The sequence below is a fragment of the Budorcas taxicolor genome, chromosome 19, assembly GCF_023091745.1.
Source record: "Budorcas taxicolor isolate Tak-1 chromosome 19, Takin1.1, whole genome shotgun sequence".
Taxonomy (NCBI): Eukaryota; Metazoa; Chordata; class Mammalia; order Artiodactyla; family Bovidae; genus Budorcas; species Budorcas taxicolor.
In genome coordinates this window covers 40,123,978-40,245,161 of record NC_068928.1, presented here as the reverse complement: position 1 = coordinate 40,245,161, position 121,184 = coordinate 40,123,978, and the positions used below count along the sequence as shown (strand labels likewise).

Sequence of the window (121,184 nt, the reverse complement as noted above, 5' to 3'; positions counted from 1 at the left end):
TCAATTAACATTTTACAGCCTTTTTTCTGATAAGGGTTTGTCAACCAGAAGACTTATTTGTGTTGATCTTCCCAAAGTCTGGTGCCACTCTCAGAAAGCGCTAAATAAAGTTACATTCTTACATAGCAAAGATACAGCAACTTATAACAAGTAAAAGGAGTACAGTGATTTATAACAAAAGAAATTAACTCAAAAGTCTGGTGTTGCTAACATCAAAACTACTATATATCTTTTTCCATATCCCGTTTACATTAACATCCTCCCAGGTGCCTACAAGATAAAGAATATGGAGGCCTGGCAGCAGTCATTGAGTCAACAGTGAAAACCCTCTACCAATATGATTTTTAACTCTTTAGAAAAGGCTCTGTATCTTTAAGATGCTTTAAGCTTTGTGCCTCTCACGGTTGGGGGGCTGTAAGCAATTCACAAGCTGTAAGAGGTCCGGGGAACCTGTTAGGCAAGCTAGAGAGCTATCAGAGGGGTTTAACTGAAACATCCCTTTCACATGCAGAAGACTAAAGCCCTGATTTGACTTTCTTCGGAGAATATCAGAAGAGCAGAGTACAAAAGCCGGCAGATTTTTTGGTTTTGGGGGTACATGCTCAGGAAATTCCAGGGGGAACCCCTGAAGCCTAATCATGTCCTTGCGTTTTGTCAGGCTTCCTTCCTCATGACCTGTCATGGGCGGGATTCCTCACACTGGCTCCCGGCAGTCCAAGAAAAGCCTACAAGAGTTAGGGACTACTGGGGAAGCAGGCAGAGAACTGCAGAATGTCCAGGTTGAAAGGTCTCCGAAAGGATACCTACTTGAAGCTTTCTCTTTCCAGTACTCCAGTAGTTATGATGAGATACCATCATGTTTCTTGCTTCTGTGCCTCTTCTGTGCTGTTTCCTATGTCTGGAATGCTGCTCACCATCCTTCCCTGGCTAATTACCATAAAGATTCTTAGTATACCTCATAGGTTTCTCCTGGTGGCTGTTCTGCTCTCCTGCTAGACTGTGAGCTCCTTGGAGGCAAAGACCATGTCCTATTCATCTTCATACTGTCAGTGTCTGGCACAGAGCTAAAATATGCAATCAGTGCTTGCTGAATGAATGGAAAAGACATTCCTGCCAAGCGGCTATCCATCTTTTGTGTGAACATTTTTTGTGGTCAGACAGCATACAGTCCTTTGAGTCTCACATCCGTCTCAACCTAGGAGTGGAGAATGAATTATGTGTAAAATGATCCAGACTGGGCTCCAGTGATGTCAGAGACAAAGCATCTCTCCATCGTTATCCTCCAGGGTGATGAGGATCCTGAGGTTGACACTTTAGTCCTTTTAACTCTGTCTGCAGAGTAATGGGGAGTCAGAGACAGGCAGCTTCCTTACAGTAACTTGCAGTTTGTGGCTGGGGTGGGTCAGGAAACACTGAAGTGACACTTTCGCTGTAAGCAGGTATGCCTCGGTAATAGTTAAAAGTGGGACAGACTAGTGTCGTTATCACCTGCTAATTCACACAACAGTATCATGGGGGAAGGAATGAAATCACACAGGAAGAACCTGTCTGGCATCCTTTTGTGAGTCTGTGCGCATGTTATTTGTGTGCACTGGTGGGTGTGACTAGCAATATCATCCCAAAAGGACAGAGAGAGCTGATAGGAAGTTAGAAGTTAAGGGTCATTTAGGCAAGCTCCATTTGAGAGCTATTCAAAGGCACAGGAGGAACAATTACATCAATAAATAGGTAGTTTATTAATCATATTAATAACAACGATGAATCAAAGAATCAAGAATTCGGCCTATCTGGCAAATATGGATGAAAATGAAAGGAGGCCCTTTTCCCCCCCTCACTCCCTCCCCCATAGGTTTTTATATCAAAACTATGCGAGTGACTCATCCACACACCCATTATGAATCAGTCCAGGAAATAATTCCAAGACCTCTGCTAGTGATGAAAGTACAGGTTAAGCTCATTAAATCCATGGTGATTATGTCAGCTGACCACAGTAAGCCGAGACTGTCTGGTTCAATTCCGACACCTAAAGTCAAAGTTCAAGGAAGTCAGCTAAGATTTCAACTTAAAAAGGAGTGAAGGAGAAAAGCCAACATCCACATAAAAAAAACCGACACACACAGTCCATGTTCTGCCCTCACCTTTTCTTCACACCTCACTGTGAGAATCCACCATGGGTACAGGCGGAGAGAACCATCAGGGACAGAGAGACAAGGCCTGGGGGATCTCCTTGGGCTCCCTGAAACCATGGGCCAAGAAGAGTTAGTGGCAAATACAAATAATGACCAACTCTCAGGATCACCCGGTCAGCTTGGCGAAGTGGAACTGAGTTTCCAAACACAGTAGGAGAGGAGGAGGGAAAATTCTCAGGAAGCTGCAGGTGCTTATGTCCAAGTGAGTGTTTATACTGCCTCAAGGGGACCTGGAGTCAAACGACACCCCTGAGACAGCAGACTTCTTCCCACTCTCTGCCACCACTTGCGGCAGTATCCCAGACAAGAGTACACAGTTTTCAGGTTTTTGTGTTTGTTTTTTAGCAAGGTTTAATTAAACTGCACGGCATCCAGAAGAAAGAAATGTACCAAAGAATCCAACCTGAGACCAGATTACACATTTGGGGCGGGGGGATGGGGGGGCATCAATGCTAAGTTGGGGAGGGAGTACTTTAATCAGAAACAATGCCAAAATAAATCATACAATAAATTATTTCTTAAAGAGAGAGAAACTGATCGACATGCCAAGATGGACGCACACATACATACACACGCTGTTCACACACATCACTCTAGTCTTGCATTCAGTGTTGATGAGGGCTCCCGTGCTGGTCGCCATGGGAAAAGACAAAGGCTAGACATGAGAAGAGAAGGCTCAGCCCCTCTGCCACCAGCGGAATGAGGTTCAAGACAGTTAAGAGGGAACCCACTCACTTGTCGGAAACAAGAGTAGAAAGAAGAAAACAGCAGTTATCAAGGAAGATTTAATTGCTTCAAAGAGGGACAGAGGAAGAAAGCACAGAAATCTAACACAAGTAAAGGCACAATGAACGTGGAGTTGAATGGAACCAAACCCTTCCTTCGGTTAGTCATCCTTTATTTTGTTTTTGTAAGTGTTTTGAAGGTGGTTGTCATTTTGCTTCATTCTGCTTTTAAAAGATGAGTCCTGAAGGCAGAGTTGTAATGCCTCCCATTCCCTAAGTTAGGGTGGCGCCCAGAGAACCACCATGACCACGTGGAGCTGGGGACTGAGATTCAACAGGGAAAGAAAGCCTACAACTGGAATGTCAGGAATCTGATCTGTAGCTCATTGTAGGTTGGGTTTCCAGAAGAACAGAAAGCTCAGTGTAGTGCCATCAAAGGGTCTCAGCCGCCCTTTACTCCACCCCCAGAGCTTTGCAGAAGGGAAGGACCCTGGAGTCACACTTCTCCCCCACTCCCATAAGCACGCAGCCTACAGATTATTTCAAGTGATCAGGAGAATTAAAACACATCCCAACCCTGAGTTGCTCTGTAGCAAGTCTATTTACAATTTTCTCTCACCTCTCCCTGGAGGTGAGTCTGGGTTTCAAGTTGGGAAGCTGTGGGGTGAGGGGATGCCCCCAGTGCAGTGGCCAGTCTCCTCGCCTCCGCCAGCTGAGAGAGCTGGTATACTTTCTGGAGGCCGGAGCCTCCCATCTGTTGGTGGGATAACCCAAAGTGCTCTCACTCAGCGGGCCCAGGCAGTGAAACTACTGGGGGCGCTGTGGCTGGAGGAAACCCCCACCAGAGAGAAAACCTGGAATATTAAAGTGCTGTGATCCAGGTTTGGGAACCAGAGATGAAGGACACGGGGACATCAAGCTCATTGAAAAACCTGGAGGCCACTGGCCTGTTTCCCAGAAAGGGCAGTAAGAAACAACTATTAAGTTTTTCCCACTCGAGAAAAACAGCATAAAACCAAACCCACACAAGGGCTTTTAGCACAGCTTCATGATGCTTAGCTGGGCAACGTCTCTTCCTTCCAGGAAGGAATAAGGGGGCTAATGGGACTGGGCAATAGCCTCAACATGAGACCACCCAATCTTCCACTGAAGAGACGACATTCCCACAAGCAGATTAAAAAGAGCAGTTTAAAAGGTGAGAAGTTTTAGTGCTCTTATAGCCAGCCCACCTCAAACCTATATTACAAGCTTTTTACAGCGTACAAAATAGATCAGTAACTATGAGGCTCACATTCCCATTCTTCAATAGTAAATATACATGATAATAAATCTGTTATTAACAGAGGGACCAAATAAGGTATAAGGCAAAGACATTTAAATAGGTACTGTGTCATCAACATGCTCTGTGGAAGAAAATCGAGCTGACTAGATCTAGTCCCAGGCCTTTTCCCATGAGGCCAAGAAACTGAACATACAATCCATACCCACATGACACAGTCCAGATTCTGGGGAATATGGGGGGGCAGCAGGTCACAGGGGAGGACGAAGGAGCCCCAATGAAAACCTGGGGTTTGGCTTTTACGTGTAACGCTTATTTCAATGCTCTGTGTTTGAGTAGTGGGGGGTAGCGGGGGAAGGTAACACTTTGATAACATTGTACAAAAGGCATCTACTCCCATTTCAAAAATAAATGGGAAGACTTCACAGTCCAAGTTCAGTAGCCAGTCAGTGTCTGCCCCGGAACTCTGCTGTGGTGTCAAGTCCTGCACTTTCTCCTTTGCCCTCCACTAGCATCCCCTCTCAGCTCCCCTGGCTTCAGCATGCCAGGGATACTGCCGAGAGGTAACTGCTAACAGATGTGAAAGTAAGAATTATAAATAAAAGAACGATTAGGAAAAGTGTGGTGACAGACCTAATTGTGGTTTGCCTCAACAGTCAGAATGGTCCAGGGGATGGCAAAGGACAGCAGACCCCAGACAAGCAACCCAAGTTAAGAGCTCTCTCATCTAGCAGTGGGAAGACCTGGGTTTCACTGGGCACCACGAAAAGACCCTTAGTTTGTGATCCAACAGATTGGAAAGTCCCTAGGACAGTTAAAGCCTGTGACGTATCTGGTGAAAAGTCTTCGTGGACTTTTTCCCATTCGTTCCAAACAATAGTATGGTTCTTCTGCCCTCACTCTAAGCTCTGAGCAGCGTCTGCACTCAAAGGCTTGAGCAAACCACACCAGCTGAATGTAGAGCTCCACTCTGCTGTCGGAGAAAGGCAAGTCCCTGTACCATGATCCAAGCTCAGGTCCTACCTAGACTGGGAACCTCCATTTTCTCTGGGCTCTTCAACTAGGACTTGGAAGACGAAACAATGTTGCTGGCTGCCACAGAAGATCAACTAGGTCAAAGCACACCTCACCCAAGTCACTGTGCTTCTTGGCACAGAGGAATCTGACTCCCCCAGAAGCTTCCTCACCTGTCTCTACTCAGAAATGTTAACCTATGCAGGCTTGTGGCTAAATGGTGAAGGGAATGGGAAGAGCCTGCTTAGTCAGCTGGGCTATGAATTTCAGAGCCGGTGGGCCTTAGTTAAAAGTCTTCACAGCCCACAGAGCTGGACCTTTCCACAAGGTGCTTCACCCTTCCCTCCTTTGTCATCCTGGGCGCTGAAGTTTCTGAACAGGACTGAAAGGGCCAGGGGCTTCTGGAGCCAGGCAGTAAAAGACTGAGGCAGCCTTGAGGTCAAGGTTAAGGCCAAGGCCAAGGTCCTATTTTCCTATCTCTCCCCAGAGGTTTTAGGGATTTGAGAATCCATAATGAACGAATGAAAGGGACTTTTCTCTTGAGGGGATAAGGTGGTGAGAGAACGACAACATCCCTCAGCCTCAGCACCTGCGGAAGTGGAGCAGGGAGTCCCCGGGTGCTCCCACCACGGCCCCTGATCCCTGTGCTGCAGTGGAACTGACCAGCTCTGAAAGGATGCCCAGTTCTTTTCACCTTCTCTTTTCATTGATGTTTAGTTCACCTGGTTAGTATTTAGTGTTTCTATCCAGCCTGTTTCTGGGTATGGGCGTGGGGTGGGGTTACGGCAAAACCAAAATACCCCTAAAAATAGAGCAGATCCATTTCCTTGCCTATGCTCCAAACCTGACCTTTAAAACAGATCATTTCCCTGCAAACTCCTTTCCTGTTTCACTAAAAATGCCCACTCCCAGAAGTCCTGGCCATACCAGCTTCCTAAAATGAAGAAATATAATGTAGCCATCAAGTTCCTCTCTCCCCACCCCGCTACAGTGGGTAGGAGAAGGTGGGAGGACCATTCTCCACCCTACCCCGACAGTGAGTTCATTCATCACGACAAGGCACCTTTCCCCAGAGGAAAGCAGGAGACACGGAAGCTGCTTCCTCATCTGGCCAGCAGGGCTTGCTAGAGGGATGGGTGCAGGGCCTCAGGCCCTGCTGTCAATACAGAGAGTCCGGTCACCAAGTCCAGAGATGAGATGCATAGATGGAGGTGAGTTGGGAGGGCGCTTGGAGTCTAGAGATTGGTTGCACTGGAGAAACACATCAGGAGCTGTCATGCAGGTTTCAGGGGAATGGAAGGGACCATCTGAGAAGAGGAGAAGGTCCATCCTTTTCCTGAGGAGCAGGACCAAGCCAGGCTTCACCTGAGAATGGGGGGCAGAGGTGGGGCTCCACGGGCAGCTGAAAAAAAATAAAATAAAAACCACATACATAAGGTCACTCACCAGACCCAGAATCACCCAAACATTCCTAAAACGAGAGACAGACAGGCTCTTTGAGCTATCCTTTAAAACCTGGGAGGAGGTTTTGTCTTTTTAAGAAAATGCAGACAAGAAGAAGCAAATGTTAACTTAAGAAAAACACACATCAATTCTATAGCCTACATAATTATGGAAGAACTTCCTTGATTCTCTTCTTACCTCGGTTTGTTTTGCTGGGATATATCCTCTGAAAGTGTTTATACTCTTCTGGAGCAGGAAAGTCTTCGACTGGATGGAAAGAATATTTTGACTCAAAATCATCTGCAAAAGGAATAGAGCATTAATTCCTATCACCGCCTAATTAGTTCCTAATTCTGCCTCGGCTCCCATACGCCTCGCCGCTACTCCTAACCCTTCCCGGCGCACTGAGAGGGCCTGCCTTGCTCAGTAAACCCATGAGGATGGCAACAGTATTACTCTCCATGCCTTGAATGCAGAGTGTGTTCAAAGACTCTTTATACTAAGGAATGAGTCTTTGAAATGGTTCTTTACATCTTTCCACAAGCTGGTTCTTTACAACTTTTGGTTTGGATGTTTCCAAACCAGGCACATCCCAGTAAAGGAGCCCAGCTGTTTGCCTGGGAGGGGAAGGAAATATAATTCTGTTTTAGCGACATAGTCATCTTAAAGACTATCACCATGGGAAACCAACTGAACCGAATCCACAAACTGGGAGAAATTAAGCTAACCTGGGAATATGTGTCACCAGCTAGTGGGAGATTTTGACCAGGTGATTCCTTCTCGGTCCAGCTCCCCTCAGGGAGTTCTGTAACACAGCTGGGAGAGCCATGGCATGGCCTCTGCTCCCACCTCCCACGGCTCCTCTACATGAAAGCTCAAGTTTCCTACGGGTGTGACTTGATCACATTCCACAAGGCACACCTTCTAAGCAAAAACCCTAGTCCACTTAATAGGAACAGACCAGAGCAGGAGCAGAGAAGAGGTAATCATTAAAGAGTCTACAGTGCGCAGGCTAAAATGGACCGTGAAGATTTTTCCAGACTTCCTCAACAGTTGTTGTTCAGTGGCCCAGTCGTGTCCACCACTTCGCGACCCCATGGACTGCAGCACACCAGGCCTCCCTGTCCCTCAACAGAGGGTCTAACAATACCTGCTGGGCAATCTTTACTTGGTGCTTCATGACAGACCTAATGAATCAGACTCTCTCAGGTGGAGCCCGAGATTCGTTTATAACCTTGCAAAAGTAGACCTGATAACCCTAGTCCCTTTAGTCAATCTCCTTGTTTCACAGATAAGGGAAGTGAGGTCCAGAAAAATGAAGTGACTTCTTCAAAGTAACGGAGCTAGTCAGTGGCTTTGGATTATCAGATAAATGCTGTGCATACAATGTTCTGTTTTCAAAGGTCCAGAAAGGAGCCTTTCTTCCTCGGAGAATACGAAATTCCTACCTCAATAATCCTGAAGAGGATACAGTCTCGGATCTAAAAGCTAACCACAAATAATGAGCCTTGAGGAGCAAGAGAGCGGCTTCAGAGTTAGCAAAACACTTGCTGATTTTACTTTTAATCTCTTCCAAAGCAGTCGAGCTGAGAATTCACCTAAGGAAAGCAATGTACATGGATGGGAACAGAAGTCTGAAGGGAAGTCAGGAGAGGAACTGCAGTGAAGAGGGTACCAATTGGCCACGCCCACTGTGCAGTGGCCACTGGAGTCAGTGAAGTCCCTTAGGAGCTATGAGACCAATACTGCTAGCTACTCACCCAAGAAAGATCGGACAGTGGTGATGGAATCTCTGTGGCCATTCCTCAGGGGCGGCGGTGGCGGAGGAGGCCCGGCGGGCGTTCTTGAGGGCGGAGGAGGGGGCTTTCCTCGGCTCAGGGGTTCTGACCCGTGCACTCGGTATGGTGGTGGGGGAGGGGGGGCATCCCTGGCACCATTTCGGATCATCAGTGGCGGGGGTGGAGGAGCTGCAATTAAAATCGAAAGCAGTTAGGCTTGGATGCAGAGACAGTGATGGGCAGAGGGATGTGAGAGGCATGGGCCAAAAGAGCACCTCGGTGCCTTCCCAAAGAGCCAGGCTCTAGGAGCCTCTGGGCAGCATGCTGAATGTCACACCCCCTCCTCTCAGCCCTGTTTCTTTTTCAAAATTTTTACTTTCTTTATTTGGCTGCGCTGATGCAGTATGTGAGATCTTAAGTTTCCCTGACCAGGGGTCGAACTCGTGCCCCCTGCACTGGAAGCACATAGTCCCAATCACTCGGATCGCCAGGAAGTCCTCCTGTTTCTTTAGCAACATCACATTCTTCCAGAGACAAAGTTCAGAATGAACAGATGACCCTTTTTCATTTCGCATGACAAGTCAGGCAAGAACTCTACTTATTCGTGATGATTTCTTCTTGGCTTTTCCACGCCTGCCTCCACAATTCAAAGTCAGGGCTTTCTCACTTTTAGCCGGTTCTACTGCAAAAAGCCTCTCCATTGTTTTCCTTGCTTCTGATCTCTTAGCCTTCCCATCCATCTGCATATCAACAACACACTAATCTCCTTCAAATACTAGCTCAAACTTTTCCAAGGGCTTTGCATTTGCTACCTCATAAAGTTTCAAATCCTTAGCTTCCACAAGTATCACCCCACGATCTTCCTTGCTAACACAGTAATCTACCACGTGGGTAACCTGATCTCGCCTTCATTCTTTCCTTCCTTGCCTCCTAGGTTGAACTGGCACCATTCATCCACACTCCCACTGTTATCTCTATTTCTCTCAACTACTCTACTATGCTATATTATAATTATTCATTATATATGCTTATTTCCCAGGATACTGTACATTCCTTAAAGTCAGAGCAGTGTCCATTCATCTGAGTTTCCAAGCTCAGCCAGATGTATAGCAAATGGTAGGTATTTAATCAATATTTGCTAAATAACCTGAATTACCTATGCTTTCCTCTTGCGACCAGTCCTTACTATCAAATCCTACCTATCCTTGAAGGTTTAACTCAATTCCCATCTTCTCAAGGCTTTCTCAAAGCAATCCACTCTATTCTGGTTCCCTCTTTTGTTCCCTGACAGCATTTATAGACTATGTCACTTATTCCAGCACTCAGTAGTACAGACTAAAATGTGTGCCTTTCAAATTATGTATAACAGTTTCATCGACAGAAGTTACATATTTCCAGTGACAGGCTCACTGCTCAAAAAAAAAAAAAAAATCGGGAAAGCCTCTTTAGAATTGTCTTCAAACCCAGTCAGACAGATCCATAAATATTATTATATGATGGTCATTTCCCATTTTCTGAGGTTGCACCACCAACAAAAATATTCGTAACTATGTCAGACTTTTGGCCATTTCCAAATATCAAATTCACCCTTAAAAGTCAAAAATCTGCCATCAAGCATTAGATAATATCAAAAGCATGCTGGATATTGGACTTCCCTGGTTGTCCAGTGGTTAAGAATTGTCTGCCAGTGCAGGGAGGGAACACAGGTTCGATCCCTGGTCCAGGAAGATCCCACATGCTGCAGAGCAACTAAGTCCACACACCACAACGACTGAGCCGGTGAACTAATCTTTAAAACTTCTTGTAGCCAGCCCTGTACAAGCATGTGGCACTAGCCCCACTGCATTGCATAAATGAAGAAACGGGGACTCTGGCTATTTATCTAAGGTCACAGATCTAACAGACCCAGAACACGCCTACTCTTTCATAGTAAGAAAACAGCTACATACTGCTTTTCATAATTACCACAAGTATTAATTACCTCCCCAACAAATGGATAACCCAGTGAGATGGAGGTATGTCTTTTGGTACCTAGGCTATGCCCAGTAAGAAGTTGTTACTTACACAGTACATAGAGAGACTACTTTGCTTAACAAATAACATTGTCTTAATAATAAGAGTATATATTATTCCTCCTGAATTACTGTCAGAATGTCTATAGAGTAACTGTAGTTAAGCATGAAACAGTAATGGGTTGATGCTTATAGACAAGCAGTATGGCACTGTAGGCCCAGTAAATGTCAGTTTTAGCTTCCCACAAAACACACTCAGAACGTAAACTCTCCCTCAATCTCCAAGGTCTGTGTAAGCATGGACAGTGTCCATTAGAGATAATAATTAAAGAGAAACCTCCTTAACACCTCCCAGCAGATCTCTGAACCCTGTTTTCATACCAAATCTGCTCAAACCAAAGCTCTTTCAGGTCATCCTTAAAACATTTCCCTCATGCTCAGATTTCTTCAGTTCAGTTCAGTCACTCAGTTGTGTCTGACTCTTTGCGACCCCATGAATTGAAGCACGCCATGCCTCCCTGTTCATCACCAACTCCCGGAGTTCACTCAAACTCACGTCCATCGAGTCGGTGATGCCATCCAGCCATCTCATCCTTTGTTGTCCCCTTCTCCTCCTGCCCCAAATCCCTCCCAGCATCAGAGTCTTTTCCAATGAGTCAGCTCTTCCCATGAGGTGGCCAAAGTACTGGAGTTTCAGCTTTAGCATCATTCCTTCCAAAGAACATCCAGGACTGATCTCCTTTAGAATGGACTGGCTGGATCTCCTTGCAGTCCAACAGACTCTCAAGAGTCTTCTCCAACACCACAGTTCAAAAGCATCAATTCTTTGGCGCTCAGCTTTCTTCACAGTCCAACTCTCACATCCATACATGACCACTGGAAAAACCATAGCCTTGACTAGATGGACCTGTGTCGGCAAAGTAATGTCTCTGCTTTTGAATATACTATCTAGGTTGGTCATAACTTTCCTTCCAAGGAGTAAGTGTCTTTTAATTTCATGGCTGCAGTCACCATCTGCAGTGATTTTGGAGCCCAAAAAAATAAAGTCTGACTGTTTCCACTGTTTCCCCGTCTATTTCCCATGAAGTGATGGGACCAGATGCCATGATCTTAGTTTTCTGAATGTTGAGCTTTAAGCCAACTTTTTCACTCTCCTCTTTCACTTTCATCAAGAGGCTCTTTAGTTCCTCTTCACTTTCTGCCATAAGGGTGATGTCATCTGCATATATATATATGCAGAGGTTATTGATATTTCTCCCAGCAATCTTGATTCTAGCTTGTGCTTCTTCCAGCCCAGCATTTCTCATGATGTACTCTGCATATAAGTTAAATAAGCAGGGTGACAATATACAGCCTTGACGTATTCCTTTTCTTATTTGGAACCAGTCTGTTGTTCCATGTCCAGTTCTAACTGTTGCTTCCTGACCTGCATATAGGTTTCTCAAGAGGCAGGTCAGATTTCTTAGGGTCCTGGAAATCTGTGTCTACCCAGACTCCCTGGTGGGGATAGGGCAAGTAAAGTAGACAGCATCAGCCAGGCTCAAAAGGACACCAGCGAGGCTGTGAGCAGGTGGCAGTGATGAGAGCCAACCTGGACAGGCAAAATGGAGCACGAAGAAGAACCACCTGCTTGGTATGCTTAGCTCAGGGACGGTAATCCTGACCAGGTTCTGCTGTTTGTCACATCCAGTTTTAAGACTACTTCAAGTGGCAGGGCTGGAATCCAATGACCTCAAGAGACAAGCAGTGTGTAAAAGAAACCTCAGGGTGGGAAGATCAACTTTTGTAATCCAAGATAAACCTAATCTTGAGTAAAGCATAATGTTATTGATTCTTTTGTTTTAAACTGAAGCAGGGCTTCCCTGGTGGCTCAGATGGTAAAGAATCTGCTTGCACTGTGGGAGACCCAGGTTCGAACCTTGAGTTGGGAAGATCCCCTGGTGTAGGGAATGGCAACCTGCTCCAATATTCTTGCCTGGACAAGTCCATGGACATAAGAGCCTGGCAAACTATAGTCCATGGGGTGGCAAAGAGTTGGACAGGACTGAGCACAGAGACATAGCTGATTTACAATGATGCACTTACATCTACTAAACCCAACCTCCCACTCCATCTTTGATTCTTTTCAAAAGAAAAAAATGCCCTTCAAAATAGTGTTTTACTCTACAGAGGAAAAATTCAAAAAGAAACTTTATGGACCAATAAGAAGGGATATTTTCGGTCTTTAAGCACCCTGGGCAAGGCAAAAGACTCCTTTTGCCTTTTTTACATATTCTTTTGCCTTTTTACATATTCTTTCAAATGTTAAATCATTCATAAAGAAACAAAAGTACATTATAACATGTTAGCATTATCATAGTATGATTAATTAATAGAAATAAGTCCATGAAAACTACCCAGAAGCCCTTTGCATAAAACCACTAAACTCACCAGCATACCAGTTTATAAAGCACTTCTATGCATCCTTTTATTTACAACCACCTCTGAAAGTACTATGAATATCATTTTACAGATCAGGAAACAAACTCAGAAATCAGAGTGATAGGCCCAATCTCACAAACAAATGGAGCCAATACTCAAAAGATCTCTGACTAAAATATCTGAATTTTTTTTTTCAGAGTATCATTTTTAAGAACTGTTGCTCTGGTTACTGATGCAGAAAGTAGGCCGGGGCCTACGGCAGGCTTCAAAGTTGGTGATGGCTAATAGAAGAACAAGACTCATAACTTCACAATATTCTAAAGAAATCACAAAGAAAGAACTGAGAAGTGGGAAGCAGAAGTCTACAGACATTTAAAATGACTCAATTCAACCCACGGAAATTACATTTTCCCCTGCTTCTATTCCTGGTTGGGTTTAGAAAGACATGGGCTCTGGCTCAGATAAAGGGTCATTAAAAAAAATTCTTTAGTTAAAAAAATTTTTTTAACCAAAACTTTGTAAAATCAAAGGTCATGTTGGGACTCTATCCTTATGGCTAAAGCCAGGGAGACACAGAGCTGGCCATGTACTAGGCTCCTGTGTGACCACCTGATGGCCAGCCCCCAGAATAGATGTCTCTGTACTTAGTCAAGCAGCATGGTTAATGGTTAAAGGTTAATGGGCCTTTAATACATGCTTCCTGGTGACAAACCTCCCTATTCGATGATTTCACCTATACATGTGGGGTGTCAAAAGCCAAAGTTCAAAAGCCATTTGTGGAGGGTGCGGCTCAAAGCCCAGTGATACAAAAGAATTGTTGCTATTTAGTCTCTTTAGTCGTGTCTGACTCTTCTGTGACCTCATGGACTGTAGCCTGACAGGCACCTCTGTCCATCGGATTTCCCAGGCAAGAATACTAGAGTGGGTTGCCATTTCCTCCTCCAGGGGATCTTCCCGACCCTGGGATTGGGTCTCCTGCATTGACATATAGACTGCTTACCACTGAGCCACCAGGGGAGCTGATACAACAGAATATGGGAGCCAAAATTCCTGGGCCTAAGAAGGGCTTCCCTGGTGGTTCAGATGGTAAAGAATCTGCCTTCAGTGCAGGAGACCCAGGTTTGATCCCAGGGTCGGGAAGATCCCCTGGAGAAGGGAACGGCAACCCACGCCAATATTCTTGCCTGGAGAATTCCGTGGACAGAGGATTCCGGCAGGCTACAGTCCATGGAATTGCAAAGAGTTGGCCACAACTGGGCGATTAACACTATAGAACACTAAGAAGGCTCCAGAGAGCTGTCAGAGTCTCATTCACTCTCTACTTTCGGCTGGGCTGTTCTGAAAGATGACACAACTTCTTCCACATTTTCGCTTGATTTGGAGTCCACAGAGCTCACCGTCACACCATAGAACCCTTCTCTTCCACCTTTTCAAAGGTTCCTGAATCTTCTCCTCACCCAGTCTGGCAGCATGGTCCTTGTGACAATCACTCCCTAACACACCCCCTTACCTCCCTTGCCCCACTCTCCCTCATGGTCACACAGGCCTACAAAACGCTAACCTGGTTAATTACAACTCTGCCCTGACTCAGGACTGGCAGAGACGCAGCTGAACGCACGTCGAGCTGATGAATCTCACTTGAAACATGTGGCCCCCAAGCTGGAGTGAGCCTTCTGCCTCACTGGTCATCGCCGCACACTTCCCTCTTTCACTCACTCACCCGTGCGCCCCGATGGCTAATTCATGCCCTCTTTTCTCTCCTCAAATCTCTCTCCAACTCCTTACCCACATTCACAGATGTCCGTGCTTTCAAACTCACCAAGAAAATAGAACCAAAAAAAAAAAAACCACAGAAGAAACTTTCCACATGCTCCCACCACTACACCCACCTACCCACTTGCTTCTTTGCCTATATGCTCAGTCATCCCTCTTGCTACCCAGAAGAACTATCTGAATTCTTACCTAAGGCCAACCCTTGACCTGTGGATCAGATTTCATTCCTTTTTGCCTCCCTGAGGATTACCCAGGCAATCTCCCCTTCCCTACAGGATCATTCCATCAGCGTACAAACAGATGTTGAAACCTCTTCCATCTTGGAGCTTGGGGCAGGGGGATCAACCCTCAATCTCACATCCTCCTCCAGCAACCATTCCGCATAGCTGCAGCCCTCTCCCCTTACAGCAAACTCCCTAGACGTCTACTGCTGTCTTCATCAAGGCCTCTCCTGTTCCCGCATGCTTGAACCCAATCCAAGCAGACTTCACTTCACTCTCTCCTCCGCACTCCACTAAAACTACTCACAAGGGTAGTTTGTGGATCCTCAAAATGACTCTTTGTGTTGCTGAGACCAGTGTCATTCTCAGCCTTCAACTTACCTGACCCACTTGCAGCACAGGCCCCGGGTGCTCACTGACTCTACCTCGGACTTTCCCCTTACTCTCTCAGCATTGCTCCTTTCTTCCTCACTCCAGGCCCTTTCTCAGCTTCCTCCGCCTTAGTACTCTCATTGCTCCAGCCTCTCTATATATAGGAAGGACTCATGCCCCAGACTTCTCCTCTCCTTTAATGAACTCACTCCCCAGGTGGTCCCACCCCAGCACGTAGTTCTCAAAATTCTTCAGATTCCCCTCTCTAGCCCACACCATCCCCCTGAACTGCAGAGTCTCAGCCAATCGCCAATCCATGATTTCCTCTCAGGTCTCAAACGTGACATTCAAAACTGAACACCTAGGACTTCCCTAGTGGTTCAGTGGTTAAGAATCCACCTTCCAATGTAGGGGACTCGATCTCTGTTCAAGGAACTAAGATTCCACATGGTGTGGGGCAAGGAAGCCCTCGAGCTACAGCTAGAGAGAAGCCCACGCATTGCAACTAAGACCGGAGGCAGCCGAATAAATAGATATTTAAAAGCAAAACAAAAAAAAATGGAACACTGATCTTTCCCCAAACCTGCTGTGACCCACCCATACACCATACACCCAGTTCACTGCCCTAGCCTCCTAAGTGCTCTTCCTGGCCCCTCTGTCTTCCTGTGGTCTTTCCCAACACAGGGTCCAGTGACCTTTTCAAAAGGTAGATCAATGCTACTTCCATGTTCCCATCCTCCCCCCGGCCCACTGGCTCCCCATCTCACACGGAGTAAAACCTGAAGTCTTCACAAAGTCTTCGGCAACTCTTTCACGGAATCTAGCTTTCTGACCGCCACGTCCTGCCGCTTGTCCCCTTGAGTGTCCTGGTCTTGCCACAACGGTCTCCCTGCTGTCCCCAATCTCAGGGCCTGAGCATCCGCTGCTCTCAACGCCCGCTTAGTGCATTCCCTCAGTTTCTTCAGGTCTTTGCCAAACTGTCACTTTATCAGTGAGGCCTTCCCTGACCCTGCTTTTACCCTCATCCCCGCAATTTAAGTCTTACCTCATCCCCACGCCAGTACATCCCATCCCCTTTCTCTGTTTCATATTTCTCTAAAGCATCTATATACTATGTTTATATATATATTTTTTTGCTTGTTTTCTTCATACATACATACATACATATATATATATATATATTTTTTTTTCCTATTAACTTATTTTCCTCAGTGTTCAGAACAGGATTTTTTGTCTTTTTTTAATTTATTGCTGTTTCCCTAACAACAGAATCTGACATGTAAAAAGGCACTATTAAACCTGTCCAATGAGTACTCACTTCAGTCACTGAAGGACAGCTTTGGTGAGAAGGGTGAAAAGGAAGAGAGACTCAGTTTGGGTATGAGGGGAAACACAAGGTACTTCCAGGCACTTACCTGCTCCCCGGCTGGGGGGGTCACGGGTTGGGGGAGGTGGCCTATTACTCTGTGAAGAGGGGGAGGCTGAGGTGGGCGGAGGAGGCGCCAGGCCTCTGGCAGGCCCTGGAGTCTTCCTATGCAAAGAATTGTGTCTCTGTGGCAGCTCAGGGGCTGACTCATTCGTGGGGCTGGAGGGTCCGTTGGGGACCCCAGGAGGCTGGCGGTAAGGCGGCGGAGGAGGAGCCAGAGGCTGGCCACTTGGTCCCAATCTGACATTCACAGGGGAAGGAGGCGGCTTGACTGGGGGTAGAGCAGAAGGTCCCTCTCGACCCGGGTGAAGCCTCTGTCCAGGCGTGGGCGGCAGGGGTTTCTCTCTGTTGTAGGCCACGGCTTTGTTGCTGTGCATAGGCAGGGGCGTGGGGGGGGCGTTGGCACGCCGCCCCGGGGGAGGTGGAGGAGGGGCGGAGGAGCTGTGCTTCATCCCGGTACTGCTGGTGGGACTGGGCCGAGAGAGGTCCGGTAATGAGGGTCTCTGCGTCCGGGGCAGCTCTGGGAGTGAGGCCCGGCTGCTGTCTGTGTCATCTTGAGGACGCCCGCTGGCTGTGGTCCCTGGAGGCCTCGGGGCAGCAGCTCGGGGACTGGGGACTTGGAGGGCTGGCTTACCAGCCAGGTTCTCTGCAAATACAGCAGGCAGCACCAGGTCAACAGAGCCAGGCGCACGGTGGTGAGTTACCTCTGTGCCACCCCGCCCCCTCTGCGCAACCTGCATGGCGGCAGGTATGGTTCTGGGCTTTAACCCAGTTTCAGGCTCCAGGTCCATCAACAAATACTACTGCTGCCAGTCAAACGCACTTCCACTGAATCCCTCAGCTTCTGCTTTATTCTACTCTGTCATTCCTCCCCTGCTCCCACTCCTCTCTGTCGCACCTCTACCGTGTTCCTCACTTCCAGGGGTCCCGCTTGGGATCAGTCAAAAACGAAGGCACTTGGGAAATACCCTAAGCAAGTCCTTACCACATACCTGAACTGTCCTTGGCTCCCACAGGGCGCAGCTTCGGCACTCCTCCTTGGAAGAGACCTCCCTTGGCCTGCAGGGCAGCTGCTCCAGAACCGTAACCACCACTGCTTCCTTTGGGTTCTGGAAAGCACACCATTGGGATTGTCATTTCACGTGTGCTCTGAGCTGGTGACCAAGTCAGTCCTGAGGAGAAACCCGTCCTTCTCCCTGGGCTTTAATTTGCAAACTGCCACTGCTTTTGTCCTTCCACTGAAACAGAAAGTGAGCCTCTCTGCTCCACAGCTTCAAGTAGGCATGGGGATGAAACTTTGGGCTGTGATGAGAGAGAGTGAAAAGAACGAGAAGCCAATCTTCCTTTATTTAGGGCACAGGGGTAGCCAGGATGAAGAGAGTTCTCTAAGCTCTCCTCTCCAAGTCCCAGATGGTCAGGGGCTGACGGCTCTGGGACCTAGGTGTGAGCCAGCTCCCCAGAGGCCCTCCAGCAAGAACACTTGCAGCAATCAGAAAATCATTACTGGCTTCAGCTTATCAGTTTTCAGGACTGTGGTGGTTTCCTCAGAGAAAAGCCAAGAATGTGCCCTAACAAGCACGAGAGATAGAAGGCGACGGGAGGCTTAAGACCCCAAGAATGTGTCTCAAAGGTCAAAAAGAAATTTCTGAGGCATTCAAAGGTACAGATGAGAAGACAGTTACAGAACACCCTAACACAAAACTCCCACCCAAGATCCAACAATAAAAATGACAGCGAGGCCGAGTCTCCAGGTCGACCCTGGGGTCCTGGCGGTTCGCAAGGCGATGCAGCTTAGACTCACTCTCGAGGATGGGAGCACTCCGATCATTAACGTTGGTCACCTTCTTCAGCTTAGTGCCCTTGCAGATGTCCTGTAAGAGGGCGCCTCGACCCCGCTGCTCATCTCTACTCAGCTTGGGCGGCTCAGTGTTTGCCTGAAAGAGGAGGGAGACAAAAGTTCACCCTCAATATCCTCTTCATCACAAGTTCAGGATGAATGTCTTTGGCAAACTGGATTCCATGCAATGCCTGTCTAGCCTGATAAGGTACGTGTGCCAAATGACACCCTTCTCACACCCTTTTCTCATGCTGCCCTTCAGTGAAGGGACAGCTCTCCCTCCTATTTAGAGGCTTCTGAGAGGAGGCCTGCACCAATACTAACAGAGTACCTATGTACTAGGCTTGCGTCAGATGCTTTATCTGTATGGTATCATCATCATCAATGCAAACATTTATGGAGTCCCTACTATGCCAGAAGCATTGTGCTAATAATAATAAGCACATTACTTTCATGATCTCATTCATATCTTGAAATAGTCCTATGACCAACTATAATAAGAACGCAAGGACAGACACCTAGATTAATGGAACAAAACAGACACTCCATGAGCAGGTCGAGATCTATATAAGAAAAAATGAAAGTACAGTTCATCAGTGCAGAAAGGATAGGTTATTAAATACCAGGTGTTAAAAACTAGCGGTTAATTTTCTGGAGGATGCACCATGGGGCATGTAGGATCTTAGTTCCCTGGCTAGGGCTCAAAACCTGAGCCCCCGGGAGTGAAAGCTCAGAGTTCTAACCACTGGAATACCAGGGAAGTCCAACAAGTGGTTAATTTTCAGAAAAAAATAATAAAGTTAAATACCTACCTTAGGGCTTAACTCTGGCTGAATTAAAATTTTTAAGTGTAAAAAAATAAACCCACAGAAGTACTATATGGAAAAAAATAGGTAAGGGGAAGGACTTCTTATCAAGACAACCAAAATACAGGAAAAGACCAACAGATTTCTTTATTACAGATTATTCACTTAGGAATATAATATGCAGATAACACACTGGAAGGAGAAATTATCAGTGACAAATGTAACATATGATAGAAACAAAGGTAGTGCTCTAAATCTATACAGCACTAACAAACAAGATGACTCAGAAATCAACAGGATAATAAGCAAGAAAGATTATGAACAGTACTGAGGTTTCCCAGGCGGCTCAGCAGGTAGAATCTGCCTGCAAAGCAGGAAATGCAGGAGACTTGAGTTTGATCCCTGGGTCGGGAAGATCCCCCGGAGAAGGAAATGGCAACCAACTCCAGTGGCTTGCCTGGAGAATCCCATGGACAGAGGAGCCTGGCGGGCTACAGTCCATAGATAGGATCACAAACAGTCAGACCTGACTGAAGCGACTTAGCACACACACATGAACAATACGGCGTAAAGAAAGTCAAAAGAGCCAGCAAATATGAAAAGAAAAAACCTTCAACTATAACAATAAAAAAAATGTAGTGTAAAACAGTATTATTATTTACCTATGATATTGGTTAAGGTTAAAATTACAAAAAGAGTTTGTTAGCTTTGTGAAGGCACTGCCTGTATAGCGCCTGGCACACTGAAGATGTTAAAAAAAAATGTACAGAACAAAAATCTGCCCTACGGTGGTCACAGGATTCAGGAGAGTCCAGCACAGGACTTCCCTGGTGGTCCAGCGGTTAAGACTCCGTGCTTGCACTTCAGGGGGCACAGGTCTGATCCCTGGTCATGGAACTAAGATCCTGTATGCCACGTGTGCGTGCCTGCGTGCTCAGTCGCTTCAGTCGTGTCCAACTCTTTGTGACCCCATGGACTGTAGCCCTCCAGGCTCCTCTGTCGATGGGATTTTTCCTGGCAAGAGCACTGGAGTGGGTTGCCACACCCTCCTCCAGGGGATCTTCCCGACCCAGGGATCAAACCTCCTGCGTCCCCTGCACTGCAGGTGGATTCTTTACCCACTGAGCCACCTAGGAAGCCTACATGCCATGAGGCACAGCCAAAAAATAGCACAAAATTCTAGCACAAGAGTTCTACTTCCAGAAATTAACTTGAAGAAAATAACTGGAGCAGTGCACAAAGATAATAACGGGAACAAACAGTTTACAATAGCATAAAGCTGAAAGTAATCTAAAAGTTCAACCAAAAAGAAAAACGAGGAGCATGCCAGTTAAGCAACTTCAAGTGCCTACCTTCACCCTTTTCTGGCTAAACTCTCTACTCATCTTTCAAGATTCAGCTCAGTATCATCTCCCCCCAGAAGCTCCTCTTATGGCTGCCTCCTCTCCTACGACCACTGGTGAGGTGCCCTTCTTATGGCCCCATTTATCTCTGCATAGCATGGATTTTGTCTGTCGACTTCTCTGTCTCACTCATTATACTGGGGGCCCTTAAAAGCAGAAACTGTTTCATTTCAGGTTGACAGGATCACAGATGATTTTTATCTGCTTCTTTTTGTTTATCTGTATATTTCCTCTTTTAATTTTTAAATAAATTCGTGAAATAAATTCGTGTGGAGAGTCAAGCAATATATAAGCTCTTATATGGGAATTCCCTGGCAGTCCCATGGTTAGGACTCTTGCATTTTCACTGCTGAGGGCACAGGTTCAATCCCTGGGCAAGGAACTAAGATCCCACAAGTCAAGTGGTACAGCCAAAAACAATAAAAAATGTTTTTAAAAAATGAAAATTAAAAAGTATAGAGAAAATTAAAGCATAGAGTAAAATTATGTGGCTTTTCTAAACTGTAGTCAGCCGAGTCTCTGACACACACTAAGCCCCCAGTGAAAAGGCTATGAGGGAATGATGAAGAACAATGCAGCGCTGTAACCTAAAGGCCACAGGGATCCAAGGATAACTGTGGATCTTTGAACTCTACTCTATCAAGAGCAGTTCTGCTTTTACCTACTTTACTTATTGGTCTTCCACATAAAATTTCATCTGAAAAGAGGATCCAGGGCTTCCCCGGTGGCTCAGTAGCAAAGAATCTGCCTGCCAAGGCAGGAGACATGGGTTCAATCCCTGCTCCAGGAAGATCCCACGTGCCTCTAAGCAATGAAGCCCGGGAGCCATAACTGTCATGCCCGTGCTCTAGAGCCTAGGAATCACCACCACCGAGCTCACGTGCCACAACTACTGAGCCCTCGAGCCTAGAGCCCATGCTCCCCCAGAGAAGCCACCTCAATGAGAAGCCGAGCGCGCAACTAGAGAGGAGACCCTGCTCACCACAACTAGAGAGGAGACCCTGCTCACCACAACTAGAGACAAGCCCACGCAGCGATGAAGAGCCAGCACAGCCAACGTAAATGAGGTTTTCAAAGGGGATTCACACATATTCTCAAACAAAATGTCTAAAACCCAAAACTGACAAGAAAAAAAAACAGAAGTTGGCAGCCCTGAGTTCTAGTCCTAGTACTGAAACAAACTAGCTAGGTAAGTCTCTTTTGGGGCACAGAGAAAGGACACACCGACCTTTATGTCACAAATAGTTTAACAGGGAAGAAACACTGATGCCACCTGCTCAGAGCTCCACTTAGACTGAACCAGGACAGGAAAGCCAAGACGAGCCATTATGGTCCTAAGAGGACTTCTCAGGAATCAGAACTAATTGAGGAAGACAGACTTTATTTATTCAGTCTCCATCTTCCCACACCATATGTCTTACACCAGGAAGCCCTAAGTATGCATTCAGGTTTTGGGATAGCCGAGTGGAAGAACAACCTACCTGATGAAAAGTGGGAGGTGGAGGAGGACCGGGGGGTGGTGGAGGAGGAGGAGGAATTGGCATCCTTGCCCTTCGTGCAGTTGGCACTGCTCTCTCTCCGTTTTAATCTGCAGCTTTAGGTCACTCATATACCTGCAAGTGAAGCAGAAATAAATTCAAGAGAACAACTTTGCCCTGAGAGACACAGAGTACCAGAAGAACCAGAGGCCAGGGCACGACACCAGAGAAACTAGACACTCATCTCCTAGGTGCACTGGGATCCAGTCCTGGGCTCAGGAACTCTTTTCCGTAAAAGGCCAGATAAAAACAATACTTTAGGCTCTGTAAACTGTCTATGGTCTCTGTCGCACATTATTCTTTTGTTTTGCTTTGACAGCCTTTTACATTACTAAACTTCATTTTAACAGCGGTTTTAGGTTCACAGCAAAATTGAGCAAAAAGTACTGAGTTCCCTTAAAACCTCTGTCCCCCCAGCCAAACATACAGTACCCCACTATCTACATCCTGCTGTGGTACATTTGTTATAACTGATGAACCTACACTGACACCTCATAATTGCCCAAAGTCCATTAGGGTTTACATTAGGGTTTACATTAGGGTTCACTCTTTAATTAAATCATTTAGTTCTTTTTGGCTTTGCTCTGGGTCTTCGTTGTTTCCGGTGGGCTTTCTCTAGCTGCAGTGCTTCTCACAGACGTGGCTTCTCTTATTGCCAAGCACAGGTTCTAGGACACGCAGGTTTCAGTAGCTGTGGCTTGTGGCCCTAGAGCTCAGGCTCGGTAGCTGTGGTACATGGGTTTAGTTGCTCCAAAGGCATGTGAGATCTTCCTGGACCAGGGAGTGAACCCGTGTCTCCTGCACTGCAAGGTGGACTCTTAACCACTGGACTACCAGGGAAGCCCTAGGGTTCACTCGTGCAGTTGTACATTTCATGGGTTTGGACAAATATATAATGGAAAAGCCCCTGATGCTGGGAAAGACTGGGGGCAGAAGGAGACAGGGGTGACAGAGGATGAGATGGTTGGATGGCATCACCAATTCAATGGACATGAGTCTGAGCAAGCTCCAGGATATAGTGAAGGACAGGAAAGCCTGGCACTCTGCAGCTCTTGGGGTAGCTGAGTTGAACACACCTTAGTGACTGAACAACGAATGATGACAACTGTCCACCAATGTAGCTGGCTCTGCAGGTGGTGCTAGTGGTGAAGAACCCACCTGCCAATGCAGGAAACCTAAGAGACACGGGTTCGATCCCTGAATCGGGAAGATCCTCTGGAGGAGGGCATGGCAACCCACTCCCAGTATTCTTGCCTGGGGAACTCCAGGAACAGGGGAGCCTAGCGGGCTACAGTCCATGGGGCTGCGAAGAGTTGGACATGACTGAGTTACACAGCACACACATAAACACCAATGTAATACCATAAAGAATCATCTCACTTTGCTTACAGTTCTTTTACGCTCTGCCTATTCATCCCTCCCTGGCCCCGTCCTTTGGACCCCTGGCAAGCACTGAGCTTTTTAACGTCTCCCCAGTTTTGCCTTTTCCAGCACTGTCACACTGCTGGAATCATCCTGCATGTACCTCTCTCAGACTGGCTTCCTTCACTTGATAAGATGCATTTCAGTTTCCTCCATGTCTTTTCACGGCTTAATAACTCATTTCTTTTTAGCACTGGATAACATTCCACTGTCTGGATGTACCACAGTTTGTTTTATCCATTCACCTCCTAAAGGACATCTGGGTTGCTTCCAAGTCTTAGCAATTATGAATAGTGCTGATATAAACATCCTTGTGCAGGGTTTTGTGAGGACACAAGTTTTTGACTCATTTGGGTAAATACCAAGGAGTAGGACTGATGGATCATATGGTAAGAGTATGTTTTGTAATAAACTGCCAAAATATCTTCCGCAGTGGCTGTATCAATTTGCAATTCTCACAAGCAATGGGTAAGAGTTCCTACTGTTTCATCTCCTTGCGAGAATTTTGAATTTTGGTCATTCTAATAGGTGTGCAGTCCTGTTGTTCTAATTTGCAATTCCCAAATGACACATGATGTTGGAATCTTCTCAAATGCTGACTTGCCATCTATATATCTTCTTTGATGAAGTGCCTGTTCAGGTCTTTTGCCCACTTTTTAATTGGGTTGTCTTCTTATTGTTGAGTTTTAAGAGTTCTTTATATATTTTAGCTAATGGTCTTTTATCAGCTGTACCTTTTGCAAATATTTTCTCTTATTCTGTGGCTTGTCTTTTCATTCTCTTGATCTTTACATTTTGAAAATGTAAAAAAATGTTCTTAGTCATTGTGCCATACAAAACAGATGATGGACCAGATCTGACTCATGGGCCAAAGTTTACTGACCCCTGATACAGTCATATGACTGGAATCTGATAAGAGCATAAATACTATGTGCAAATTTAACCCATCAGTGGCTGAACACTTAAAACTCAGAAACTATATGGCTGTCTACCTGTTAAGAGTTTGTAAGTGTTCCTCATTTCACAAATGAGACTAAAGCCAGGGGACTCTTACCCTAAGACACTGAAGTAGGGGGCAAAGATAAAACCAAAACTCAAGAACAATACCTCCAAAAAGTCACTCCAAGGAAATTCCACTTCTTGAACCCCTCAAAGTCAAAGCCAAATAACTGCAGAGGTTTCGTTCTAAACTCTTTTGTTATAGGAGTGAACAAAATCTTTCTGTGAATAAAGAACACTTAAACACTTCTCTCAATGCCCGGAGAATGATAAAACGGCAAATATTTCAGAGGTTCTATAAAACCAAGAACCTTTGTAGGTAAGTAAAATCTGATTAAAAACATGACTGTGAATGTCTTCAAAATCCCAACTCCTCCCAGTGTAATGCCGCTAAAGGCTGTCTGCCCAACAGAACTTTCTGCTCCAACCACAAAAACCTGGACACTACTCTGGCTGGGTGGCTCCCGTGGGGAGTAGTGCCTGAATTCACTTCAAAGAACAAGCAGTTGGCTCTCCTCTAAGGAGACTACCTTCTCATTTCTGGTTTCAAAACTAAGCCTAGTTTTCCTTTCCCAGGAATCTAACATACTAGACTTGAGAAATTGGTCAAAATAGTAAATGCTCATAAGCAGAACATCCATCACAGAGTGTGGGGGGTGTTAAAATGAAAGAAACATATGGAGAAGAAGAAATAAACTTTCTTCTACTGAATTCTCTGGGATTACTATGCCCATTCCACTTAGGTCCCCATAGCCGGCATATAGCCAGCAGCCTAACAATAGGGAAAATTATAGTCCATTCAGAAACAAACACTGTCAACTAATTCCAGTCACCTCAGTTTCTGCCTTTTCTGGGCTTCCCATTTTACTTACTTTGGCCATTGCTACGGCTGAAACTGTCTTCTAGAATGACCTGGAAAAGAGGTCCAGACAAATCCCTAATTCTTCCCAGACCTACAAGCTGATCCAACCTACGTGCTACGAAATAAGAAATAACCTAAAGGGAACCTTAATTCTGATAGTGAGCGTCACTTATTAGGCAAAGCAGTAATTCTCTAGCAAGGCAAACCTTTTCTTAAAGTCACCCACTGCAAAAGACCACTAAAACATTACACAGTTAAAGATACCTTTTAAAATAGGCTCAATTCAAACTCCAATTTCAAAATAGATCCCTCAAAAAAATCACTTTTGGGAGTCCCCTGATGGTCTAGTGGTTAGGATTCTGGGCTTTCACTGCCATGACCCGGGTAAACCGATTGAAATCTCTGGTGAGGAAACAGGTCCTGCAAGCCGTGGAGTGTGTGTGTGCGCGTGCGCACACTTTTATCAAGTGACTGTCTTTAGCGCCAACTTCCAGCAGTGGCTCTCAGCCTCTCTGCTGCCTTCACAAAGATGGCAAGCATGTCACCCTCCTGTCAGGGACACGGAGTATACAATGATGCCCTCTACAGTAAAGTATTATCACTCCCATTTTACAGGTGAGAACTCTGAAGTTCGAGGAGCAGGGTCTGTGTACACCCTAGGGTAAGAGGCAGACCGACTGAGCTAAGGGCAACCCCCATGGTCACTCAGGAGGAAACTGCAGAGTAAGGACTCAAACTCAGGTCTCCACGTCCCTTTCTACCTCACTCGTCACTCTGAAACAAATCTCGACTGCAAGCTGGTTGGGTTTAGCAATCTTCCATTATTTTTCCTAAACAAAAACCTAACTCACTCCAAATTCCTATCTTAATGATAGAATACAACCAGATCTTTACATTTTCCCAGAGCAGACCAATTTGTACAAATTTAAATTAACCCAACTTTCCTTTCCCTGAAGATTCCCCAAAGAAGTGTTATTCAAACCAATTCAAGATGGATACTACAAGCACTAACCCAATGCAGAAGGTCTGCTTTGAGAAGTGCTTTCAGTTAAGAACAAATGAAGCAAAAACCATTCATAAAGCTTTATAAAAGAAAGACAAACTTTAGTGACTAATATTGTTTAATCAGAGGACAAATTCAGGCCTTCTGGAATCACTGTCTATTGCATTTTTAAGAATCTAACACTCGTGAAGTTAAAAAAGAAAAAAAGTTCATCACAGAATTAAGTCTTTCCTTTCTGATCTATTAAATTCAAACTACAAACCTCACCATCTCTGTTTTTCGAGTCCCTGATTTTCAGAAAAATTCTCATTCCTTTCTTAATCCCTTCCATCTTAAAAGCCATGATAAAATAAGCTTTATACATCCTCAGGAGTCAGTTTCTTTGAAATAAAGATCAGAGAGCATTATTTTAAGTCTTCTTAATGTCAACTTTATCTCAGAATTCAGAAATAAGTCTCTATAAAACTCAAGCAATGCACTTTTTAAAAAGTGCTTTCTTTTACTCAAAAGACAAAACTTATTTTTCTATTCAATTTCCAAATATTCATACATTTTAAAAGGAGCAGGAAGCCTCCTGAGGACAGAAACAATGATGCTGCCTTTTAATTTGATGAATGAAGAGTCCAACTTAGCTGCTTTCTTCATATATTTAAAATGATCTAAGAGATATTATAGTTACCACTACAATTTGAGGCCTTTATTCAAATGGTATTCTACTGTTATAAAACTGAGGTTTTGTTTACAAGTTGTTTTAAACAGAAAAAATAATTTTTAAAAATCTAAATCTTAATGCCATCCACTTTCATGCTAAGAGACCTCAAGTAAAAGTACTTTCCTTTGATCTCAACTTTGATTACACAGTAAATTACAGTTTTTGTACCAAAGTACCCAACAAAATTCCACAGGGGGGAAAAAAAATGACCCTGAACATTTTTTAAGTAGGCTATCTCCCTCAGGAAAGACTCAAGGGCCTTAGTTTCACCTTACAACACTCAGTCATATGGATAGGTATTTAAGATGTTAACATGAAAATTATTTTTTGGCCACACTGCACAGCATGTAGAATCTTCATTCCCTGACCAGGGATTGAAATGGTACCCTCTTCACTGGAAGCACAAAGTCTTAACCCCTGGACCGCCAGGGAAGTCCCTATCTCACCTTCTTAAATACGCGCTTCATTCTTTAGTATCCTGTTAAGGGCTCCCCTGGAGGCTCTGTGGTAAGAATCTGCCTGCCAGTGCAGGGGACACAGGTTCAACCTCTGGTCCAGGAAGATCCCACGTGCCATGGAGCAACTAAGCCACCACGCCACCCACAACAAAGAATTACCCGGTTTAGAAATGTGAATAATGATGAGATTGATAAACTCTGTTCCAGTGGCTTAACAAGACAATTTTTTACCATCTTGGACCTTACATTCTAGAGGAAGGAAACAAGGAAACAAATATAATCTCATATATCAGTGATTAAAAGAATAGAAAAACAAGAATCATAAAGGAGAGTGTAGGAGCAGGGTACAGTGTTGTTAGATGGGCAGGGGCTGGGGGGCCTGCCTCTCAGAAGCGTCTCCATGAGCAGCCAAGCCCTAGGAACATCTGGGGAAAGCATCTTCCGAAAAGAATTAACAAACATCAAGGAGACGGAAATGAGTTTGATGTGTTAGAGAACTAAACGCCAAGGTAACTGGAACAGAGTGAGAAGAATGGTAGGAGATGAAACCTGAGACTTTATAAGCCATGCTCCATATCCTCCAATTAAAAATAAATAAATAAGAAGCCATCCTCCAAATCCAATAGTAGTATCCTTCTCTGGACTTCCCTGGTGTACCATGGATGGGACTCCACCTGCCAATACAGGGGACACAGGTTCAATCCCTGATCCGGGAAGATCCCACATGCCACGGGGCAACTAAGCCCACGAGCCACAACTACTGAGCCCACGCACCTCGAGCCTGTGCTCCACAACAAGAGAAGCCACTGCAAGGAAAAGCTCACACACCACAACTAGAGAGTAACTTCTGCTCGCCCAACCAGAGAAAGCGATGAAGACCTAGCTCAACCAAAACAAATAAATAAAAATTTTAAAAAGTAGTATCCTCCTCCATCCAATATGCCTATTATACCAAAGAAGTCTAAACAAACCAATAGCTTCACATCCAAAGTAAACAAGTTCCACCAGTTATCTCATGCATTAACCCCACAGACTGTACCTCACCTCTCTTTGGCTTGAGCACAGCTAGGGACCTAGGTACTAACTGGAAGTCTTCCAGGGTTAAAAGTTCCCTGCTGGGAATTTGCTTACCCGTTCACCTTCAACCTTGCACCTGAAAAGCAGCAGTCTAGGGAAGCGTGAGCTCATCGCCACAGTGGCATGAAGGCATCCAGTTCCCAAGCCACAGAACCCCACACGGGAGGAGAGCCAGGAGCTCCCTGAGAGGATTCGCATGCCACTGCCAGAGACTAACAGCGGGAGTCAAACAGGTTCCTCTAATTACGCAAGAACTGACATCAACAGAGAACTATGAACACGCCTCCATGTGTTCTATGACAGAATACCGTAGAGTTTCCACTAAAGCAATTTTGGTTTCTCTAAAACACAAAGAAACAGACTAGAGTAACTTTCTTGTTCCACATCTTGTACCACCCTCCCCTCCTCCGAAAGCTTTATATAATCTAAAAGTAATCTACAGCCCTCTTCTCTCAGTGGAAAAGGTGCTCCCTCTCCCTTGAAATTCAACTCAGTCAAACCTCTGGTGAAACAGATTTTTATCATGTATGGCCATGGAAGTAATTAAAATTCCAAAGTTACTCTATGAAGGATAAAAAATCATCTTTCCAACGGCAGGCATTTTCCATCAAGGAAATTTAACTATGCAGCAAACCTGATTGATACAACAAGTAATTTTAAAAAAACCTCTTTACTTCAATGATTTTTCACTGTTACAAGCAGCACACAATCCTGGAAGAAAAAAGGATGGAGGCAGAAGTGCAGGCACGTGTGCGTGCTTAGTCGCCTAGTCGTGTCCAACTCTTTGCGACTCCGTGGGCTATAACCTGCCAGGCTCCTCTGTCCACAGGATTTTTCAGGCAAGAATACTGGATGGGTTGCCATTTCCTCCTCCAGGGGAATCTTTCCAACTCAGGATCAAACCCGTGTCTCCTGTGTCTGCTGCATTTCGGACAGATTCTTCACCCACTGAGCCACCGGGAAGGCAGAAGAAAAATACATAACTTTATGATGATAATCTTTCAAATAGAATTTTTCTAGTAAGAATAAAATTATATATCCCAAAATGCAGCTTTTCCCCCTAATAAGACTCTTTCCTCTTGTCCCAAGTTATTTTTCAAAAGCCTGAAAAACATAAACTCAGAAGCCAAATATGCACAGACTACTTGATGAGGCAAATATCAGGTTCCACAGGTTATGTATGATTCCCAGATACAGGGCAACTCGGCAACCAAGTCCCCTCATCTAAAAGGACCACAAATCAATGAGAAGTCTACTCTTGCATTCAATTAAATAACCAGTTGTGAAGAATGGCTTCATTAAAAAGATGGCTAGAGATAACTAATACAAGAGCAACTGTAAATACAATGCCTGGAAATCATCATAAACAGAGATGGTAAGAAACAACCTTACCAAACATCCCCAGCCCCCACCACATCCCTCAAAGCTAAGAGAAACTCCTACTATTCTGAAAGCAGCGAAGTATTGGGAGGGTTGCTGTAGTTTCAGTCGCTAAGTTGTGTCAGATTCTTTTGAAACCCCATGGACTGTAGCGCACCAGGCTCCTCTGTCCACGGAATTCTCCAGGCAAGAATACTGGAATGGGTAGCCACTCCCTTCTGCAGGGGATCTTTCCCATCCAGGGATCAAACCCTCATCTCTTGCATCTTCTGCACTGTAGGGCAGACTGTTTACCACAGAGCCACCTGGGAAACCCAGTGGGAGGGTGGGGGAACATACATAGAAAACAGTCAATTGCAGTAAATCAGTTATAGTTCAGAGTGCTGTAGTGCTTTAAAACACAGCCAGGGGGCTTCCCTGGTGGTCCGGTGGTTAACAATCTGCTGTTCAATACAGGGGATTTGGGTTTGATCCCTGGCTAGAGAACTAAGATCCCACATGCCTCAGAGCAACTAAGCCCGCACACAGCAACCACTGAGTCCGCACTCTCAAGCCCATGTGCCACACCTAGAGAAAGCCCGAGCACCACAACTAACACCTGAAACAGCCAAACAAATAAATAAATAAATATTTTTAAAATAAATAAACCCACAGCCAATGATCAATAATCAATGAGACGATAATGCTTTATTTTTATTATATATTTTTTATTTTTTGGCCACGTGACTTGTGAGATCTCAGTTCCCTGACCAGGGACTGAACCTAGGCCATGGCAGTGAAAGCCCAGAATCCTAACCACTATGCCACCAGGGAATTTCCAAGACAGTAACACTTTAGATTTCACACTGTTTTTGTAACTTTGTTCACCAAAACTGTTTCAATGAAATTTGTAAAAATCTATTAGAGCTGTTTCAATAGAGCTGTTTCATCCTAGAACATAAGATGTCAGAGCCGCCACAGCTTCCTCAGGCTGCATTTAGCTACTAGGAGCCACAGGCTTCCCATATCTGAGAACTAGGGTACTAGGCCTCTATCTACAACATCACTAAGACAGGTACTCATTTGGCCCCTGATCTCCAAGTGAATAACCGCAACCAAGGAGCAGATGCAAACCCCTCATTTCCAGATGCTTTACATACTGATGGTAAAAGATACAACAGTTTTTCCTTGTAAGGCCTAGGGATCTATAACACAAAAAGAAGAGAATGTGCCCTCTCGTACTGTCAAAATTAAAAACAAACTTCAAATCACAGTACTTTAACATCTCCAAAAATGATGCTGCATAAATCTAAGGCAGATAACTAGTAAATCTGTTTTTAAAGCCTGAGTCAATTTTCCATTTCAAAACAACAACAACAACAACAACAAAAAACAGATCCCTGGATTTGGACAGTGAAATGATGCAGAGTAACTCAATGTTCGTAACTAATATTTCCTCCCCACCCACACATCCCAGGAACCTGTGGGTTTAGAAATGGTGGCTTAAAAAATGGACTCACACAAGGCTAAAGTTATTACCATTTGCCAGTATTTAACTTACAGAAGAGAGGAGTTAATCAGATGAAGGACACATTCTAATTTAGAAATCCAGACCAAAGCTAGACAGACTAAAACACAGTCAGAATGCAAAAGCAACTCAGGATAGCAATATATGGTTTAGAAGGTCCTTCTAAAACAGAGCTTCCAAACTTGCCTGAAGAAAAAGCACATCCTAGGGCATGTTTAATAAACACACACACAAAGATTTCTGGGCCCTAATCCAGACCTACTAAAATCAGGAAAAAAAAATTTAAGGCATAAGTTTTTTAAAAAAGAGAAAATGGGAAACGAGACAACAACATAAAGACAGATATCAACAAAATTTTGGAAGCTGGACAGCAGATGCACTAGTGATAAATAATTTCACAGAAAGGAAAAAACCAAATGCCTGCACTGGAAAGAAGCAAGCAGATTTCTACCACAGAATCTCAGAAAAGGCTCAGAAACTGGAGGTATCCAGTATGTCTGGAGAAAGGGGTGTAGGAGGGGCTAAAAGACAACTGGTTGAAAGTCTGTGTAATGTACCTGTTGCTAATTCATGCTGATGTGTGGCAGAGGCCAACACAATATTGTAGAGCAATTGTCCTCCAATTAAAAAAAAGAAAAAGAAAAACAAAACAAAGACAAAAAGTCTGTGTAAGAAATAAGATTCTTCTACCCCTTCTGTCCCCACCCCTACACTGCCTGGCAGAAGATGAGAGAAGCTGAACCAGACGGTCTCTGAACCAAGGGACCAGTGACAGCTAAGGGCAGCTGAGCCATGCTGAGAACAAATGGGGATCAAGCAAGTCTAACTTGTCCTCAATAACGAGGCCTCTCCCCATCCCCAGCTCTCTTCTCCCACTCAGCTCCAAAGACACCTGCTGCTGGGCTAATACTCTCCAAGCAGAAAACCGGAGCAGTCCTCTCTGAGGAAAGTGACCAGTGCCAATCCACCCAAAAATGCTGCCCACCACTTGATGAGCCAGGGACCTGCACTCAGCGTTTTAGTGCCCTATGCTTAAAAATGAACAGATAGCCAAGAATTACTAGACGTGTCAAGAGAACCTCTCACATGAAAGACAGGAAGCAAAGTAAATGAGCAAAACAGAATTCCTGACAACATGCAAAAAAATGTATACATAAAATTCTGAGATATGTATACCTATGGCTGACTCATGGTGATGTATGGCAGACACCAACATAATATTATAAAGCAATTATCCTCCAATTAAAAATAAATTTTTAAAAATCTGGAGAAAATTTCTTGGAAACTAAAAAAAAACGATGGTAAATATTTAAAATACAAGAGCTGGAAGAAAAAACAAAGGCTGTCTGAAAACTGAATGAGGGAAAAAAATTCACAAGGGAAAAAAATTGAGGGCTAGTCTAGGAGTTTCACCATCTGGATAACAGGGGTTCCGAGAAATAGGGAGGAGAGAAATAATTATCAGAGAGAGAATACATTATAAGAGATGATAATACAGAAAAACTTGACAGATGGAAAGGGTGAAAGTGTTAAGTCGCTCAGTCAGGTCTGACTCTCTGCGACCCACAGACTACAGCCTGCCAGGCTCCTCTGTCCATGCATTTCTCCAGGTAAGAATGCTGGAGTCGGCTGTCATTCCCTTCTCCGGGGGATTGTCCCGAATCCAGGGATCAAACCCAGGTTTCCCACACTACAGGCAGATTCTTTACCATCTTAGCCACCAGGGAAGTAGATGGAAATAAGCTGCAGACTGACATGGCCCACTGAATCTCAAGCATGATGAATTTTTTTCCCCACTGGCCATACTGTACAACTTGTGGGATCTTATTAGTTCCCCAACCAGGGATCAAACCTGGGCCCCAACTAGCAGAAACATGGAGTCCTAACCACTGGACCACCAGGGAACTCCCAAGCATGATGAATTCTAATATCCACCCCAAGGCACATCACTGCATTCCAGAATACCAGGGATAAAGACAAGACCCTAAATGGGACTAGTCTGGTGGTCCAGTGGTTAAGAAACCGCCCTCCAATGCAGGAGGCAGGTAAGACAAGACCCTAAAATCTTTCAGAGGAAAAAACAGATCCTATACAAAGAATCTAGAATTGAATAGCACCAAATTTCATAATATTATTATTGAAAGTTAGAAAACCACAAAGCAAGGTTTAAAATTTCCAAAGAAATATGATCCCCAACAAAGTATTTTATATCTAGTCAAACTATCAACCAGCATGAAGGTAGAAAACAGATGATTCAGACAGGCAAACCCTCAAAAAATGCACCCATCCTATAGATCTTTTTCATAAAGTCTCTGGAAGAGACTCCACTAACATGTTTAAATGTGCTGAGAAGAGATACTTCCATCCAAGGTTAGGGATGAATTAATGACTGATACTTAGTAAGTCAAGCAAAAAAAGGAAATAAGACAGGAAAAAAAGGCAAATATAATACTTAAGGGAAAAAATATATATATAAAGAAGGAAATATAATCATAGTACACAGTCATTATACTGGATGCTACTTTTTTTCTCTTCTTTTGATAACACTCACCTCTACTCCCTTCTGGACTCACAGGAGAGGAGGGAGGCTGGAGGTCTGGGAACTACTTTTCCTAGAATCCCCTGTCACTGGGTTGTGGTTTAAATCCCACCAACACATAGCATTCACTCAAGATCTAGAAGATAGAAGGAAGGTAGATGATGCCATTACTGGTCTTCCAGGAACAATGAGCAGGTGTGTAGCCTCTGACAGATGACAGACACGTGGTTGGCAGCAGTTTTCAATATTCTGTAAATTGGCTGCTTTGGTGTTTAAGGCAGTCAGGATTATTAATGACTGCAGTTTCTTTCAAACCCTGCAAGTGGCTTTCCCTGACCTATGCTCCCCTGGCCTTTCATGATTTGATCATCTGTGAAATACCAAGAATGGTTGGTTTTTCTACTAGAATCGTGATATATGATATATAATACCAAAACATATAGAATATTGATTTAATCAAGATAGTGATATATATATATATATATATATAAAGCAGAGAGCAGGAAGGGTTGTGCATGAATAGCATCATAAGAATGCAAAACTCAAGTGTCCACAGCAGAAACTCAATAGATAATACCTAAGAATGGAAAAATCAAGACATAACAGTGTAAGAATACTATGTAGAAACATGAATATACATCAGAAAAAATATTAAAAGTATTATTAAATTATTAAAAATATTAAAAGCATTCAGAGGATAGGTAAGGAGAAATGGAGCAGCTCTTTAAGTACTATAAGACTTACAGTACTATTTGACTCTTTATATATTCTTACTATTTTGATTTTAAATTTAACTACTAAAACCAAAAACTCTAACACTGTACAACAAAACCAAGCTTCAGACTACCAAAATTTCCCAAGAAAGGTCAACATTGGATCTGCTACCAATGCAGTTAAACAAAGTAGAAAATCCCAAACAAACCAAAATAATTCATGTCTCAGGCTCAACTGCAATGAAGCAGGCTGCCTAATGTGACCTGAATCTGTGCCACAGCCTGGGTGTAACCAAGCAAGGTTCACCACCCAGCACTCACACCATCACAAGTCAAGTACATGAGGAACTTCCAGGCCACCATGAGAACTCATAAGCAAAGGTAAGCACAAAAATAGAGGGATAAATCTTAAAACCAATTACTCAGCCCTTTTCAGGTCTTGTTCTCAATTTAATGCAACTAACTGAAAAACAAAAATAACCAACATCTGCTATCAAAATATCTTTACAAGTTCTAAGAAACTGTTAATGAAATTAAAAGACTTATCAAGTAGGCTGAAATCTAGTCACTGATGACAAAAACCAGCTCTTCTCACTCAAGGCTGGCCATCTCACAGGACTGGCACTTGGCTTCTATGTGCATTCCATCATTTGCACAGCACAAATATAAAAGCAGAAAACATATACAGAGAACAGTCAGAGGAAGGAAAATCAGTGATGACAGTCTCCATTAAGAAAAGGCCTGAAAGAAAATTTAAGCAGATGCTCCATAAAACGTTGATCCAGACTTCAAATGGAGAGAAGTGTCATGCCTCATTTCAAAGATAATATATTAAGTCCCAACTCACCACAGAAAGTCTATTAACGAAGCTGCGACTTTCACTGCAGAAGAGTTTCTTCTCTCCCTCTAATACCCTTAAGCCATCAGATACACAGATGCTCCTTGCTGAAATGCTAGAAAAATCTGCACATTTTCATTCCGAGATCACTAGTGATAGTCTGCAAAATCAGGAGTCTACTTTGAAGTATGAAAACAGGGCAAGCTGATCCAATTACACAAGTAAGAACTAAATCAAAACAGGACCATCTGGGCTTTGAGGAAGAGTACTGTGATTCCTGAACAAAAGTCAATATAAAATATACTGCAGATACAGCAGATAAAAATGGTTTCACATATTCAGAGTTATAATGGCCCTGAGCTACTGATCCTTTTGCATGTCCAGTAAGATATATGCACCATGTTAAGACATATGGCCTAGATGACAAATTATTTTCAGTAGTTTACAAGAAGAACATCTGTGTTCTCTCTCCAGCCCGTGAGGCTTACCAGAAAAAGTCAATAATCCCCAGAAGTGAAGAGGTTTTTGTTTTTTAAATAACCAGGTCTGGCCAACTAGCCTATCATCCCCCATGATCTAAGAACAGCTCCCCAACAATCTCCAAACCAGTTCAAGAGCCCCACATTTTAAGTTCTAATCCAGCCACAAGAGTTTAATGGGCAGGATCTAAAAGAAATCAAGACTAAAACAACAGGCTTTATTCAGAAAATTTTTCTGAAAACATGTTCCGCTGTACAGAATTCCGATTCTTTATGATATTGATGATTTCAGCATCAACAATGGTAAACTAGTCCCAGTGGAAAGAACTAACAGAAAAAAATCTCTATTGGAAAGGTTGAACTCAAAATGAACTATGCCATTTACCTGTATTTTTTAAGAACTCACACTCTCTGAAGTCTTGCCTCCTATCTCTCTGCTTCTCACTCCCTAAGGTCCAGACACACCGGGACTTCCTTCATCTCTCCACACAGCCACGTTCTTTCCCTCCTCAGGACCTTCACCTTTGCCATTTCCTCCCCTCATCCTTTAGGTTTCAGCCTTAGAAGTCAAATCCTCAGGGACCTTCCCTGATCGGCCGCCTTCTCCATGAACTAGGGTCAGGCTTCCCATTTGCACTCTCTACTGCACTGTCGGCAACAGTAATTAATTACCCGGTTAATGGAAGTTTTCCCCACTAGACCATAACCGCATGAGTGCAAAGGCTGAATCAGTTTTGTTTTCACTGTTGCATCACCAGGACCTACCACAGTGCTTGGCACACAGTAGGAACTCAAAAATTGTCAAGGAAATGAATAACAGGGCCCCCAATAAAGCAGCCTCAGCAGTTCTAATTTACCCTACAGATGTAATCACACATGCAAAAGGCCAAATATATATAGTTTTTCTCTGGAGCATAGTTTGTAACAGCAAAAGACTGGAAACATTAAATATCTACCAGGACAGGGCAGGTACTCTTTACTGTTCATATAGAATGACTGATTGCCAAAATAAGTTTTTTAAAAACTGTACATAGAATTAGTGTGTGACACTCATTTTAAAAAATGCAAGACACATATATATTTACTTTGTATACATTATCTCTGGAAAGGATGTCAAGAGGACTTACCTGGTGGTCCAGTGGGTTAAGAATCTGCCTGCCAATGCCAGGGATATGGGTTCCATCCCTGGTCTGGGAAGATCCCACAAGCCTCTGGACTAAGCCCACGTGCCACAACTACTGAGGCCTGAGCATCCTACAGGCCATTCTCCCCAATAACAAAAACCACTGGAACATGAATCCCAAGCACTGCAACTAAGAAAAAGCCCACGTGCAGCAAAGACCCGGCGCAGCCAAAAATAAATAAGACTAAAAAAAGGAAAAAAGGATCTCAGGAAACTGATACTATTAGCTGACCCTGGGAAGACAAACCAGAACGAAGGGTAGACAAGGGTAGAGGGCAGGCTGCTCAATGCCACCATTTATTGACCTTTCAAATTCTGGGCCATGTGAGTATATTATCTATTTAAGAAAATAATAATATTTTTATTATTATTTTCTTAAATAGATATTTATTATTATTTTCTTTAAAGTCCTGTCCTTGTAAGATACTGACAGCAAGAGTTTAATCTCATACCTGGATCTTTAATGACAAACACCCTGCCTACATCTGAGCACTGGGAAGGTGGAAGTGAAAAGAAGGAAAACTCACTCTCCACACGTCTCAGACAGCAGGCCCCATAATACACTGTACCCCTTTAGAAAATTCCTTTTTTAAAAAAAACCAAATGTTCCAATATGGACATATGGAGACTGTTCCACAGTCAGAGGGTTTATTGGGAGGGAAAAAGAAAGAGATTACTTGATTCAGGTTTTCTATGAGCACAGAGAGCAGGCTGATGAATTCGTATGGAAATATTATCATAAATACCAACTAAAAACAAATTACTTTACTCAGGGGCCTCAATCTAAATGGAGCTTAATATAAATCCATGAAGTTTAAGAAGCTAAAAAATTTTTGAAAACCAATTATTAAATGGGGAGGAGGACATCCCCGGTGGTACTGTGGATAGGAATCCGCCTACCAATGGAGGGGACGAGGATTAACTCCCTGGTCTGGGAAGATTCCACACGTGCACCACAATCATAGAGCCTCTAGAGCCCCCGAGGAGCCGCAACTGCTGGGCCCACGCTCTAGAGCCTGTGCGCCACAAGACAAGCCACTGCAATGAGAAGCCTGTGCCCCCCAACAAAGAGCAGCCCCCACTTGCGGCAAGTCGAGAAAGCCCGCGCGAGCAGCAAACACCCAGCACAGACACCCCGCCCCCCGCCAAACTTTTTTTAATGGGGAGGAAATCTACACATGTTCCTTGTTTACACAGATCTGCCACACTTTAAGACATTCTTCCGGAAAGAAAGACCTGAGACTAGGTTGAATACAACTCCAATAATCGTATTTGCTACCACAGTCAAAGCCCTGGGCCAGGGTCAGACCCTCTGGATCTGAACCTGCATGTCAGGAACAGAATCCTCTGCGCTAAGGAAGGGAGAAGAAAGGTGAACCCAGGGCCACCAAAATTTGTTTTGAGGTTCTCTCCAATGTTACAGGGCCACTGCCATATACCGCGAGAAATGATCTTCATAATCCATTCCAAGACCTAAACGAGACACAGTTATCTTCAAATAACCATCTCCTGAAAAACAAAAGTGCATCCACTAAGCAGAACACACTGAAAAGAGCATTTACTAAGTAGAATTAAGTATTTAGGATGGTCATACTAAATTGTTACAACTTTGCCAAGCCGAACTGGCAAGTGAGAAGCCAATTCCTGGCTTTCCTATTTGATAACATAACCTATTTGCCTCCACAGGCATCAGCCAAAATCTTAAGAGAGCTAAGACAGACACACATATTGGCAAATGCCTTCTTTCCCTACTAACATTGCTTTTCTCCATAAAGCTCTATCCAGTATTTTTAAAAACCCTTTGATAATAATACCAAAAAGTGCTCATGAGTTTAATCTGTGGCTCCCTAGGCTCAAAGGCTTGGGAATGAGAATGAGGTGAAAAAAAGTCGGAAACACTCTCTTCCCCTCAACGCCTTGGACTTGCAAAGCTAGGCAAAGGCAATGATTCTGCATTTAATCACCAGATGAATAAGAACCAGATTTGAATTTAGAAGAAACATAAAGGAGTGTAAGAACATTCAGTAAAGAGTACCGCCTCCATTTCCTCGCAGAGAGGCTCTCAGGATCTGCCAATGAACCTCACTTTGACATGGAACACCCCATCTACTCTAATCCAGGCCACATCCCCCAAGAGACAGTCAACCGGAACTCTGCCAACTTCTGCTCGGGAGCTGTGTGCAGAACAGTAGCAACAAGAGCCTACTTTGAGAAGGAGATCAACAATCACACTCAGGAAGAAAAGAAGTTATTTGGCACAGGGAAGCATGTTGCCAAAATGTTAGTCACAGCTTCAAGGTCCCGGTTTGTGTTTCTGCAACTATTCTCTGCTTTGACAGAGTCCATTCTCTGGCCCAGGAAACCCAGCTCAGCTTCTGTCACCCTCTCCCTCTGATGCAGTAAAGAATTCTTTCAATTTGGTGGTATCAAACTGTGACACAAACAAGACATCCACCAGAGACTAAAAAGGAGGGGGAAAAAATGTGCAATTTGCTGTTTTCCACTTGGGACTGGCTCCAGCAGAGCAACAGAAACACATGGCAGGATAGGAAAAACGGAAAACCATTATGTGAAAGAAGCAGGCTACGCTAAAAGTCTGCCCAGAGCCTCCCCAACTTTTTTCCAAACCTTCTTAAAAACAAACCGAAAAAGACGCACTGTAGGCTTAAATGACAGCAAAATATTAAGCAAGTTTTTAACCCTCAAATAAGTGTACAGATAGGTTACATCCTGATAAGCCCATCATAAACTGAAAATACCATTAAGTCGAAAATACATTTAATACACCTAACCTATAGGACATCAGAACTTAGCTTAGCCTAGCCTACTTTAAACATGCTCAGAACACGTACATTAGCCTACAGTTGGGCAAAATCATCTAACACAAAGCCTATTTTAAAATAAAGTACCGAATAGCCCTGGTTTTTCCAGTAATCACGTATGGATGTGAGAGTTGGACCATAAAGAAAGCTGAGCGCTGAAGAACTGATGCTTTTGAATTGTGGTGTTGGAGAAGACTCTTGAGAGTCCCTTGGACTGCAAGGAGATCAAACCAGTCAATCCTAAAGGAAATCAATTCTGAATATTCATTGGAAGGACTGATGCTGAAGCTCCAATACTTTGGCCGCCTGATGGGAAGAACTGACTCATTAGAAAAGACCCTGATGCTGGGAAAGATTGAGGGCAGGAGAAGAAGGGGATGACAGAGGATGAGATGATTGGATGGCATCACTGACTGGATGGACATGAGTTTGAGCAAGCTTCAGGAGTTGCTGATGGACAGAGAAACCTGGTGCGTGTCCATGGGGTCGCAAGGAATTGGACACGACTGACCAACTGAACTGACTGAACAGCTCATGTCATTTACTGAATACTGTACTAAAAGTGAAAAATGGAACAGCTGTATGGGCACAGGATGGTAATAACTGTATATCGGCTGACTGCAAGCTGCGGCTGTCTGCCTCTGCTCAGCATCATGAGAGAGCCAAATATTGACAGTTCAGGAAAAGATCAAAATTAAACATTCAAAGTACAGCTTCTACTGAATGCATATCATTTACATGCCATTGTGAAGTTGAAAACTCTAAGTCGAACCATGGTTAGTCAGGGACCATCCATATGTACTTCATACCTGCAGTTCTTCCTGGGGTTGGGCTGCTGAAACAACCTGAACCAGCAGCCCATGATTTTCAGAATTAATTCAGAGCAAAGGGAACAAAGATTCAAGTACACCAGTTTACCCTCCCAAAGAGCCCAAGACAGACTTCCCTGGTGGTACAGTGGTAAAGAATCCACCATGCAATGCAGGAAACACGGGTTCAATCCCTGGTCCGGGAAGATTTCACATGCCACAAAGCAACTAAGACCCTGCGCCTACCTAAGCCAGAGAGCTGAAACTACTGAAGCCCACATGACCTAAAGCCCGCCAAAAGAGCCTCCAGAATGAGAAGCCCTCGCTCCGCAACTAGAAAGCAGCCCCTGCTCGCAGCACCTACAGAAAGCCCATGTGCAGCCAAAAATACAATAATAAATACATAATTTTTTTAAAAAAAGAACATATCAAAGAGCCTAAGAAGTCAAGAAAGAACATCCACCAAAAGGAATAGAACTCGTCTCTTCCCTCTTAAAAGCCATCAGTAAAACCTGAAAACCCCATGGTTCTCAACACCTTCCACTTGCCCCTGCATTTCATCTCTGTGCTGACATCACCTAACTAATCAGTACCAACTAAGATTAACATTACTCTGATACCAAGTGTGAAGCAGAGTTAGAAACTGCCCCCTCTTAAGCTAATCCACGTCAGACTTCAGAAATGCCAAGACTTTCAGGAACACGTCTAAGGTAAACAAGTTCGCCTATGCACCAAGTGTTTAGAGTATTACACTCAAAGGAAAACCTAGAACAGTCAAGATGTTAAAGGATTAAGAATAAAGAAGCCAAAATTGGCCATGAGCACACCAGTCCCCAACAACTGGCAAAAAGGGCCTAAGTGACTGAACCAAAGCAAAAGGCTCAACTACCTAAAACTATTTTTTAGTGAATTCTCAAAGAGTTCATGAAGCAAGTGTTTGTCAAGAGTGAAATACTCTGGCAGCTAGAAAATAAAATACTGTATTCTCCCATATTCTCCATCAGTTCTCTCCATCAACCAGCCTCTTTCACCCCCAACTGTAACTTCCCCATCCCCGTCTTGACCGCAGTCAATACAGTGTAACACAACAATATGAAATTTCTGCTACTAAAAGTTGACAATAAGTTTAAAAATTGGACATGTATCAAATCCAAACCAAGTCTTCCCAGGCACAAGGCACAAAAAAAATGGACAATGTTGAGAGGAAGAAACTGAGAACGACCTATCTTCTAAATATCAGTATCTCAATCTTATTTTCAGGAATCACTTCTTTGCAACCACTTTAAAGATCCCATTTGCTTAACACAATCTTTTAGATGCAGAAAGGGATCAAACCAACAAACCAACATCTCCAGTGGGGGGGGGGGGGGGGGGGCGGGGGGGGGAGACAAAAACTGATCTGGCTCAAAGTTACTTAGTAAATCCACATGAGGGCTAGAACCGTCCTTATTCCCTGAGGTTCTCTTCTGATGTGTAGAAGAAAGAAAAAAAGTCACCCAAAACATGCAGTAAGTCATTCAGAAACAAACACAGGGCAAAGATAACAGCGTGAAAAGGAAGGTGGATCCTAGGGAGGTGGCGGAGGCCAGAATTAAGACTTCACATCATTCCAACCTGAGCCCTCAACTGCAGATCGCGCTCCCTTGCGAACTTCAACATTTATCAATCCAACCTTAAACTCGATTCTGATTTCTTCTCAACTAACGTTCTCGGATTCCCTCTAATGTAAGCAATTTCCTCAGTTACCCCATAACCAGTGGTTTTCACTCATCAATCCCCAAATATCACAGCGGCCTCCTCATCCGGAGCATCCTGTTAATTACCTGTTCCCAACAGGTCCTCCCTCCCCATCTCCTTTTGCGCACGGTTACCTCGCTCCTCACCCCAGTCGCCGTCTTACTCACCTCACCCAACCCTTCAGGATTCCTTATTTCCTGTCTCAACAACCTTCCTTCGCATCTCACAGTTAGCGCTCGCCCCACACCGATTCCCGACCACTCCTCCCTACTTAGATTCCCCACGCCCCCTCTTCTCCAGGTTCTTTAGACCCAGCCTCCAATCCCCCTCCCCTTAGGTCCCACCCCCAGGACCCCTCTCCCCCACAGGCCCCTCCTCCAAAGTCCCCTCTCTCCCTTACAGCCCCGCCCCAGTCCCCCCTCCCCCGGCTCGCCCTCCCATTCAGATCCGCAGGTCATTTCAGAGACGGACCCACCCTCCCTGGACCCACCCTTCCCGACCTGGCCGCAGCGGCTCCGGGAGCGACTCCTTCGCTACCTCGGCTCTGGCTCCGTCCAGTCCTGCTTGCCCCGCGGCAAGCTCCCCTTCTCGCCGCCGCCGCCCCTTTTGCCAACCCGGAAATGGATCTGCTCCCACCGTCCCCAGCGTCCGCGAACAAAATGGAGGAGGGGGAGAAAGGAGGAGGGAGCAGAGGGCGAAGAGACGCTACACGCATGCGCACCTGGAAAGCCCGCCCCTTGCCGGTTTACGTAAAGGCGGAAGCGGTCGGTGGCCGCCATCTTGGGAAGGTCACAAGAATGTTGCTTAGCAGCTGAAAAGCAGGGTTTGCAACTTTGGTTGCAATTAGAATAACCTGAGAAGAGTTGACTAAATAGTGATACCTGAATTCCACACCCAGAGATTCTGATTTAATTGATCTTGTCTGTGGCTAGGCATCGGAACTTTTAAAACTGCGCAGTGATTCTAACGTTGCTGAAGTGAAGAATCACTGAGCTGAACAGTTTCAAATAATATCTTTTTCATCTTCTTTCCGCGTGCTCACGCGCACACACACACCATAAATGTCCTTTCCTAATTTCGAGTTAACGAAGAACCCGCCCCAGTCAACCTTGCAAGGGCTCAGTAATCAAGCTCCGGTTGTCATGGCAACGGGGGAGGCAGGCCCTGCTAACTAGTCACCCGTTAACGTCATTTTAGCTGCTTAACCCGAACACCTGTGAACATCCGTCTTCACTTTCCCGGGCCTGGGCTTCCCCAGTTTCCATGGCTGGGGGTTGGTGCTGCAGACTTCCTGCTGTTTGGGTCGGAGGTGGTGGGGGGCGGTGCGGAAGGCGGTGGGGAAGGAATCCTTTGCCCTCTCTGGCGTGCCTGCTGTTAGCTCTGTCAGCTCCAACTAAGGATTCCTCCCTAGTCCAGCCACAAAAATGCTTTTCCACTGCAGTCAAACTCATTGCCTCAAAATGTTCTTTGGGTCTCTCCATCATCGTTTTTTACGCTGAATCTGAAGTAAGGAGACAGAATTGGGACTTAGTTCTCATTTCTTACCGTGTGCCTTTGGGCCTCAACTACGCTATCTGTAAAATGGGTCTAATAGTGCCTGTCTCGACTATTTCATAGGGACTTCCCTCGTAGCTCTGTTGGAAAAGAATCTGCCTGCAATGCAGGAGACCCAGGTTGGATCCGTGGGTCGGGAAGAGACCCTGGAGAAGGAAATGGCAACCCATTCCAGTATTCTTGCCTGGAGAACCCCATGGACACAGGAGCCTGGTGGGCTACAGTCCATGGGTTGCAAGAGCTGGACACAACTTAGCGACTAAACCACCAACAACTGTTCCATAGGGTTGTTGGAAAGCTAATGAGATGAATGGGAAAGCATGTGATAAAAAGAAGGTTATTATTTTTGTTTTCCTTCTGCCATGAGTAGTGCTGGGCACCACCCACTAGTCAAGTAAATGTCACAACATTCATTGAGTACCTGTTGTGGGCCAGGTACTGGGCTAGGCAGCAGAAGATGGCTACGGAGGTGACTAAGACAGAGCCTCTGCCCTCAGGGGACTCACTGGATGCTGGGCAGACTGGCATGTAAACAGCTGGCTGAGATACAAGTAGGCATATGATTAGTGCCATGGGGACATATGGGCAGAGGGACCTCAGACAAGGGAGTGATTACTCCCTGCTAGAGAATGGGAGAAGGTTTCATAAATGGCTTTGAATTCAGCCTTGAAGGAGGAGCAGAGTTTTATTACTAATCAGAGAAGACAGGGAACACATTCCAGGCATAGGGATCAGTAGGTGCAAAGATAAAGATTACATAAGGTTTGTAATCCTGTATGCCTGAAGGCGGGGTGATTGGGCAAGACACATGGTAGATTTAAACTCCCAGCTCTTCAGCCTCATCTCTACTCTGTCCCCTCCCTGCTCACTATACACTGTGCAGACCTGCTTTCTGGTGCAGTGTACCAGGTGCTTCCTCAAGGCCTCTGTGTTCATCTCTACTCTGGCTTTTCTGCGTTTTTCAGGCTTTGCCCAAATACCACAGCTAATGTAAGCCCACCATTCTCTATTACATCACTCCATGATAAGAGCAGCCACTGGGGTGCAATGCAGGAACATCTCAGCTAGGCTTGGAGAAATAGGTGTAGGCTGCATAAAGAAAGTAATTTTTACCTAAGTAACGCCCAGTGGTAAGTAGGAATTGGCCAGGTGCAGGCAGAGGGAACAGCATTCAGGGCGCAGGAAGAATATATACAAAACAAGAAGCATAGCCCATTGCAAAAACTGAAAGCATTTCCAGGTAGTTTAGAGCTAGCGCTTTTGGAAAGGCAAGGAATTTGATCCAAGAAGTAGTCATAACATCTGAATTTATCAATACTTGCCATGTGCCAGGCACTGTCAATTATAACATCACATGTCGTAACTCATTTATCCTCAGGATAACTTTCTGAGGTAGGTATTATTACCTCCATTTTACAGATAAAGAAACTGAGACACAGGAAAGTTAAGCATCTTGCCTGAAGACACATACCTATAAAGGAGTAGAAGTATCTCCATCGTCTCTGCATACCAAATGACCCCGCACACTCCCAGATCCCAGTGTCCTTTTATTATAACAAATATAATTCAACTTTACTATCCCCAAGTGAAATTAACAGACAATTTAACCTATCTGATTTAAAAAAAAAACAAACAAACATGATTTCAAAAAACAAATCAGGACTTCCCAGGTGGTCCAGTGGTTAAGAATCTGCCTGCCAATGCAGGGCACATGGATTCAGAAAGATGCTATGTGCCATCGGGCCACTAACCCTGGGTACCGCAACTGCTGAACCCACGTTCTCGAGCCTGAAAGCTGCAATGACTTTGAGTCCACGAGCCGCAGCTACTGAAGCTCGCACGCCTAGAGCCTGCGCTCACAAGAAAAGCAGTGAAAGCCCGAGAACTGCAACGAAGACCCAGCACAGACCAAACATAAAACAAATAAATCTTTTAAAAAAAAATCCATATAAAGCCCTGACTATGAAAAAGAAATAAGAGGAAGGCATTTCAGTATGTTAACACTCAGGTATCACGACACTGGAAGGTGCATAGTGAAGTAGCTAGATGCTTGCACTCGTATCTAGAATCACTGAGAATGTGGCAGCATCAAATGCAGGTTGACCTAAGGGTGTTGTGTTGGGCAGTGCTGTCATTTACAATGTGCTTTTCCCAAATAGTGAACAACTCTTGTTAAAGTTCTGAACAACACAAAACAACAGAGTAGTTATATTCTTTTACGTTTACTTATTTAAGCTTCGACGGGTCTCAGTCGTGGCACGTGGTATCTTCGATTTTCATTGCGGCACGTAAGATTTCTTAGTTGCGGCATGTGGAATCTTCACTTCAGTCATGTCCAACTCTTTGAGACCCCATGGACTGCAGCCTGCCAGGCTCCACTGTCTGAGAGATTTCCCAGGCAAGAATGCCATTTCCTCCTCTGGGGGATCTTCCCCACCCAGGAATTGAACTCTAGTCTCCTTCAGCTCCTGCACTGGTGCATTGGCAGGCGGATTCTTTACCACTGAGCCACCTGGGAGGTCCTGTTCTGACAATATGACAGACTGAGAACCTTGGAGACCTTCTCCCTAAAAACAACTAGAAATCCTAGATAAAATGTTTTTTAACTCTTAGATGCTTTGATGAGAAACTCTTAAATGCTTTGATGAAAAACTCTTAAATGCTTTGAGGAATGTCGGGAGCAAACTAAGTGAAGGCAGGGGGACATAAAGAGAAATAATAAGAGGAACACTGAAGCAGGGGCTTGCTCGGAGGACACTTGCCTGACTACATGGCTTGAGCTTTTTTGTCAGTGTCTTGTGGGGAAAGAGAGCATCCCAGGAACTCTTCAGCAGGGATTTTAACAGGAGATTCTCCCTGATAGCTCAGTTGGTAAAGAACCCACCTGCAAGGCGGGAGATCCCGGTTCAATTCCTGGGTCAGGAAGATTCACTGGAGAAGAATAGGCTACCCACTCCAGTATTCTGGCCTGGAGAATTCTATGGACTCTATAGTCTATGGCGTCGCAGAGTCAGACATGACTGAGCCACTTTCACTTTCACTCCTTCATATAGATGGGATGCCAAAGGACTACATCCTCATAGTTAAGGTGAACCAGAAATAAACCTGTCCCTTCCTCTCTTGAGGGGCTTCCCTGGAGGCTCAGATGGTAAAGAATCTGCCTGCAATGCAGGAGACCCAGGATTGATCCCTGGGTGGGGAAGAGCCCCTGGAGGAGGGTATGGCAAGTATTCTTCAGTATTCCACTTCACTATTCTTGCTTGGAGAATTCAATGGACAGAGAAGCCTGGTGGGCTACGGTCTAGGGGGTCACAAAGAGTCAGACACAACTGAAGCCACTTAGCACACACTTCCTCCCTTGGGTGTAGGATTAATGAAGATAGATTCCAGGCTCAGATGATAATTAATAGATTTTTCACATAGAAGGTTCAGTAGGACATTGAAAATCACATGAATAATTCTTGGTTGTGCAGAATGGTTCCTTGTATTGCCAAAATCTAGCATCCCTAACCCTGTTCACCAAACACCATAGCACAAACTTATTGTGATTTAAAAAAAAAAAAAAGTCATCATAGGGAATTCCCTGGAGATTCAGTAGTTAGGACTCTGTGTTCTCACGTTGAGGGCCATGGTTCTATCCCCAGTGAGGGAGCTACGATCCCACAAGTTGTGTGGTGCAGCAAAAAACAAACAAACAAAAACAAACAAAAAATTAGCTACCCGAGATTTCCAAAATGCCTCTCTAGAGAACCACTGCTCCATGCTACACTGTCAAGTTGCCAGGGACCAGTTTGTGAAGGACTTTATTATCTCTCATGAAACGTTAGATTTTATCCCGAGGGCAAGAGGAAAACCATTACAAGGTTTGAGTTGAGAAGTGCCATGACCCACTTAGCCTTCTAGAAAGAGCTCTCTGACCAACTGCAGCATATGCGGTACTTAGTCGCTCAATTGTGTCTGACTCTTTACGACCCCATGGACTGCAGCCCTCCAGGCTCCTCTGTCCATGGGATTCTCCAGGCAAGAATACTGGAGTGGGTTGCCATGCCCTCCAGGAGATCTTCCCGACCCAAGGATCAAACCCAGGTCTTCCACATTGCAGGCAGATTCTTTACCATCTGAGCCACCAGGGACGCTCTGGAGAACTGCAGCATAGAGGATGAATTAGAGGGGGCCAGGCGAAAAGCGAGAATGTTGTAGACGTCTCAGTGAGAGATGATGGATGCCTGCATTGAGTGGCAGCTGGACACAGTAGGGCACAAAGACCTTGAAGACAGGGCTGCTGGTCTGCAGAGCCCAAGGCCTCAAATCTTAGTTCTTCCCACTACTGAATAGGGTGAGGCTTTGGGCAAGTTACTCAACTTCTACCAGCCTCAGGCTTCCCATCTATAAAGTGAGATAAGACTAAATGAAAGGACTTCCCTGGTGGTTCAGTGGCTAAGAATCTGCCTTCCAATGCAGGGGACACAGGTTAGATTCCTGGTTAGGGAACATGCTGAGGGGCAAGTAAGCCGATTCACCACAACTAGAGATCCTACACGCTGGAAGTACTGAATCCTTGGGCTCTAGAGCCCATGTTCCACAACAAAAGAAGTTCCTGTGTGCTGCAACAAAGACCGGGGTGGGGGCGGGGGTGGGGTGGGGAGAGTGAGACTAAATGGAATGCTCCTGAACCATGTCTGCACTTGGAAAGCACTCACCAACTGTAGCCGTGATCACTATGAGGGTATCAGTGGTAGAGATAGTGAGATGTCATTCTAGAGATAGTTATGAAGTGGAATGTGATGGTTGAAGAAGGGGAGAAGTCAAAGATGATTCCCAAGTTTCTGGTTTGAACTCTTTTGTGCAAGTGATGCCAATACTTAGCCAGAGAGTCGAGGAGGAAGAAGAGGGGTTGGGGCAAGGAAAAAAGATTAGGGAGACTAGGTGGGTGAGGGAGGGAAAAGAGGTTCTTTAGGCCACGGGATGTTTGTGTCTGGAATTTAGAAGAGCAATCCTAGCAATCTGGGACTCACAAACTGGTTTAGCTAGTCTTCAAGACAACCCCTAATGACCCGGGACTCCACATGTTCACTGAATTGGGGCTGGCCTGTGACTCCCTTTAATACAGAAGAAGGAATGCTGTACCAGGCCCATAATTAAGCTTTAGGAAGGCCTGGAAGCCTCCAATCTTGTGCGTCCACCTTAAACTCCCATATGAGAAATCAGTTATTCTGTTGTAGAGACCACCCGGAGGGGGAGGCCTCCACGTGGAGAGAGAGGACTAGCCATCCTAGCATTCCAGCTGTTCCCACTGCATATGAGATGCCTATGCCGGCCATCTTGGACATTCCAGCTCCAGTCACCTTCTGACTGCAGCTGACTGAGACACCCCAAAGGGGATGGCAAAAGTGCCCAGCTGAGTCTCCATTAACTGGAGGGTCATAAGTTTAAAATGGCTTTAAGTCACCAAGTTTTTGTTTTTTAAAAAACATTTGTTTATTTATTTGGCTGTGCTAGTGGTAGAGATAGACTGCCATGGTAGAGTGCCATTTAGTCATGGCACTTAGTATCTTTGATCTTCACTGTGGCATGAGGGAGCTTTTTTTAAAGTAAACTTTATTTATTTGTTTGTTTTTGGCCGTGCTGGGTCTTTGCTGCTGCTTGGAGTTTTCTCCAGGTGCAGTGAGCAGAGGCTGTCTCCAGTTGTAGTGCGCCTACTTCTCATTGCTGTGGCTTTTCTTGTTGCAGAGCATGAGCTCTAGGGCACACGGGCTTCCACCGTTGTGGCACATGTGTTCAGTAGTTGTGGCTCCCAGGCCCTAGAGCACAGGCTCAGTAGTTGTGGTGCTTGGGCTTAGTTGCTCTGTGGCTTAAGGGATCTTCCCAGACCAGGGACCGAACCCATATCCCCTGCATTGGCAGTTGAATTCTTTACTAGTGAGCCACCAGGGGAGCCCCAGCGTGTGAAGTCTTTAGTTGCAGCATGTGGGATCTCGTTCCTCAACCAGGAATTGAACCGAACCTCCTGCATTGGGAGCTTGGAATCTTAGCCACTGGACCACCAGGGAAGTCTCATAAGCCACTAAGTTTGGAATAGCATGTTATGCGGCAGTAGATGCTCAAACAGAAATAGACTGATGAAGTCTAAGCCCAGATGGATAGAAGGAAGAGAAGAGGGCTTAGGACAGAACCAAGGAACTCCTCATACAAGGACCAACCTGAGGGAGGAAGCCAACAAGGGAGGCTGAGAAGGATAGGACAGAGGGAAATCCCGAGTGTAGTGGCCAGAAGTAGCAATGAGTGTTCAGGAAGGAAGAACCATCAGACGCATCGAATGCCAGGAGAGGATGGTATGATAAGCATCTCTTGGATTTGGTAAAATGGGAGTCAGTGACCTTGACAAGAACAGTTTCAGTAAGTAATGAGGGCAGAAGTCAGATGTATTGGGTAGAAGAATGACACATTTTGAAGAAGACATTGTTGTTTAGTCACTGAGTCGTGTCTAACCCCATGGACTATATAGTCCACCAGGCTCCGCTGCCCATGGAATTTTCCAGGTGAGAATACTGGAGTGGGTTGCCATCTCCTACTCCAGGGGATCTTCCCCACCCAGGGATCAAACCCGCATCTCTTGTGTTTCCTGCACTGGCAGGCAGCTTCTTTGCCACTGTGCCGCCTGGGAAGCCCAGGACACATAGAGCGACAAAACCAAACTAGAATTTACACGCACATTGACCTGGAAGAATCTCACGAGCTTAACACTGAGGGCAGAAAGTTGCTGAACATTATATCTGGTAGGGCAGTATTTAAATCAAATTTGAAAATACGTCAATACAAAAATTTGTAAACTCACTAATAAAAAGACAAATAACCCAACTTTTAAATGGGCAAAGGAGGGACTTCCCTGGCGATCCAGTGGTTAAGACTTCACCTTCCAATGCAGGGGGTGCAAGTTCTATCCCTGGTCAGAGACCTAAGATCCCACATGATTGGCAGCCCAAAAAATCAAAACATAAAGCAGAAGCAATATTGTAACAAATTCAATAAAGACTTTAAAAACTGTCCACATCAAAAAAAAAAAATCTTAAAAAAAAAAAAAAAGGGCAAAGGGCCTGGTAGTAGGCTGATGAACAGCATTCCGCCACAATCCATGATCACCCAGAATTCGACCTTTTTTGGAAATAAAGTCTCTGCAGATGGAATTAGTTGAGGCCATGCTAGGTTAAGATGAAGTCATCCCAGGAACATCTGTAGTGGTCCAGTGGATAAGACTCCAAGCTCCCAGTGCAGGGAGCCAGGTTCAGTTCCTGGTTGGTGAACTAAGATCCGACATACCGCAACTAAGCCCATGTCCCACAGCTAAGATGAAGTCAAAATAAATAATTTAAAAAACTTTTAAAAATTGAAGTCATCCTGGATTAGGGTGGGCCCTAAAACTACTGACTGGTGTCCTTATAAGAAAAGAGTGTTCAGAGACACTCACAGGGAGAATACCACATTGAAGATGGAAGGAGAGATTGGGGTGATGTGTCTACAAGTCAAGCAAATAAGGTTCCCATAACACGAAGCCATTGTTACCTCTTGAAAGTGTACATTTGAGTGGGGTTTGGTGTAATCACAATGTTGTACAACCATCACTAACATCTAATTTCAGAACATTTTTCATCGCCCCGAAAGGAACTCTACACGTTAGCAGTCTCTCCCACTTCTGCCCTCTTCCCAGCCCCTGGCATCCACTAATCCACTCTCTGTCTCTATGAAACTGCCTATGCTGGAAATTTCATATCAATGGAACCACACAGTATGTGACCTTTTGTGTCTGGCTTCTTTCACTTAGCATGTTTTCAAGGTGTACCCATGTTGCAGCATGTGTTAGCATGTCATTCCTTTTTGATGGCCTAGTAACATTTCATTTTATGAATATACCACATTTTAGTTTACCCATTCATCAGCTGATGGAATTGAGTTGTTTCTGCTTTTTGACTATTGCTAGTAATGATGCTATGAACATTCTTATATAAAGAGTTTCTTTTGGGGGTGATGAAAATGTTTTAAGTATACTCCCATATAAAATAAAATTTTAAAAAATTATAAAATAAAATGTTCTACAACTGATTGTGGTGGTGATTGCACAGCTACATACTTTAAATAGTGGCTGTGAATTACATCTCAATAAAACTGCTATTTCCCCCTACATGCAAAACACTATGCTGTTTTGAGATGTATACATATGTAATGAAAGTTTACTGAAATGCATAAAAATGATACCATGCTCAGAAAAGTAGTGGCCTCTGGGGAGAAAGAAAAAGGGTGTGACTGGGGTAGAGTACCAGGGATCTCAGGTGTAGGGTAAGATTTCATTTCTTAAACTGAGTGGAGACCGGTGTTCATTATATTTGTCTTTAAACTTTTTGTATGAGTGAAATGTTACACAACACATTTAAAAACTTTTGAACAAGAGTGAGTGGTTGGGATACACAGGATATTTGCCAGATGCAAAAATCACTGCATACTAACTGCAAAGCGGAGGCAGTGGGGGGGAAGGGTATCTTTTTAATGGAGAAATCTGGCAGTGTCTCTTTAACCACAGAGTCAACCTCAGCCACCACTAACAGGGGCCAGATGGACACTATTTGCCTCCTGGTGTAATGCTATTAACAACATCACCTATAAAGTATTCTTCCCTAGAATATTTAAGCTCCAGAAAACCACTAGAACTATACGGTCCAATCTAGGAGCCGATAGTCACTGGTAGCTGTTGATGAATTAAAATGTGATTAGTCTGCACAGACATAGAGAACAGGCTTGTGGTTGCCAGGGGAGGTTAGGGTCAGGGAGGGATGGACTGGGAGTTTGGGGTTAGTAGACTATTGTATCGGAGAAGGCAACGGCACCCCACTCCAGCACTCTTGCCTGGAAAATCCCATGGACGGAGGAACCTGGTGGGCTACAGTCCATGGGGCTGCTAAGAGTCAGACACGACTGAGTGACTTCACTTTCACTTCTCACTTTCATGCATTGGAGAAGGAAATGGCAACCCAGTCCAGTGTTCTTGCCTGGAGAATCCCAGGGACGGGGAAGCCTGGTGGGCTGCCGTCTATGGGGTCGCACAGAGTCGGACACGACTGAAGCGACTTAGCAGCAGCAGACTATTGTATTGAGAATGGATAAGCAATAAAGTCCTACTCTATAGCACAGGAAACTATAGTCACTATTCTGGGATAAACCATAATGGAAAAGAATATTTTTAAAATGTGCATATATATATGTATAACTGAGTCACTTTGCTGTACAGCAGAAATTGACATGACACTGTAAATCAACTATACTTCAATTAAAAAATAAATTTTAAAGTGAGTAGTCTGAATCCTCATAAGCTGCAAGTAAAACTGCACACCAAGGTTCAAAGACTTAATACAAAAAAAGGAAGGTAAAATGTCTCATTAATATGTTTATATTGATTACAAGCTGAAATGACATTATTTTGGATAGTGAGTTAAATAAAATATTGCAATTAACTTATCTGTTTCTTACTTCTTTAATGTGAGTACTAGAAGAATTTTAGTTACCAACATGGCTCACATTATATTTATATTGGACACTCCTCTCTAGACAGAACCAGTAGCTTAGACTCTACAGAGGGGATGAAGGTACAAGGAAACAAGAGCGTGGGGAAAACAATCAGACAATTCATGTATTTACAAGATATCTGTCTAGACTGAAAAGTCAATGTCATCTAGAAAAGAAGCTATTCTAGATTAAGAGGCTAATGAGATCTAACAGCCAGATGCAATGCATAGACCCTGATTACATCAGGATTTTTTTCCCTAAACTTTTAAAAAGATTTATTTTTATACATTTTTATTTATTTATTTTTGGCTGTGCTGGGTCGTCGTTGCTGCCTGCAGGCTTTCACTAGTTGTGGTGAGCAGGGCTACTCTTCATTGCCGTGCACGGGCTTCTCATTCCAGTAGCTTCTCTTGTTGGGGAGCACAGACTCTAGGCACACAGGCTCAGCAGTTTCACCACGAGGACTCAGTAGTTGCAGCTTGCAGGCTTAGTTGCCTTGCAGCAAGTGGAATCTTCCCAGACCAGGGATCAAACTCGTGTTCCCTGCATTGGCGGGTGGACTCAGCCACTGGACCACCAGGGAAGTCCCTTAAAGATATCTTTGAAACAACCTGGGAAAAAATATAGACTGAATATTAGCTGATATCATGGAACTACGGTTGATTTTCTTAGGTGAGGTGTGGTGGACATGTCAGGCAATGTCCTTATTCTTAGAAGATTCTTACTAAGGCTTTTAGGAATGAAGTGATATTAACATTTTCAACTTACTTTCAAGTAGCTTGGCAAAAGAAAAAGTGTGTGTGTGTGCATGTGTGCATAGAGAGAGAACAAAAGCAAATTTAACAAAATGTTAATTATAGAGTCTAGAAAGCTCTAAGTATTCATTGGACTAATTGTTCAACTTTTCTGTGTCTGAACTCTTTCTTGATGAAAAGTTGAAGAAACAAGACAAAATAAAATAGGAACGAATGGGGGGACTTCCCTGGTGGTTCATTGGTTAAGAATCCTCCTTGCATGCTTCCCTGGTGGCTCAGTGGTTAAGAATCTGCCTGCCAATGCAGGAGACACGGGTTCGATCCCTGGTCCGGGAAGATCCCACATGCCTCAGAGCAACTAAGCCCACGCGCCACAACTGTTGACCCTGTGCTCTAGAGCCTGGGAACTGCAACTCCTGAGCCCACGTGTTGCAACTACTGAAGCCCATGCTCCACAACAAGAGAAGCCACTGAAATGAGAAGCCCTCACACTGCAACTAGAGAAAAAGCCTGCACAGCAATGAAGACCTATCACAGCCACAAATAAAAATAAATAAAATAGAAATTATTTTAAAAAAGAATCCTCCTTGCAATACAGGGGACTCAGGTTCTATCTCTTGTCAGGGAACTAAGACCCGACATGCTTCGAGGCAACTAAAGTTGCACACCACAACTGAACCCATGTTCCACAACGAGAGAGGCTTCCCGTCACAGTGAAAGATCCTCCATGATGCAACAAAGATCTCAGGTACCACAAATAAGACCCAATGTAGCCAAATAAATTAAATAAGTAAATAAGTTTTTCTTTAATAATAATTTAAAAAAGGAATGAATGGAACACGAGGAGGTAGAGACAATCTCTTCAGGAAGTCTGGCCGAGAACAAGAAACAAGAAGTGAAGGGGGAAAGTAGCTAGAATGGACATGTCAGCTCAAGGAAAGTGTTTATAAAAATGGAGAGTTGAGGGACCTCCTTGGTGGTCCACTCTCCCAATGTAGGCGGCAGGGGTTCAGTCCCTGGTTATTGTTGTTCAGTCACTCAGTTGTGTCCCACTCTTTGCGACCCCATGGACTGCAGCACGCCAGGCTTCCCTGTCCTCCACCATCTCCTGGAGCTTGCTCAAACTCATGTCCATCGAATCGGCAACGCCATCCAAACATCTCCTCGTCTGTTGCCCCCTTCTCCTGCATTCAATCTTTCCTAGCATCAGGGTCTCTTCTAATGAGTTGGCTCTTCATGTCCGGTGGCCAAAGTATTGGAGTTTCAGCTTCAGCATCAGTCCTTCCAATGAATATTCTGGACTGATTTTCTTTAGGATTGACTGGTTGTTCTCCTTGCAGTACAGACTCTCAAGAGTCTTCTCCAACACCACAGTTCAAAAGCACCAATTCTTCGGCACTCAGCCTTCTTCACGGTCCAACTCTCACATCCATACATGACTACTGGAAAAACCATAGCTTTGACTATGCGGACTTTTGTTGGCAAAGTGACATTTCTGCTTTTTAATATGCTGTCTAGGTTTGTCATAGCTTTTCTTCCAAGGAGCCAGGGTCTTTTAATTTCATGGCTGCAGTCACCCTCTGCAGTGATCCTGGCACCCAAGAAAATAAAGTCTGTCACTGTTTCCATTGTTTCCCGTCTATTTGCCATGAAGTTATGGAACTGGATGCCATGATCTTAGTTTTCTGAATGTCGAGTTTTAAGTCAGCTTCTTCACTCTCCCCTTTCACTTTCATCAAGAAGCTCTTTAGTTCCTCTTCACTTTCTCCCATAAGGGTGGTGTCATCTGCATATCTGAGGATATTGATATTTCTCCTGGCAATCTTGATTCCAGATTGTGCTTCATCCAGCCTGGTATTTCCCATGATATACTCCGCATATAAGTTAAATAAGCTGGGTGACAATATACAGCCTTGACATACTCCTTTCCCAGTTTTGAACCAGTCCGTTGTTCCACGTCTGATTCTAACTGTTGCTTCTGGACCTGCATACAGATTTCTCAAGAGGCAGGTCAGGTGGCCTGGTATTCCCATGTCTTTAAAATTTTTTTCACAGTTTGTTATGATCCACACAGTCAAAGGCTTTAGTGTAGTCAATGAAGCAGAAGTAGATGTTTTTCTGGAATTCTCTTGCTTTTCTATGATCCAGTGGATGTTGGCAATTTGATCTCTGGTTCCTCTGCCTTTTCTAAATCCGGCATGAACATCTGGAAGTTCTTGGTTCACATACTGCTGAAGCCTGGCTTGGAGAATTTTGAGCATTATTTTGCTAGCATGTGAAATGAGTGCCTGGTAGGGGAACTAAGATCTCACATGCCACATGGCGCAGCCAAATTTTAAAAAGGCGGGGGCGGCAAGAATTGAGAAGGTTTAAATGTGTAATGGAAAACACCCAGCAGAAAGGCAGAGAATGAAGATTTGGGATATTCTAGCCAAATTTCTCATGCCTGGGAATAGTCCCCGTGATAGACTCAACTGTACCGGTCCCAGGCCTCTTCCATGATGAGACCTAATCTTGGTGGCGACACCTAGTGGATTCAAAAGGCACTGCTTAAATCCTTCAAACCCCAGATCCAGAGAGCACCTTATTATGAATACATTGGTCTGACTGCTTCAAATTATTTCCACCTTTTTATTCATTGCTAAGCCAATCTCTGGAGGTGCAGCATTACTAAGTAAGTTCACCCTCTCCCACACAGCCCACAGAGCCCCAGTGCCTCATCCCCGACTTCCCACATCCACACCTAGGCCATCCAACTCTGTGCCTGCTTCAAGCCCTGGATCATCTCTTTTAAGAAGTTTTATTGTCACCACCCTTAACCCGCAGACCATAAGTGAGTCTCTCTGACTTATTTCCTAGAGCACTTATCATCTTGTGTCTTGTCCTCTTTCGACTCCTATTTCAAATAACCTAATTTATTCATTCAGCAAATATGTATCAAGTGTCTTCTCGGTGCCAAGTACTGCTCTTGGTACTGAAGAGGAATATGACAGACTCCCGGAGCTAACATTCCGGAGGCAGGAAAGTCAAATGGATGAAGAAGTATAGATGATGTCAGGTAGCAATGAAAGCCTTGTAGAATATACAGGAGAATTGGGGGAGACAAAGTGGGGGGGTGGTCAGAGCATTCAGGAAAGACTCAGGGAAGAGCAAAGGTAAAGCCCCTGAGACAAGAATGTGTTTTAGGAATGATGAGGCAGTCACTGTGGCTGGAGAGGGTGAGGGAGAGAAGAGAGAGAAAGCGAGGTCAGAGAGGGGAGATTTTTGTTTTTAATCTGTGTTATCGAATACAGAGGAGTGTTACAATCAGGATTGTTTTCATTGAAATATAACATGACAGTAAAGTGTATTAATATAAATCTCAATGAACACACACTCACACTGTAACCACATTCAGGTCAAGATATAGAATATTGTGTTTATGGCAGCACTATTTACAAAAGATGTGGAAGCAAACTAAAGGTCCAATAGATGAGTGGATAAAGAAGAGGTGTACATATCATATACACAGTGGGATATTAGTCATAGAAAAGAATGAAAAAAAACGCTATTTGTAGCAACATGGATGGACCTGAGATTATCAGAGTAAAGTAAGACAGCCAAAGACAAACATCACACGATATCACTTATATGTGGAATCTAAAACAAGTGATACCAACAAACTTATTTATGGGACAGAAATGGGCTCACAGACTCTTATGGTTACCAATGGGGAAGGGGGGGAAGAAAAATTAAGAGTTTTGGATTAACAGACACACACTACTATATATAAAATAGATAAACAAGTGTATACTGTATAGCACAAGGAACTATATTCAATAGCTTTCTATTTTTTTAATTTCAATTTTATGGCCACATCATGCCACGTGGGAGATCTTGGTTTCCTGTCCAGGATGGAACTTATGCCTCCTGCAATGGAAGGGTGGAATCCTAACCTCTGGACCACCAGGGAAGGCCCCTATATTCAATATCTTTAACAACCTATAAAGGAAGATAATAAAAGATGTGTGCATATGTGTGTTATATACATTTTTATATGAGACTGAATCATTGTTTTGCACCTGAAACACAACATTGTAAATAAACTGTACTTCAATTAAATAAAAAGATGTAGAACATTATTATCACCACAGAGGGTTTCTCCACACCACTTCAATACTCTCTCCCATCCCACGAGCAACCACTATTTTCACTTCTCTCTCCATAATTTTGCCTGTTTTTAAACTTCTCTAAACAGAATTGTACAGTGTGTAGTCTATACATCTGGCTTTGTTTACTCATTGTTACATCTATGAGATTCATTTATACAGGTGAGTGAAAGTCGCTCAGTCGTGTCCGACTCTTTGCGACCCCACGGACTATACAGTCCATGGAGTTCTCCAGGCTAGAATACTGGAGTAGGTAGCCGTTCCCTTCTCCAAGGGATCTTCCCAACCCAGGGACTGAACCCAGGTCTCCCACATTGTGGGTGGATTCTTTATCAGCTGAGCCACGAGGGAAGCCCATGAGGGGAGTAGTCATTTGCTCCTTTCTTTTGCTATGTAATATTCCATTATAAGAATATACAATCAATTGGTTCATTTACCTGTGGAAGGACACTTGGATTTTTTCCAATTTCTTTATCATGAACAAAACTGCTATGATCATTGTTGTGCATATTCTTTGGAGGACACAGGCACTAAATTCTCTTAAGTATACATGCACCCAGGAGTGGAAATGCTAGGTCACAGGTACAGAGTACATTTAGTCTCAGTAGACATGACCAGACAATTTTCCAAACTGGGTTTACCAATTCACACTCCCACCAACAGTTTATAAAAGTCCTAGTTTCTCTGTTTCCTCACTGATACTTGGTATCACCACTTTCTTTAAGCTTCCATGTGTGTGTGCTAAGTTGCTTCGTTGTGGACTCTTAGCGATGACCCTATGGACTGTAGCCCGCCAGGCTCCTCTGTTCATGGAATTCTCCAGGCAAGAGTACTGGAGTGGGTTGCCATGCCCTCCTCCAGGGCATCTTCCTGACCCAGGGATCAGACCCACATCTCATTTGTCTCCTGCATTCACAGGCAGGTTCTTTACCACTAGTGCAACCTGGGAAGCTCTTCTTTAAGTTTAACCATACATTATCTGATTTAGGTTTGTAAAAAAGTACCCTGGTTGCAGTATGAGGAACTAACTGGTGGGGTTAGAAGCGGGTTGGAGAGAAGCTGAGAGCCCAGGTAGGAGGCTAGCGCAAGCATCCAGGGAGGACATGGAAGTGGTTTGGACTGGTGGCAATGGAGAAGTGGACCGATCAGGATTTGGTTTTGGTTGTTTTGCTTTGTTTTTTGTTTTCGGCAAGGCATGTGGGATCTCAGTTGCCTGACCAGACACTGAAGCTATGTCCCCTGCATTGGAAGTGCAGAGTCTTAACCACTGGACCACGAGGGAAGTCCAGGATGTGTTCTGCAATTGAAGATGCTGGGCCAGGCAGATGAGATGAGTGAGGGATGAGGGAAAGGGGCATCATCAAGAGTGGAGCCCTAGATTCTTGCCTCAAAAACTTGGGTGGATGAGAAGACTATTTTCTGAGATGCAGGAGACTGAGGGAATAACTGATGCAGGAGAGAAGGTCAAGGGCTCACATGTGACTGAGTACGCAATGCTTCCTGGAGGTCAGGCTCCCATTAGAGCCAAACACTAAGCTCTAGTTGCCCCACATCTTAGTATATCTTAGTATAACTGAGTGCAGAGTGCATGCATCTGGGTAGCAGCAGAGAATGTGCATGCTGTCTGCAATGGACAGATTTGGGTTAGGGGCCCTGTTCTGCCACCTCATTCACCCTGTAACTTGGACACTTTGCCGGGACTGTCCAGCTTCCATCCTCCACCTCACAGTGTTAGAATTAACCAAGATCGCATATCCATGGCACGCCTGAAACACGGAAGAGCTAAAACATTCATTCTTGCAAGTTCCAGGCACTAGGCGGCGTGGCTCCCAAAGCTAGCAGCTTTTCCTCTCACCCACGTTTTTCAAAGTCACTCCACAACAGCCCAGCCCAGAGTCCTGATTGATAGATGGATTCCCTCTCTCCCCTTTTGGCCCTTCCCCAGACTCAAAGAAACAGAACGGAGAACAGCAGGAGGGTCGATTCATAGACTTTTATCGGCTTTGACTCCAGCAGGTTTCTGCAATGACAACCGAGCCTGTATAGCACACACGGTTCACTCTGGTAGAACTGTGGGGCATGGGAAGGGGTCTGGGAAGCCTGTGGGAGGCAGCAGGGCAGGGGTCAAGGCCAGAGGTGGGCAGCAGCCGAGACTGGACCAGGGGGGGCCCAGGGTTTGGTGAGGACTATGAGCACTGGAGTGACAAGGCTGCTGAGAGGCATCAGCAGGAAGGGTGGCTGCAGGGACAGGAGCGCACATCAGCAGTAGCAGGGAAGAGTGGACAGACAGAGGTCACTGTCTCTAGGGATGGAGGGGTGGGGAGTCTATAGACATATTTTCGCGGTAGGAACAAGACAGACCGCAGTATAAAAGGGACTGTACAATGTAACCTATGATACACTGTTTACATATGATACAAGGCTCTTTCTCTCCTTGAGTTTTAAAAAATAAATTTACAATTCCCGAGCTTTTGGTAAAAAATATATACACTCTCAGAGCAGGAGCAGCAGCTGCTTTGGCTGGGGCTGCTGCTGCTTCTTCGGAAGGGAAAGAGGCGGTGCCAGAAAGGAGGGTGAGGCTGCGCCAGGAAACCTCACCCCGTAGCTGCCGGGAGTCTTGCACCCTCAGCCCTGGAGGCCTCTGATGGGAGAGGGAGGGGAGACTGAGAGGTAACAAAGGCATCGCCAGGGCCCAGTTTTGCTTTTCCAGTCTCTGCCGTTCCCTGCCCCATGTCGGGGAGGCGGGGGCGGCTGCCTGCCCCAAGTACAGGGGTCCACCCCACCCAGCTCTGATGGGAAGGACCAAGGGGGGAGTCAAGACAGGGAGGAGGATGAGACCATGTGCTGGCATCCTTGCAGAAGAGCCAAAGGGAGATGATAACTCCCTTCTTAGCAGTGCTGCTGCTGCTAAGTCACTTCAGTCGTGTCCGACTCTGTGCCACCCCAGAGACGGCAGCCCACCAGGCTCCCCAGACCCTGGGATTCTCCAGGCAAGAACACTGGAGTGGGTTGCCATTTCCTTCTCCAATGCGTGAAAGTGAACAGTGAAAGTGAAAGTGAAGTCGTGTCCGACTCTTAGCGACCCCATGGACTGCAGCCTACCAGGCTCCTCCGCCCATGGGATTTCCCAGGCAAGAGTACTGGAGTGGGGTGCCATTGCCTTCAGACACCCAAAAATCAGGAGGATGGGCAGAAATCAACCTTGAACTCCTGCTACCATGACTCACCCCACTGCAATGTGGAGGGAGGGTCCTGTAGGCAGCTTAGGCCTGTGTTTCCCTGAGCTTCTTTTACCCTCTCATCAGAGCCCACCCAGGGAACTTTAGGAGGCCTGAGTGGGGGACCTGTAAGGGCTGATGGTAACCCTCCTGTCTGCTGCTGCTCCCTGCCCTCCGGAGCAGCTTCACCCACAAGCCTGGGTGTGCAGGGCAGCAGAGGAGCTGGGCAGGGAGTGGTGGGGATGGGGAAAGCACCCGGTACTGTCCCGGGAGCAGAGCAGACAAGGGTAGCACCAAACAGAAGGACCCCCTCCCCAGGACACACAGTACCTTCCCTCAAATGCCAGATGCAGTGCTACTCCTTCAAAGGGGCCACATGCGCACGTGCAAATACACACACACGCACGCACGCAGACAGACACAAGGGCAATATCACATCTGGCGGTGCATCTAGGGGTCCCAGCCCTCACCAAGAAGAAGTCAGGCAGATGCCAGGCAGAAGCCAGGCAGGTGGTAGAGAGGAAGGCTGCCAATCCCTCCCACAGCTCTGCTCTGTGAGATGAGATGGCACAGGGGGTGGGCAAAGCCTTCCTGCCTGCTTGGGTAGAGGAGATGGGAAACTCCATCTCCGGAACAGACCTGGATGGGAGGGGCCAAGGAAGGAGCTCTCTGCCCACTGCTTCCCCTGGGAGGGCAGGAGCTAGCAGAGGGTGGCTTGGGCTTGAAGGAGCACGGGGGAGAGGACTTCAGCAGGAAGAACAGGCTTATGAGTCCAGGGCTCAGTCCATTCAACTCCTTTCCGTGGGGCAGGAAGCGGCTCCAGAAGAAAGCTGTCAGGTGTGGGCAGGGAGTTGTGCAAAGTGCTTGAGTGCCAGGTGCCCAAGGACCCTGGTGCGGGGCCGACCAGAACCTCAGTTCTCACTGACTGTTGGCCTCCAGCTTGTAGGAGAGCTCGAAGAGGAGGTTCTGATTGTCGATGACCTGGAACTGGCGCACGTAGGCCTTGGTCTGCAGGTGATGTGGGGAGGCCTCCATATCAAGGCCTGGGGATGCGAGGACAGGGAGGCAGGCGGTCAGGGTGCCCTTCTTCCCCTGCACACAACCAGCCCGAGGGAAGGAAGGGTGTGGACTGGGTGGTTGATGGGCAGGAGGGCCCCCGGGAAGGCCGGGAGAGAATGGAGAAATGAGACGTTTAAGGAAATAAACACTGGAGTGCGGGAGTCTCCCAGAAAGCCTCCTGCTCTGTCAAATCTCCACCTGTAACACCCTCAAAACCCCGAGTACTCACAAAGGGGCCGGCTCCGGTATTTGCGGACTGTCCTCACTTTTTCGGCCACTGAATGCTGGGAGATGACAAGAACTGAGTCCCGAAAAGGGCCCAGAAAGGTGCTCCCCTCCCAAGGCTCCCCTTCCTCCACTGGACCAAAGAAGGGGTGTGACAGGGGGCCAGGTTAGGGAGAGGCAGAGCTGCCCCTGCCCCAAGCTGCCTGTCAGTTTTGGCACCCATGGGCAGGTTGCCACGGTGACACCATCAGAGAGACAGTCAGGAGTCTGCCGGGCAAGCTGGGCACCATGCGGAAAGGTGCTGTCTTCAGGGGTGTGTGTGCCAAGAGCGGGGGAGGGTACCAGCCACCCCGCTCACGGGACTGGGATTGGCAGAGTCACTCACCAGCTTCTCAATGTTCACCAAGCCATCTACCAGGGTCTTACTTCCCTCGTGCAGGAAAGTCAGGTCTAGGGATGGGGAGAGAAGCAAAGGGGTAAGAGGGGGAGATCCACTTTTCCTGGAAGCGACCCGAGGAGACCTGCAAAAATGGTTCGCTGTTCACTTGACCCCAGAAAGTCATGCAAATCAAGAGGTTCAAATCTTTGTGTTCACTTTAAGAACACTCGTGAAACTGCCGAGGCCACTAAGGGGACTGCATACCCAAAAAGTCACCCAGTATCTGGAGGATGTCACTTTACAGAAGCAACGCATGCCATCCAGTCGTTACAGTGGTGGAGCTGGTAACCAAACAGACTCAGGGTTGGTGGTCCAAAGAATGCTGAATTTTTACTGCACATGCTCAAAAATGCAGAGAGTAATGCTGAACTTGAGGGCGGAGAGGTAGATTCCCTGGTCACTGAGCACACCCCAGTAACAAAGCCCCCAAGATGCTGGCGGGTCTTACAGAGCTCATGATCAGATCAACCCATACGTGAACCCTCCCTGCCACATGGAGATGATCCTTATTGAAAAAGAACAGACTGTTCCTGAACCAGAGAGGAGGCTGCACAGAAGAAAAAGACATCCCAGAAAAAAACTGAAGAAATACAAACTTATGGCTGGAGAATAGATCACACACACACAGATGCAAATAAAAGTTTACAAAAAAGGGAGAGGAGGTCCAAAGGGCCCTTCCCCTCCCCCAAACCACATTCAACCTAGGGGCTTCTCTCTATGTGGCCACACACAGAGCTGAATTGAGAGGGGATTGAGGGTCTGAACGGGGCATGGAATGTGTGGAGAGGAACATAGCTTAGAAGCCACTCTCACCTTTGAGGATCAGAGGCACGAAAGGAATCACAGGGGGTTTCATCTTGGAGATCACTTCCCGGTAGCTTTTGTGGTTCCTGCAGGGGTCCTAGGGTTCCACGACAGAGGGAAAAAGTGACAAATAGGCCCAGTGTACCCCAAAGTTGTCCCCCTCCCCTCTCCCCCAGCCCCTTCCCTACAAATATCTCCAAACAGACAGGGGTGTGTTTGGGTATTTAAGTGGGGACTTCACCGCTGTATCCTCTTCTCTGGGGAAAACAAAGCTACAACCCTCCCAGCTTCCCTCCCAGCGTGGTGGGCTGGAGGAGGGGGGTGGGGAGGGGGGCTCCCAGACACAGAAAACCTTGAAAGGGAAGCTGGAGGTGAAAGGTTTGCAGGCACTGAGTCGCTGGGGTGCCAGTCCAGTGGCAGATAAAAGAGCCAAAGCCACTCACCGTCAGGTTCTCGAATTTGCGGAACAAGTTCTTGAATTTCCCTGGCAGCTTCTGCAGGTTGAAGGAAGAAGATGTCAGATTCTGGAGCTCCTTGGGTTTCATAGGCCCACCTGACTAACCCCCAGGTGTTAGAGGGGGAAAGGGCCGGAGTGCCTGGCAGGGGGCTGGGAAGCCTATGGGGTGGGGAGGTAGACCCAGCCTTGGGCTAGGTCTGGGGCGCTGGCAGCGGCCCAGAGGAATGATCTCTTCTGGCGAAATGGAGACCACTGCTGATGCCTGAGCGACGCACAAAGCCTCCCTGGGTGCGGGCTGAAATCCCAGAGCCCATTCTGCGACCTGGGCCGGGCTGCCTGTCTCCAACCCACCACCCCGCGGTCAGGCGCGGATTCGCCTTCACTGATGTGCACAGGTACCCGGCCCTTTAGCCCTGCCCGGTGCCCCGGAGCTGTAGTCGCCAGAAGAGGGCGCCTCCTTCCAGTCCTCACAAAAGCTCCCCAGAGGTGAGCAGCCGTCCTGGGAAAGATCTCTGGGGTGAGCCCAGGGATGTCAAGACTGTGTGTGGAGGCCAAGATCCCCGAGGTGGGCCGGCCCAGGGGGGAGGCGAGGAGGCGGTCACCTCACCTCCCAGGTGAGCCTCAGGCGGCTGACGGCGGCGTTGTCCAGCCCCATGACCACGGCGTAGAAGGACAGCAGATCCTGATTCTGCTTGCAGCTGCGGGGGCGGGAGGCGGGGTCAGCGGGGGCGGGAGGCGGGGTCAGTGAGGGGCGGGCGGGAGGCCAGGGATTCCCCCTCGCGGCCGGCAGCACTCACATGGCCGCGATCTTGATGAACTTCTTGAGCAGCTGCGCGCGCTTGCCCGGGGCCTCGCAGAGCAGCACCTCGGTGGCCACCCAGTGGGTAACCTCGCTGCAGCGCTGCAGCAGCAGCTCGAGGTTGGCCGTCTCCCGGCGGCCGCGCTCCCCGTGGAACACGTAGTCCACGAACTCCAGCTGAAGCCGGGGCGGCGGAGGGGGCGCCATGGCGTGGGATGGAGGCGGGGGACGGGGAGATGACAGTGGGAGGCAGGGAGCCAGGACAGGCAGGAGGGCGGGGGCGGGAGGGGTGGAAAATAGAAAAAGCGGGGACAGGAGAGGATGCAACGAGGGGGAGGGGAAACAACCAACATTAATAATACTCTACCATCTACTGAAAGCTTACACGCTGCCAAGCGCTTGAACCATCTGATCGACCTTACTGTCGCTGCCTTTTCTTTAATAGTGAATATTTTACAAATACTAACTGTGGGTCAGGTTCTTTATAAGCGCCACTTGGATCCTGAACCACCCTGATGGGGGGCGGGGGATGGTCCTCTCTTTCTTCTTTTTTTCCCCAGATTCGGGGACAAAGGCTTAGAGAGGTTCTGGCGGCACACTGTCCCAGGGCATGCTGCAAGGACGCGGAGTGTCCTAAGCAGAACTTTCAGCCCAGAGTGCTGCCTCTCTGCAGGCCCCCAACCCAGCTGCAGCCTCAGTCCCCACCTCGTGCACACAGCGGAACAGCTCCCAGTGGAAGGCGGTAAGGTGGTTGGCCACGTCCTCAGGCTCCCCGCGATGGATCTCCGTGTCTCCAGGGGAGACCTGGATCTCCTCAGGAAGGGGCACCTGGTGGGGCAGGCAGGGGCACAGGGGCTGGGCTTGTGAATTTCTGCCCCAGCCCCTCTCAGCCTCCACTACCAGCCAAGGCTTATGAAGGAGTTCTTACCAGGGCCTCAAAGCTGTCTCGGGTGCAAGCAAACAGGTGGCTGTTGATGCCCAGTGTGGTGAAGACACAGTCTTCAGTCGGCTGGAGAAGGACCTTCTCTGCAGGAGAATGAGCTGCTTTGCCTTAGCATCGACCCCTGCACCCTCGCATCCCCCAGCCACTGCCCCATCCCGACACTCCCAACCCTGCACAGATGTACTCTAGATTAACGGGACTTGTCATCACTGGCCTATGCTGTATTTAAACGACAGTTTTCAAAAAATGGATTGTCTTGCATTTACAACCTCCTTTTGACTCCCAACATTCTTTTTAGCTCTTCTCTTATTCTATCATCCCAGTGACACTGAGAAAAGATTTTTTTTTTCTGTCTTAGAGGAAAATAAGGCTATAACTACACTGCAGGGATTTTTGCCTTCCTACTGGGATTGGAGGCCCATCCTGTGTCTTTGGTCTCAAAAATGTAGCATCCGTAGATGCTTGAGGAGGTTAGAGGACCAGATCCCTAGGTGAGTAAGAGGCAAGCACCCAGAGCAGCATCCAAGTGTCCTGGACCACTGTGTCCCCAACTTTAATGTGCATAGATATCACCTGGGGATCTTATTAAAACACATTCTGACTCTGCAGGTCTAGTGTGGGCCTGAGATACTTTTTAGCAAGCTCCCAGGTGATGCTCCTGTGGCTGGTCCTAGGGCCACACTTAGAGTAGCAGCCAGGGCCTAGAATTCAGCTGTTACTTCTGCCCCCGGGCCATTGGGCTTGTGAGTTTCTCTCCTTGTCCTACCACTCCCCCACCCACGCCCCACCCCCTCACCAGCCCAGTTCTTTCTGACCCTCACCTCCTGAGGAGGCCACAGCAACCAGGATGAGGGAATCCTCACGCCCCGCAGGCTCCTCTGAGTACTGCAATTTCTCCGTCACAGAGCCCAGAATGTCCTGCACAGATGCTGAGAGACGGCTGCGTATGGTCACGTAAGAGTGATCAGGCATGTAGACCCGGCAGAAGACTAGACAGAGACCGGAAGGTGGCTTTTCACCAGCGGGCAGAATGGCAGCATCAGCACAGCCCCCGCCTGAGCACCTCTGTTCCCCACCCCACTGCAATCTTAAATGGGTTGGCCTCTGAAAAAGATGTGAAAAGGACTGGTTCTGAGACAGAAGGAAACCCCATAGAGGGCGCCCGCGATCCAGAGACCCCTCAGAGCCCCCAGAACACTCACTCTCATCGGAACCCCGGAAAGCCACGCGGGTCTGCAGACAGGAGTCTATCCGACGGAAGTGGCGGAAGAGTGGCTTTACCTGCTTGCTGGGCGGCTGGCTCTCCTCCGGGATCCTGGTGTGGACACCACTGGGCATCAGAGAGCCCAGCCAGGCATCCTGCATGCCAGGCAGGCAGCATCAAGCAAGGATGTCAGAACCGGGTCAAGGATGCCCCAGCATCAGGTTCGGAGAGTGGTGAAGGAGGTCAGAAGACAGGACCATGGCCAGCAGAGGACAGCTGTCCGAATGACCGAATCAAACGCCACCTCCTCCTGAATTCTTCTCTGTCCACCCCACCCACCAGCAGAGGTCACCTTTTTGTCTCAGTGGCTGTAGGACATTGAGCTAATATGTGTTTACCTTCGTGTTTTATCTCTTCTACAAGATTGAGAGCTGACTGAATTTTATTTTCAACCTCCAGGTCTAGCACGCTGCCTGGTACGTGGCAGGTGTAGGTCATCAGCTGTTTGCTGAATTTTACTGACAAAAACTTCACAGTCTGGGAGGGAGACAGACTTGCGTACAGCTACTTCTCACACCAGACAGGAGGTGTTAGATGATATAATAAGGGCACAAGAAGAGTTTTGTTGGTACAGGGAGGCGGGGGGGGGGCGGGGGGACAGCTACCGCCAAAAGATGCTTTAACTGAGAAGATGGCATTTGACCTGGACCTTGAAGGACAACAGGAAGAGAAGGGGGTGGGAGAAGGGCACTCTGGGGTGGACCATATAAGTGATAGCAGGAAGTTGAGAACACACAGGTGTTCATGGAATTGGTGGGTGTATAGGGAGTGTCATGCGTAAGGGGGGATGTGGGAGATGTGAAAGGAAGGATCAGCAGAAGGCAGACAGAGAGAGGGGCTAGGATGTTGTGGGGGGGGCATGGATATTTTGGGAACAGAAGCACAAGGTTGTCAAGTTTGAAAGATCTCTCTGGCATCAGCATAAGACACAAAACCACAAGCTAAAGCCCTGTATCGGAGGCTGTGGCTATAATCCAGGTGAGAGATACTGAAGCCTAAATGAGGGTTATGACAGTGGGATGGAGAAACTGAAAGGGCTGAAAAGATGGACAGATGGACACAGTGGTGTCTTGAAGTCAGCTCACAATGGCTCGTGAAGGCAGACTGTTAAATTTTGCCAACTGCTTTTAAACACAGCCATTACAAAATTAATTATAATAGATAATTGTATATAAACATATATATATTTTATAAACTTATAGCCAAATTATTATAATACAAAAAATGTCATTTCCTAACTGTTTCACCACATTCTCTGTGCTCTTCAGGTTACTTGTGTCTGTTGGATTTGTATGGTAAAGATACTACACAATGACCTGCTGCTGCACATCTCTTCCCAACTTCACATTCAGTGACATCATGCTGGGAGCTTGAAATTAACCATGGTGAGCGAATTTACACCATGGGAATCAGCAAAAGCTACAAGTCAGGGCTCTTTTTCCTGGAGTGCTGGTTGTTCAATATTTATCAGTACACCACTGGACTGACAAATAAGTGGATGGGAGAATGGACCCCCAAAGTGACTGGAAACAATGCTTTGTGCTCCTCTCCAGTCAGAGAAAGGGACTGAAATCAAGGCATCTTGGAGTCCAAAGGCCAGAGGCACCCAGCCCTCTAATTGAGGAACAAGGGGGACTTCTTTCTTGGCCCCTCCCCGAGCCCATTCCCCTCACTTTAGCTCCACTGTTTCCACAAGCTGGTGCAGCCTCAGTGTGTCCTCTCGGAGGTCCTGGTAAAGAGACTCATCCTTCATAATCAGCAGGTACAGGTCCTGCAGAGACAAGGAGAAAGAAGGTGAGGGCGGAGGTCTCATCCCAGCATCACTCTCTACAAAGGCAGGGCAGGGCCTCCATGCCTTCAAGCACAGAAGAATCCTGTAAGCTAGGACTTGCTGGCCTCTCTTCTTCCAGGTACCCAGCTTGAGAAGTATGGTTCCTTCAAAAGGGCCCCTTCCAGAGCAAACAGCCTGGTCACCCACCTTCTCATCCCAGGCCCACCTTGATGATGCGGCCAGCCCCCTCTTCCTCCTGCAGCAGCCCCTGGTAGGTGTCCAAGAAATGAAGGAGCATGGCTAGACAGGCCTGCTTCCGGCCCAGCCCCTCAGGGCCTTCCATGCCTCCTGCCCAAACAAAGCTGACCCCTAAGTTAAGAAAAAGCCCTGGCAGGCAGACTTGAGGACACTGGTAAGGGGTATGGAAGGCAAGGCTTTGCAATGGGAGCCAAGGCCAGCCCTAAAAATTCTCTAGGTTTGGGGCCAGAGAGAAAGGGGCTCTGAAGTTCCCTGGAACCAGGACCCCTCATGCCCCAGCCCAGGTTTTTGCCAGAGTAGGTAGGGATGGCACCCACTTGACCACATGCAGCTCTTGCCTGTTTGAATTTCACTTGAAGAAATTCACTAGAAGCTACTCCGCCTGGACCCACCCAACCCCTGTTCAGCCCACAGCCCAGAGCTCACAGTAGGCTGATAAAGGCCGATGGTGCTAACCACAAACCTGACCATCTCTCTGTGTAAGGCCTGGTGTTTCAAAGAGAACCTATGATATTCTATTCACTGGCCTGCCATTTACAATTAGGTCCTAGAATAACTTGGTGAGAGGCCCTATGAATAGCCCAGTCAGTGACTTGTCTCTAGTGACCCTATGAAAGCACAGCCATGACTTGATGTTTTCATCAGACCCTGTAATAACTCGCTGGGCGACCGGATGTTTAGAGCAATAATTCAGTGGGGAGAGAGGCGCTCTTAATAGAATAATAACACCTTACATCCATACAGGGCTCTGCAGTCTCCAAGCACTCCTACCTCTACTGCCAGAAGGGTCTCCACAGCAGCCCCAGGGGCAGGTACTGTTTAGCCCTGTTTTACAGAAGGGGAAACTGAGGCCCCAGGAGGTCAGGTGATCTTTCCGAGGTCACACAGTTGGTGAGTGAAGAACCTGGGATTGAAACCCAGGTGTTTTCTTGGGAAGAGCTTAGCCCCTCACATCCCATGGCATGTGGGATGCAGGGAGTGGCTCCCTCCTGACCTCCCCTTTTGCAAGCTTCACAAAAGGATATTACTGGTGCAGCTCCTGCAGAAATTTCTCCGTGGGAAGGAAGAGCGAATGAGTGAGGACGATGTCATCCAGCAGGGTATCTGTAAGAGCAGTCGCCACCACTGATGTCAGGAGGGCACTTCCAGGACCTGGTTGGACGCTCACCACGCCCCCTCTCTTGCCTCAAGGGCAAATTCTCTTTAGCTGGGCTGGAGCCTCAGCCACTTGCCCAGTCATGCTCTGCACATGCCCCACCATACATACATACACACACACACACACACACACACACACACACACACACACACGTGAAGGTTCTGGGCAGCCGCTGCGGGGGTGGGGTTGGCAGCTGCCGAGGCAACTGGAGGGAAGGAGGGGGCGCCCTCCGATGGCCACGCCTACTTCTCTCCAGTGTGCGTGGGTAGCGGGTCACTTAATACGCCAAGCTTGAGATCTGTCCGGGAAGGGGGGCGGGGAAGAGAGGTAGTCCCTATAAGTGTCTCTAGGCCAAGAGAACTTCTAAGCACAGAGGTAAGGTCAGCGGCAGCGTGTGTGTGTGTGTGTGTGTGTGTGTGTGTGTGTGTGTATGTCCCTCCTCCCCTCCCCACTCCCTACCTAAGAGTTTTGAGTTCCAACTAGGCAGGTGAGAACCAGCCCCATTAAAAGAGAGAGGGAGGACTGCCATCTCTTTGATCCCAAAGCCTTTAAATAGAAAGCTTATGTCCTCCAGCTGCCCAGGGATGGAAGAGTTAATGATGCAAGGGTGGAGGGGAGTGGCTCCTCACACCACCCTTTCCCCCTCCACACCCCCATCTGGGCCTGGCTCAGCCAGTCAGCCAGGTACAAGGTCGCCCTGACTTGCAGCCAGCCCTGGGGTGGGGCAGGGCAGCCTGGCACACACAGACAGGCAGGGCACGGGGAGGGAGCCAGGTGTCCTCATCAGAACAGGTTAGGGCCAGGTCCCCAGGTACTGCCCCAAGGCTTCTGATGGCCCTTGGGTCACCATCCCCTGGCCTCCAATTCTAGCCATGAAAGTGGAGCGGGTGAATCAACATGAGATCCTCAACTTCAATGATTTCATTTCACAAATGAGAAACCAAGGCCCAGAGCTGAGAGGAACTTGCCTGGAGCTGGAGTAAGAACCCTGATTCCTGCGTTTCTGTTCTTTTCTCACTGTGCTTGAGGCAAGCAGAGTGTCAGAGTAAAGTACAGTGGGCAGTGGGGGGCTGCTTTGGCTTGTTTGGGGTAGCTTGTGCAAGTCTCCCCCGCCCACACACCCTGGGAGGGAACTGAGATTGCTTAAGAATATTGGTTATATTGGAGAATATCAGAGTGGCAAGTTAAGCTTGATTCTCATCTATTCTGGGACTGCTTTGGGGTTCCCCCAAACCAGTTACTCTGGAGATCCAGCCTGCCAGTCCAGGTAATACAGTGACAGTCAGTTCAAGAGTCCTTCCTCAGGGGCCACTGAGCAGCATCTGTGGCACCAGCCCTGGCAAAAGGGGAAAGACAGTTTCTCCCTTTTTCTCTCTGCCCAGTCTTTAAAGTGAGTCAGAGAGCCACCCCAGCCCTGATCCTCAGCCCCAGGGATGGGGATGAGGACTAGGGATGTCCCCAATCCTTCCCTCTACTCTTTATCTCACAGGAAAGATAAACAGAGCAAAGGAAGAAGACCATGGGGCAGAGTGGGGGAAATGGTGTCATAGGGGCTACAGTTTGGTGTCTGTCTCTTCCTAGGCAGGCTCTGGTCCAATGCACAGCCTCCCCAGGGAATGTGTCATAGAGACACAGTGTGTGTAGTGTAGGCGGGAAGTTATGGTTAAGAGAGCTGTGTGTGTCTGATATTTTTCTAATTAAATCCAAAAGGTGTCAGCTCCCCAGGGCAACTGCAACCTGAGCCAAAGAGAGTACTTGGGTCTTGAGAAAAATCTAGGGGAGTGGAGCCCCATTCCGCACACCTGGGTTAGGACTACCTGCAAAGGTCTGGGAGCAATGCGTGAAACCCCCATCTGTAAGCCCTCAGCCTGGGCTCCCAATCCTCAGACCCCACTGGGTGTTAGTGAAATGCTGACAATTAGCCCTGAAGACCCTTGGTCTTTTACTTCAGCCGTTTACCACCAATCTGGGGCCTCAGTTTCCTCAAAATGTCCTTAGCAGGGGTGCTGGTGGGGAGTGGCAAAATAGCTTCATCATTTAGGGAATAAGCCTCTCAGGGTGTGGTTATTTTTAAAGAGGCCCTGTGCTGAGGCCTGCCGCCAGAAGGGCAGGAGCTGGAGAGGTTCAGACCCCCCTGTATGCTGCAGGGCCTGAGGTCTGCCCAGCCACCAGACACCTTCTGAATCCGCCCCCAACTAGAATACCTCTCTCCACACGTGCCCCCCCACCCCCAAGCTGCTAGGGACAATGCATCCCTTTGCCAGAGCCTAAAGGCAGCTTGGGCCGCTGTGTGCCTGTCTGGTGCTGCCCCGCCAAGTGGGCCAGCCCTCTGCTCTGGGCCTTCTAAAGAGAACCCGGGACTCCTAGAAGGTCCTTTGGGGCTTGGCCACCTCTAGAGGGCTGCACTGACTGGTCTGGGCAGCTTCCATCTTAGTGTGTCAAGCTCTAAGCCTCAGCCACAGAAGGAGGTAGTCAACACTGGGGACCCATAGGGTCTGGATGAAATGTCCAGGGGAGAGGAAGGGAGGCTCAATGAGGAAAAGGGGTTCAGCTTCTTCTCCAGGCGTGGGTGAGGCTGCTACACAGAGGAAGGTGGCACTGTCACTTCTCTGCTGCAGAAAGCTCTGTCCCTCCCATAGACCCCTACCCCACTTCAACCGACCACTCAACCCCACTCCAAGGCTCCCGCACGGCGCCACCCTCACCGTCCAAGGGCAAGCAAGAGGACCCGGGTGGGGGAGGGGCAAACCCTACTCCGGGATGGATGAGCCAGCCCACTCCTTACCTGAAGCGGCGCTGTCCCTGGTGGCCCCTCCGGCCAGCCGCTCCAGAACCCAGTTCAGAAGATGCTCCGGCCGCTCGGGGGCGCCCAGAGGGGCCCAGGGTGGAGGAGTCAGAGGCTCGCCGGGGGACAGCTCGTCTGAGGAGTACGAGGAAGGGGAACGCAGGGGTCCCCCTCCCCCAAGCGGCCCGGGCCCCGGGACCTCCTCCAGCTGCAGCCAACAGGGCCCTCCGCTGCCGAGCTCTTCCGCGACCCCCGCCGGCTCTCCTCCGTCCTCCTCTGGGGGCGGCTCCAGCCCCGGCTCGGCGGGGGGCTCCCGGAGGAAAGCTGGGAGCAGCAGGCGAGACACGCTCTGACGCCGCTGCAGCGGCCGCGGTCCCCCGGCTGGACCGCCGCCCCCGCCAGGTCCCCCACCCCCTCCAGGCCCGCCGCAGCTCCCCGGACCCCCGCCGGGACCTCCCGCCACCGTTCGCCCCGCCAGCTGCGACGTCTGTTTCTTCAGAAATTTCTCCAGCGGCTTCATAACCCCCCCCCCGCCCCTCTCCTCAGGGCCGCCGGGGGACCCAGGTGTCCCAGGCACGGGCGGGGGGGGCAGGGACACGATGCTCAGAGCCGGAGCGGCAGAGCTGAGGGCCGTGCCAGGCTCCGGACTGGGGCCAGAGGTGCCCGAGGCTCGCTGGCCGGAGTCCAGTGGCCAGTGGCCGGGGGAGGTACCAGAGGGGAGTGCCGGCTCTCAGTGGCCCCCCATGCCGGCTGCAGCGCACGCGGCCCAAAGGGTGGGCAGGCTGCGGGGCCGGTGCCCAAAGGATCTGCGCTCCTGGGCCGGGCTGCGGCGGCAGAGGCAGCGGGCGGAGCGCAAGGCTGTGAGGACGCGGCGGCGGCGGCGGCTGCGCTCCTGGCCGGGGGGAAGGTGGCAGAACTGAGACCGCGCCCCCTCCTCCAGTCCCCGCCCAGTCCCCGCCCCTACCCTTCATGGGCCCGCCCACCTGGGCCGCGCGAGGCTTGAACTTGGGCGCCGGGGCTGACGGTGAGAGAAAACAGTAAGGGGCTGAATGGGATTGGGTTCGGAGTAGACGCAGACATTAATGGCAAGGGTGAGGGAGTCATTTACCAGCGGAGAGGGAGCTTCCTGGCTCGAGGCTTACGAGGACTCTTGGTATCACTGCAAAAAATCAGGCTGCACACCTTGATGGACCTGCCTGTATTCAAGTGAGGGAGGCCTACAAAAATTGCTGATTGGGTGTCCATAACTCTCGATCTCGATTGTGCCCTCTGTTGCCATACTCAGTGGAGTATGTGGTCTTTATCTTCTTTCTGTAAAAAGGGCTGGGGAGGCCTCGAGTGAAATGACATTGGAAGGGGGGAGGGGGGCGGGGGGGGGGGTGCACCAACCATCTGCCCTTTCTGGTAGGGCACAATAGATGGTGAGGGCCTGGCCTGTGAGAGGCAGGTACTGGCAGGCAGGTAGAAGCCAAGCAGAGAGGAGCAGGTTGTGGCAAGTCTAATTAGGGTGAGGAGAAGAGATGGTAGGCAGAGGGAGAGCGAGACCAGGAGCACAAGGGCACCTTCACCTGCTGGCAGCAGGAGGAAGCAGAGCCCTGGAGATGGGTGACAAGCTCTAGAACTGCCAACCAACACCATCAGGCATAGAGAGACCCTCCAGAGGTGATATAGCCATGGAGTGGGGAAAGTGGTACCGAATATGCACTCCAGATGATCCTTATTTCTGATGCCTATGCCCAAAGCATTCTGTCGCTAAGGATAGACTGTCCCAGGTAGAGGCGGGTATGGAGACACGCTCAGGGTAATCACGTCAAGGGTAAAGTAACAAGGTGGGGCAGTGGCACCAGGCAACGTGTGGGTTGAGGCTCCTTGGACAATGCCCCACCTCTGTTTACTGTGCATGGGCCAGGCAGAGAAGGAATGCGAAAGCCTGGAGTGGCAGCAGAACTGAACAGGGTGTGTAATACACGTGTCACCCTGTGTGCTTATCTGGTCCGATGTGTACAAGAACATGTGTTCACAGAATTAAAGCTTTGCACACCCATCTGTTTGTGGATTTGCAAAAAGGAACAGTAAAAAAGGAGAGAACACAATTTTGGCTGACAAGCTAGAATAGAGATCCAAGTATCAGTTTCCTGATACTCTCTTCACTGGATACCCTGATGTCCCTGGGGTCAAGAGGGGAAGCTGGCTGGAGTGGCTTGGAGCTCCCCAGGCATTTCATGAACTGAGTAAGAAGAGGGGAGGGCTTCACTCCCAGCACATGCCACAGTTACCAGATTAAGCTGGTTGCCTTGGTAACGTCCTCTCTGGGCAGGATTTGGGATTGTCATTTAGGAAGGGGGAAGAATTAGGGAGTGTGGAGCGTGTTGGGGCTGCAAATACAAGGGTCAGAGATTCCTGGAAATTGGAATTGGGAAACAGGACCCCAGCACCCTCCAACTACTCAAGAACATCAGGCATAGACTAAGTTCAAGATCTTGAATCAGAGAGGAAAACCAGCATCAAGTTATGGTGCTCCTGGAACAGCACTGGTTCTCACCCCAGTTGCACATTGTAATCCAAGGAACTTTTCAAAAATGTTGCCCCGGCCACACCTCAAATTAATTAAATCAGATCGCTGAGGTAGGGCCAAGGTTTATGGTTGTTTTTTTTTTTTTTTTTAAAGGATCCTCAAGTGATTTGTGTAGCCAGGATTGAGAATTACTGCCCTAGAGGGACAACCCAACCTAAGTGGGCTACTGATGCTGGGAGACAACTTTGGAATTCTAAGTCCTTTGCTGTTCTGAGTCTCCCATAAGGCCCACGTGCTGACCTCATGGGGAAGATGGTTGTCAAGGCATCTATACTCTATGATGGAAGAAACAGGGAAAGAGGGCGGTGTGATTAACACCTGTGAGGAGAATGGGGCCAAAAAGTTTAAGCACCCAGTCCATGGACTTCTGGAAGGGGATAGAGCAGGACTACCTAAGGCTGATCTGTCTGCCCCTAATAGTTGCCTTCTTTCTGCCCACTGAGAGGCAGGCTGGGAGGGCAGAGAACCTGGGGGCTTTGCTGAGCTTGAGTTTCTTCTTGCTGAGCTGGTTACCAGGGCAACAGAGAGAGCAATGGGATCTAACTGCAGGACTGGAGAATCAAGAGGCAGGGGTGAGGGGGAAGTATCTAAACATGCTTATTCCTCCTGCCAGCGACCCACCTCCAAGGCTGGCTGGCGTTCTTTGTATGACCCCATGAGATCAGGCCCATAGTTACCCATCACTCTGCAGGGGAGAAGGGAAGTTAACTGACATGACTCAAAGAGAAATCTGGGGTGAGAGTCAGAAGAGTAAATGGTTCTCTGGCTGTGGCAGCAGCAGCAAGGGGCATAGGAGGGAGTCCCAACTGTCATTTGAAGATATACCACAAAGATCTGCGGGACTCAAGGACAGCTGCTGCCAGCTCCACACTGAACTCAATTGCTGCCCCACACCAGGGACAGCCTTTGTAGTAAACTTCCACACCACCCAGGATCTGGAGGAGGAAGCAAGTCAACTCAAAGCTAGCTACCCAGTGGCCTAGCTAACTGGCAGCATAAGCCAGAGCTGGTCTTTCGATCTTTTTCCTTTAGCCAGACTTTGAATATATGCAACTATTAATTATTCTATACATAAATTTAATTTCTTACAAAATTCTGTATTCCATATTGCTAGGTCACTTCACTCTTCATTTTATGCCACATTTCCATCAAGATTTCCCCAAATCACAATCTGCCGGATTGTGTGTTGTTGTTCTAAGTTGTGTCCAACTCAGCGGTGCCATGGACTGTAGCCCGCCAGACTCCTCTGTCCATGACATTTCTCAGGCAAGAAGACTGGAGTGTCCCCTCTTCTTTAATTGCACTAAGACTGATACGAGCCTCTCAGACTGTGGTCCTTGATGTTTCATGCCAGTGCAAATTTCCTTAAGAGGACAGCTACTTCACACTTCCCCCTTATCCAGGACCTGGTACAGTTATATTGACATGTGGGGCACCACCCTGGGAAACTTGCCTGCCAAACACAAAGGCAGGCAGGCATGAGGGATACAAGATGTCATGTGGGCACACAGCATCTATTCATTTTTCTGGCCCCTGCACTTCCAGCCTAAAGGACTGCATATTCCTGGTGTCTATGCGGCAATGTGGTTAAGAAAGTTAATCGATGGGGAGTCACTTATGGCCCCACAGGGGCTTCTCACCTCTTTGGGTTTCCATTTCTCAAGCGTGAGCTGGCCAGAGTTGTGACTGTGACTCTATGGAGTCAGGGAGTCCTCTTCCCTCCCTTCCAGATCAAGACTCATGCAAAACACTGGCAAAGGAGCTAAGTTTACATGTCTAAATTTTATTATCTTCGTCACAATGCCAATCACATATGTGCGCTCTCCAAAACAGTTACAAACAACAATACACATGGAGAAATTCTTGCAACAAAACACAGTGGACCAACAGAGACAACTGTCACAGTGTCTTAAGGTCTGGGAATTTGGGCATGCGGCCCACTGGCTTGAGGAGACGTCTTCGGGTTTAAGGCAAAGGGAACAGCCTACAAAAGGCACAACCATGCGCTACCCTTGGAAGAATCTCTTAGTTATTTCCTCCTTGGGGGTTCCAGCTTGAGTGCCTCTCTCCCCTCCTACCCCACACCTGTGACTCAAAGTGGTTAAGCCAACTGCTGAAGAGAAGGGACAGAATTAGTGACATTACTTGGGGAGAGACACAGCTGCCACCTTCTCCCTCAGGTTCTGTAAGACAGGGACAGTGGCCAAGTGACCCCTGGCAGATGCAAGTGCAGTAGTAACAGGAATCTCTTCTGCAGAGGCAGCAGGGGAGTGGTTCAGTGCCATAGATAGGGAGGAAAGGAGGGAGGAGCCCTTGCCCTGAAAAGTGACTGCTTTTAGGCCCAGGTGTGGTATCCTGTTTGCCAAGGACAGGAGTAAAACTGTCCTTGGGAAAATAAGGTAGTAATACCTAAAACACTTATAGCAGGAAAGACGAGGAGAAGGGCAATTGCAATGGACAGGGACGACTGCTGGCTAGGTAATATTTACCTCTAGAGATGCATTGGTCCATAGCAACTGGAAAAGGGTGTGGTAGAAAGGATGGAAAAAAGAGCAGAGCCCTCTAACTCCACTCACCTCAAAGACTGAGCCCTGAGGACTGTGAATACACACCCCAAAGGTGCAAAGGCTCTCACTCTACCCTCCCTTTCTCACTAAATCTTCTGGTTTGCCATCTCTCCCCACTGTTGACATTCTGCCTTCAGTAGAGAACTAAAGATTATCAGAGTACAGAGACTGATGGAGGCTCAAAATTCTAAAAACCCAAGTCAAGAAAAAGGGCTCCTACCACAGTGAGATTTTCTCCACAATGGGACATTCTGTGCAGACAGCAATGCTTCCACAGTATTAGAAAACTTAACAAACTCCAAGCACACAATAAAAAATGCCAAGAAAAAAATGAAAGGTCAGCTCTTTGTAGACTTGGTGGGGGCAGACTGGCTGGTAAGTTCTCAATTATCTGGGATGCAGGGAAAAGCCAAAAGGGAACCCAGAGGAGCTAGTAAACCAAAGAATGAACTTGTTTAATTTAAAGGCAGAGAGTGAAAAAGAGGGGCAGGAGATGGGGTAGGGTGATGGACTAAAAGAATATTAATTTAAGAACAACAAGCCAGGCTTTAAAAATGGACATCTTAAAAAACAAAACAAAACAGGACAGAGCTTGGAGCGGAAGACACGAATTTCCCAGGAGAAAGTGAAGAAGAGCAAAAGACGTGGGCTCCTAGACTCAGAAGCCTGTGCTGTCTGGATCTCTGCTCCTCTGAGCACAGTCGACACAAATGCAAATTGAGAATGGGAGGAAGTCCACTTGTTTCTCGTTTATCCAAAAGAGCCTATCCTCAGAGGAAGGCAGGAGTCCCCTTCATTCAGTTGCTCGCTGGTAGGAGCCACCTTGGATCTTCAACGCTCTCCTGGAGCAGACAGCCAGTTGTTTTCTCTTCTCTCCTAGGTTTTCATTTCTGCTGTCCTGACAGGAGTGAGAAAAAGGGAAGAGCCACCAAAATGTTACTGGACCTTTCAGGCATTTACAAGCTATTTTCAAAAAGCCACATTTCTAAATAATGTACACTAAAGAAATATCCCTAAAACAACACAACAACAAAACCTCCTGGTTTCTGTCCTCCACAGCCTTTGTTTTTTAAAGAGTGGTTTTTAAAATCTATTTATTATTATCATTTTTAAAAATCTTTTGGCCGTGCTGCATGGCATATAGGATCTTAGTTTTCCGACCAGGGACCGGACCCATACCCTCTGGACTGGCAGCTTGAAGTCTTAACCACTGGACCACCAGGGAAGTTCCTCCTCCACAACCTTTAGAACTGGCTATGCTATAACACCTCAAATTCAGATTTCCCCTTTCCTTTAATAAAGAATGCCCTCTTGCAGTTTTTCCTTCCATCTTCCCAAATAAAATGCTGCCACACTGACAATGGTTTCCACTCAACCCTACTTAATGCATTCATAAAACAAAGAAATTGGCAAATTTTGGGACTCCTCTAAGCCTCCCCTTGAGATATCCCATGATAACAACTTAGAGCATTAATTAGGTGATTGTTGAGCAAGTAAGCATGAATATTAGTTTTAAGAACATTCCGAGTCACAATAAGTTTTACACTTACTTTTATTTGATATTAGATTTAAAATATTCAGAAATTCCTATTAGCTGGAACCCCTGCTTACAACCTGAAATCATAAAGTTGGAATTTGTTATTAGGTCATTATTTTTTAAAAAAGGAAAAAGAAAAAAGACCATTTTCCATAGAAACACAACAAGAAAAGGAAGGAAATCTGAAGAAAAGGAAAGCCCACTGATGTCAGATGTGCCCTAACATCCTTTATTCAGAGCTCCTTTCCTAGAAGCTTGCATACCTCAGGCGGTGGGGGCTTGATGGTGACTGGCTGGGGAGTCCTCCGGGGTGGGGAGGGCTTTGGCTGCACCTGCTGCTGGGCGGGGTTATAGTAGGTCACTCCTCCATATACCTGCGATGGGGCCTGGGAGCCCAATAAGCAAGGAAAAGAAAAAGGAATTAATTCATCCAAACTATGCTAAACAGGAAATATTATTCAGGCACAAAAATAAGAGTATAGGGGAATTTTTTATAATTTATAAGGGGAATCTGTAAGAGTATAGGGGAATTTCTAAGCTTCCCCCCTTTAAAATAATTATTCTTTTCTGCCTTAGTATGTCCTAATATAGTTCCTACTTCTTCAAAGTACTGCCCAGCTTTCTCTAATTCCTACCATCAGCTGACAAACAGAAGACACTGAGTTCAGTGATAACACTCCAGATACCAGATGGTGTTAACCTGTTGGGAGTTAAACAGCACAGGGAAGGGTAGGGCTGGTAGGTAGAATATGGCTTTATTATGCAGTTAAATAAATTGCAGACATGCCCACCTAAGACATACTAAAACAACTGAATGAAACACTACTTAAAAAATGGAAGAGAATGCACATATGATAGGCATCACCTCAGTAGCATTTCCAGCTCCTACCATCACATGCAAATCAGTGGCACTGAAATGCTCTCTAGAATTCCTTGAGTATTCCCTCATCCTTTATTCTTGTCTGATTTAAAGGATGTATACTTAGGAAAATCTCATCAGCCATCTCACCTGTGTGTTAGGATACAGATGAGGAGGTGGTGGGGGAGGCAATGCCCCTGGAGCATAAGGGTAACTGGGGTTACCAAAGTTCATGACGCCTGGAGCAGAAAAGTAAGTAGGAGCAAGCAACTGCTGAGGTGGTGGCTGCCCTGGAGACATGGATACTGGTGGGGGATAGAGGCCTGGATTGGGCAGAGGCGCCGGTGTCTGGTGGGGATGTAAACCTGGACAAGGAGAAGAAACAACAACTGAAACAAAAGGTAACACCTTTTCCATGGGATGGCCTGGCTGGACTGTTCAGCACAAACAGGCTCAGATTTTAAGTCCTCAGGATGGACCCAAGAGGAGTTTGTTGCCCATGTAGCCAAAGTGGCCAGCCTCATAAGCAAGCAGCATAGAGCTGAGAAAGTTGGGGTTTGTGATGCCCCCAACAAACATCCTTACGTACTGGAAGCATACAAGCAGAGGTGCAAAGCTTACCTGGGTGGGGAAGGTGCATTTCTGGCTGTACAATCATGCCCTGAGGAGGCAGTGCGGCAGGGCTGTCACCATGGGTATAGATTGGTCCCTGGAACTGCACTGTAAGATATCACATTGGGACTCTCATAAATCCTCTCTTTCCATCAAATGGACAAGTTTCCTTGTCCCCCAAGCCCCTGATAGGATGTTCTCAATTTTCCATATGAAGAAAACAGCAACCAGAGAATGTTTGTTAACCACCATGAAAGGTCACAAGGGAAGTTCAGAAGGCTGGTCTTTTAGTTCACTTCATCCTACCAAGAAAGATATCCCAGCTATAAAAATAAACTCACATGGATCATAGTAATGTCCTTCCATGATGCTGATATGCACAGGAGGGGCAGGGGGCTCCGGCACAGGTCTTTGCCGTTGTGATGAATAGCGTTTGGCTCGCCCACCCTGGACACCCTGAAAGAAAGAAAGAGGTCTGAGCAAGAAGAGTTCCAAAAGGCTGACTCTCTCCTAACGTCCCATAGATACTGCAAAACATTTACTGGGTACATGGCTGTATTAAAGAAGTATTTGCAGGACTTCTCTGGTGGCACAGTTGATAAGAATCCGCTTGCTAATGCAGGGGACATGGGTTTGATCCCTGGTCTGGGAAGATTTCACATGCCTCAGAGCAACTAAGCCCATGTGCCACCACAGAAGTCCTTGCGCTCCAGAGCCTGGGAACTACAGTTACTGAAGCCTGTGTGCCCTAGAGCCAGGAAGTCACAACTACTCAGCCCATGTCCCACAATTACTGAAGCCCATGCGCCTAGGGCCTGTGCTCCGAAACAAGAAAAGCCACCACAGTGAGAAGACTGTGCACTGCAAGTAGACAGCAGCCCCCACTCTCCACAACTAGAGAAAACCCACTAAACCAACGAAGACCCAGCGCAACCAAATACATACAGCAGTGTGTACATGCCAAAAAAAAATTTACAAAATGAACTGAAAAACTGATGAAAAACATTAAGCTCTAAACCCAAACCTAAACCATACATTTCCAGAGACCCTAAAAGGGAAACATGGGAAAACTAACTTGGCTTAAACAGTGACCAACTGTGACATGCAACCCTCTACTACGTGCGCCCCTTTCCTCCTCTGTACCATTTCTTCCATCCGGTTGAACTGAGGTGGAGGTCCTGCTCCCATGTGTATGTGGTTGGGCATACCTGTAATACACCAAAAAAGTCACTGCTGCAGAGCAGATAGATGTGAACAGAACTAAAGATACATCAAGAAAATGACAGGGTGAAGAATCCAACATGGGGAATGGCTCTCATCTTTTAAACTAACAAAATCCCTTGTAAACTATCTCTGCTTCCTGTCAACACCAGCATTTGGAAATTTCCCCCCATTGCCTGCCACCTTAATATAGCAGTAAGGCCTTTGAACATGAAAAAAAAAAAAAATTACTTCAGTAATGCAACTCAGAAAATGCAAGTTCAAAATTTTCCCATCAAATATTTACCATACAGAATCCCTGGGAGGTTATAATTAGCATATAATATTATCAAACATATTGGAAAATCTCAACTCTAATGTTTCTGAGCAACAACTAGGCAGAGAAGGATGTTCTAAATCTACCTCTGATTATTTCTGGCACAGAGGTCTAGGCTAAAAGTATGGGAAGAGATTCCCCTCTGGTTGAAGATGACTCAGGACAAAAAAGGAATGTTCTAGAGACTGTCTTCCAATAGTAATAAGGCACTGGCAGGATAGAGTGTACTTCTCTATCCAAAGATCAGCTCCAGGTCCAGTTGAGGCTAGGCTGCCCTAGTTTTTGGTATTCCAAAATTAAGCACACCAGAGAAGGATGCTAAAACTGCCAGTCCAAGTGAGGTTTTCCAATCTAAGTTTGAATTAGATTTCAGAAACAATGGAAAAGATCCTCTGATCTATCTGACTGGAGGAAGAAAAAAAAAAAGGATGGGTCAAAGGGATGGTAGGTAGTTCCTAGTCATGAGCACTATGCTGTCCCAACATGGTATCCACTAGCCACATATGGTTACTTAAATTTCAATTAATTAAAAATGAAAAGTTCAGTTTTTCAGTCACTCTGGCCACATTACAAGTATTCAAAAGCATCATCATTACAGAAAGTTCTACTGGGCAGCCTGGCTCTAGAAGACTAAAACATTTAACCATTAGCTAAAATAATAAAGAATATTGCCTTCTTCCACTTTTTCTACAGAGAGTAGTAAAGGATTCTGCACTCAAAGCTCAATAGTGGTGACTGATCAGTTAATAGTAAACACTAAGCAAAGTAGTGGGCTAGTCTTATGTAACAGATAAAGCTGCTCTGAGCTCTTTGGATGAATATACCTATGGATCCATTTGCTTCTTGCAATTAATGAAAATGAAGATATTGCCAGATACCACATCTCTGAGAGACATTAGTTCCAGGCCCCTATCCAATGATGCACAGGGATGAAAGCTAGTCATTAACCCTAGGTACCTACCCCGAAGCTCCCGTGACTGCAGGAAGGCAGGCTGCCCTGGACTCCAGTTCTGTTCTGTTATATTTAGTTGTGCCACATCTTGTTCAAGACCCCCTGTAGTAGAATCCACTGGAGCCTCCCAGTTTCCAGTCTTAGCAGGCGTAGGAGGTGTAGCTTCTGGAACTGGAGGTGCTGGGGTCAGCCCTTCGGGTGGAGGGGGCACCTCCTCTGCAACCTTGCCTGCATCTCCAGCTTTGATTCTGGTTCTTCTTGCCCGCGAATAGGATTTCTTTTCAACAGGCCTGTCAGGAGCTGGTGGTGCAGTATCAGGAGCAGGATTTGGTATCTCAGGGGCTACCTCTTCCTTCTCAGGACTGCCAAGCACTTGAGCATCTGCTTCTGGAGATGGATCCCTTACAGGAGTCTGCTCCAAGTGCCGAGACCGGTAACTAGTCTCGTGTTTAATAGTCTCACCAGACCGGCCAGCATGCTGTCCACCAGCTTCTGCAGGCCTAAAACCAGTACGACCTTCCTTGAAGCCTCCAGATCGAGAGTAATTCCTGGGAGCCGACATGCGGCCAGTACCTGCAGCATTCCTGTTGATAAATGTCCTGGGTGGTAGGGTGCCCCCAGGACCCTGGTGGCGATGAGACTTACTTGGCCGCTCACCAATCCAGTTTGGATCTCTTTGTGGAGGACTCCCAAACCTGAACAAAGGGAACAGAGAAATAATAAAAGGGGCCACTAGATATATAAACTGTGGGTCAGGCAGACTTCCCATACTCCTCACCCATTCAATTACGGGCCGGAATGGCATTTTTTAAAGCAGAGGTGTTTTTTTTTTTTTCCTTGCAAATATCAATAATATAGGCTCCAAAATGTCCTCACCTAGGTTTCCGGATTCTTCGGGGTTTGATATCATCAGGATTGTGAGCTGAGCGGATGTCATAGCCATAAAGAGCAATGAGCTCCTGTCGGGACTTTGGAGCCTGTTCATCTTCCCGAAACTTGTCATGCTCCCAGCGACCCTCATCCTTCCACAGCTTTCGCTGACGTCCCTTGGGTCTGGTTGGAACCAGGGAAAAGTATCTTAAGTTGGCAGACTCTGCCAAGTAAAGATGTTCATGAAATAAACAGGGTTGGCAGAGAAACATTAGGAACTCAGGTAATCTCTCCATCTTCCCAGACAGGTTATACACAACAGGCCTTCCAAAAGCAAGGGTGAATCACAGCACCGCAGGGCCTGCTGGGCATCAATGTAACAGGTATAAAAATAAGGAAAGCCTTTACTTCAAACTTCTCAGCACTCTGGAAACATCTCTCTACTGTAAGGCCACCTATGCAAGTATTTAGAGGCCTTGAGCCTCAGATTAATGAAGGCAGTGGACATAGAAGTCTGGATCCCAGCTCCTCCACCAAAAGTTACTAAATATCCTAAGTCTTACTTTCCTCCTCTGTACAAAGGGGATAATCATAATACTTACCTTAAAATGTTGTGAACAGTAAATAAGATAATACAGGTAAAGCACTTAGTAAAGTGCCTGGCATGTAGTAAGCATGGAATACATATAATACTAACACATTACAGAGCAGCAGCAAGGGGCTGTTACCTGACTTCTTCCTCCTGAGTCTGCCCTCGAAGATCATGCTCAAAAAAGAGCCCTTTCCGGGGTATGTATGCTGGGTTCTTCCGATCTTCATCATCATCCAAATGTTTAGGGCCCTTTTTACCGACTTTGTTCTCCACAGGCTCTGTGCTTTCCTGTCGGACAGATAAAGAGCTCTTTACTCACTCCAAACTTAAAAGCCCCTATTCCAGAACTCGAATGGAAATGGAGGCCTTTGGTGGGTACTAACCTGTCCATCCCCACTTTGCCTCTCTCCAGTCACAGTGCCTTTGGTATCAGGCTTTTCTTCTCCCTTCTCATCTTTTGCTGAAGAATTAGCAGCATCATTGGCTTCTGATTTCAGCTCCACTTTGGAGTTTTCCTCTTCACTGTACTCCCCGTCATCGCCCTGAAAAAAGTTTCCTGGTACTTCCTTGGTGGTCCCATGGATAAGACTCTGTGCTCCCAATGCAGGGATCCCAGGTTCAACCCTTGGGTCAGGGAACTAGATCCTACATATTGGCAACTAAAGAGTCTGCATGCCCAGCTAAAGATCCCACATGCCGCAACTAAGACCTGGTGCAAATAAATAAGTAATTTCCCTTTAAGTTTCCCTGTTAGCTACAGAGATAAGATCCAACTAGTGCATTTAAAAATTTTCCATTCTTTAGGAAAACATTTTCTAACAAATTTTACTATAATGCAAAAATTAAAAGCAAACACTTCAATATTTTTACTAAAATTTCTATTGAATAGAAGCATCGTTTAAAAAAAATTAAAACCACATTAAAAAAACCTATACAGGGAATTCTCCAGCAGTCCAGTGGTTAGGACTCTACACCTTCACTGTCAAGGGCCCAGGTTCAACTCCTGGTAGAAGAACGAAGATCCATCCACAAGCTCCATGGCTCAGCCAAAACACACATACGTAAATATATGTGTGTGTATATACATACACGGCTTCCGAGGTGGCTCAGTGATAAAGAATCTGCCAACGCAAGAAACGTGGGTTTAATCTCTGGGACAGGAAGATTCCCTAGAGAAGGAAATGGCAACCCACTCCAGTATTCTTGCCTGGGAAATCCCACGGATGGAGGTGGGCTACAGTCCATGGGGTCACAAGAGAGCTGGAAACAACTTAACGACTAAACAATATATATATGCACACATAAACAAGCTTATATAGATCTCTGTTAGGTTTTCCAGTAAGATATGCATGGAACTGTCAGGAGCAGCAGCCTCTTTCACTAAGCTTATTGTGATAATCATTCCACGATGTAAGTCAAACGATTATGCTGTTGTTACACCTTAAACTTATACAGTACAATTTTACCTCAAACTAAATGGCAAAAAAACCCAACAAAACAAATAGCTGCAGCCTCTGGGGAAGAAGCCCAGGGCCTATGGATCAGAGGCTTTTAGGTGTCTAAAGCATACAGAAGAAGCTTTCTTTTTGATAATTTCTCTCTCAATGAATTGTCTCTTAAACATGCAGTGCCTAATAACTACACTCTAACTCAATCTGTTAATTCTCTCATCTCAAAATGTCTTACAGCAGAGATTCCCAACCTTTTAGATTACATGAATCCCCTTTTAGGACCTAAAATTTTCATAGAATCCCATGAGAAATAGCACAATATAGTACCCATGAACTGAGAAAACACATAATGACAAACAACTGCTATATGTTCAATAATACTTTAAAATACATTAATATTTTTAATTAATTTATATGTATTAAAAAATAGTAGTATATAACATAGGTGTTGATTTGGTCTATAGATAATGGAAACAGAGTTAGTGAATTTGCAATCCCTTATCATAACTCCATACTTTCCCATGGCACTATTACTTTCAAGTTGGGAAATAGTAGCTTACATTTCTTTTAGGTCTATGATATGAACACTAAATTTTCTGCAACAGGAGAGCTCTTTGGCCAATAACTCTGTCTAGAATGATATAATTATAAAATTTTGACTTGTAAAACTTTAGAACTTGTATCTTAGGAAAACTGCATCTTAGGAAAAAAAAATATTAACGCCCAAGTGCTCCCTTCCCTTTCCTTCTCTTGGCATAGCAAGACTGAATAATCCAATCAATTACACTTCAATTTTTTAAAAACTGAAAAATCCTACTTGTGATGTAGAAAATCTATCCATACAAAGAAGGGTCCTGAGGCCATCCTTTAAATTGAGGCAACTAGAAAGGGTTAGGCAAGAGAAGTGTGGCTTGTTTCAGGTAAGGAAAAAAAGAAGCTAAGATTCATGCTAAGGGGGCTGGCTTCAGACTAAAAGTTACTCTCTCATATCCTGGTCCTTCCAAGATTTGGACCTAGTGAGGCAGAGCTAAAGGCTAAGGAAGTAGGTCTAGAGACCTGCTGCTGCTGCTGCTGCTGCTAAGTTGCTTCAGTCGTGTCCGACTCTGCACGACCCCACAGATGGAAGCCCACCAGGCTCCCTGTCCCTGGGATTCTCCAGGCAAGAACACTGAAGTGGGTTGCCATTAAGGACGCAAAGAAATGGGTTCAAAAGAAGGTGGTCTAGTCCCCACTGCTGGGCTAACAAGTCAGGGTGCCCAAACACCTCTGCCCCCAGCAGACATGTGCACTGTTCTCTTATTCTTCTACTGGATCTGACACTCCATCTGTAACAGACCAACTCCAGGCCCAGGATGGCCTAGGAATGATCAAAGATACTGAGATTCCTGATGAAACAAGAAGCTCTCAAGCCCTAAGTTTCTGACCTTTTTTCCAACAGGACCTAGACTGCCAGACTGGCCCAGATAAGCCAATTAATTACCCTTCCCCTTTATTCCCTGTCCAGCCTAAGTATTTTGGCCTCTGAGTGTTTTGAGTTAGGATTCCCAGAAAGATGATACTGTTATGAAGCTCACAGACCACACCCACACTATAAGAACCAAGCCCTTATTTACAGCTTTTTAACAACCAAGTACTCCAGATTCTTCCCATTTTCCCTCAATCACAAGAAATTCTCTCTCCTCTTGAGCTGGGAATGGGTGGGTGGTAATCATTCAGTTCTTTCCTTGGTCCTAGATTTCTTGCAGCATGTGTTGCAAGAATCTTGCTTGGTGTGTATGTGACCTTAATTCACTACTTCTCCCCCCTTCAACCCCAAACCTTCCCCCCTCCCAACAAACACACATTGAATTCAAACATCTGAAAAGAGTATCAGCATGATTAATGAGAGAACTTTGTTTCATGCTGTATCCCTTCTTAGTCTATAGTGGAATGTCAAATGAGGCAACTCTTTTATTCCAAAGGAGAAAGTAATTTTGTTTCCAGGGCAGTACAGAAGATACAAATAGTATAGTGCTGAGAAGACTCCAAATAAGCATCAAAATCTGGTGTAACTGAAGCCAAGGTGTTACCCTAGGGTCAAGCTTCTTTGGCTACAGAAGTGGAAGTGTTAGTGACTCATTTCCAACTCTTTGCCACTCAATGGACTGCCAGGCTCCTCTGTCCATGGCATTCTCCAGGGGATCTTCCCAGTCAAGGGATTGAACTGCAGGCAGATTCTTTAGCATCTTTGCCTACGGGCTGACATCAAAACCATTTTCCCTACTGCTGCCTTTCCCATTTAGTGAACACCCTCCCAACTCTAAAGCCTAACCCTCCACTTAAGCAACTGCTTCCCTGGCAGAATTCTCACGCAGATGTTTTAACTCATTTTTCCATTCCCCACATATTTCAGAGTAAAAGGGGAATCTATCTTTCTCATTCTCAATGTCTCTTCCAGATCTCTGTCGCCTTTTATCTTTTATTGAAGTATAGTTGAATTATAATAATTTTAATTATTGCTGCATAGCAAAGTAGCATAGTTATATATATATAGTATATACATGGAATATAACTATATATACACTTTTATATATATATATATATGGGGGGTGTGTGTTTGTATGTATGTGTGTGCATATGTACACACACACACAGATTTTTTTTGGCCTTGCCACATGGCATGTGGGAACTTAGTTCCCCAAACAGGGATCAAAACTGCACCCCATGCATTATAGGCACAAAGTCTTAACTACTGGGTCAGAGAAGTCCCTATCCGTTCTTTCTCACAGTCTTCTCCATCGCAGTCTATCGCAGGGTATTGGATACAGTTCCTTATGCTGTGCAGTGGGACTCTGTTGCTTATCCATTCTATATATACCAGTTTCCATTTGCTAATCCCAACTCCACCCAATTTTAAATTCCTACTTCTCTGAGGCTTCTATCATCTAGCTATGTCTTACTTCTTGAAAGTTTGGATTACACCATTTTGCTTTTTTTCTTTGATAAAAGACCTATAGTAGTATTTGTTTTCACAAACTGAAAGAAATTTGAAAAAGATGTTTTAAAAAAGGCAAAAGTGAAAACTGCACTCAGTGTTTGCTTTGCAGTGAGCTGTCATACAAGCAGCTCTATACCCTAAGCTGAAGGCGTGGAACCACCAACCACCAAGCTCCTGCCCTGAGGACTACACTCAGCCTCTTAGCATCAAGCTGCCACAGCTTTGAACTGTGTCTGTGAGCATCGGTGCTTTACCTCAATTTATTTTGTGCATCACTTGCCAAGAAGCGTCCTAAGGTAATTGCTTCTTTGCTTTAAGTCATTTCAACTTACAAAAGGTTTCACAGGGACACTCTATAAGTTCAACAGGAAAACCTCCACCTTTGTCTTTGCCTGGGTCTACCCTGTCACTCATCTGAAAATTATGGAAATAAGCTCACACTTTTCATCTCCACTTCAGTCATCCACTTTCATGTACACATGTCAGACCAGTCTTACCTGGAACTGCTATACATTTTAAGTAAATCTGATCTACTTTTAAAAATCTTAAATTTAAATACCCCAGGTTTTCATCAGCACTGCCACATAAAAAAGAATGAAGTTACATTCCTACGTCACTCCTCATACAAAGATTAACTCAAAATGGATCAAAGACCTAAAACTAAGAGCTAAAGCTATAAAACTCTTAAAAGAAAACAAGCCTTTGGACTTGGCACAGATTCAGCAAAAGCTTCTTTGACATGCATGACACCAACAGACACAGGCAACTAAAGAAAAAGCAAATATACTAGACTTCATCAAAACTGAAAACTTAACACCATTAAGGAAATAAAGACAACCCAAAGAATGGAAAAAACACACTTGCAAATCATATAGATGATAAGAAATAAATCTAGAACATGTGAAGAACTCTTACAACTCAGTGATTAAAAAAAAAAACAAACGACAAAGTGGGACTTCCCTGGTGGTCTAGTGGTTAAGAATCCACCTGTCAATGTAGAGGACACAGGTTCGATCCCTGGTCCAGGCAGATTCCACATGCCACAGGGCAACTAAGCCCGTGCACCACAACTACTCAGCCCTGCTAAGCCTGTGCTCTAAACCCCGTGAGCAAACAACTACTGAGGCCTGTGCACCCTAGTGCCCATGCTCTGCAGTGAGAAACCACCACAATGAGAAGTCTGTGCCACTGCAACTGAAGAGCAGCCCCTGCTTGCGGCAACAACGAAGACCCAGCACAGCCAAAAATAAATAAATAAAAAATTTAAAAATGGACAAGGTATCTGAATAGCCACTTCTCCTAGGAAGATACACAAATGGCCAACAAGCACAAGACAAAATGCTTAACATCAGGTAAATACATATCAAGATACCATTTTACACCTATTAGGATGACCAGAATTAAAAAATCAAGACAATAATAAGTGCCATTGAGTATGTGGAGAAACTGTAATCCCCATACATTGCTGCTGAGAATGTAAAATGGTGCAGCTGCTTTGGAAAACAGTCTGACAACTCCTCAAACAACAGAACAGTTACCATATGACTTAGCAACTCTATTCCTAGGTACATACCCAAGAGAAACGAAAACACACATCCACACAAAAACCTGAACATAGATATTTTTAGCAGTATTATTCATAAAAAAATAGAAACTCAAATATCCGTCAGTGGATGAATGGATAAATAAAATATAGTATACCCATACAATGGAATATTGTGTGTGCTTAGTCACTCAGTCATGTCTGACTCTGTGACCCCATGGACTGCAGCCCGCCAGGTTTCTTTGTCCATAGGATTCTCCAGAAACTCCAGGTGGATTCTTTACTGTCTGAGCCAGGGAAATCCCACAATGGAATATTATTCAGTCATAAAAAGGAATGAAGTACTGATACATGCTACAATTTGGGTGAAAACTTCGAAAATAATATGTTAAGTGAAAGAAGCCAGTCATATGTTATCATATATGATTCTGTTCATAAAGAAGGCCAGAATAAGGAAATCTCTAGACACAGAAGGGAAGTATGTGGTTGTTAAGGGCTGGAGGGAATGAGAACGGAGGAGCTGTGGGGGGTGAGTGACAGTTAAAGGGTACAAAATTTCTTTTTGAAGTAATGAAAATATTTTGAAACTGACTATGGTAATGGTTGTACATACTTGTATATACTAAAAACTACAGAACTAGACATTTTAAACTGGTAAGTTGAATGGCACATAAATTATATCTCAATAAAGCTGTTTTCCCCCCAAATCCTGTCTGTTATTCCTGTCCGTCCCCAGTTATTCCTTTATTCTTCCCTCTCATTTCTTTTTTTTTTTCCCTTCCCTCTCACTTCTTAAGACATCCGCTTCATTGACATTCCCACCTTTTCTCTGCCTATCAGTCCTCTCCCACATTCACCGCCTTCTCTCTCTAGACTCTGTGGCCCGATCATTCCAGCCCTATCGGTAGCTCCCTCCAATCCCCTAGTCCCATGTGCTCAGGACTGGATCAACCAAACTGTCTGCTTTTCCTAAGCTTACAACTAGACTACTGATCATCACTAAGGGGGATTAAAAAAAAAAATCCTACAACTTTATATATCAGTGCCACCTCCAGGCTCAACTATTTAAACTTCCTTTATCTCAAAACTCCTATACTGTCCCTTCATCAACAACCATTCTTTTATGTTTTTCCTCCTATTATATTTCACAAGGAAAACAAAACAAAGGGAACACCAGCTTCCTTCCCATACACCTTTCCTTCCCACCTCTCTATAATTACAGCGGAAGACAGTTTTCTCATCTGGTTCCTGCTTCTTCTCATATACTCAATCAAGGACATCACACACTTAGTACCTATCCTCTCCCTTTGCTTTCCCTTTTTAATCGTTTCTTCAACCTTTAGGCATACTTGATTCTCCAACTCAAAAAATAACACCAAACCCTCTCTTGACCTTAGAGCCTTCTTTCCAGCTGCCATCTCTCCAGCCTCCCTTTCACAGTCTAATTTCTTTAAAAATGTTTCCTCAGAGGATTCTGGAAAAAATGGCAGCAGCATAGTTTTTGATCTCTTCAAATCTCCACATCAAATGGGGGCTTCTGACAGCAAAATCAAAACCCTCTGGACAATATTTACAACAAAACTAGGTTACAAGGTATCCCCCACACCCCAAAATACAAGCACATGAGCAAAGCAACGACTGCCACAAGACCTGCATCAGATTGGTGTCAGGGATGGAAAAGCAGAGAGTGGTAAATGGACCTGCAAACAGGAGAACCTTGAACTAGTCAACAGGCAGTCAACAGAAAGTAAAACCAAAAACAACAGTTGAAACCAGAAGGGGTTTTGCTGTCTCTAATAGAATGTGAGTTTACGGATCTTGCAGTAAGAAGGTCCGAAAGGGCTGGAGCAATCCAAGCCTTATGAAATCTTAAAATCAACCTGGCTGCCAGGGGTTCCCTTGAGGACAGAGTACCACACTGAAGATAAAAATTGTTGAGAAGAGAATCAGTTCAGCAGAAGAGGGACAAAAGGAATGAAGGAAGGAAGAAGGTCCAAAGCAAATTAGAGAAGGGAACAAAACCAGGAAATCTCAGAAAGCCATATATATATGTATGTGTGTGTGTTTTAACACTAGGGGAAAACATCTGAGGAGGGAGTTCTATGAAGTTAGAAAAAGCTACTTTGAGCCATACTTCCTTTGAAAAGATCAGGAAGACTACATAAAAATCAACAAAAGAAAAATACAGAGATCAAATCCCACAGAAACTTACTAAAAGAAAAAAAAAAAAGTAGAATAGCACTGGTGGTTCTGATGGTAAAGCATCTGTCTACAATGCGAGAGACCCGGGTTCGATCCCTGGGTCAGGAAGATCCCCTAGAGAAGGAAATGGGAACCCACTCCAATACTATTGGCTGGAAAATCCCATGGACAGAGGAGCTTGGTAGGCTACAGTCCATGGGGTCGCAAAGAGTCGGACACAACTGAGCGACTTCACTAGTGACTAGTGACTAGCACTCCTACAATGAAAGCATGCCAGAAAGACATATGCATATCATACCAAAACTGCAACTTCTATTTCAAAATGAGCAAAAAAAGACATTAAAAATATTATATATGGCATGAAAGAACATCAACCAGAATTTTAAAAATCCAGAAATGAACTCAAGAAGATATTAGAAATTTTAAAAATCATTTAAAATATAAAGTCTAGAACTAGAAGGAACACAAACAAGAGTGAATAAACACAGTAATCAAAAGAAAACAGAGATACTACAAAGGATTAAAGAGAAAGGGTCATTTATTGAAGACAGGAAAAGAGTATTTGGATGTATTTGGATGGAAGTTCCATGCCATACTGTACAGAGCCTCTCATACCTATGAATACTGAACCACAATGACCGAGTCCAAGACAAAGTATAATATAACTATCGGACCTTAAAGGAAAATATACTGGGAATATCCAGACAAAAATAGCAAGTGACTTATAAGGGAAAGAAAATTAGGTGATCAGCCAGTTCTGCGCAAGATAAAAGCTTTGGGTCATACTGCTATTTTCCATGGCTACCATGGAAAGACAATTTGCAAGAAATACAATGGATACAGATAGCATGGTGAGTTGCACAATGAGTGAGTAGCCATCAAAATCTTTTTAAAAGATACACTATTAAAAAAAGGATGAAAAACTAACCTGTCAGACTAAGAGACAGATCAAAATTTAAGAAACAGGCAAAACTAAGCATAGCATCTAGGTATACACGGTTAGTAACTAAGAAGAAATGCAATCAAGTAACAGATAACTACGTAAGGCAAAATATCAAGTCAAACTCTTTAATCTAGATCAGTGCTGTCCAACAAAACTCGCTGGAATGAGGGAAATGTTTTTACCTATGCACATGAAGAGCTGAACTTTTTTATTAACTCGAATAGCCACATATGGCTGGTGACTATCCTATTTGACACAACAGAACTATACTCCTCTCTTAAATTTTAGGCAACACATACCAGATATTGCCACATCAAAGCTGCACATGTTCCTCAATCTCAAAACATCCAAAACTTAACCCAACACTGTCCTTCCCGGACTCTCTTCCTCCTGTGGTCCCTTTCTTAGTGACCAACACCATTCTCCAACCTGGGCATTACTTGGACTCCTTTTTCTTTTTTTTTTGATATTACAAATGTATTGAACTTCAACATTATTAGCACAATCTTTTTTCTTAAGGTAACAACACTTTTTTTCCCCTTATAATTACTAGTTTTTACAACAGGAGCTGTATCTCACATGTAATGAAATTGTATTATGATACTTTACTTATGAAAAAAGGTTTCTCCAAATGATAAATGCTCAAATGTAAAGGGTAAAGGAGAATTGCGGTGTTAACACAGGAATGTGTGTCAAAAAAACAAAATTAATTTAAATATAAGTCATTCTAAATGTTAACATTAGAAGAACTGGGTGAAAAGCCTATGGAACATCTATATTCTCTTTGTGATTTTTTTTGTAAATGCAGAATTACTCCAAAATAAAGTGTATTTAGAAGAAAAGTCCTTGCAGTTCTATTTCATTTACTAATCCAAGGAAAGTTTATTGAGGGCCTATCACAGATACTCTTCTAAGCTCCCAGGATAGAACAGTGACAAAGACAGTCTCAGCCCTCCAGGAGCTTGCATTCTGCTCAGAGCTGAAGGAAATGGATATTAAAATCTGAAGGTTGGATTGCAGACAGGTCATGTGAGGCAGAAGTAAGTCTTGGGACAAAACAACAGAGGACACTCATGAGCAAGAGTCAAAACATTCAGCATTATTCCAGGGCTTTGGATGAAGCTAGAGAAACCCAGATCACCAAGCTCCCTCACCATGCTGTCGCTGTTCTTGTCAGTAAACTTTCTGGCTCTATCACAGGCCATCTGGCCAGGTCCCAGCCCTCACCTGGATCAACATCTCCCATCAAGAGAGGTCAAACAGTGCTGGGCATCTAAAGCTTATAGGAACCAAAACGGCAGTCTTTCCAGTTCCAGCAGAATTCTCTTTTCTGACTCCTTAATTCAGGCTCCACATTCAATCAATCAAGAAATTCTGTTATTAATAATAATACCTAAATATCTCTCAAATCTACGTCTTGCGGTGCCACTGCCATCGTCCCTTCTTTAGGGCACTATCACGCTCCTTGGATTACTCTCTTAACAGCTCTGTCTTCAGTCTTCCCTCATCCTCAGATCCTCCTCCAGTTAAGCCTCCAATAGCCAGCCTTTCTTTCTTTGCTGTTAGAGTAACATCCAAACTCATTATATTCATAATGGTAAACTGCTACAAAGTCACAATCACCAAACCTCACTGAATACTCCACATTGCCTGGCAGCCTTTCCGATGTTTCCATTCCTTAATGACTACTGCAAACATTACTCACTCCCAAACCTCTCATCCTCCTTTAATTCTTTGTGGGTAACTTTACAACTGACTTCACAGAAAGTCAGTCAACCACCAGTCACCACGTTTTGCCATCCCACAGCCTAAATGGCTGCCAGTGGGGCCCACTTCTGTTGCCACTGCTGCCACATTTTCTGCTTTCCTAGTCTTCCACAGTAGCTTTCTTAACTAGTTTTTCTGCCTCTAATCTTGCTCCCTTCAGATAATTCTCTCCACTGCACACAAAACAATTGTTAAAAATAATAATTCTAAAATATTACTGTGAATCAACCTGGGATGTTGTTAACATATAAATATCTGAGTCTGCCCTCCTGCAAGAGTCTGTTTCAATAGGATTTTCTTTCACGTAGACGTTCCTTGGATCTGACAAACACTGCTTTAAAATTTAAGTCTAATCCATACTCCACATCATACTCTTGTTTAAAACCCTATTTTACTTTCTTAGAATAAAATCCAAATACTTTTTCAACCAGGCTTATAAAGTGCTTTAAGATTTAGACTGAGATTCATCCTTACCACCAGTTATACTAAATCTTCCATGTCCTGCAACTCACTATCCTCCAATCCCACCCCTTCTGGACGTTCTTCTCGGACTGTTTCCTCTGCTAAGAAAATTCTAGCTAGCTAACTCCTACTCATCATTCAGGTCTCTATTTGAAGAGTCGCTCCTGTAAATACTTTCAAACACCCTATACTCAGTTAGCTGCCCCTGCCATGTGCTCCCAAAGCACCCTATGCGTCCCATATCATGGCATTTAACAAAAGGTTATTGTAATTACTTAACTGTCTGTATTTTCCCTCTCTGATCTGGAATGTAAATTCCATGAGGGCAGAACCATGTATCTTTTATTCCAGGGCCTAGCACAGCTCCTGGCACTGAGAAGGCATTTAATAAAGATAAAGAAGAAGTAATCCCTGCATGATCTGACCCCTACTCTATAATTTGCCTTTATTTCTGGTATCCATCCTGTCCCAATGATGTTCCAGCCACACCAAACTACTTCCAAGTTTCCAGATAGTTAATCTTCCCTCCTATCTCAGAGCTTTTGCAGCTGTTGTTCCCTCTGCCTAGAACATGATTTGCCTGGCTAACTCCAATTTATTCTTCTCTGACTGCCTAATATGGAATCAGTGCCCAGTCATTAACACCTTATTTAACCCAACCGCCAGCAGTTGTCACCAAGTCCTATGATTTCCTCAATGTTTGTCTGACTTCCTTACTAAGCTGTAAGATTCCGAAACAGGAACTTTGTTACAGTGTTCACTTTTGCATCTCCAAGGCTTAATGGTAATCCTAGTATGTAGTAACAGTTCTACAAAATTTACAGAATGAACCTTTGAATCCACAATCCAATTCTTTCTGTATAAATCAGAGCTCTATTCAACAGTTCCAGGAAACAAGTAGTCATTCTGATAACATCTCTAGTTTATCCAATCAAAGCAAACTAAGTTCACAAACATTTGGCTTAGGGAAACTTTCTGCTAAAGACAGAAAACCTCATCCATAAACTGAGAAATGTTTCTGACACAAACCACTCAGAATCCTACCCTTCTGAGGTCTTCAGATATACTCAAAAAAATACCCAACTGGCTGGTTTCACCACCTAGGCATCATAAAACGGAGTGTGAAACATCCTGTGAAGGGCCAAAGAATGTTCTCATTCTCATATTTAGCATCTTATTTTCTTTAGATAGGGTGAAAGGTCAGCTATCAACAGTGTAACACATGTGGCCTGAAGAGGTTTATACAAAGCTTCCCTCTCTATAACTGAACAACACTTTTTATAATAGTTTTTCAGAAGCATAAATGAAGAATGCACAAGTGGAGTAACAAACAGGTCAGATGCTTTCAAACCACAGGTGGGTACAATTTTTAAAACACATTTTCCAACCTACATCATAGGAAAAAGAATCTATCACACTCACTTCTGAATCTTCTGCACTTTCATAATCCGAGAGAACAGCTGAAAGAAAACAGAAACATATAAAGAAAAAAAAATGCAACAGAAATTTTATAATTACATCTTCCAGTGCTTGTTGTGGGTCAAGCTAAAACTCTCATTTAATTCTGACATCAACCTATGAGGTTTAACTTATAGTCCCCATATACAGATGGAAAACAGGTTCAAAGAGTGACTTTGACTTTCCCAAGATCATACAGCTAAAACTTATGCTCTTAAACGTTAAACTACAAAGAGCCCCTTTGTGGCACCCTCCCCAAAACCCTTAACAGTCTGCTGCTGCTGCTGCTAAGTCGCTTCAGTCGTGTCCGACTCCGTGCGACCCCATGGACAGCAGCCCACCAGGCTCCTCCGTCCCTGGGATTCTCCAGGTAAGAATACTGGAGTGGGTTGCCATTTCCTTCTCCACTAAACAGTCTGAGAGGATGTCAACTGCTGCAGACAGGTGACCTGAGTTTGGGGGCAAAGATCTCTATCATGATGCTACTCACCATCGCCCTCGATGCCATCTTCACTCTCCTGAAGGAAAGAAGACATGGGTTAGTTCTATGATTTCCAGGGGGTGGAGAAACGAAGAATGAACACAAAATGGTTGAAAAGGAAGACGAGGGAAGGTGTATCTTTAACAGGCAAGATCTGAGGGAGGTCCCATCTATCCACCTCCAGTTCCAATTTCTGAATAAATATCCGCTTTCCATCCGCAGCAGCTCCGCCTGTCCCCCAACAAACCCTCAATCCCTTCTCTTCCCTTGGAGCTCGGGATGCAAACCGCACCGGGATCGCTCTCCTTTTCTCCAATACACTACGCCTCAGCATCTACAGTCAACTCCCAGCCTCCCATCACCACCTACACCCCGCCCCCGGTCCGCCCCGCCCGCGCGCACTCACACACTCCGACTCCTCAGCGCTCTTAGCGCTCCCGCTCTCCACTCGCCGCAGATGAAGGGCCCCAGCTCGGCCTCCGCGCTGGGAAGGCAGAGAGCCGCTGCCGCCGCCTTCAACGCTACCGCTGCAGCTCCCGCCGCCCCGCGCCGGGGAACCGCCGCTGTCTGAGCCGGAGGCACCAGATTCTTCGTCCTCGGTGTCCTGCGAAGCGCGCTGCCGCCGCCGGTCCGCCATCTTACGGAGAACGGCCGCCGCTGGCCAGATCCTGACGTACCGCGCCCGTCGCAGGGGCTGCCGGGAGGCTTGAGAGCTGGTCCCAGCATGCTTCACTTGCGGCGCTGGTCGCCCCGTTTTTCGGGGGGAGGAGCTAGGGGCGGAGCTGGCACGCTGCGGCACGTTTGCGGGTGCGCGGAATTGCGTAATTGGTGACATGAGGGGGCGTGGTGAGGCCCCTGACTTCCCCGCGGTTGGGCCCCTGGCGAGGAGAGTTGCTCTTGGGCGGGCAGTCGGCTCCGGTCCTTGCCCGGCCATCTTGGGCTTGAGTGGATAGCGTTGACCTGTCACAGCTTCACTGCGGCATTAGAGTTGTTTTATGATTTTCTTTTTCATCTCTCATTTCTACCTACGTTTGAAGCAGATCGCTTGACTGCATTCGTTTGCTTGGTAAAAACCACGAATCAAGGGAAACCTCTGAAGCCGTTGTGCTGCTTCAGATTTATCAGTCTATTTTAAGCTAAAGGGCGGGGGAGAAACCAGTTGTCTGTAGGGAAGCCCGAGGATTTAGTGTTGCAGCACTAGTGTTTCCCCTGTATTCTCATTTCTTCCCCCTTCATGTGTCTTCCCACCCCAGCCATCACCTCCCTGAAAGTGCAGGCTAATACGATGTGCTTAGTCGCTCAGTCGTGTCCTACTCTTTGCGGCCCCATGGACTGTAGCCCACCAGGCTCCTCTGTCCATGGGGATTCTACAAGGAAGAATACACGAACGGGTTGCCATGCCCTCCTCCAGGGGATCTTCCCAACCCGGGAATTGAACCCAGGTCTCCCACATTGCAGGCGAATTCTTTTACCGTCTAAACCAGATGGTAATCTTACTAAAATTTTAGAACTGACTTAGAGATAATCATAGGAACGGACATTGGTTTAATATCGCGAAATGATTTTCTTGCCAAACGGGTAGATGACGGAATGCTGTGATTTTAGCAACACATTTTTCAGCAAGGAAAAAAAAATTGTATATTTTCTCTGTACCATAATAAAAAACATACAAGAAGCACGAGCTAACTGTGCACCTAAAGGAGTACACAATAATATACACCCGAGGAAAGTCCCGTGTAATGCTTTTACAAATAATATGGTCAAGGCTACTGATGCTTATCAAATTTATAGACATTATGAAACTAGACGGTATTATGAATGCCTTCAGAGATAGTCAGGATCCAAATAGAGCTCAACTGGTTAAACAAGTGGTCAAATGTGACAACTTGTAACTACAGGTCCAAAAACCAACTGCTTGGGCTCAAAATGAAGGATATATGATTTTTAAAGTGTTAAAAAGAAAGAAAACCTAGAGGATCCTATCAATCACAAAGTAAATTGATATAGTAAGGTTGCCAAATTTAGTGTCTAAATAAGTAAAGTGATAGTCTGCCACTTTGCCTTTCAGTTGTTTGGTCTGCATTCAGTTTTTAAATGGACTTGAGCAAATTGTTCACTCATCCAGAGAACTGAAACATTCAAGATTCTTTTGAGGAACAATTGTAAGAGCTCTGAATGTGAACCATGAAGATTGGGACTGCCACAGCAAAGTATTTGAGCGACTATGAGGAAAGGAGGAATTGATTTTTTTGTCACCCTGGAAAGCAGAGCAAGAACCAGTGGGCTCAAGTTACAAGAACTTAGATTTTGTCAATGAGGAAGAGTTCTCTAACATTTAGGAAAAACTGGACAGGAGAAAACGAAAGTGTTAGAGAAGAAGCTGGATTTCATTTGTCTGGGATGTTGTCAGAGGGAAATGACGTACTTGGGTCAGACTACATGACCTATAAGGTCCTTCCAGCTGAGGTTTTATTAATTAGACACCAGGCACCAAGCATCCTATCATCTCTTATTGGTTTTAATTGCCCGTTATCTGTAAGGAAGAACCCAGGACAAAGAGATGGAACATACACTGTGTTCATACACAAATGGGAGTTAGTATCTCATATAAAAGGGAAAATGGTGTTTTTCTATTTTGTGAAAGTGGATTTCTTTTTCTAGTCCTTTAAAATATCCAAGCAAAACTGTTTAAAGCTTCCCAATAAATCTAATAAATTGAAGCAGAAGTTCAAAAATTAACAGCCACAATAGTTTATTTACAGTTGAACTCTTTATAAGATATTTACAAGACAACCAATTTTACACATCAGAAATGGTATCAAAAGTATGAATTACAACACAGACAACAATATGAAATGGGCATAAAACAAAGCTGAAGTGGACAGACAAGCAATTTCTTTTTTTAATTTATTACACTAGCTTAAACTTTGTTAAAGAAAGAAACAAAGAACTATGTTTTAGGAGAACGGCAGGGCCTTCACTTGAAGATTGAATTTCACAGTGTTGTATCCCATGTAGGGAAAAAATAAGACTAATTTCCCCCCACACTCTGACACACTGTCTTTTTGCTCTTGGAACTTTGCTCATCCACTCTCCAACCTCCTTCTCAAAAAAACTTCAACATGTCCAAATCAAAGGAGAATTGATCTAGAAAAGGGGGCAATAAAATAGAGAGATACTAGGTAGAGGGAAAACCAAGGAAATTAGAATCCACATAAGTCTGGCCAAATAGCACCTCATGGATTCCTCTTAGTCTAACGAGTTCAGAATCTGGGAAGTCCCTTGGGTAGGAACAAAGGTGAAATCTGCTAACCTATATCCAAAGGAATCCAACAAATGCTGAAAATTAAGAAACTGAGAGGAATCAAAGAATAAAATAAAGAGACACTGACTGGTCTTTTTTCTTCTTGGGCACATTTTAAAGGAACATAACATAGGTCAGAGTAGGAAAGCCAAACAGTTTGCCATATTAAAATGATGGTAGAACAAAGAAAATCTGGCCTAGTTTTTCTAGAAATCTCCTTCCTCTCCTTAAGGTGTGAGATGAGAGCCCCTAGTGGAATAAGTCCTATTTCTCTCTACATTCTTGCTGCAAAGAAGTTCACAGCAGGTTCCCTTGTGGAGAGCCCACTCTCCTAAGCAGATGGAGTTACAAATGAAAACCCATAGCCACACACACACACACACAAAGGAGAAATAAGAGCAGCAAGATCATCCAAGAATACTACATGTGCTGCCCGAGTAATTCCTTTAAAAGTCAAACTCAGGGAGCACAGACCAACATCTCACGAAAAGCTTTAGCAGTGGGAGGCCCCTGAGGAACTTTTTTCTTCCCTTCCCACAATGGTATCCCATTCTCTCATGCTCCACTGATGGGCCCGCCACACACCCTACATACCTTGGCTTCTCCTCTAAAAGTGCTAATAATCTGGGGACATATTCTCTTCAAGGATAAAAGCCCCTACCTTCTAGGAGATTAGACCCCTACTTGTTTTCATACAATAGTCCTGAAGACTAAAGAAAGGCAATTCCTATATATTTAAGACCGGAGGTCTTGGCTCTATTTTCCTTCCAGATAGTTACAGGGATCTTACACTGAGACCAAAGTGGCCTGGAGTGCTGTCCTGAAATTTTTTAACAAAATGGGGGAGGTGAGGGTTGGGAGGGGAGACCCAAGATGGTACACATACAAATCTATTTTTACAAAATGAACTGGAGAAGCTCATTAGGTACATCTGTTTGTTTCAAGATGTAGACATTTGCCAGCCAGAGGAAGCACATATTTCCACATACATCCCCACCCTCCCTAAATCTCTAACCCACCACCAAGAGCTCAGCTAAAAGGATAAAACCCAACTAAGGAATACTCAAGAGGTGATGCGACACAGAGACGTCTGTACAGGATCTGGCGCGCCGTTCCCAACACCAGCTGCTTTTGTTTAGAGCCTTAGCTGGCCCCAAGCTAACCATCCTCATTCTCTCTTCAGAAGATCTTATTCTTGAGGGGTGGGGAAAGACGTTCAGTTACCCATTAACTTAAGAAAATAATCACAGCCAAACATCCCTTCCCACATGGCTGTATCACAGAACAGTTTTAAGACAACAACTGTGTTTTCAGATATTTATCAACCAACTCGCCATTATCTTTTCTACCCTGTGAAGATGACTTGCTTCATCACGTCACTTGTTATTCCTCATCTGGTCCTTAAGCTCCTGGTGAAATTTTGTTTTGTTTTAGGGTAAAAACCGCTATACTCATACTATAAGGAAGGGTATACGGGGCGAGAAGAGTGCCATGCAGGCACAACTCTAAAGGCAGGGGTTGCTTCATCTTCCACAAATCTAATGAAGAGAGCCCTTTTACCCCTTTAACACAGGCAAATGTAAAGAAGCAGACCCCTGAAGCTTCCAAGTCTGCCATCCTATAGATTTAAGTTGAGAACTCATTTCCCCAAAAAGGGAAAAGAAATCCCAATCACCCTCCACAATTCACAATTAGCCCAATGAAAGAGTTTTTGTGAAATCAGAGTGATGATAACAAAACCAAGATCAGGGGAGTATGGAAGGGCATTTTCAGCAAATGGTAACATACATAAGGACATAGGTCACATATACAGGTCTCTGCCACTCTCTGGGAATGGCATGCTACAACTATCTGAAGACAGAAGGTTCTTGCCAGCACAGCTATTTCCTACACGTCCGATGAGGTGTTTGCTTCTTCTGGATCTCCAACCTGCATCGGCTACGCTCATCCAACCAGGGCAGCTCAAAATTCCTGGCAAAAAAAGAAGAAGGAATCAACCTGCAAGACTAGAAGAAATTCAATATGGACATGAGACTAAGTCAAGGAGAGATGGTATACCCTTCACCACTCCTAGCCCTGACTCCCAAGTCCCAAGTTTGGAGTGTCTTTCTTGCCTCAAAGTCAGAGAAATGGTGTGCTATTAAAGTGATTGAATAATCTATTTCTAAATCGAAAAGCAATCCTCCTAATTCTTGGCTTGGGAATCTTATCATTGCAAAAGCTAGTGGCCCAGGCAGCGACACTCCTGTCAAAGAGCCATGGCTATCCCTAAGCCAACTATTCCACCTTATATTGAAGCCTTCATGAAGTCTGAAAGGGAAGTGAAGTGCATGCCACCTGAGAAGAGGGAAAAAAACTTCATACTTACTGTGGAGTTAGTTTTGGTAATGGTCGTCCGAATGCTACAACAGGCAAGAAGGGGGTAATCATCAAACTTTCAACTATGGAAGAAAGCCAGATGGGACCTTGTTAGTGACATGGATGGAAGATACCTAGCAACTATACCTCTTCCAAAATACCACATTCATTCAGAGCAAGTTGTATCCTGGAGCCTTGTACCCTTTTTCTTCTCTGAGAAAACTTATTCTCTTAGATAAACAAAACTTACCATCATCTGGCTCAGGGAAAAATGAGGTAACCTCGGGCTCAGATTCCTGAATTCCTTTCTTTTTATACATTCTGAGCTGCAGTCGCTGTAAAATTCTTTGTTCCCTGATCCTCTGAATATCCCATCTGGGAAAAACAAACCAGACAAAGAAAACAAACAAACCCAATATTACTGAAAACCTGCTCTATAAAGGCAACTCATATGATCCAGATGCTAGGGAGATCCTGGCTGAGACTTCTAGATGAAGGGATGGGGGTGGGAAGCAGGGGGTAAAGAGAACTGTCTGCTTGATTAGGGAAGAGCTGTTTCGGTCTAGCAGTCTGGATCATGTGTTAGTGTTCCCCACAAGAAAAAGAGGCCAAACATCTTTATCTCTAACAATAACCACTTCAAAACTGTGATACTCAATCAATTAGGAAGTCAGTAATTTAAAAGCATTAAGAGCTCCTGGGCTCCCCTCAGCATGGATGAGAGATGTCACAGTCCTATAGGCTCAACTGTTCCCACAGTGAACATCTCTAGCCTCACCTTTTCCTTCTCTTCTCATCCAGCTCCAGTTTTGCATGCCTCTTCGAAAACACACTGTCATCCAGGTTCTGTGTAAAGAACAGCAGCTGATAAGCTATTTATCACCGTGTGACATGTATACTCATTTCCAGCTTCCAGGAATAAAACCTCTTTCACCTTCAGGTCCCACCTAAGTCTCTAAGTTCTATGGGTATCATGGGAAACCCCTGGTAACAAAAATCAACAGAACACATACTCCTATCCCTACTCCTGCCCTTGTAGAATCTCCACATTTAAAAATCTTTTCTATAACTTTCCAAAGTGAAAGTCACATAACACTGAAACAACCCTTCAGACTGCCACAAACCCTCCCTACTGCTATATTTTATAAGGATATGAGTTTAAAGTAAGTATCAAGCTTTCAAAAGGCAAATGAGCTTGGAATATATAATTCTGTTTCTGAGTGGTACATGCCTAACTTTTCTACTTAGCATGAAACCTAGCTCTGTTTTGAATATTCACTAGCTACTTATTGTTTAAATCACTTAAGCCATTTTAGATCTCAGTTTTTTCATCTATACAATAAAGGAGTTGGACTTGATAATCTCTCAAGTCACCTTCTGGCTTTAGAATTCTATTTAACCCATCCATACAGTTATTATGACATATTCAAGTTATACCCCCATTTCTATTTATCTCGTACTCCCTTCTACTGACGAGTCTTGGGTACCTACCTCCAGAAGGTCTGAAGGATTTGGGTCCCTTAGAGGCTCTACTGAGTGGTCCCTCCAAGAAGGAACTGGAAAGAAAAAAAAAAAGAAAAAGAAAGGGAGGAGGGGTGGAACCACCCTTAAATCCAAGGTCACACAACCTACTATTCACTAGGACAAGAAGTCTCTCCCCAGATAAGACAAAGTTACCAAGTGATAGGAATCCATTCTATGGCCTCACCTGAAGCCATATTCAGTGTCCTTGCTATGGTATTGAAAGAACCTAAAATGCCATTGCAGTCTGCCAAACACAGGATTACAAAAAACCCTAAACCAATACCTGACAATTCATATAATGGATGCTATTGCAGTTCCTGAAAAACAACTGAAATTTGTAGTCATTTTGAAGTCTATAGTGTAATCACATACCAAGGAATCTCACTCTCCCCCATCCAACTGATGGGGGATGCAACTCCCAACCATCCACCATCCCACCAGCCCCCACCCCAGGCCCAGTCAATATAATTCCTATTCTACTCACCAGCCAAGACTGAAGTTTCTCCTGCAACACTTGATGGCATCAGACACCCTAAATAATGCAGGAAAGAAGAATCATCTCAGTGTAAAAAGAAAAAAAGCCCATACCCAAAATGGAGGAAAGGATCATCACTGATGTTCTCACTAGGAAGCCATTTTGGTTTTTTTTTTTTTTGAGTTGCTCTTTTGAGAATTTCTCTCTAGGGGAGGGGAAGAGGGAACAACAGACAAAAGAAAAGAAAATAAGCCCACCACTTTTTTTTTTTTTACACTGAGACGACTTCTTTTCTTCATTATTTAGGGTGGTTTCCCTGCAACAGTTGATGGCCAAGGATATCAAACCTTAAACTCAGAACATGGCAGGTGAGTAAAAGTTGACCCTATTTTTCAAATAAAAGATCAGTGTTCTCAAAACTTACACATGTAGTCTTCTTAAACAGCTCCCTCCTCCCTCCAAACAAACTACCTTGCTGGTCCAGCCTGAACAACATGCACAAAGACTTTGGCTTCCTTAGAACAAGCCATTGAGACTTCCTCTTGAAATAGGGGCGTCCAGAATAAGGATTCACACATTTATTCACAACTCAGGCTCCTCAGAGGACTGGGATTCCCCCCAATCAGACTCTTTCTGTACTGCTAGACCCACAATATCAGAGGTGTTTGGAATTTTCTGTACTACGGCAGAAAGGGTTTTCAAAAACAGCCAGTCACACAGAACAGCTCCGGACCAAGCCATTTCTCAATCCCGGATGGGAAATTGCTTCACGGTTTCTCTTGTTACACAGCATTGCCATGGCAGCAAGAAGGTTAACCATTAAGGATGAACCTGTTCAACTGACTGAACCAACAAAAAACCTGAACCTAGATCAGGGTCCTGGTCTATCCATGTACTCAAATGTAAGGCCTAATGAATTTTAGATAATGAAGAAGAGTAATCTATCTTCCCCACTTAATTTTGTCACCAGAACAGCCAAACAAAAGCCTGGAGAATGCTCTTGTCTTATTGGAATGGATTCCCATACCCAGCCCTACGAGGGCAAGACACATCAGTAGAAACTCAGGACCGTGACTCTATCCAAGAAGGCTTCCCCACCATCACCCCGGAGCACCCACAGTGACTGTCATAGACTAACATTACATGATTGAAGGCACATTCCAGTTACTGGTTGATGTAGGAGATAGGGGAGCATCTCTGTATGGAAGCCATGAAGAACAAAAAGGGAATGAAGACCAAGGTCCCATACCCCGCACCCATCCCAAGCAGCTCAGATATCCCAAGATAGTCCTTATTGTTTGAAAAATAGTTTGTAGACCATTTTATTTAAATATATGAACAACCAATGGGCTACTGCAATCCAAGTAAACTCTTCACATTTAGAACCTTTGTGAAGTATAGTGAGATATAGTAAGACTGTTGGTCTTTGGCAGATTCCTCCTGCCCCCCAGACCGGGACACAGAGATACAGATAAATGTTTATATAGTTAAAGAGCGGAGGCCCAGGTGAAATTCCCCACCCCAAGCTGGCTCCCCAACCCAAAAATTACCATTGGCCCCTGAGAACACCCAAAGACCACCCTCCCAGGTTTCACACAGTATCAATTGCAGGAACAGTCGTGCATGGCAAAGTATAAGTTCTATGCATTTCACAGCACAGAAAACCCTTCTTTCAGAGGGCATGCAAGTTGCCGGAGATTACACCCCCAAGTCTGGTGCTCTTGTGATGAGCAACTTACTGGCAAACACATCTCCCAGTGTTGTAAGCAGGCAAATACATTGAGCACATTTTGCTGTAATTCCATCTATTTGCAATGCCTGCACAGTGTCTGTCTCTGGCTGTTAACTTACTCATTCTTGACAGAACTCTGCTTTATTGATTGCACTTTTTTAAAAATGCCAAAGGCATTTTCACACTTGTTAGCTTGACCGCCACCACTAGGGTATAAGAGCAAGTGTTCTCTATGCCTTACTTGCTACAGTCTCCTCCTTCTTTGGAGAGGATTCCCGTAATGGTAACGGTGATGGGGGAGGCTGGTGCCAACGACACAAATACATTTCTGTGGTGGAAAGGTACGGCAAATCTTCTATCTCACTTGAGAAGGCTTTCTCCTTGGGATGGGTGCTGGGTCCCTTCTGGGGAGTTGAGAGTCTTGGCGGGGTGTCCACTGAAGACCGGGGCTTTTCTGGAGTTTCTTGGCTCCTCAATTCACGTTTACAAACAGTTTCAGATAAGGAACCACAGGGTTCCTCTTTAACAGGAGAGTGCTTAGGAGTTTTTGTTTTGACTTTTGAAAATTCAGGAGCCAGCTTTTTAACAGGAATCTTTCTTTCTGTACTTCCAAATGGGGATTTCCTATTAGATAGGGAAGAAAAGATTATAGAATTTTATTGACTCTTGAATAAAATCTGATTTGATTACATTTTCGGGCAAGAGAACTAGCTTGCTCCAAAATGACCAGTATTCAAGTATCTAAATATCTGAGTTCACTTGGCTGTCATGAACAGGAACAGCCTCATGCTTAACAGTATGTATAATAAGCCCTTAGTAAATGTTTGTTGAACAAGTGAGTTTCCATGCTTAAGAGCTTCTACTACTATTCCATTGACTACTAAATCTAAGAAGGTTCCTATTTTATTCAAGATCCTTTAGCTAACATCAGATGCCTCTACTCTGTGGTCTATTTCATTCCTGTCACCAGACCCCAGTCTTATCCCACCCCCCTATTCCTATACCATGTTAATTACAATCATTTTTCCTTGCTATTTTGATTCTCTCTCTCCACCAGTCTACACACGCACACACACACATGCACACTTCTAGAATGTCATCTCCTTTCCTTTTTCACCAACCTAAGTTCTATACTTTTTCAAGATCCATTTCCTCCTTAAACTTTCACTATTCTAACGCACGATAATTAATCTCTGAATAGTCTGTATCACTGTTGTCCATGTGCATATTTTATTGCAGTTGAATTCTGAGTTTTCAAAATTTATGCTATTCTTATAGCTAATCTCTTCGAGTCCAAGGACAGTTAGAGCTTTTTTTTTTTTTGAGCTTACATTTTTAACATCTACCAGTGCCTAACGCAATGAAAGAATTTAATACTTCCTAATTTGAAGTGAAGGGCTATAGTTTTAAGAAATTCAGCTGTCACATTTGCTGCCCATTCTCTTTATGATGTATGCTGCGTTCTGTAATTACTACTGTGACCAAAATGTTCCTAACAGACTTTTATAGCCCACACAAGGATGTTTCAGTTTCTCAGTACAGAAGACCTCGTGATTCAAGATACAGTTGTATTAAAACTAATTCATAAGTCCTCATCCCTTACTCTCAGTCACTGCAAACAAATGATCTCAAGTCCAGACAGTGTAACAAAGTTATCAGCACACCTTTTGTGTCCCTTTCCACTCCGCCCACAGGAGAAAGGCTTGGGAGGCAGAGTCTGGGTTGTCTCAGAAAGCTCCGGCTGGCACTCCAGTTTAATTTTCTCCGATAGCTCCGTTTCCTCTCTTTCTTCAGTTTCATAGCCCTGAAACAGCTTGTGCCTTTCTTTCTCATTATCCTTCTTTACCAGCTGCATCCGCCTTTCCATACGTTCTATCCGAGCAAGGAGCTAAAAAAGAGAGGGGCAAAATGCAGACTTAAAAAACAGAAAAATTAAACACAGGTACTTATCCCCATTCTGGAATCAGTCTGGTCTTCTGCCTCTTTCCATGAACCACAGCAATTCAACTTATTTTTAACAGGCAGACGTAATCTGAATAGATTTTCTTTATCACAATAGAGAAGACAAGGTGCACTGGTTAATTTTAGGAGCCAGTGTATTTGGGGAGGGACATGGGGAATCTGTAGTTCATTCTTCTGAAAAAAATCCTCTTCACTGGGAGAGGCCACAACATGCCTTTTAAATGGCACAGTCTCTGCTACTGCTAACATGTGGCTCCAAGTCAGTTTGGGAGTTTCCAGAATTAACCTTAATGTTCTTTTAGGAGGCCCTGAAGTTCTCCAAACACTATCCTCTCTACTTCCACTCAAAAATGCTACACACAAAGTCCAGACAGTACATTGAGACAGAATTAAAAGCTCACACAATCACAGTGCCACTAGGGATTGCAATGTTATTTGAAAGGGGGTATGGTAGGGTGGGGAGGTGCCACCTAAACTGTGAACACTCAATTTGGAAGACTTATAAAAAGAACCAGTACCCATAAGTCCCATCAATCATCACATATGCATATTGCTTTGCATTTGAGATAACAGAAAAACTTATACCTATTTATTTAAACATTGAAAAGTCTTTTGACTCTAATAATTAAAGGGAGGACCACATGATCAAACACAAAATGGAAGTCTATTATCATTGAAAATTTCACATTAAAATGTTCTGAGAAAAGATGCCAACTGTGCTACTTATACTCTATAACAAGAATTTTATTTGGGTTAGACAGTGATATTAATGTTGACTTCATTACATCCACTTAGCTGCACAGATCTCATGAGAAGCCAAATAACAACTGGAATAAGAGAAACAAGCTTAAGCGACACTAAGACTGCAATACACAACAGAGGCAGTGAATGCCAAGTTCAGACTGACACTCTATCCTTAACTCACCCCACTTTTCCTGCCTAGGAAAATCTGCAAAAGGGCCATTACCTCAGGAACTGAGCAAAAACCACAATCAGCAGAGAGCCCCCTGTCAGCCACACTCTCATTTCATCTCCTTCTGTTTTGATTCACAGCCTTAACATTACTTAAACACGTCTGTTTGTGGATGACATTTCCTTGATTTCTTCTCCTTCACTGGTCATCCTCTTCCGGACTCCCCCCCTCCCAAGTCAGGACATGATGTGTTGTAATTACAGTACCATCACACCCCTAGACTGCAGTACAGTAGCTGAGCACTGCCACCTCCATATTGAGTAACTTCCACAAATCAACACCATGAAATATTTTAATGAGACCGGCCCCAGCTCCCATTCCACCTTGCAGAATGCCTTCTCTAATAAAACAGTTGCTGCCTGAAGAGATTCATTTGGAAAGCAAACAAAATGAATAGCCCTCTGCTCCCTTCCTCAGCCCTTGGCGCACACAACGCCAGAGAGAGAGAGAGAGGGAGAGAGAGGAGAGACAGAGACTGCTGCAGCCTGAACACAACAATTGTAGAAACCATGTTTATTTTTAGGCAGCTGTAAGGTATGCTAGCACTGTAATATCCCACCACCACAGCTTTCCTGATATCTGGAGTATGTTTTAACACATCAGGTGCCCTTAACTACTGCTACAAGGGTAATAAAATAAAATAAAACAAGCCTATATAGTCATGCTCCTCAGAAGTACAAAGAAATAATAAATGACTTCCCTACATCTTAAGATTCTAATATAGGGGAAAAAATTTCGGTCTGCTTAATACATTTAATAAACTTAATTTCCCCTGATGCCTTAAAACCCTTCCAGTTTCTAAACACCATGCTTATACAAGGGAGCTGGTCAGTAGGTCATGTTTTATAACTCCGATTCCTATTAAAACAAACAAAAAAAAAACTATCTGAAATCAAAGGTGATGATTCTCCTAATATCATTTTTAAAAGCTAAAACAGGATTCCACTGTGAGTCACCTCAACCCCTCTGCCAATGAAAAGGCCTACTACTCTATCTAGATAAAGATGCTACAGCAGTGCTTAGAGCAACAGCTGCTATGGCCCTCTCCTCCAGAATGCATTTCTAACGCAAAGCTCTTTAATTTAACTCCTTCCATAAAGCAACCACATTTGCATCCCACCTTTTCATTTTTCAACCCCTCACAAATCAGATCTTTCCCACTCAACGTCTTTCCCACAAGTCTGGGGCTGTCATTTTAAATTAACCCTTTGGCACCTGAAACCTCCCCTCCCCCTCCTCCTGGGAGGTTGCCCTTTAACCCTTCCCTCAAACCCAACGTGTCTGTGAGCCTGGCTCCCAAGGACCCAGCTACTGAGAAGACTCCTTTGCTGGTGGCCGACCTCCTTACCCCTAACTCAGGGATACCTTAACCTCCTACAGCCCCCTTCCCCCGAGCATGCGCACAACTCGCTCCTCGTCCCGAACGCAGATTAACCCTTCCCGTACCGTGTCTCTCTCTGACTTCAGCTCCTCGATCTCCTTTTCCTTGGCCTGCAGCTGCTGCTGCTGCTGTTCGATGAGGTCCAATTGCAGCAGAAGGATCTGTTTGAGGCAGGCGGCCTGACTGGAAGCTCCAGAGCCGCCGCCACCTCCGAGAGGGCTCTTCCTCATACTCTTCCATCGGCCCTCGCTGGCCGCCAGGGTCCCGGCGGCGGCGGTGGGCGCGAGGGGTGGCGGCCCGGGCAGAGGTAGTGGTGGGGGTCCCGCCGGGTCCGAGGCGGTGGCAGCTGGGGGAGCCGCCCCACCCTTGTCCCCAGCCCAGGGCGTAGGCTCTTTGGCCGCCGCCACGAGAGAGCCCGTCTGAATGGGCAGCACCGCCTGATACTTGGGTCGGGGACTGCAGCCGGCTCCGGCTGCCGCTGGCTCCCCCCCAATGCCAGCTTGTTTGGTGGCCGGGGGTGGACAGGGCAAGGGCACCGAGCCGCCCCAGCTCTCTTCCTGCTGCCCGGGGGCCGCCCCGGCCGGGAGTAACAAGCCCCGGCCCTTGCCGCCGCAGCCGGCCGGTGAGGGCGCGGGGCTCCCGCCTTGGGAGGAGGCCAGCGGGGGCCCCGGCTCCTTGAGCTTACGGTGCCGGGGGAGGAAGTGGGCTTCGGCCGCCCCAGGTTCGTCCTCGGGCCCGCCCAGCGCCGCAGCCCGCTCGTAGTCCAGTCGCTGCTCAGGGTTGCCGCCGGCAGGGGCCGCGGCCGCCTTGAACACTGCGGATCTCATGGTCATAGTGGTCCGGAGCAGCGTCGGGGACCGAGACGGAGGAGGGGGTGGGGAAGGGGTGAGGTGCGGGGGGTCGAGGACGGAGGAGGGGGAGGGGAGTTTGGCGGGCTCGCCTCAGCAGCGCGGCAGCAGGCCTCGGCTAGCGCGGCTCCTCCGGGGCCCGGGCGCCATCCCGCCGGCGTGCGGAGACGTGGAGGCCGCGGCTGAGGCCCGCCGCCGGCCCATGGGGGCCTCGCCGCCGCCTCTGCTGCCGCCGCCGCCGCCTTCGCCTCAGAGGCAGAAGCTCGCACCCAGCCGCCCCCGAGCTCATCCCCAGAGCTCGCTTCGGCCCCCCCTGGCCCGGCCGGGCCCGCCTCGTCTCCCCACCCCACACCCCCCCTTCCCCGCCCCGGCCCCCCGCCCCGGAGCTCGCCTCAGCCGCCCCGAGCCTCCATTTTCCCCCCCCTCCTCCTCAGGAGGGGGTGGGAGGGATGGGTCCGCCCAAAGCCCTCCTACTACGGGAGAGGGTCTGTCGCCTCACCCGGGGGTCTCCGGACTCGGGGTCCCCCTCCCCCACAGTCACCCCCGATGCCTCAGCGTTTCCCTTTAAAAAAACGGAGCCGCTCGGAGCCGCCACAGCCGCAGCCGCCGCCGACCGGAGGGCGCATGCGCCGGGAGAGAAGCGGGCGGGAGTGAACCGGGAGCCGAGAGGAGGGAGGCGGGCCGCGCTATTGTGAAAGGGGCCGCTGTCGCCTGGAGGAGGGCGGGCAGGGGGCCGCGGGGGCCCCGGGCGCGGGGGGCCGGCGAGGGGAGGCCGGGAATAAGGGGCGAGGACCGAGGAACCCGCGGAGCGGCGGGGTGAAGGTGGGCTGCCGGAGGAGGGGCGAGCCGGGGGAGGGTCCGGAGGAGGGAAGAAAGGGCGAGGGCGGCGACGGGCTGCAGGCGAATGCTGAGGCTCCGGGAGAGAGAGAAGCGCGAGAGAGTGGAGTTGAGAGGAAGGAAGGGGGCTTCGGGAGGCAGATGCGCCCTCCGTGGAAGTGTATCGAGCGCTCCATGTACCCGGCCTGCGCTGGGCGAACCCTTTCCCGGGCACGTTGGCCACAGGCCTGGCCCTCACCGGAGGGGCCCCGCGGCCCCGCGCGCCGCCTGGACCAGAGTTAGGATGCAGGCTCCTGTTTGAGCCTGTGGGTATTTTCTGGGCATAGAATTCTAACCCCTCCAACCCTGCGCTCCCCAGCAACCCAACACTTGGAGAGAATGAAGTTCTTTGTCTCTAAGGGACCCAGATGAGAAACGGAGGGGACCTCTGGTACCCCGAGGGAGGAAAATCCATGATGTCTGCTGCCTAGGGAGTTGTTGCCACCACCTCCCTGGAATGAAGTATTGCCAACTACCAACAGTTCTTTCCCAACGGCCACCTCCCCAGACTTCTTAAGTCACTTCTAGCGTCTTCCGGGGGTGTTCATGAAAGACTGAGGCAAAGGAAGTCTTAGAAGGGATCTTAACCTTTACGGAGAATAGAAATACTTTAGGGTATTAACGTATGCTGAGCACTTTGACCTCTCTGTGTTCATTTTGTATCTGTCTGTAACCTTTCAGGCAGCTTTAGCCAACAAGTTCTTACAGAATTTCTCCTGGAAAGCTTTTAAATAGTTTTTATTGATTTTTCTTTTCTGTTTAGGTGGGATTTTTTTTTCCCCAGTCTATATGGAGATGACAATGGCAACCCACTCCAGTACTCTTGCCTGGAAAATCTCATGGGCAGAGGAGCCTGGGAGGCTGCAGTCCATGGGGTTGCCAAGAGTTGGACACGACTGAGTGACTTCACTTTCACTTTTCACTTTCATGCACTGGAGAAGGAAATGGCAACCCACTCCAGTGTTCTTACCTGGAGAATCCCAGGGACTGCGGAGCCTGGTGGGCTGCCGTCATGGAGTCACACAAAGTTGGACACGTCTGAATCAACTTAGCAGCAGCAGCAACATTATTTGGCCTCATGTGAAAACCTCTAATTGAAACTGTGTCTCTGCCCTGTGAGCTCAGAGCATGAAGCACTGCAAACTTTAAACAAATGGATGGGAATGTGCTAAGAAGCCAAGGGAGTCACAGCCCTCTTCTGCCAGACTATATGGCCTCAGATCTGCAAAGGGAGTGTTTGGGAGTTAGGGACACCAGTGAAGTGGGGGCCATGTGTGGCAGGAGGCATATAGAATATGGTGATCTTTTTCAGTGTCAAGACCTTCAGTACCATCTCTACACTGCTCACGTGCTCAGTCATGTCTGACTCTGCAACCCCAAGGACTATAGCCTGCTAGGCTCCTCTGTCCATTTTTCTGGCAAGAATACTGGAGTGGGTTGCCATTTCCTACTTCAGGGGATCTTCCTGACCCAGGGATCAAATCCGAATCTCTATACTGGCAACTCCTAAATTTAGATCTTCTTCCTAGGCTCATTCCCTCACTCCAAAATCACATATTCAGATGCCTAGGAAACATACCCACTTGGACGTCTAATAGGCATTTCACATTTGTGTCTAAAATCACACTCCTGAATTTGCCTCACCTAAATCCTGCTTCTTCTATAGCCTTCCTCTCTCTCTCACTTCATATCCAGTCAGTCTTCAATACCATTGCCCTTCGATATGTATATCCAGAAACATACACCTTTGCAACATTTCCACAACTTCCACCTTGAGCCATAATCTTTTCCATAATCATATCTCACCTTTTTTTATTGCAGTAACCTTGTAATTAGCCCCTCAGTTTCAACCTTTGCCTTCCCCCACTGAGGTCTATTCTCAACACAGCAGCCACAGCGAACCTGATGGGAGAACATGTTCTTTATCATGACTTCCCATCTTACTTGGAGTAAAAAAAAATTATCCTTTTGGTTTTTAGAATCTGGCCCCCAGTACAAATGACTTTGGCCCCTACTACTCTCCCCCTTATTCAGTCCCCTCCTGCCACACTCACCTCTTTGCTGTCCTTCACACACACCCAGCATGGGTCTGCTCAGGTCCTTTCACTTGCTATTCTCTCCACATGTGTCACTTTCTTCAGATATTCACATACCTTCCTATTCATTGCTTCAGTTTTTTACTAAATATCTTTTCATCAAGCGTTCTTTTCTGGCTATCTTATGTAAACCCACAACCTTCCCAAATTCCTTCCTGGGCCTTTCCTGCTTTAGTTTTTTTCATATACTTATTACTATCTGAAGTGAAGTCGCTCAGTCGTGTCCAACTCTTTGTGACCCTGTGGACTGTAGCCCACCAGGCTCCTCCATCCATGGGATTCTCCAGGCAAGAATACTGGAGTGGGTTGCCATTTCCTTCTTCAGAGGATCTTCCCGACCCAGGGATCAAACCCAGGTCTCCCATATTGCAGGCAGATGCTTTAACCTCTGAGCCACCAGGGAAGCCCCTAATAGATAATGTTAGATAGTACTAACATGTAATTTATTGTGTTTATTGTCCTCTTCCACTAGAATGTGAGCTTTATGTTTTCTTTCTCTGTTGTCTCCTTAGCCTATAGAAATATATCGGCCTAAAGTAGGCAGTTAATAAATATTCACTGAGTGAGTAAATGAGGTATTTAGATATATTAAGAGAAAGCATCTACCCTTGACCTTTAGCTTGGTTGACAGTGACAGCCTTATTAATAGGGTGTAAATAGTGAAACCTAGGGAAGAAAAAAGTTGTCTAGAAGCACAAAGAACATAGAACATACTATCTGGAGGGAACTGAGGAAGTGACAACTGAAGTGGGTCTTAAAGGTTGAGGCCATAGGAGGACATTTCAGAGTTGAGAACATTGCAGATACCTGGGATAAAAGGATGTATTGGAGTAAATGGAGAAGTCGCCTGGACTTTAGCTTGGATAGTGGGGGGGGCGGGTACAGGGGATAAAACAGGTGAGGCGTATTGAGACTGGATTATTGAGGTCTGAAGGCCCAGTTAAGAAATGGATACAGTCGACCCTCCACATGCACAGGTTCCACATCTGCAGGTTCAACCAACTGCAAGTTGAAAATATTCAGGAACAAAAATTCCAGAAAGTTCCAAGAAGCAAAACTTGAATTTGCTACAAGCCCAACAATGATTTACATATCATTTGCATTGTGTTAGGTATTGTAAGTAACTAGAGATGACTTAGAGGATATGCATAGGCTGTATGCAAATATATACCATTTTATATAAGAGACTTGAGCATTCGAGGATTTTGGTATCCTGAGCAGGATTTTGGAACCAATACCTCTCTGAGGGACTTGAGACAACTGATTTATCAGCCAAGGTGGAACACTGAAAGATTTCCAGCAAAGTGTGGAATAATCAGATTTGTGTTTTTGAAAGCTAGTATATGTTTGTACTGAAGGCAGGAGACCAACTTGCAGGCTATTAGTTCAAGTGAGAGATGATAAATGGTTAATCTAAGGCTTGAAAATCTAGTTTTCGCATTTTTAATTTACAGAACTTTGTAATCAATTGGAGAAGGAAATGGCAACCCACTCCAGTACTCTTGCCTGGAAAATCCCATGGACAGAGGAGCCTGGTGGGCTACAGTCCATGGAGTCACAAAGAGTCAGACACGACTGCGCGACTAAACTTTCACTTTCTTTGTAATCAATAGAAACAGTGAGGAGGGCATGAGGGAGAAGGAGGACTTTGTAGTCGACTTCTAAGACCAGGATTTGTTCCATGAACAAATTCCCTGTTTTCTTCCTCAATAGACCAAATGTTAGTCGCTCAGTCACGTCCAACTCTTTGTGATCGATGGACTTTAGCCCACTAGGCTCCTCTGTCCATGGAATTGTCCAACAAACTCAGGTTATTAGTCAAAGCTATGTTTTTCCCAGTAGTCATGTACAGATATGAGAGGTGGGCCATAAAGAAGGCTGAGCACCAAACAATTGATGCTTTCGAACTGTGGTACTGGAGAAGACTCTTGAGAGTTCCTTCGACAACAAGAAGATCAAACCAGTCAATCCTAAAGGGAATCAACCTTGACTATTCACTGGAAGGACTGATGCTGAAGCTCCAATATGCTGGCCACATGATTTGAAGAACTGACTCACTGGAAAAGACCCTGATGCTGGGAAAGACGGGGGGCAGGAGGAGAAGGGGGTGACAGGATGAGATAGTTGGATGGCATCATTGACTCAATGGATGTGAGTTTGAGCAAACAGATAGTGAAGGACAGGAAAGCCTGGCGTGCTGCAGTCCATGGGGTTGCAAAGAGTCTGACACAACTGAGTGACTGAACAAGACCAAATCTCCAAGACTGGCATCACCTGGGAACTTGTTCGAAATGCAAATTCTTGGGTCCCACTCTGCTGCTGCTAAGTCGCTTCAATAGTGTCCGACTCTGTGCGACCCAATAGACGGCAGCCCACCAGGCTCCCCCATCCCTGGGATTCTCCAGGCAAGAACACTGGAGTGGGTTGCCATTTCCTCCTCCAGTGCATGAGAGTGAAAAGTGAAAGTGAAGTCACTCAGTCCTGTCTGACTCTTAGCGACCCCCATGGACTGTGGCCCACCAGGCTCCTCCATCCGTGGGATTTTCCAGGCAAGAGTGCTGGAGTGGGGTGCCATTGCCTTCTCCGTGGGTCCTACCCTAGACCTAGTGAATCTGAAACTCTGGGTGGGATTAAGCAGTATGTGTTTTAATAAGTCCACCAGATGATTCTGATTCACCTTAAGTCTGAAAAACACTACATTGGCATCTATATCAGGACCTATTATTCGAGAGCCAGATAGTAAATATTTTAGGCTTTGACAGCTGTAGAATTTCTTGCACTATTCAACTCTGCTGTTGCAGCACAAAAGACAGTGTAAATGAACAAATGGTGGCTGATGGTGAGTGGTTAAGGTACCCATGGTATGGGGATTTAAAGGGAATGACAGGTTGCAGATTCACTGTTTGAAAGCAAAGGCTCTGGTGTGAATACTGCAAGCAGTGATCACATTCCTACCATGTTACAAAATTTCATTTATGGACACTGAAGTTCGAATTTCATACATTTTCATGTTATGTGAAATACTACTTAGATTTTCAATATTCAAAAATACTTAGCTGAATTATTAGAGAAATGCAAATCAAATTATAATGGAGTACCACCTCAAACCAGTCAGAATGGCCATTATTTAAAAGTTGACAAATAGGACTTCCCTGGTGGTACAGTGGATGAGAAACCACCTGCCAATGCAGGGGATTCAGGTTCGATCCCTGGTCCAGGAAAATTCCACATGCCTCGAAGCAACTGAGGGTGTGCACCACAAGAGAAGCCATTGCAATAAGAAGCCCGAGCGTCTCAAGAAAGAGTAGCCCCCACTTGTCACAACTAGAGAAAGCCTGTACAAGCAATGAAGACCCAGTGCAAACAAAGATAAATAAATACGTCTACAAAAAACAAATTCACCCACGTATATGTAATGCCAGGCTCCTCTCTCCATGAGGATTCTCCAGGAAAGAATACTCAAGTGGGTTGCCATGCCCTCCTCCAGGGGATCTTCCCAACCCAGGGATCAAACCCAGGTCTCCCACATTGCAGGCTGATTCTTTACTGTCTGAGCCACCAGCGAAACCAAAATTTAAGGCAGGGTGGCTTAATACTGTCACTTACTCAGAGATCACATACTTCCTATTTTGCAAATGTTGAGATGTACCTTTCTAAAATGATGATAGTAAACAGCAATTGGTAGTGGTAGTTTTTTAATGTCCTTACTTGGCAAAATAAAAAGCTGGCAATCCTATATCAGTTCCCTACATTTTTTTTTTCCTGAAAACTTTACAGCACTGAAATCCAAAATCTAGGATTTCACTGCTTCAGACTAAGTAAACATGCTTTTCTCCCCCAAAAGCCTGGAATTTTGAATTTGATGTCTGATCTCCTTGATCTCAATTCATAGGATGAGGTGAATAAACTACCAGAAAACTGAAACTTGGGAAGAGAAGCTCTCTAAAAAGGAAGAGAATTTTTGCTTCGAAACCACTTTTTTTTTTTTTTTTTAACTAATCGTATGTATTTATTTTGGCTGTATTGGGTCTTTAGTTGGAGAGAGTGGGGGCTACTCTAGTCGCAGGGCACGGGTTTCTCATTATGAATGCTGCTCTTGTTACTGCGCACAGGCTGTAGGGCTCCTGGGCTTCAGTAGTTGTGGCCTCTCCGACCGTGGCAAGGCTCAGCAGATGTGGCCCATCAGCTTAGTTGTTCCGAGGCACATGGGATCTTCCCAGATCAGGGATGGATCCCATCTCTTCTGCATTGGCATGCGGATTCTTGATCACTGAACCACCAGGGAAGCCCTATCATTAGGTTT

At 45.8% G+C, this 121,184-nt stretch overlaps 4 protein-coding genes across 6 annotated transcripts; all 4 read right to left on the bottom strand.

The window, feature by feature from the left end:
* Positions 1-3,070: 3,070 nt before the first annotated feature.
* On the bottom strand, positions 3,071-43,412 carry WIPF2 (WAS/WASL interacting protein family member 2). Of its 2 annotated transcripts, none has more exons than XM_052658134.1 (8): positions 43,278-43,412; positions 22,181-22,312; positions 18,455-18,587; positions 17,646-17,762; positions 16,643-17,299; positions 8,411-8,617; positions 6,849-6,950; positions 3,071-6,609 (listed from the first exon to the last, which is right to left on the bottom strand). In XM_052658134.1, exons 2-8 carry the CDS (start codon positions 22,241-22,243, stop codon positions 6,569-6,571), a joined length of 1,320 nt encoding a protein of 439 aa, XP_052514094.1. In that variant the 5' UTR covers positions 22,244-22,312; positions 43,278-43,412; the 3' UTR covers positions 3,071-6,568. The 2 variants fall into 2 exon arrangements, with proteins under 2 accessions (XP_052514094.1, XP_052514095.1); XM_052658135.1 differs by having other exon boundaries at positions 43,315-43,362.
* Positions 43,413-62,922: 19,510 nt separating this feature from the next.
* On the bottom strand, positions 62,923-74,487 carry RAPGEFL1 (Rap guanine nucleotide exchange factor like 1). Its single transcript, XM_052658573.1, has 15 exons — positions 73,968-74,487; positions 71,052-71,127; positions 69,992-70,133; positions 69,668-69,765; positions 67,933-68,045; positions 67,552-67,719; positions 66,716-66,813; positions 66,493-66,615; positions 65,786-65,964; positions 65,596-65,686; positions 64,975-65,025; positions 64,541-64,628; positions 63,674-63,738; positions 63,293-63,347; positions 62,923-63,047 (listed from the first exon to the last, which is right to left on the bottom strand). Exons 1-15 carry the CDS (start codon positions 74,485-74,487, stop codon positions 62,923-62,925), a joined length of 1,992 nt encoding a protein of 663 aa, XP_052514533.1.
* A 3,825-nt stretch (positions 74,488-78,312) lies between these two features.
* CASC3 (CASC3 exon junction complex subunit) lies at positions 78,313-100,286 on the bottom strand. Its single transcript, XM_052657265.1, has 14 exons — positions 99,759-100,286; positions 99,362-99,389; positions 98,836-98,873; positions 86,452-86,610; positions 86,205-86,356; positions 85,483-85,659; positions 84,616-85,301; positions 83,261-83,325; positions 82,459-82,573; positions 82,127-82,225; positions 81,656-81,870; positions 80,910-81,032; positions 80,660-80,723; positions 78,313-80,007 (listed from the first exon to the last, which is right to left on the bottom strand). Exons 1-13 carry the CDS (start codon positions 100,284-100,286, stop codon positions 80,700-80,702), a joined length of 2,409 nt encoding a protein of 802 aa, XP_052513225.1. The 3' UTR covers positions 78,313-80,007; positions 80,660-80,699.
* A 1,886-nt stretch (positions 100,287-102,172) lies between these two features.
* Positions 102,173-114,039, bottom strand: MSL1 (MSL complex subunit 1). Of its 2 annotated transcripts, XM_052657987.1 has the most exons (9): positions 113,127-114,039; positions 110,410-110,633; positions 108,987-109,369; positions 107,023-107,070; positions 106,506-106,570; positions 105,793-105,860; positions 105,265-105,389; positions 105,025-105,097; positions 102,173-104,627 (listed from the first exon to the last, which is right to left on the bottom strand). In XM_052657987.1, exons 1-9 carry the CDS (start codon positions 113,892-113,894, stop codon positions 104,537-104,539), a joined length of 1,845 nt encoding a protein of 614 aa, XP_052513947.1. In that variant the 5' UTR covers positions 113,895-114,039; the 3' UTR covers positions 102,173-104,536. The 2 variants fall into 2 exon arrangements, with proteins under 2 accessions (XP_052513947.1, XP_052513948.1); XM_052657988.1 differs by lacking the exon at positions 107,023-107,070.
* Positions 114,040-121,184: the final 7,145 nt, after the last annotated feature.

Bases quoted from the DNA above. Each gene is read 5' to 3' on its own strand.
- RAPGEFL1 (XM_052658573.1), bottom strand. From the start codon at position 74,487: ATGAAGCCGCTGGAGAAATTTCTGAAGAAACAGACGTCGCAGCTGGCG. The intron at 66,814-67,551 runs GTGAGGGTCAGA...ATTCTCCTGCAG, and splicing joins TGCTGTGGCCTCCTCAGGAG to AGAAGGTCCTTCTCCAGCCG. The intron at 63,739-64,540 runs GTGAGAGTGGCT...CCCCATCCCTAG, and splicing joins CGTGCCTCTGATCCTCAAAG to ACCTGACTTTCCTGCACGAG.
- CASC3 (XM_052657265.1), bottom strand. From the start codon at position 100,286: ATGGCCGGGCAAGGACCGGAGCCGACTGCCCGCCCAAGAGCAACTCTC. The intron at 85,302-85,482 runs GTGAGGACATTT...CCCTTTGTTCAG, and splicing joins CGAAGAATCCGGAAACCTAG to GTTTGGGAGTCCTCCACAAA. The intron at 82,226-82,458 runs GTGAGTTTATTT...GATATCTTACAG, and splicing joins AGGACATTACTATGATCCAT to TGCAGTTCCAGGGACCAATC.
- WIPF2 (XM_052658134.1), bottom strand. From the start codon at position 22,243: ATGCCAATTCCTCCTCCTCCTCCACCACCCCCCGGTCCTCCTCCACCT. The intron at 18,588-22,180 runs GTAGGTTGTTCT...CTCCTCTTTCAG, and splicing joins CACCTCCCACTTTTCATCAG to GCAAACACTGAGCCGCCCAA. The intron at 17,300-17,645 runs GTATGTGGTAAG...CTGTATTTGCAG, and splicing joins GGGAGCCAAGGACAGTTCAG to AGAACCTGGCTGGTAAGCCA.
- MSL1 (XM_052657987.1), bottom strand. From the start codon at position 113,894: ATGACCATGAGATCCGCAGTGTTCAAGGCGGCCGCGGCCCCTGCCGGC. The intron at 109,370-110,409 runs GTGTGCTGATAA...CCTATCTAATAG, and splicing joins AGTGGAAAGGGACACAAAAG to GAAATCCCCATTTGGAAGTA. The intron at 106,571-107,022 runs GTGAGTAGAATA...TTTTCTTTCCAG, and splicing joins AGAAACTTCAGTCTTGGCTG to TTCCTTCTTGGAGGGACCAC.